The sequence below is a fragment of the Aquarana catesbeiana genome, linkage group LG12 (assembly GCF_042186555.1).
Source record: "Aquarana catesbeiana isolate 2022-GZ linkage group LG12, ASM4218655v1, whole genome shotgun sequence".
NCBI classification, from domain to species: Eukaryota; Metazoa; Chordata; class Amphibia; order Anura; family Ranidae; genus Aquarana; species Aquarana catesbeiana.
The window spans coordinates 9753769-9897947 of record NC_133335.1 but is presented as its reverse complement, the minus strand read 5'-3'; the positions used below and the strand labels follow the sequence as shown (position 1 = coordinate 9897947).

General features: G+C 46.3%; 1 protein-coding gene and 1 pseudogene across 1 annotated transcript; both read right to left on the bottom strand.

The window, feature by feature from the left end:
- Positions 1-26225: 26225 nt before the first annotated feature.
- Positions 26226-128591, bottom strand: BMP7 (bone morphogenetic protein 7). Its single transcript, XM_073607216.1, has 7 exons — positions 127989-128591; positions 61489-61681; positions 51951-52099; positions 37723-37920; positions 33992-34068; positions 30470-30580; positions 26226-27242 (listed from the first exon to the last, which is right to left on the bottom strand). Exons 1-7 carry the CDS (start codon positions 128371-128373, stop codon positions 27093-27095), a joined length of 1263 nt encoding a protein of 420 aa, XP_073463317.1. The 5' UTR covers positions 128374-128591; the 3' UTR covers positions 26226-27092.
- LOC141114637 (U2 spliceosomal RNA) lies at positions 39169-39278 on the bottom strand (annotated as a pseudogene).
- Positions 128592-144179: the final 15588 nt, after the last annotated feature.

The following is a 144179-nucleotide window of genomic DNA, read 5'->3' as shown; positions in this document are numbered from 1 at the left end:
CTGTTCTTGGGTTTAGATACGCTTTTCAGTGCCAAAACTATTTTCCAGTTTGTGGGGAATTTTACAAGGCATTTGTAGACACTTTCTGTCCTGGAGACACAACAGAGGTGCCACCAAATTAAGTGTCCCCTTTGGGAGATTTCCTCTAATTTTCCCTTCGTGGGATAAAGGTCCCATTTTTGATGTTCCTATACTTGACAGCAGTCACTGCAGTAGCGGCTGGTGCTCAAAATTTTTGGGGGGCGCAAACAAACTGAAAAATACTGAAAAAATCAATTGCAGCCACTGTGCCATCAAACAAAGCCACTGTGCCCATCAAATGCTGCCACTGTGCCAATCAATTGCAGCCACTGTGCCCATCGAATGCTGCCACTGTGCCATCCACTGTGCCCATCAAACGCTGCCACTTGGCCATCAAATGCTGCCACTGTGCCCATCAAATGCTGCCACTGTGCCATCCACTGTGCCCATCAAACGCTGCCACTGTGCCCATCAAATGCTGCCACTCTGCCCATGGAATGCTGCCACTGTGCCATCCAATGACGCCACTGTGACCCCCCTGCCAGCTTGCCATCTGCCTGGCACTTACCCTGTCTCGTGGGGCACCGGGTGACGGCAGTGAGCGGTGTCTTCATGTGTCTCTTCCCATCCTCTCCTCCCGTCAGGTGTCCAAGCACAGCGCCTGACGTTTCAGCCAATCAGGTGATGGGTAACAGACCCGAGCATGTGATTGGTGGAGAGGCAGTTCAGTTTTAGGACAGCGAATATTCATTCGCTGTTCTAACACACCTGGGACACCTTTTTTGATGCCTATTAGAGCCTATGGCTCTATTCGAGAGCTTCAAAAACACCCCCCGCCGCTGTAATTCAGGCACCTGGCACCCGAAAAGGGGCCGGGTGCCTGAATAGGGGTGGCAGCGGGGGCCATGGATAGATTTATGCAATGCATGAATCTATCTATTGGTCATAGAGGGGGTGGCAGGAGAGAGGGGGCGGCACCAGTGCTCCCTTATGGACGCAGCACTACTGGGCCCGAAAGCAAGAGTAAGTCTATCCGATGTTTTCTATACCTTCCACACAGGGCTGGGACAAGTGGTGGGCAGGAGGAGCAGCTGCCCCGGGCGCAGTGAAGCAAGTGGGAAAAGAATAGGAGCAGGGTTACAGTATACATGCATTCTACAGCATGTATTAACCGTGGTGGAGTGGGGGTGCAATTCTGAATCCTTGTCCTGGGAGCTGGAGGACCCTGTTCCGGTACTGCTTCAACACTTTTATCAAAGCTAGAAAAGACAGTTTTGCCTGGAGTCCATATTCTGAATTTCCCAAAACTCGGGAAGAACTCTGCAGGGGGATGCAGAGCTGTAATAGACACATCAGACACAATGCTGCCAAACACAGTTGGGTTGGAGGAGATGGAGATGAAGTCCATGTTCCGGAAACAGAAAAGTTAGAACTCTTGGTACATGTGTTCTGATAGAAGGTATGAACCTGTTCAGAAACCTGCTGCTCTTCATCCAGGTCAATGCAAGTCAATGGGTTTACTCAGTAAAGAATTCTTTATCTGCACCCTACATTTTTTTGATGGGTTGGAGAAGGGTTAGAGCCATTTTCAGAGTGGTGAAGGGTTGGGGCCAGTTTCAGAGTGGTGAAGGGTTGGGGCCAGTTTCAGAGTGGTGAAGGGTTTGGGTCCTTTTTCAGAGTGGTGAAGGGTTTGGGTCCTTTTTCAGAGTGGTAAAGGGTTGGGGCCATTTTCAGAGTGGTGAAGGGTTGGAGCCATTTTCAGAGAGGTGAAGGGTTGGAGCCATTTTCAGAGAGGTAAAGGGTTGGAGCCAGGTTAAGAGTATTCGGGGATTGGAGCCAGTTTCAGAGTGGTGAAGGGTTGGAGCCATTCTCAGAGTGGTGAAGGGCTGGGGCCAGTTTCAGAGTGGTGAAGGGTTGGGGTCAGTTTCAGAGTGTTGAAGGGTTGGGGCCATTTTCAGAGGTGTGAAATGTTTGGGCCATTTTCAGATGGTGAGGAGTTGGGCCATTTTCAGAGTGATGAAGGGTTATAGGCATTTTTAAGAGAGGTGAAGGGTTGGGGCCGGTTTCAGAGTGGTGAAGGGTTGGGGCCAGTTTCAGAGTGTTGAAGGGTTGGAGCCAGTTTCAGAGTGGTGAAGGGTTGGAGCTAGTTTCAGAGTGGTGAGGGGTTGTAGCTAGTTTCAGAGTGGTGAAGGGTCGGGGCCAGTTTCAGAGTGGTGAAGGGTCGGGGCCAGTTTCAAAATGGTGAAGGATCGGGGCCAGTTTCAGAGTGGTGAGGGGTCGGCGCCAGTTTCAGAGTGGTGAAGGGTCGGGGCCAGTTTCAGTGTGGTGAAGGGTCGGGGCCAGTTTCAGAGTGGTGAAGGGTCGGGGCCAGTTTCAGAGTGGTGAAGGGTCAGGGCCAGTTTCAGAGTGGTGAAGGGTCGGAGCTAGTTTTAGAGTGGTGAGGGGTTGTAGCTAGTTTCAGAGTGGTGAAGGGTCGGGGCCAGTTTCAGAGTGGTGAAGGGTCAGGGCCAGTTTCAGAGTGGTGAAGGGTCGAGGCCAGTTTCAGAGTGGTGAAGGGTCGGGGCCAGTTTCAGAGTGGTGAAGGGTCGGGGCCAGTTTCAGAGTAGGGAAGGGTCGGAGCTAGTTTCAGAGTGGTGAGGGGTTGTAGCTAGTTTCAGAGTGGTGAAGGGTCGGGGCCAGTTTCAGAGTGGTGAAGGGTCAGAGCCAGTTTCAGAGTGGTGAGGGGTCGGAGCTAGTTTCAGAGTGGTGAGGGGTTGTAGCTAGTTTCAGAGTGGTGAAGGGTCGGGGCCAGTTTCAGAGTGGTGAAGGGTCGGGGCCAGTTTCAGAGTGGTGAAGGGTCGGGGCCAGTTTCAGAGTGGTGAAGGGTCGGGGCCAGTTTCAGAGTGGTGAAGGGTCGGAGCCAGTTTCAGAGTGGTGAAGGGTCGGGGCCAGTTTCAGAGTGGTGAAGGGTCGGAGCTAGTTTCAGAGTGGTGAGGGGTTGTAACTAGTTTCAGAGTGGTGAAGGGTCGAGGCCAGTTTCAGAGTGGTGAAGGGTCGGAGCTAGTTTCAGAGTGGTGAGGGGTCGGAGCTAGTTTCAGAGTGAAGGGTCGGGGTCAGTTTCAGAGTGGTGAAGGGTCGGAGCTAGTTTTAGAGTGGTGAGGGGTTGTAGCTAGTTTCAGAGTGGTGAAGGGTCGGGGCCAGTTTCAGAGTGGTGAAGGGTCGGGGCCAGTTTCAGAGTGGTGAAGGTTCGGGGCCAGTTTCAGAGTGGTGAAGGGTCGGGGGTAGTTTCAGAGTGGTGAAGGGTCGGGGCCAGTTTCAGAGTGGTGAAGGGTCGGGGCCAGTTTCAGAGTAGGGAAGGGTCGGAGCTAGTTTCAGAGTGGTGAGGGGTTGTAGCTAGTTTCAGAGTGGTGAAGGGTCGGGGCCAGTTTCAGAGTGGTGAAGGGTCAGAGCCAGTTTCAGAGTGGTGAGGGGTCGGAGCTAGTTTCAGAGTGGTGAGGGGTTGTAGCTAGTTTCAGAGTGGTGAAGGGTCGGGGCCAGTTTCAGAGTGGTGAAGGGTCGGGGCCAGTTTCAGAGTGGTGAAGGGTCGGGGCCAGTTTCAGAGTGGTGAAGGGTCGGGGCCAGTTTCAGAGTGGTGAAGGGTCGGAGCCAGTTTCAGAGTGGTGAAGGGTCGGGGCCAGTTTCAGAGTGGTGAAGGGTCGGAGCTAGTTTCAGAGTGGTGAGGGGTTGTAACTAGTTTCAGAGTGGTGAAGGGTCGAGGCCAGTTTCAGAGTGGTGAAGGGTCGGAGCTAGTTTCAGAGTGGTGAGGGGTCGGAGCTAGTTTCAGAGTGAAGGGTCGGGGTCAGTTTCAGAGTGGTGAAGGGTCGGAGCTAGTTTTAGAGTGGTGAGGGGTTGTAGCTAGTTTCAGAGTGGTGAAGGGTCGGGGCCAGTTTCAGAGTGGTGAAGGGTCGGGGCCAGTTTCAGAGTGGTGAAGGTTCGGGGCCAGTTTCAGAGTGGTGAAGGGTCGGGGGTAGTTTCAGAGTGGTGAAGGGTCGGGGCCAGTTTCAGAGTGGTGAAGGGTCGGGGCCAGTTTCAGAGTGGTGAAGGGTCGGGGCCAGTTTCAGAGTGGTGAAGGGTCGGGGCCAGTTTCAGAGTGGTGAAGGGTCGGGGCCAGTTTCAGAGTGGTGAAGGGTTAGAGGCATCTTAAGAGTGGTGAAGGGTTGGAGTCTCTATCAGCTGTGCCTCTATTGGCCATCAGTTCCTGACCTGCGGACAATGGATTACCATTTTCCAGGTCTATTTTTCCAGCCAATGCTTCCGAAGGAAGGAGACCAATTCTCAACTTGTTTCCCAGGTTGGACTTCACCCCCCTTAATAAACCGCCATTGCTATTTAAATGTAGGTAGGCAATTAGGTAGATTAACACATAGCGACATGCTTCCTTCTTTATTATCTGGTCACCATTTCCATTGCAAGAGAAGGATGTGAAGTGGCGCACTCCAAAGAAGTTCCACGACTAAGCCCTGTGGGCAGGACGAAACGCGTCGGTGCATGGCCTGAGAAAAGCCGCGCTGAAGCCGTTTTTACCCTTCTGTACACTCGAACTGCTTTTTTGGAGTGCAGCGATTCATTTCCTTCTCTTGCACATGTATATACAGAGCCGAGACCCATTTTCAATGTGAGTTAAAGGAGCTATGTTAGGATGATTGCTGTGAGTGGTGCCCACAAGCTTTTACACGGTTTAAAGTCACCATTCTCATTGGTCCATTTTTCTGGCATAGGAGATCTCTCCCAGAGATCTTGCAAGATTTTGGAAAATCTTGCAAGATCTTGCAGTTTACTCTCAAGAACTCGGTGGAAAGTACTGGTGAACTAGCCTTCCCAGGAGGCATCTGTGAGGCCATTGCTATGTCACCAGTGCCTTCAGAAAAAAGGAAAGGGTATCTCTTAAGAAGTAAATACAAGGTTTTAATATCAGCATGCAGAGCTGCATGTTTGAGGGCATTTTGTGCAGGGGGGCTGGTGCAAAAACACAATGGCAAGTGGAAAAACTGCATTAAAATACTAGGATGAGAATGTATGTCATGTACGTATTGGTCATTTGGGTTTGTAGATCTAGGACCTCCTCATTTTCTCCTGGAGAAGCAGGTTTTAATATCTGGGAAACCCGCTGGGAAGTGGTCTCATCCCTTCACAAGTATGGGCTGGATAACCGAATGAATATTTGTTATCGATCAGAAGATACAGTCAATATCACCTAAATAGGAGGTTTTGAGACGGTTGGAGGTTAGTGTGGTCAATGTTACATTTAATTCTGGAGCGACACCCAACCTTGTAATATGAGGGTTTAATATTAACAGTCATTTTTATACAATTTATCTTCTTGAAGCCTAACTCCAGGTTTAGGTCTCATACATACTACATAATGCATGCTTTGGGCATCCAGATTCAGAAAATTCTGACACCTTTACAGCATGTTAATTTTAGGTTTGTGACTCAAAGGTCAGACACAGCCACCCAACTAGCATTTCGAAAGGAGGGCCAGCAATGCTTTTCACCTGACAGGGGAACTTTAACATTTTAGAGGGCCAGCAGCTTGGTCTTTGTGAGCTCGAAGGGAAGAGACTTTCCAGAAGATCTATAGTATTATGGAGTGGTTGTTCTTGTATTTGTTCCAAGTCCTCATTTTGGGCTGGCTGGCGGGCGAGACCATCCTTGCTGGTATTGTTGAATTCATATCCAAAACCATGGAGAAGATAACCCAAGACCTTTTGTGCTGTCAAAATCTATCTTGGAACAAGGAGGAGAAACATCTCAACCAGATCTCGCATCTGCTACACAACAGCCACCGCCATCGCTCAACAGCCAATGTGTTTATCATCCTCTTCTGGAAGTACCCAAATGAATAAAGACACGTGAGTGATAGAATCAGGTTCTTCAAAACCACCACCCTGACCTCTGTTGGTTCCTAATCCCAGCGTAAAAACAAATATAAGGGCAATATAAACAGGGTAAAGTTATTCTGATAAACTCATGTCCTAACTTGGATCAGTTCCTCTTATAAACTCCGTGAGCACAATAAGCTCCTGTTTCGTGTTGTGGAAGTAGAGTTGACTCTATAGAACACCTGAAAAACGGCAAGTTTTTCTACAGTGTTGGAGTCCTGGGTTTAAATCCTGCTATGTCAGGTATTGATCGGAGGTGAATGAGAGCTATCAATTAAACACTAAATATTAGGAGTCAGCGATTACATTTTATCTACTATGTCTGAAGGGCTGCTAAACTCCTGAGTATAAAGACGATAAAAAAAGATTCTAAGTCCTACTTTTCACCTACTTGGGTTTTAAGCCATTTTAATTACTAAGTTTTGAGTTACCAAGGCTGGCTGCTAGGCTTGCTCTGATGCAGGGGTTTAGTAGCCAACCAGCAGTACAGTAAAGTTGTTTTTTTTTTTGAGGTTGCAGGTTCAAATCTAGATGCATCCATTTAAATGTGTAGAAAAGTGTGATCAAATTTGAGATACTAGGGCTTGATGTAGGTCTCTCACTACCTCAGGTCTGGTTGGCTCAGGGGTTTAAGAACCTACCCATATGCTAGCAGAGATGTTGGCATTGCAGGTTCGAATCTAGATTCAGCTTTTTCAATTTGCAGTGACTTTGAACACCTGAAGTAGGAGAACGAACACATCAGCTCTTGAGCAGAGATGAGTAGCTCAGAGGATAAGAGTGTTGACCCAGGGCGCCGTAGACTCAAGTTCAAATCCCTCAAAGTGCTCCAGACCCCAAGGGCGATTGCTGAAGAGCAACTCTTAATCCAGAAAAGCACTGTAGACCACCAAGGGCAAATTTCTGGATGCACAGTAGACCCCCAAGCTCAAACCTCTGAGTGAAAGTCTGGAGGCCATGGACAACCCACCAGTCTGCTCCAGTCCCAGGCCCCCACAGGCTTGTAACATGTGTGGGCATCACATTAGGTTGTGGACACCCTGCCTCTTCAGTCCATAGTCTGTGACATCACTGCAACATATATAAATAGAATGGGCTGTCTTACCGGGGCAGCCTGTTCAAAAAGTGGGACTTAGGTTTTTACATGGCCTCACCCATCTATATATCTGATCCAGGTACTGCACAGCACCTGAATCCCATGCTGATAGGACAAGGGAGGGGAACATTTCCCACTATCCTGCACCATCATCATGGGGTTCAGGTATTGCACAGCACCCAGGACACACATGGCTTTCCCTCAGTGGGATTTGAACTCAGGTCATCAGCAGACCAGTCAGAGCTCTTACCCCCTGAGCTACCACCCATGTTCAAGAATTGATGGGCTAGTTCTTCTATTTCAGGAGTGAGCAAAAAACAAAACAAAAAAAAAACTACTAAATAAAAGTAGAATATCAAAAAAAATAAAATAAATAATAATAAAAAAATAATCAAACTACTAAAAAAAAAAAAAAAACCCCATTAACCAAATGAAAAAAAAACCTAAAAAAATTAAACAAATAGAAAAAAAATCAAACTAAATAAGAATAAATAAATAAAAAAAAAAATTAAACATCAATTTAAAAGAAAAAAAAATACTGTATGAAACAGCTAAAACAAAAGAAAAAAACTCTAACAATTAAATTAAAAATCAAACTAAATAAACAAAAATCAAACAACTAAATAATAGAAAAAAAATCAAACTCAATAAAAACCCTGAAAAAGTACCTGAAATTAATATACAGCATAGCATTACATATAATCAGCTTCGTCCGTTCCTATATGGAAGCCACTGATGCGTTTTTGGGTTCTTTTTGTAGAAACAGGCTACAGTTCATTTAACATGGTTTCCTATAGGACATCAATGCTTTTTTCAGCTGCTGCGTTTTTGGAAAGGGTCAGGAACTTCAATGGAAAAGCTACAGAAAAGCTATAGTGCGTTTTTGCCTTGATTTTACTGTGATCTTCGTTTTGCGTTTTTTTTTTTTTTAAATCTGCCCAACAACAAACTGGGCAGAAAAAAATAAATAAAAAACTTTAAAAAAAAAACCCTAAAAAAAAGGCAAATCACAGAAAATCGCATGTGCAAAATGCGAAACACACTGTAGAAATGGATTAAAACAAACTGCACCTTAGGCCTGGTTCACATCTATGCAGTTTGCTTTAGATCCGGTTTCTGCGGTGCATTTTGCACACCCTTTGTTAATGTATTTTTCGCACATTTTTTGATGCGTTTTACACTTTTTTATGCTTTTTTTTTTTTTGGACAATTTGTTGTTGGGTGGATTAAATAATGCAAATCGCGGCCAAAACGCACTACATGCTTTTCTGCAGCTTCTCAATTGAAGTCCATTGAACCAAAAACGCAACGTTTTGCTTCTAAAAAAAAAAAAAGTCCCTGACCCTTTCCAAAAATACAGCGGCTGGGAAAAAAAGCATAGAAAACCATGTTAAATGGACTGTAGTGCGTTTCTGAAAAAAACATTAAAAAAATACATAGGTGCGAACTGAGCCTTAGAGGAAATCCGTCCAGATAAAGGGGGGAATGCCTGAAACAACTACCGGGGGTGTCCCCAATAGAACACTTCACCTCACTTCCTGGTCTGGTGACAACAAAAAATGTTGTATTTCCCATCACTTTCAGTCCTGGCGACATTGGTCATCGACAATGGACCTGACACCTATGCTGCTGAAGTATTTCAGCCCCATTCACACCTCAGCATTTTGTAGAGTAAAGCTCCAAAATGCTGAAGGAGAAAAAAAAAAATCAATTATTCTCTATGGAGACGGTTTACATCTCCACTCTATGTCACCTGAAGCCAAATGCCTGAGCATCAAAAAAGTTTTGAAGCTTTTTTTGTGGCTCGAATTGGGCAGATTTGCGCGTTTTTATTCTTATAGAAATGGAGGGAAACGTGTGATTCACGCGTATTTTCTGCTCAAATGAAAAAAATTTAAAAAAATAAAATATATATATATAGTAATAATAAATGAATAAATAAATGTAAAGTAAATACACGAATAACCAAAAATCATCATAAATAAATAAAATTAATTTGTAATAATAAATAAATAATTTAAAAATATTTTTAAAATCAATTATTAATAATAATAATGATACTAATAATAATAAAACACCGAAATAGAAAAAAACATTAATAGTAATAATAATTTATTTTGTGTTAAGGTTAAGGTGTTTAATTATTTTTTATTATTTTATTATTATTATATTTTTTATAAGGGTTAAGGTCAGGGGTTCTTTATTTATTTATTTTATTTATTTATATTCATTTATAGTATTTATTATTTATGATTATATTTATTTATTTGTATATTTATTTTACATTTATTTATTATTTTTATTAGTAGTAGTAATATTAACACCCTAAACCTAACTAAATAAATAAATAACCCTAATCCTAACCTAACCACTCTAACCCCTTACCCTAACAATAAATAAATAAATAAATAATATTAAAGAAAGAGATAAAAACTGATACAAAAGCAAAAGCAAAAAAGCTGAAAAAGTCTAGCAACAAATATTAGTTTTTGTCTAGTGGCTAATTAAAAAATGCCAAAGCTCAAAAAGGCTGGATAAAAAAGTCCAAAATTGTGCATAAAAAACATGCAAAAAAAAAAAAAGTCAGAAAACCGCTCAAAGACGCTCCAGTGTGAATGCAGCCTATAGATGAGAAGGTAAAGTGAAAGGCCGGTTGGGTTTGGCCTTTTAGCTTTGGGTGCTAGAGGACCTTGCCCTGGTGCTGGCTATAGAGCTAGTAAATGGTTAATAATCTGTGTAAGCCAAAGGAAAATTGGAACGCGTTTCAAGCTTCCGCCGCACATTCTTTCCCTGCGATCGGACGGCAGCCACGAGACTGGATGTTGAAAGCGACTTCATACCTGAGATACCTCGGGAAGAGATAACAAGCTGGGCTACGGCTAATTGTATTATTTTAGGCAGTTGCATGCCGGAGCGGAAATGGGACAATTTAATCATCGCTCGCCCTCGGAACCTCAATGCCGGGCGCTCGCTCCATTTAGGCACAGGCCCAGCCAATGCGTTTTAACACCATTTGGTCTCTGGAGACCAGGTGAAAAATGGCCTAAAGTGTAACTCCAATTTTCTACCAAAAAAAAAATTCCATTTGATCAGGTGGACCAGGCCCTCTTCATTACTGGTCAGCTAGACTGGCCATCACAGGGATGGGCCATTAACTAGGCCGACCATCACAAAGATGGGCCAATAACTAGGCCGACTATCCCAAAGATGGGCCAATAACTAGGCCAACCAACACAGGGATGGGCCAATAACTAGGCCGACCATCACAGGGATGGGCCAATAACTAGGGCCCACCATGACAGGGATGGGCCAATAACTAGGCCGACCATGACAGGGAAGGGCCAATAACTAGGCCGACCATGACAGGGATGGGCCAATAACTAGGCCGACCATGACAGGGATGGGCCAATAACTAGGCCGACCATGACAGGGATGGGCCAATAACTAGGCCGACCATCACAGGGATGGGCCAATAACTAGGCCGACCATCACAGGGATGGGCCAATAACTAGGCCGACCATTACAGGGATGGGCCAATAAGTAGGCCAACCATTACAGGGATGGGACAATAACTAGGCCGACCATCACAGGGATGGGCCAATAACTAGGCCGACCATCACAGGAATGGGCCAATAACTAGGCCGACTATCACAGGGATGGGCCAATAACTAGCCCGACCATCACAGGGATGGGCCAATAACTAGGCCGACCATCACAGGGATGGGCCAATAACTAGGCTGACCATCACAGAGATGGGCCAATAACTAGGCTGACCATCATAGGGATGGGCCAACAACGAGGCCAACCATCACAGGGATGGGCCAATAAGTAGGCCGACCTTCACAGGGATGGGCCAATAACTAGGCCGACCATCATAGGGATGGGCCAATAACTAGCCCGACCATCACAGGGATGGGCCAGGCCAACCATCATAGGGTTGGGCCAATAGCGAGGCCAACCATCACAGGGATGGGCCAATAAGTAGGCCGACCATCACAGGGATGGGCCAATAACTAGGTCGACCATTACAGGGATGGGCCAATAACTAGGCCGACCATCACAGGGATGGGCCAATAACTAGGCCGACGATAACAGGGATGGGCCAATAACTAAGCCGACCATCACAGGGATGGGCCAATAACTAGGCCGACTATCACAAAGATGGGCCAATAACTAGGCCGACCAACACAGGGATGGGCCAATAACTAGGCTGACCATCACAGAGATGGGCCAATAACTAGGCTGACCATCACAGAGATGGGCCAATAACTAGGCCGACCATCACAGGGATGGGCCAATAGCGAGGCTGAAGGCGAAGGGGGCTAAGCTTCTTAACACAGGAACTGGTTGAAATGTTAAGCTGAAGAACAAAAACGTCATATATTGCAGCTTACCAGTCATTGGATATGGTGGCTGCAGTAGTTTTATTTTTTCTCCTATTTTCCTGCCAGTAGTACACTTCCTGTCCTAGGGTGACAATGCTTCCCATAGTATATCTATGGAGAAGAAGCGTTGTCATGCTACTGCAAAGCTTACGGTGCCCGGCTCCTAAGGACCAATCCAGGGATGCCCATTTCCTGCAGGCAGACCTCAACAGGTTTCTTTAGCCACTTGTTGAACAGTCTGTTGTCCACTCCCTCTGGAATACAGAACCTCTATCTGCATAGATCATTAGGAGGAGAGCAGGAGGTGTTGGTAGTTTCAGGTTTCCATATGTCCCCCTTTCCAGAGGACAGACCCCTCACTACGGGGACTTTCCCCAGCAAATGGGTACCAATGGTAACCTTAAACTATGAACATCTTCCACTCTTCTCTTCCCCATTACATATGGGATGGGGGGGGGGTGTTCTGCAGTCCACAAGGAAAACTGAAACAATGTAACAGATAACAGCACAAGCAGAGAGCTTTGGAAGTTAGTCAACAGGATTTCTGGCAGGATCAACAGGTATATTTCGGCATTTAACAAACAGGTATAGCAAAACACTTACAATGGGATATACAGTGGGGAAAAAAATGATTTGCTCTCCTGCAGATTGTGTAAGTTTGCCCACTTACAAAGAAATGAAGGGTCTATAATTTTTATCATAGGTGTATTTTATATGATAGAGGCAGAATATCAACCAAAAATCCAGAAAAAACACGATACAAATGTTATAAATTGAGTTGCAGTTCAGTGAGTGAAATAAGTATTTGATCCCCAAGCAAAACAAAACTTAGTACTTGGTGGAGAAACCCTTGTTGGCAAGCACAGAGGTCAGACGTTTCTTGTAGTTGGTGACCAGGTTTGCACACATCTCAGGAGGGATTTTGGTCCACTCTTCTTTACAGATCTTCTCTAAATCCTTAAGGTTTCTTGGCTGTCTCTTGGCAACTCGAAGTTTCAGCTCCCTCCATAAATTTTCTATAGGATTAAGGTCTGGAGACTGGCTAGGCCATTCCATGACCATAAAGTGCTTCTTCTTGAGCCACTCCTTTGTTGCCTTGGTGGTATGTTTTGGGTCATTGTCATGCTGGAAGATCCATCCATGACCCATCTTCAGTGTTCTGGCTGAGGGAAGAAGGTTCTCATCCAAGATTTTACAATACATGGCCCCGTCCATTGTCCCCTCAATGCGGCAAAGTCGGCCTGTACCTTTAGCAGAGAAACAGCCCCAAAGCATCATGTTTCCACCTCCGTGCTTGACTGTAGGGATGGTGTTCTTAGGGTCATAGTCAGCATTTTTTTCTTCCTCCGAACATGATGAGTTGACTTAATGCCAAGAGCTCAATTTTGGTCTCATCTGACCACAGCACTTTCTCCCGATCCTTCTCTGAATCATTTAGATGTTCATTGGCAAACTTCAGATGGGCTGTACATGTGCCTTCTTGAGGAGATGGACCTTGCTGCCCTGAAGGATTTCAATCCATGTGTTACCAATGGTTTGTTTGGCGACTGTGGTCCGAACTGCCTCACCAAGCTCCTCCCGTGTAGTTCTGGGCTGATCCCTCACTTTTCGCATGATCATTTTCACCTAATGAGGAGAAACCTTGCATGGAGCTCCAGACCGAGGGCGATTGATGGTTATTTTGTATTTCTTCTATTTCACCAAGCTTTGTACTGATGGTCTTGTAGCCCATTCCACTCTTGTGCAGGTCTACAATCTTGTCCCTGACGTCCTTTGACAGCTCTTTGGTCTTGCCCATGATGGTGAGGTTTGAATGGAGGAAAGAGATTCTGTGGACAGGTGTCTTTTATACACATGAGTTGTCATTAGGAGCTCCTTCTTACATTGACAGGACTAATCCGTGTACCACATGAGCACCTACTATAGCCAGTATTATTGTTGGTTGGTAGGGGATCAAATACTTATTTTACTCACTGAACTGCAACTCAGTTTATAACATTTGTATGGTGTTTTTTCTGGATTTTTGGTTGATATTCTGTCTCCATCATATAAAATACACCTATGATAAAAATTATAGACCCTTCATTTCTTCGTAAGTGGGCAAACTTACCAAACCTGCAGGGGATCAAATTATTATTTTCCCCCCACTGTATTATAGACCGACAGGGAGCCAATAGGAGAAGTTGGCAGTTCGGGTTTACATCCCCTTTAAATGCTTGATAGTTGGTTGTCAGACACATAGATTTTAATGGAGCTTCTCCTGGACAACCGGCTGTTGGGGGGATAAAGAAAATCAAGGCCAGAGCTTTGTCAAGCACATCTTCTACACAAGCTCACCCTGATCCAAAGATCTTGCCCCCCCCCCTGGAGTTCTCCTTTAAGAAGATTTTATAATTTTCTGTATGGAATGAAAATGGTCCCGCTGTTGGATTGTTTTGGGTTTAGAGCACGGACCCCCCCCTTCCCCCTCCGTCCCCCCAGCTCCCTGTGACCTTCCTTCGTGCAGCCGCTCACATCTCTGGAACTAGTTCAAAGTGACTCTGACCACAGGAGGCTTCCATGAACCACGGAACCCCCCCCCCCCCTCATGACTCCGACTTAACCCTTTCCCTGGCCCGTCACAGCGGCTCAGAAAACAGGACGGCTGTGGGAGGGGGTCAAGTAAGGGTTTACAGCGACCAATCACAGTTCAGCTTTATTGCCACCACCTCTGCTTTGGGAAAATAAACACGGACTCCGATTGGCTGCTCAGGAGAACAAAGATGTTTTTCGGCTCAGAATTCCGACTCTGTGTGAAAGTTTCACCAAAAAAAAAAGGCAACAGATGTTAGAATGTGAATGGATATAACCCAGCAGGTCATCGGCTTCCCATTCGAGAGATTTCACTTTACTTCCTGTTCCATAGACACAACAGGAAGTGAGAGAATATCTCCAAAGTACAGGAAATCCAATTTCAAGATAGTAGCCAAAGGCTGTGCTCCTCAGTATGGTAAATGTCAAGTCACCCCTGTCTAAGATGGAGTCCCCCTATCACACCAGAGTTCTCAACCCCCCCTTCACATCAGAGTGTTGAGCCTCCCCCATTCACATCAGAATCTTCAGCCTCCCTCATCCTTCCTTTTACATCAGAGTGCTCAGCCCCCCCTTTACATCAGAGTGCTCAGTTCCCCCTTTACATCAGTGTGCTCAGCCCCCCCCCCCCCTTTACATCAGTGTGCTCAGTCCCCCCTTTACATCAGTGTGCTCAGCCCCGCCTTTACATCAGAGTTCTCAGTTCCCCCTTTACATCAGTGTGCTCAGTTCCCCCTTTACATCAGTGTGCTCAGCTCCCCCTTTACATCAGTGTGCTCAGTTCCCCTTTACATCAGTGTGCTCAGTCCCCACTTTACATCAGTGTGCTCAGTTCCCCCTTTACATCAGTGTGCTCAGTTCCCCTTTACATCAGTGTGCTCAGTCCCCACTTTACATCAGTGTGCTCAGTTCCCCCTTTACATCAGTGTGCTCAGTTCCCCTTTACATCAGTGTGCTCAGCCCCCCTTTACATCAGTGTGCTCAGTCCCCACTTTACATCAGAGTGCTCAGTCCCCACTTTACATCAGTGTGCTCAGCCCCCCTTTACATCAGTGTGCTCAGTCCCCACTTTACATCAGAGTGCTCAGTCCCCACTTTACATAAGTGTGCTCAGTCCCCACTTTACATCAGTGTGCTCAGTTCCCCCTTTACATCAGTGTGCTCAGTTCCCCTTTACATCAGTGTGCTCAGCCCCCCTTTACATCAGTGTGCTCAGTCCCCACTTTACATCAGAGTGCTCAGTCCCCACTTTACATAAGTGTGCTCAGTTCCCCCTTTACATCAGTGTGCTCAGTTGCCCTTTACATCAGAGTGCTTAGTCCCCACTTTACATCAGTGTTCTTCTTCCCCCTTCACACGGGGTCCTTATCCCCCCCTTCACATCTGATTCTTCAGCCCCCCTTTCACATTAGAATGCCCAGTCCATCCTGTTTAGATAAGAACCCTCTGACCCCCCCACCCCCTCCACATCAAGTACCCAGTCCTTCCTCTTTCACATAAGATTCCTCAGTGCCCCCCCCCCCCCCCAGTTAGCTATCAAGCTATCAGTTTAAATGGTACTAGTTCACATCTGTGAATCTTTGACTGTTGACATGCGTTGCTATTTTTCTATTATTACACACCTCCCAACTTTCTGAGATGGGGATGAGGGACACCTATCAGCAAAAGTATGCAGGCATAAGACACACCCCTGGCCACGCCCCCTTAAAGGAGAATTGTACAAAAAAAAAAAACAAGATTGGTTAAACCCACAAGGGCTTTTTTTTTTACCACTACTATTCCTTTATATTGGCTTTTGGAATTTACAAATGTAGCAATTTAGAAATCACAATTGCACTAATACGGCTACAATCAAATCAAGTAAGAAATCAGATGAAAGGTTTAACGCTGGGAAACACTTTCTGATAGAGAAAAAGTGCATTTTATATACATTTATATAGATCAGACCAAAATGAGGGACAAATGGGGAGGAATGAGGGACAGAGGGACATTGCTCCAAATCAGGGACAGTTGGGAGGTATGTTGTTATTCCTACTTGTTACAACAGCAGTGCATAAAAAAAGCACACGATGGTTGATGTAATGATGACAATACCGAGTACTTCGGGGTATGGAGGAAAATGCGAAAGCACAGGTGCTTCGTGATTGGTCTAGCCCTGTCACATGGGGGGTCAGTCCTGTGTAAGCTCCATTAAAGTGGAACTTTAGTCAGAAAATAAAGTCCTTCTAGATCATTTCAGGCTTGCCCCCTTTTGAAAGCATAGCTATGTAAAACATTGAAAATAAGTGCCTATACTGTTTAAAATCTAGTAATCTCACCCTGCTGTGCACATGCTCAGTAGTGCTCTATTCTGGGTACTGTGAGGAAGATCAGAGCCACTAGAGGCCAATCTGCTGACAGCCCTAAGATTTACTGCTTCAGTAAACGGCAGCCTCTGGCAAGGAGAGACAGGAACAATGCTGGAGGCAATTTACAGCACACACTCAATTTGGTAGCAGAATCATTCACGTGGAATGGATGTTCCTTGCTAAAAAGGACAATTATTTTTTTATCAAGTTACTATGGGTGAAGTTCCACTTTACCTTACCCAAGGTAGAATTTTGCTCGCTCATGGCAGCCATGTGGAGGTGGAGGGGGGGGGGGGGGTAGCATACCTCCCAACTTTTTGAGATGGGAATGAGGGACACCCATTAGGAAAAGTATACAGGCATAGGAAACACCCCTTGCCACGCCCCCTTAAAGGAGAATAGTACAAAAAAAAACAAGATTGGTTAAACCTACGAGTGCTTTTTTTCCCACTACTATTCCTTTATATTGGCTTTTGAAATTTACAAATGTAGCAATTTCGAAATCAGATGAAAGGTTTAGCACTGGAAAACACTTTTTGATAGATAAAAAGTGCACTTTTATATACATCTATAGAGATCTGACCAAAAGGAGGGACAAACAAGGAGGAATGAGGGACAGAAGGACATTGCTCCAAATCAGGGACAGTCCCTCGAAATCAGGAACAGTTGGGAGCTATGGGGCAGGGTTGCCACCTTTTCTTCAAGCCAAACCTGAACACTTTAGCGGCCTGGGACACCTTTGGGTGCCCCAAGAAGAGGAGTAATGCGGTGCGCGCATAGCGGGGCCGCAGCCAACATTGGGTGTGGCCAAATTGCTCTTGCTGACATCAATCGCCCTGCCCCCCCTCCCAGTTATGCCGAACCTGCCCCCCCCAGTGATGCCGAACCTGCCCCCCCCCCCCCCAGACAGCCGCCTGCAGCTCCCGCACGGCAACAGATTTGTGTGTGACTATCTTGGTTACTTGGGGAGCCACAGCCCGGTCTGAATTAGGTGTCCGGGGTTTCAGTCCGCCTGAAACCCGGACGCATGATTCAAAACCCGGACTGTGCGGGTGAATCCCGGACAGGTGGCAACCCTATTGGGGGGGGAGCGAACAGAAGCTAGGTACGCACCGCTGGTAATGGGACGAGGGGGAATAAAGTGAAGACGTGTGTTAAGAAACTGGTTAATCTCAAGGAGAGGAACACACTTTTGAAACCATTTTTCTTTTAAATTACAAAAAAAAAATCTATGTAGCTATTAATAAGTTCATAAAAGTCTGGATCGCACGTGTTTCGGCTATTTGTCGGGGGGGGGTCACCGCACGGCGTCCAGGTGGATTTGCACTGGTAATGACCCTCCGTGTGTGGCCGTGTATCAGGACATTTCCCTGTATAGCCGGTCGCCTTTTATTGCAGTGACTGTATCACAGAAATATTTGTGCAGTAAACAAATCTCATTTATCCCCCCCCACCCCACACACTTCTCTCCAACAGCTGGTGACATCTGTAACTCAGCCTGCGTACGGATAAACACCGCACAGAGCGCGGCCTGTCAGCTCCGAGCTACATCGCCGTCCATTACACCGCACCGGCTCTGGCCAGGAGAAGAGCCCTCCGGGGGGCCACCAGACTGGCCAAAACCTCCCATTGACAGCCTCGTAATCGACGTTTCGTTTGTCTTTTCTAGAGGAGGATTCCGTCAATAACGATGAACTAAAAATGGTCAGCGTGACACCCTGGCATTGTATACAGAGTGCCTTGCAAAAGTATTCATACCCCTTGAAACTGTCCACATTTTTGTCATGTTACAACCAAAAAAACGTAAAATGTATTTTATTGGGATTTTATTTGATAGACCAACACAAAGTGGCACATAATTGTGAAGTGGAAGGAAAATGATAAATGGTTTTCAACATTTTTTTACAAATAAATATGTGAAGAGTGTGGGGGGTACATTTGTATGGCTCCTCCCTGAATCAATACTTTGTAGAACCCCCTTTCTCTGCAATTACAGCTGCAAGTCTTTTTGGAGATGTCTCTACCAGCTTTGCACATCTAGAGAGGGACATTTCTGCCCATTCTTCTTCTTTGCTAAATATCTCAAGATCTGTCAGATTGGATGGAGAGAGTCTGTGAACAGCAATTTTCAAGTCTTGCCACAGATTCTCAATGTGATTTAGGTCTGGACTGTAACTGGCCCATTCTAACACATGAATATGCTTTGATCTAAACCATTCCATTGTAGCTCTGGCTGGATGTTTCGGGTCGTTGTCCTGCTGGAAGGTGAACCTCCGCCCCAGTCTCAAGTCTTGCCACAGATTCTCAATGTGATTTAGGTCTGGGCTGTGACTGGGCCGTTCTAACACATGAATATGCTTTGATCTAAACCAGGGGTCTCCAGATTTTCTAAACAGAGGGCCAGTTTACTGTCCTTCAGACTTTAACCACTTCTGGACCGCCGCACGCCGATATACGTCCTAAGTTTGAAAAGGAATATCGTTGTTAGGGCAGCAGCTAACTGCCATAACCCCCGGTATCCTCTTTTTTCGTCCGGCGGTCCGGTTTCCGATAATAGTGGTCTCTGCGGCGGATTCGCCGCAAGATCACTTTTATCGCCGTGCTCCGATGCCCTCCGCCACTTACCGGAGCCGTTGGCAGCGGGGGAGGCGATCAGATGTTGTTCCATGCTGGGTATGGAGACAAGTGAGAGGAAGATGGCCCCCACCCGTCTCCATACCATCCCACCCGTCTCCAAAAAAATGTCCGTTTAGGAGCTATGGGCGGAAGTGACGTTTTGACGTCGCTTCCGCCCATAGCTCCTAAACGGACATTTTTTTTTTTTAAGTGACATTTTTTTTTTTATTGCATTTAAGTGTAAATATGAGATCTAATGTCTTTTTGACCCCAGATCTCATATTTAAGAGGTCCTGTCATGTTTTATCTCTCTATTACAAGGGATGTTTACATTCTTTTGTAATAGGAATAAAAGTGACACTTTTTTTTCTTTAAAAAAGAACAGTGAAAAAATAAAAGGTAAAATAAATAAGAAAAAAAAATACATTTTTAAATGCGCCCCGTCCCGCCGAGCTCGCGTGCAGAAGCGAACGCACACGTGAGCAGCACCCGCATATGAAAACGGTGTTCAAACCACACGCGATCGGTAGAGCGAGAGCAATAGTTCCAGCCCTAGACCTCCTCTGTAACTCAAAACATGCAACCTGTAGAATTTTTTTAAACGTCGCCTATGGAGATTTTTAAGGGTAACAGTTTGCCGCCATTCTACGAGCGGGGCGCAATTTTGAAGCGTGACATGTGTATTAATTTACTCGGCGTAACATTATCTTTCACAATATAAAAAAAAAAATTGGGCTGCGCAAATACAGTGTGACAGAAAGTATTGCAACTACCGCCATTTTATTCTCTAGGGTGGTAGAAAAAAATGTATAATGTTTGGGGGTTCTAAGTAATTTTCTAGAAAAAAAACAAAACAGTTTTTAACTTGTAAACAACAAATCTCAAAAACAGGCTCGGTCCTTAAGTGGTTAAAGAGGGCTGGACTGTGGCCAGTGGGGGGAGAAAAGGTCCTGACATCAGTGGGAAAAAATAATGCCCCATCGTTTGTTTCAGTGAGAGTAATTGCGCCCCATTATTGGTGCAACTGGGAAGAATTGTGCCCCATCACTGATGTTTTGGGCCCCATCATTGATGTCATTGACAGGAATTATGCCCCATCACTGATGTTATTGGGCCCCTTCTTTGGGGTCATTGACAGGTATTGTGCCCCATCACTGATGTTATTGAGCCCCATTGTTGGTGTCAGTGGGGGGAATTATACCCCATTGTTGGTATTAGTCGATGAAATAGTGCCAAGGGCCGGAAAAGAACCAAGCAAAGGGTCGCATCTGGCCCCTGTGCCTCAGTTTGGAGACCACTGATCTAAACCATTCCATTGCAGCTCTGGTTGTACGTTTAGGTTCGTTGTCCTGCCTATCGCATAAAATCCCAATAAAATACATTTACGTTTTTGGTTGTAACATGACAAAATGTGGAAAATTTCAAGGGGTACGAATACTTTTTCAAGGCACTGTATATACTTCATAGCCAATAGGCTATGAACTTCACCCAAAAGTGTGCTGTAAATTGCCTCCAGTGCTCCGGTGTCTTCCTGCTGGAGGCCTCGATTTTATTGAAGCCCACAGCAGTCACTTGCTTATTGGAAACTCTCCCCCTCTCCTTGGTATCAAAAACTATATGTCACTTTCTGTAATTAAAATGTGTACATATTCCAGTCTTTATTGTATGTTTTGGCTCAGTTTGAGAGGAAGGCTGACAGAAGCTTTATAGTGCTGAAGTTCACAGGCTGCCTGCTGAGGGAAAAAGGAGAGAATATCAGGAGGATAAGATAAGACACTATCCTAGTACGTTTAACTCTTTTGTGTCTCCCCAGCAGCAGAGTTTGCCCTGTCACCGTTTCTGTTTTTCTTGGTGTTCCCTCCCCACAGCCTGTGCCATTCCTGTTGCTTTCTTACCCCTTCAGCAGTAAATCTTTAGGCTGTCAGCTGATCTGCCTCTAGTGCCTCTCGTTTTAGGCACAGTGCCAAGAATAGAGAACAACTGAGCATGTGCAGAGTGGGGTCAGACAGCTGATTACTGGATTTCCAAACAGTATAGGCACTTATTTTTAATATTTTACATACACAGCTTTACCTGCAAAAGGGGCCGGCCTGAAGTTATCTAGCAGGCAGTGCCAGGATAAGATCCTCTAGAGCCCAGGGCGACCATGCCAAACTGCCCCCCGATGTATGAGCATTATGTGTCAGCAAAGATCCACCCCCAGAAAAACAGCACTAATCTGCATGTTTACCCCCTAAGCATAAATCCACCCTCCTCGCAGTACAAATCTTTGCCTCTCCCCCAACAGAAATCACCTCCTAGCACAAATCCTCTACCCTTAAAATTTTTCCTCCGAGTACACATCCCCCCCCAATCCAAATCTCCCTCTCCCAGCACAAATCTTCTCCCCCCCCATCCCTCACTCCCAACACAAACCCCCCTAAACTACCACTCTTAGCACACTCACCCCCCAGATTCCACCTCCTAGAAAAATACTTACCCCCTGCCGCCCCCCAAAATTCCCCCTTCCAACACAAATTCTCCCCCCAATCTCCTTGCAGTGCTCCCCCCTCTCACCTGATACCACAGTACCCAGGGCAGCCTCCCCTCCTGCCCACCCCTGCCTCCAATCTCCTCACGGTGCCCTCCCACCTCACACACATGAAAACACAGTGCCCAGGGCAGCCTCCCCTCCTGCCCACCCCTGCCTCCAATCTCCTCACGGTGCCCTCCCACCTCACACACATGAAAACACAGTGCCCAGGGCAGCCTCCCCTCCTGCCCACCCCTGCCTCCAATCTCCTTACGGTGCCCTCCCACCTCACATGATACCACAGTGCCCAGGGCAGTCTCCCCTCCTCCCCGCCCCTTGTTCTGGCCCTGCCTCCAATCTCCTCACGATGCCTTCCCACCTCACATGATACCACAGTGCCCAGGGCAGCCACCCCTCCTGTCCACCCCTTGTCCCGGCCCTGCTAGCAGGACTTAATTTTCTGAATAAAGTTCCACTTTAACCCTTAAATAAAGAGAACCGGTCACAGCCTTGCAGCAAGACTAGGTATACAGGTATGTATGATGTTCCCTCCGGTTCCCCTCCATCTCCCAACTAATAAGGAAAACCTTCTTAACTGCTAATAGGAGATTCCATGATATACTGTCGATAATGTTAATGTGGAACAGCAAACAAGAAAAATAATACATTGTTACAATGATAAGGGGAAAAAAAAGCACTCAATTAAAAAGATTATAAGCTCTAAAGAGCAGGGCCCTCCGATTTCTCCTGTATTGAATTGTATTATAACTGTAATGTCTGCCCCAACGTTGTAAAGCGCTACGCAACCTGTTGGCGCCATATAAATCCTGTATTATAATAATAATACTAATTACAATAAGAACAATCCCCCCCCGTTTAAAGGGCTTTAGGAGGGGCTCTAGGCTGAGCTGAGCAGCTAATACTCCATCATGGGACAGCGCAGGCTAAACACACTTGACGTTCACCCTTCTCCGCCATAGGCTGGTGCTCCGGGGGTCACCCTTCAAATTCCTTTCGCTAGACACTTTAGTAAAACATCTGGTGTGGATTTTGAGAGGTCGTGGGGCGGCTCATATTTTCAGAGTCACCTTCCCCGCGTCATCAATCATTATTAAGCCGGGTCTGGTAGGCCGAGAGATTAGGCCAGAGGTGGGGAAATGGCGTCCGCAGGGACCCCGGGGGGGGGGGGGCAGGTCACAATGTGTCCCTAAATCCCCCCCCCATAACTCATTCGACTGGTAGCAAGTGTAAAGAGAGTGTTCACAAGATTCCCCTGTACTCCCCCCACTCACAACAGAGAAAAATTGTTTTATGTATATATTTTTCTAATTTTACTTCACCAACTTAGACTATTGTGTTCTGATCCATCACATATAATTCAGATTAAAAAAAAACATTGAACTAAAGGCTGTAATGTAACAAAATAGGTAAAAAGCCAAGGGGGGTGAATACTTTTGCAAGGCACTGTATGTATCTTTGGAATGAGTTGGATCCATGTGGATCCATAAAGACATTAATGAGCGAGTTTGGGGTGGAGGAACTTGACTGGCCTGCACAGAGTCCTGACCTCAACCAGATAGAACACCTTTGGTATGAATTAGAGTGGAGACTGCGAGCCAGGCCTTCTCGTCCAACATCAGTGCCTGACCTCACAAATGTGCTCTAATTCATCCCAAAGGTGTTCTATCGGGTTGAGGTCAGGACTCTGTGAAGGCCAGTCAAGTTCCTCCACCCCAAACCCGCTCATCCATGTCTTTATGGACCTTGCTTTGTGCACTGGTCCAAATCATTAGGTGGAGGGGGGATTATGGTGTGGGGATGTTTTTCAGGGGTTGGGCTTGGCCCCTTAGTTCCAGTGAAGGGAACTCTTAAGGTGTCAGCATACCAAGACATTTTGGACAATTTCATGCTCCCAACTTTGTGGGAACAGTTTGGAGATGACCCCTTCCTGTTCCAACATGACTGCCCACCAGTGCACAAAGCAAGGTCCATAAAGACATGGATGAGCGAGTTTGAGGTGGATGGACTTGATTGGCCTGCACAGAGTCCTGACCTCAACCAGATAGAACATTTTTGGGATGAATTAGAGTGGAGACTGCGAGCCAGGCCTTCTCATCCAACATCAGTGCCTGACCTCACAAATGCTCTTCTGGAAGAACGGTCAAACATTCCCATAGACAAACTCCTAAACCTTGTGGACGGCCTTCCCAGAAGAGTTGAAGCTGTTATAGCTGCAAAGGGTGGGCCAACTCAATATTGAACCCTACAGACTAAGACTGGGATGTCATTAAAGGTCATGTGAGTGTAAAGGCAGGCGTCCCAATACTTGTGATAATAGTGTAGTTGTGGCAGCACACAATGAAGCCCACCGCCACATAAGCCTTTTTGGGGGACTGGCAAAAAAAGCAAACCTTCTGTGTAAGTGTATATTAAACCAGGTATAAAGAAGCTGGTGGGCTATTCATCTTAACAACATCTATCAACTTGTACTTCCTGTAAAATCTCTTTTTCATCATTGAGGGACAAAGAAATTTAGAAACAGCCGGGTTACACTGCCGTATTCAGGAGGCAGGGACAATGGCCAACAGAAAAAACAAATCCAACCGCTTATAACCTGTCCTCTACTGAGCATGACTCAATACAACAGACCAGCTATAAAACAGCGGTCGGACTAGGGCCATATCTACCGCTAGGCAAACAAGGCGTTTGCCTTGGGCGGAGCCGCCTCCAGGCAAAAGGGACCAGTGGCGTCGCTACAGGGGGGGGCAATTGCCCCTCTAGGTTATTCCTTGTTCCCTCGTGTGTAGGGGTGAACTGCATCGGGCGGGCTCGGGTGGGGAGGGGCAGGCTCAGCTGGGCGGCCCAAAGTGATGTAATGGCGCTGCTTAGTGCCTTTTATGAATCACAGCCACGCAGCCAGGTCTGCTGGCTGGGGAGACCTGCCGGCGCTGGGAGATTCGGGCGGGGTACTGCACTGTTACATGTGACTTCCATCAAATCATTTACTATACAGAGCGGTGAGCACATGGAAAGCATTAGAGGAGCCTTTTCTATTACCTATGATAACTGTGAATGATCATTACTGGGGAGTCATGTCCACAGTCTCTAACCATCTACTATATCCTCTCCGCAGTCTCTGATCATTTCCTGTATCCTGTCCGTGGTCTCTGATCATCTCCTGTATCCTGTCCGCAGTCTCTAACCATCTCCTATATCCTCTCCGCAGTCTCTGACCATCTCCTGTATAGTGTCCTCAGTCCATGACCATCTCCTATATCCTCTCCGCAGTCTCTGATCATTTCCTGTATCATGTCTGCAGTCTCTGACCATCTCCTGTATCCTGTCCTCAGTCCATGACCATCTCCTGTATTCTCTCCGCAGACTCTGATCATCTTCTGTATCATGTCCTCGGTCTCTGACCATCTCCTGTATTCTCTCCGCAGACTCTGACCATCTCCTGTATCATGTCCTCGGTCTCTGACCATCTCCTGTATTCTCTCCGCAGTCTCTGATCGTCTCCTGTATCATGTCTGCAGTCTCTGACCATCTCCTGTATCATGTCTGCAGTCTCTGATCATCTCCTGTATCATGTCTGCAGTCTCTGATCATCTCCTGTATCCTGTCCGCAGTCTGTGATCATCTCCTGTATCCTGTCCTTAGTCTCTGACCACCTACTGCATCCTCTCCGCAGTCTCTGATCATCTCCTGTATCCTGTCCGCAGTCTCTAACCATCTCCTGTCTGCAGTCTCCAACCATCTCCTGTATTCTGTCCGCATTTTCTGATCATCTCCTGTATCCTCTCCGCAGTCTCTAACCATCTCCTGTATCATATCTGCAGTCTCTGACCATCTCCTGGGGTGGAGCTCTAATATGAAGAGGTGGAGCATAAAGAGGAAGGGGTGGAGTTTACAGTTGAAGGGGTGGCTCTTAAACAGGAAGGGGTGGGAGGGGGTGCGCCCGATTTTAGTCTCGCCTAGGGCAGCACAAAACCAAAATACACCACTAGGTGTGATCCTCCATGTCCCTCAATGGACTAGAAGAAAAAGATTTTACGGTAAGCACACAAAAATTCAGAAACATTCTGGATGTCTAAAACCAGATGAGCTGAGAGGTACCCCGTTTCCCGAAAATAAGCCCTAGCGTGATTGTCAGTGATGGCTGCAATATAAGCCCTACCACCTAAATAAGCCTTACCCTGTTTCCCCGAAAATAAGCCCTACCCTGAAAATAAGACCTACAAGGACTTTAACTAGGGCTTACTTGGGGGGTAGGGCTTATATTGCAGCCATCACCGACAATCACGCTAGATCTTTTTTTCGGGGAAACGGTAGGAAGGAACCACTGACAGACCCAAGGTATGAGGACAGCCTAGAGTACAAAGGTACCTGAAGAACCCTATCAGGACAAGGTAATTGCCACGAAGTTGGACTTTTTCAGCAGAGCTAAAAGAAAAAGCGTCCAACCTCCTAGGACACTAGAAAAAAAACGGAGGCATACTGGGTAAAGCAGGGGTTATACAGGGGCTGACTGCTGGCTTTACAATCTGTTTGACAGCACCCCAACCTCCTGTAGATGGCAGTATAACAGACTGTTCCTAAATTCCTGTGTCCCTCAATGGACGATAGAGAAACTGGTTTTGGGTGAAGATACCCTTTACCTACCTAACCCCCCCCCCCCCCCTGCCCACCACCACCACCACCTTAGAACCCCTTTTTGCCTCTTACAACCTGTTTTTGGTTATAGATTCTTTGACACAAGAAACTTGGTTATAAAGATTCTTTGATTAAAGAAACTGATTTATTTTGCCAAAGAATTTTGCCAAAAAACATTTTGTGAGTTTTGACAAAAACCCAAAGGAAAAAAAAAATAAAATAAAAATAAAAACAAAAGAAAACAAAATCAACCTTATAAAAATAATCATCTAGTGCTTTCTCTAGATCGTTCACTCCTCCGCGAGGTCAGCGAGGTGCGGCGAACCAATCGGATGAGACAAAAGGGTGACCACACCATCTACAGCCTGAGAGGGCCAACTGCAATGTTATAAATATAATCCGAGTGACTCCATTTTGTTACACCATACACTCCCCCCCCCCCCAGACGTTTTGAAGGCCTCTTCTTCCAAATTGTCAATAAACGGATTTCTAATACGCCACAATGAAAAAAAAAAAAAGTGGCTCTATGTTCATTGGTTGAGATTCCCAGAATCCTTTGTTCTAAAGTGTCTCCTCAGTTATGTTAACTGAGCATTTTTCCGAACAGAACTGAACCAACAATAAGGGAGGGGGAAGGACAGCAACATTCCGGTAGGATCTAGAGACGGTAAGTAGAAGAAAAAAAAGAAAAAGCCACTCAGCTCCCATCGAGTTGTGGGACACCAGTCTTCTAAGCAGGTGAAGTTTACCTTTGTGGCCCTTCAATGAAATCCTGGGCAAGACAAGTAGGCAGGGGCCGCCCCCCACCCCGTCTATTAGGTATGTATCAGGAGCCAGGGAGGTGCGGTTGAATGCATTTTGGTTGTGGAATGGTAATAAGTTTATATTTTGACCGCAAAAAAAAAATAAGAGGACTTGTATCCGTGTGATCACAAGTAATGGTGCTGGTTGTGATTGAGGCTTGAAAATGGGCGCCATGATTGCGTGCTTTTAATGACATCCGCAGGTCCTCACTACCATGTTCCTGTATTTCTTGAGGATGACGTTGGAGCTGTCGTCGAAGTAAAGGACGGAGATGGCTGTGAGCTGAGTGGGGGCACAGCAAGGCTTCGGGACCGTGTCCGGGTTGATGAAATGGACCTAAACAGGGAGAAATAATAAAGTTTCACCAAAAATGTTCAGTAAGCATCCCTCGTACTACAAATCGGAAAGCTACACACTGGTGTTCCATTGGGCCTGAAAAAAAACGTTATTGTTCCAGGAATGCTTAGGACACTTCACCTAGCTCATCTGTCTGGTGCCTTCACCCGTACTAGGGCTTAAAGTGATACTAAATATACACCGTGTCGTTTACATCGTCCCTTCTTTTTCTGTACAGTGCAACACGGAAAGTATTCACAGCGCTTCACTTTTTCCAAATTTTGTTGTTACAGCCTTATTCCAAAATGGACAAAATTCTACAAACAATCCCTCATAATGACAACGTGAAAGAAGTTTGTTTGAAATATTTGCAAATTTATAAATAATAAAAAAAAAGTCCCATGTACATATGTATCACAGGCTCCTCCCATGTACATAAGTATCACAGGCTCCTCCCAAGTACATAAGTATCACAGGCTCCTACCATGTACATAAGTATCACAGGCTCCTCCCATGTACATAAGCATCACAGGCTCCTCCCATGTACAAAAGTATCAAGGCTCCTCCCATGTACATGAGCATCACAGGCTCCTCCCATGTACATGAGCATCACAGGCTCCTCCCATGTACATGAGCATCACAGGCTCCTCCCATGTACATGAGCATCACAGGCTCCTCCCATGTACATGAGCATCACAGGCTCCTCCCATGTACATGAGCATCACAGGCTCCTCCCATGTACATAAGTATCACAGGCTCCTCCCAAGTACATAAGTATCACAGGCTCCTCCCATGTACATAAGTATCACAGGCTCCTCCCATGTACATAAGTATCACAGGCTCCTCCCATGTACAAAAGTATCACAGGCTCCTTCCATGTACATAAGCATCACAGGCTCCTCCCATGTACAAAAGTATCAAGGCTCCTCCCATGTACATGAGCATCACAGGCTCCTCCCATGTACATGAGCATCACAGGCTCCTCCCATGTACATGAGCATCACAGGCTCTTCCCATGTACATGAGCATCACAGGCTCCTCCCATGTACATGAGCATCACAGGCTCCTCCCATGTACATGAGCATCACAGGCTCCTCCCATGTACATGAGCATCACAGGCTCCTCCCATGTACATAAGTATCACAGGCTCCTCCCATGTACATAAGTATCACAGGCTCCTCCCATGTACATAAGTATCACAGGCTCCTCCCATGTACATAAGCTTTACAGCAGGTTTGCAGGATCCTCTCAATCTCCATCAGGTTGGATGGGGAGCGTCGATGCACAGCCATTTTCAGATCTCACCAGAGATGTTCAATCGGGTTCAAGTCTGGGCTCTGGGTGGGCCACTCAAGGAGATTCACAGAGTTGTCCTGTAGCCACTCCTTTGTTATCTTGGCTGTGTGCTTCGGGTCGTTGTCCTGTTGGAAGATCAACCTTCGCCCAGGTCTGAGGTCCTGAGTGCTCTGGAGCAGGTTTTCATCAAGGATGTCTCTGTACATTGCTGCATTCAACCTTCTCTCGATCCTGACTAGTCTCCCAGTTCATGCCGCTGAAAAAACATCCCCACAGCATGATGCTGCCACCACCATGCTTCACTGTAGGGATGGTATTGGCCAGGTGATGAGCGGTGCTGGTTTCTTCCAGACATGACGCTTTTCCATTCAGGCCGGAGAGTTCAATCTTTGTTTCATCAGACCAGAGAATTTTGTTTCTCATGGTCTGAAAGTCTTTCAGGTGCTTTTTGGCAAACTCCAGGTGGGCCGTCATGTGCCTTTTACTGAGGAGTGGCTTCTGTCTGACCACTCCACCATACAGGCCTGATTGGTGGAGTGCTGCAGAGATGGTTGTTCTTCTGGAAGATTCTTCTCTCTCCACAGAGAAATGCTGAAGCTCTGTCAGAGTGACCATCGGGGTTCTTGGTCACCTCACTGAATAAGGCCTTTCTACCCTGATTGTTCAGTTTGTCCAGGTGGCCCGCTCTAGGAAGAGTCCTGATGGTTCCAAACTTCTTCCATTTACGGATGATGGATGCCACTGTGCTCATTGGGACCTTCAATGCTGCAGAAATGTTTCTGTATCCTTCCCCAGATCTGTGCTTCCATACAATCCTGTTTTGGAGGTCTACAGACAATTCCTTGGACTTCATGGCTTGGTTTGTGCTCTGACATGCCTTTCCAAATCATGTCCAATCAACTGAATTTACCACAGGTGGACTCCAATCAAGTTGTAGAAACATCTCAAGGATGATCAGTGGAAACAGGAGGCACCTGAGCTCGACTGTGAGTGTCATGGCAAAGGCTGTGATACTTATGTACATGAGAGGAGCCTGTGATACTTATGTACATGGGAGGAGTCTGTGATACTTATGTAAATGGGAGGAGTCTGTGATACTTATGTACATGGGAGCCTGTGATACTTCTGTACATGGGAGGAGCCTGTGATACTCATGTACATGGGAGGAGCCTGTGATACTTGTGTACATGGGAGGGCCTGTGATACTTACGTACATGGGAGGAGTCTGTGATACTTACGTACATGGGAGGAGCCTGTGATACTTATGTACATGGGAGGAGCCTGTGATACTTATGTACATGGGAGGAGCCTGTGATACTTATGTACATGGGAGGAGCCTGTGATACTTATGTACATGGGAGGAGCCTGTGATACTTCTGTACATGGGAGGAGCCTGTGATACTTATGTACATGGGAGGAGCCTGTGATACTTATGTACATGGGAGGAGCCTGTGATACTTATGTACATGGGAGTTTTTTGTTATTTATTTTTAGTAAATTTGCAAAGATTTCAAACAAACTTCTTTCACGTTGTCATTATGGGGGATTGTTTGTAAAATTTTGAGGAAAATAATGAATTTAATCCATGTAATCATATAAGGCTGTAACATAACAAAATGTGGAAAAAGTGAAGCGCTGTGAATACTTTCCGGGTGCATTATATATGGATGATGGCACTGTAATTATTTTAATCATTTCCCCAATCGATATCCAGCTGTCACATGGCCCGGCTCTCTCCCAGCCTGTCTGCAGCGAAACATAAGCAGGAGGAGCTTTTGGCAGAAAAAGTCAGTAGGGAACCATGTAGTGTGCAATACTATGCACAGCTTGTACAGTAAAGGACCCTTTGCTTAAACAAACAAAATAAATAAAGATCCCCGGTAATGAAGAGGGAAATGCTGACATACCAGCAGCAGCCCAGATGATCTTACCAGTGTCTGAACGATGGCGTGGTTTGTAGCATTCATGTAGGAATTTAGTGGGAAAGCGCATTCACCTTCACAGTAATAAGCAGCGTAACCCTCTGGAGCAATAATCCAATCCTACGGAGGAAGAAAAAAAAAAAACACAACAGTATTAATAAACACCGTCACCAAATACAGAGATAAATGTCAGAAATATGGTGGGACAATTTCCTTCAAATCTACCAAAAACTCAGTGTCCCTCCATGAGTGTGTGCGGGTGAAAGTCTACATAAAGCCATAGGATGGGGGAAAGAAGAGGTAAAACCCCTGTCAAGTTACAGAGCCTTGAAAAAGTATTCACACCCCTTGATATTCTCCACATTTTGTCATGTTACAGCCAAAAATGTAAATGTATTTTATTGGGATTTTATGTGATAGACCAACACAAAGTGCAACATAATTGTGAAGTGGAAGGAAAATGATAAATGATACAAATAAATATGTGAAAAGTGTGGGGGGGGTGCATTTCTATGGCGCCCCCCGGAGTCAATACTTTGTAGAACCCCCTTTCTCTGCAATTACAGCAAGTCTTTTTGGGGATGTCTCTACCAGCTTTGCACATCTAGAGAGGGACATTTTTGCCCATTCTTCTTCTTTGTAAAATATCTCAAGCTCTGTCAGATTGGATGGAGAGCGTCTGTGAACAGCAATTTTCAAGTCTTGCCACAGATTCTCAATGTGATTTAGGTCTGGACTGTGACTGGGCCATTCTAAAACATGAATATGCTTTGATCTAAACCATTCCATTGTAGCTCTGGCTGGATGTTTCGGGTCGTTGTCCTGCTGGAAGGTGAACCTCCGCCCCAGTCTCAAGTCTTTTGCAGACTCTAACAGGTTTTCTTCTAAGATTGTCCTGTATTTGGCTCCATCCATCTTCCTATCAACTCTGACCAGCTTCCCTGTCCCTGCTGAAGAAAAGCATCCCCACCACATGAAGCTGCCACCACCATGTTTCACGGTGGGGATGGTGTGTTCAGGGTGATGTACAGTGTTTAAGATTCCTCCACAATAGCGTTTTGTTTTTAGGCCAAAAAGTTCATTTTTGTTCTCATCTGACCAGATCACCTTCTTCCACATGTTTGCTGTGTCCTCCACATGGCTTCTCACAAACTGCAAACAGGACTTCTTATGACTTTCTTTCACCAATGTCTTTCTTCTTGTCGCTCTTCCATAAAGGGCAGATTTGAGGAGAACACGACTAATAGTTGTCCTGTGGACAGATTCTCCCACCTGAGCTGTGGATCTCTGCAGCTCCTCCAGAGTTACCATGGACCTCTTGGGTGGAGGTCAGAAGAGAGTAAAGGAGGGCGGCAGACAGAGGAGAGCAGAAAAGGGCAGAGAAGCAAGGAAGAGGGCAGGGGAAAGCAGAGAAGAGCAGAGGACAGAGGAGGCCGGAGGTCAGAGGACAGCAGGGGAGGGCAGAGGTCATAAGAGAGCAGAGAGGGGCAGAGGAAAGCAAAGAAGGGTGAAGGAGGGCAGGGGAAGGCACAGGACACAAGAGCAGAGGACGACAGGGGAGAGTGGAGGACAGAAGAGAGGGCAAAGGACAGAAGAGAGCAGAAGAGGGCAGGGGATGGCGGAGGACAGGAGAGAACAGAGGTGGGCAGAGGAGAGCAGAGAAGGGCAGTGGAGGTAGGAGGAGGGCAGAGGAAAGCAGAGGAAAACAGAGATGGGCGGAGGAAAACAGAGATGGGCGGAAGAGGGCGGGGGGAAGGCGGAGGACAGAACAGTACAGAGGAAACCAGCCAACTTAGCCTAATCCCCCTCACCCCACGCATTTTCAGAACCAGGCATTTGGAAAGGGAAGCAGAGGAGGAAGGAGGAAAGCAGAGGACAAAAGAGAGCAGAGGAGGACAGAAGAGAGCTGAGGAGGGTAGGGGAGGGCAAAAAAGACAGAAGAGAGCTGAGGAGGGCAAAGGACAGAAGAGAGTAGAGTAGGGCAGGGGATGGCGGAGGACAGAGGAGGGCAAAGAAGGGCAGGGGAGGGCAGAGGACCTAGGAGAGCAGAGAAGGGCAGGGGAGGGAGGAGGAGGGCAGAGGAAAGCAGAGATGGATGGAGGAGGACAGAAGAGGGCAGGAGAGGACAGAAGAGGGCAGAGGAGGAAGGAGGAAAGCAGAGGAGGGCAGAAGAGGAAGGCAGAGGACAAAGGAGAGCAGAGAAGGGCAGGGGAGGGAGGAGAAGGGCAGGGATGGAGGAGGTGGGCAGGGGAGCAGAGGAAAGCAGAGATGGGCGGAGGAGGGCGGGGTAAAGTGGAGGACAGAGGACAAAAGAGGGCAGGAGAGGGCAGAGGAGGAAGGAGGAAAGCAGAGGAGGGCAGAAGAGGAAGGCAGAGGACAAAGGAGAGCAGAGGAGGACAAAAGAGAGCTGAGGAGGGTAGGGGAGGGCAAAGGACAAAAGAGAGCAGAGGAGGGTGAAGGGCAGAGGACAGAGGAGAGCAGAGAAGGCTAGGGGAGGGGCAGAGAAGGGCAGAGGATAGAAGCGCTCCGTAAGAGCGTGAAACGCGTTAGCGGTCAAGCTGTATTGCTCCAACAGTGTCATGTACTAATTTTTATGCTACGTTATTAAAGAAAGAAGATTCTATTCATTTGCCTATTCCGGAGTGCGGCTGTCCAGATTTTCTTCCTGCACATATCCGAATGGAGGACAGAAGAGGACAGAAGAAAGCAGAGGAGGGGGGAGGAAGGCAGAGATGGGCCAAGTGGCTAAAGAAGCATCAGAGGTGCCAGTGCGCATGCGCATAATTTAACATTGCATTAAGGGCAGAGAAGCAACTGCATTCCTGGAACAGAACGGATGCAGGCTTCAGCTGCCCTCAGTTAAAATGTCCACCTTCAGAAATGGGGAGAGTGCTGTAATAGCATAAATTTCAACACGCAAAAAACACACGATTTTTATAAATGAAGTGGCTAAATGTCTTAAATAATCATTTAATACGCTGAAGGTGTTTTTTTTTTTTTTTTCTGAAATGTATACGTTTAGACTGAAGTTCCTCTTTCTGCAGCTTTTGCATCCAATCAGGGAAGCTCTGGAGGTACACAGCGGTTGGTAGATGGAAAGGACATTGTATAAGACGTGTGGTGGAACATCGGGACCCCCCGCTTCCCTGAATATGCTGACAGATCTCCCACATAAAGTGAAAGCATCCAATCTGCTACGGACTGATCTCTTCTGTTCTCTGTAACAGGATACGGGATTTCCTGCATCTATCAATGTTTTCATCTGGTTTTTCAAAGACTAAATCCTGGTGCTTTTTCTGATCAGATGGGACTGAAATTCCCAAACTGATTATCGATCAGATTATCGATAGGGGAAGGAAAAAGGTATAAAAGTGTGACATTTGTGTTTTTTTTTTTTTTTACATGGCAAAATAATCTTTATACTTTGTTGAAATAAAAAAGACAAAAAGGTCAGAAAAAAAAAAGACATGCGTCTGTGTCAGCTCCGCGCAGGGGGGCGGAGTGCTGTGACGCCACCGGGCGTGGTCTCACCTGCCATCCCAGGTCCCGGAAGCTGACGTAGAGTTCGTGTTTCTTGCAGGCTTGCTTCTGGTCTGTGCTGCTGTTTTCTGGGATGACAAAAGGAGGAGATGTTGTTAAAGGGGCGTTCCACTTCACCCAGACACCCTCCTCCTATCATCAGCTCCATGAGAATCAATGCTAAACTCTGGCCAAACAATTCTTATATTAGGAGTTTTTTCTTTTATACCCGACAACAGATTTGTAATTTTATCCTATTTGCAGCCTACCCAGTGAGCTGACTTTTCTCTGCTGCAGGTAAGTACCACAGCTAGGTCACTTCCCCACCCCCAGCCTGTGACTGGACAAACGAAGAAGACTGATGAAATCATCGCTCTTGTCAACATGTTCTTTCCCAGCACACATGAACCCATAAGACCCTCCCCTCTACTATATGGCCTTCTGATGTATAGACACTATATTACCATAAGTATTGGGACGCCTGCCTTTACACACACATGAACTTTAATGACATCCCAGTCTTAGACCGTAGGGTTCAATATTGAGTTGGCTCCACCCTTTACCGCTATAACAGCTTCAACTCCTCTGGGAAGGCTGTCCACAAGGTTTAGGAGGGTGTCTATGGGGATGTTTGACTGTTCTTCCAGAAGAGCATTTGTGAGGTCAGGTGCTGATGTTGGATGAGAAGGCCTGGCTCGCAGTCTCCGCTCTAATTCATCCCAAAGGTGTTCTATCCAGTTGATGTCAGGACTCTGTGCAGGCCAGTCAAGTTCCTCCACCCCAAACTCGCTCATCCATGTCTTTATGGACCTTGCTTTGTGCACTGGTCCAAATCATTTGGTGGAGGGGGGGATTATGGTGTGGGGTTGTTTTTCAGGGGTTGGGATTGGCCCCTTAGTTCCAGTGAAGGGAACTCTTAAGGCGTCAGCATACCAAGACATTTTGGACAATTTCATGCTCCCAACTTTGTGGGAACAGTTTGGGGACGGCCCCTTCCTGTTCCAACATGACTGCTCACCAGTGCACAAAGCAAGGTTTATAAAGACATGGAAGAGCGAGTTTGGGGTGGAGGAACTTGACTGGCCTGCACAGAGTCCTGACCTCAACCCCCATAGAACACCTTTGGGATAAATTAGAGCGGAGACTGCGAGCCAGGCCTTCTCGTCCAACATCAGTGCCTGACCTCACAAATGCTCTTCTGGAAGAATGGTCAAACATTCCCATAGACACACTCCTAAACCTTGCGGACGGCCTTCCCAGAAGAGTTGAAGCTGTTATAGCTGCAAAGGGCGGAGCCAACTCAATATTGAACCCTACGGACTAAGACTGGGGGGGTCATTAAAGTTCATGTGTGTAAAGGCAGGTGTCCCAATACTTTTGGTAATATAGTATAAGATTATATTGGTCTGTTATCAGAGTGGGTTCAAAAGTAATGTGCATGTAAAGTTGTGATATCCAGGTGGTCTCTGGTGCTCAGTAGAGTTCAATTCATAAATTAGACGTTTGCGATTCATTTAGTTATCGAAATCGAAAATCTGCACAAAATGTTACTTATTTGGATGTATCCGAATGTCTGAATCACAACAGGACCGAATTTCAACCAATCCGAAATTAATTGTAATGAAATACAATTACCTGAATTAGAAATGGAATCATATTGCAATAAATACAGTAAGGTATGCAAATGAAATAAGATGATTATGATTCCAAATTAGGCTGCTTTTTAGAACAGAATAGAATAGAATACAAAGAAATATAATAGTATTGAATAGAAAAGAACAGAACAAAACAAAATAGAACAGAAAATAAAAGAATAGAATGTAGAGAAAGAGAGAAACGAACATAACAGACTAGAGTAGAATGGAAAATAAAGGAATTGAACAGAATACAATATAATAAAATAGAATAGAACATAAAATAAAGTAATAAAGGAATATAATAGTATAGAATAGAAACGAATAGAATAAAAAAGAGAATAGAACATAAAATAAGGAAATATGATTAAAAAAAAAAAAAAGAATATAATAGTATAGAATAGAATAAAAAACATAATAGAGTATAAAACAGAATAGAATAAAAAAATAGAATAGAATAAAAAAAGGAATATAATATTATAGAATAGAAAAGAATAGAATAAAACAGAATAGGATAAAAAATAATACAAAATAAAAATACAATATAATAGAAAATAAAGGAACAGACTAGAACAGAAAAAAATAGAACAGAATAGAATAAAACAGAATAGAAAATCAAGTAGAATAAAGTAGAAAATAACAAAAATATAGAATAGAGTAAAAAAAGAATTGAATAAAAACGGACTAAAGTAGAATGAAATATAAAGGAATTGAACATAATAGAATAGAAAATAAGGAAATAGAATAAAAAAATTAAAGGAATTTAAAAATATAGAACAGAAAAGAATAGAACTGAATAGAATAAAAGCATAGAATAGAAAATAAAATAGATCAAATAAGAAAATAAAAGAATAGAATAGAGTAAAACATAATAGAATATAATAAACTAGAGTAAAATAGAATATAAAGGAATATGTAAATGAATAAAACAATAGAAGAGAAAAAAATTAATAGAACAGAAAAATAAAGGAATATAATAATATAGAATAGAAAAGAATAAAAATAAAAAAAACAGAATATAACAGAAAAGAAAAAAAATATAGGAACAGAGTAGAATATAATTAAACAGAATGGAATAGAAAATAAAAGAATAGAATATAATAAACTAGAGTAGAATAGAATATAAAAGGAATATAATAAACTGGAGAAGAATAGAATATAAATGAATAAAACAATAGAATAGAAAAAAATCAATAGAACAGAAAATAAAGGAATATGTTATTATAGAATAGAAAAGAATACAAATTAAAAAACAGAATACAACAGAAAAGAAAATAATATAGGAACATAGTAAAATATAATTCAACAGAATGGAATAGAAAATATAAGAATAGAATATAATAAACTAGAGTAGAATAGAATATAAAAGGAATATAATAAACTGGAGTAGAGTAGACTATAAAGGAATAAAACAGAATAGAAAAAAAAAAGAATAGAGCAAAAAATGAAGGAATATAATAGCATAAAATAGAAAATAATAGAATAAAACAGAATATAATAGAAAAGAAAATAATATAAAAGAACAGAATAGAATGAAACAAAATAGAATAAAATAGAGTAGAATGGAAAAGAATAGAATATAATATAAAGAAATAGAACAAAAATGAATAATACAGAATAGAAAATAAAGGAATAGAATAGAACAGAAAATAAAACAGAATAGAAAATAAAAGAATAGAAAAAATAGAATAGAATAAATTAGAATGCTTATATAGTGTCTTCTGAAATTTTAATTTAGAAATTAATATGCAAAATGAATTTCGAAAACGAATCATTGGAACATAATGAATATGAGGAATATAAATTATCAACTTAACGAACAAATCTGAAGAGAAGCGAGTGTTTCCGTTGCGCACATCTCTGGTTCTCGGGGGTTGCCGTTTCCCGTCTATGGCCAGATGAAGGTGCAGCGTCATAAAAGGTGAACACTAGGTGTCAGGTATTCATGCTATCACTCACTGTCACCTCCTTTCCCCTCCTTATGATACATTTCTCCAGGGGTGTTGATGAGCGGGTAGAGGGCCAAGACCCCCAAAAAGATGTAGACACCCCGGAAATACATCACACAGAGGTAAATGGAGGACCTGTGATCACAGATGTGGTCCCCACCTGGGATGTTGGCCACTCTGAGGGCCTCCTGGTTCTTTGGTGCTTTGGATCGGTTCTGGTTGCGCTGCTTCCCCCCGGCGGACCGTATGCTGCGCAGGTGGATCTCTGTGGCCTTGAAGAACACCACCATGAAGGGTTGCTTGTTGTGCGGTCCATTCGTCCCAATCAGACCCGCCATCTTGGGGTTGATGCTCTGCCCTGTGGGGTAAATGGTACATATTATCAGTGCACAGACACATTCTGAAGGATCTTTATAGCCGGGGTTCCTCAAGTAGGGTTCCTCCACAGAGGTTTCCCGTATTGTAGAAAAATGGCGGACAGCTGGACGCTATGTTCTGGAGCGTTTTTTATAATCTGGGCTGCAGAAAACGCACACTTTTTTTTTTTTGAAAGCCTATGGCGTGCATAACACACCCAAAAAACTTCACCAAAAAAATGTGCACACATAAAGAGTGAACACAAAAAAGTGCAACGGGTACACAGACGTGCCAATTCCCTGATTCCCCCGGGGCGTTAGGCTCCAGACGGGGACAAGGGTACTTTACAATGGTCTGTCTGGCCGAAACCAGACAGACCCCGTTCTCTGGAGGGCCTGTCGAAACAGAACCCACCCAAGTACTAGGTGAGGCTCCCCCGAAGAGAGACCCCATGAGAGAGGGCGAACTAAGTCAAAAGGCCATGTCCACCCCTTCCCAAGACTTTCAGGGCTGGCCCGAGGACCCGCATCCCTACTCGTCACACAGTGAGACAACCGTGTACAAACATAAAAAGACAAAACGTGACAAACATAGGCATCAATTAAATAAAATAAATAAAAGAAAGTAGGGAAGGGATAGTGAAGAGGAGAGTGAAAAAGGTGGCCATTGTGTAAAACAATGACCAGGCCCTCCGGCCAGGAATAAAAAATTCCTCTGGTCCCAGCCAAAAGGCCCGGCCCAAGAGGCAGGTGCTTAAAAAAAGCGTGCTTTATGGTGCAGTGACCGTGGTGCCTCAAATCAAAGTGACTTTGGTACCCCTGGACTGCCACTCCAGGGGCACATACTCCATAGGCTTTCAAACCCAACCCTGACCAACAACCCAGACCACAATAGCCCCCACTCCAGGCAGGAAGGCATGAAGTTCAGGGAGCTTGGTGAGAGCCCTTTACCATCAGGCTCCACCGTCGTTCCCATCACTCCTTCCTAATTACATTCGGGTAGATACTAACCACCCCCCCCCCCCCTCCCAGAGGAGGAGTAAGCATTCTCTCCCGAATAACTGTCCGTAGCTAGAGCTACCCCAATCTAGGCCAGAAGGCCAGGGACCCGACCCTCCGGCCAGACCCATGTGCAGCACCCATCCTCACCAGGAGGTCCTTTCTAGACAGGTTGGGTAGGCCCCCTGGAGCCCCCATGGGCATGCAGGTGATGGCTTTCCCGCATCTGTCTCTCCAGGTCCAAGTACACCATTGGATTTGCATGTGCCCTTCCCTCTATGGTCGGTACAACATCGCCTCCTCTGGCAACTGATAAGAACAGATACTACACTTGATCTTAGCCAAAAGGCCGAGAAGCAATGCAGAAAACACACACAGCCAACCAGTCCGTCCCATGAATGGCTGTGAGGGAACTGTCATTGGTCAACTCAGATCAGAGTCCCAATGTACAGAGCCAATCAGAATGATCGCTATGAGCCAATCGCAGTCATCACAAGTGTAAACACTGCCAGCGTTTATAAACATTCAGCCCATTCTCTCCAGAGGAAAGGGAGGAAAGGTAGCGCTGAATTTTCCTCAACACTGCAGGGAGGAGGATCACAGAAGATTGCAGGTGAAGGTGGGAGATCCCCCTGAGCAACAAGGATTGTGGGATCAACTTCTTACAAGGGGGGGTAAAGTTTCTGCTGACCACCAATGAAAGTGGAAATGTTTGTATGTTGTTGGTGGCAGTGGTATTGGTGGTGGTAGTAGTGGTTTTAGTGGTAGTCGTGATAGTGGTGGTACTGGTGGTAGTTGTGGTACTAGTGGTGGTAGTAGCGGTAGTTGTGGTTTTAGTGGAAGTGGGGTAGTGGTTTTAGTGGTAGTCATTATAGTAGTGGTGGTAGTAGTGGTACTGGCATTGGTAGTAGCGCTTTAAGTGGTAGTCGTAGTGGTGGTAATTGTAGCAGTGGTTGTGGTAGTAGTGATGGTGGTAATAGTGGTAGCAGAAGTAGTGGTGGTGGTAATGGTGGTAGTGATAGTGGTGGTGGTCTTAGTGGAAGTAGTGGTGGTGATGGTGGTAGTGGTGGTGATGGTAGTAGTAGCGGTAGTGATGGTAGTAGTGGTGGTGATGGTAGTGGTGATGATGGTAGTAGTGGTGGTGATGGTAGTAGTAGTGGTGGTGATGGTGGTAGTGATGGTAGTAGTAGCGGTGGTGATAGTGGTCTTAGTGGTAGTAGTGGTGGTGATGGTAGTAGTAGTGGTGATGATGGTAGTAGTGGTGGTGATGGTGGTGGTTTTAGTGGCAGTGATGTGGTAGTAGTGATGGTGATGGTTTTAGTGGCAGTGATGTGGTAGTAGTGATGGTAGTAGTAGTGGTGGTGATGGTGGTGGTGGTGAGGGTAGTAGTAGTGGTGGTGGTGATGGTAGTAGTAGTGGTGGTGATGGTAGTGGTAGTGGCGGTAGTGGTGGTGATGGTGGTGGTAGTGGTGGTTTTAGTGGTAGTGGTTTTAGTGGTAGTAGTGGTGGTGATGGTGGTGGTAGTGGTGGTTTTAGTGGTAGTGGTTTTAGTGGTAGTAGTGGTGGTGGTTTTAGTGGTAGTGGTTTTAGTGGTAGTAGCGGTGGTGATGGTAGTAGTAGTGGTGGTGATGGTGGTGGTAGTGGTGGTGGTTTTAGTGGTAGTGATGGTAGTAGTGGTGGTGGTAATGGTAGTAGTGGTGGTGGTAATGGTAGTAGTAGTGGTGGTGATGGTAGCAGTAGTTGTGAAGTTGATGATGGTAGTAGCAGTGGTGGTGGTGATGGTAGTAGAAGTGGTGGTGGTGATGGTAGTAGAAGTGGTGGTAGTGGTGGTTTTAGCGATAGTTGTGGTGGTGATGGTAGTAGTGGTGGTGATGGTGGTTTTAGTGGTAGTGATGGTAGTAGTGGTGGTAGTGATGGTAGTAGTAGTGTTGGTGATGGTAGTAGTAGTGGCGGTGATGGTAGCAGTAGTTGTGGTGGTGATGGTAGTAGTAGTGGTGGTGATGGTAGCAGTTGTGGTGGTGATGGTAGTAGTAGCGGTGGTGATGGTAGTAGTAGCGGTGGTGATGGTAGTAGTAGTGGTGGTGATGGTAGCAGTTGTGGTGGTGATGGTAGAAGTGGTAGTAGTGGTGATGATGGTAGTAGTGGTGGTGATGGTGGTGGTTTTAGTGGCAGTGATGTGGTAGTAGTGATGGTAGTAGTGGTGGTGATGGTGGTGGTAGTGGTGGTTTTAGTGGTAGTAGTGGTGGTGGTTTTAGTGGTAGTGGTTTTAGTGGTAGTAGCGGTGGTGATGGTAGTAGTGGTGGTGGTGATGGTAGTAGTAGTGGTGGTGATGGTGGTGGTAGTGGTGGTGGTTTTAGTGGTAGTGATGGTAGTAGTGGTGGTGGTAATGGTAGTAGTGGTGGTGGTAATGGTAGTAGTAGTGGTGGTAATGGTAGTAGTAGTGGTGGTGGTGATGGTAGTAGAAGTGGTGGTGGTGATGGTAGTAGAAGTGGTGGTGGTGGTGGTGGTTTTAGTGGTAGTAGTGGTGGTTTTAGTGGTAGTGATGGTAGTAGTGGTGATGGTAGTAGTAGTAGTGGTGATGGTAGTAGTAGTGGTGGTGATGGTAGTAGTAGTTGTGGTGGTGATGGTAGTAGTAGTGGTGGTGATGGTAGCAGTTGTGGTGGTGATGGTAGAAGTGGTAGTAGTGGTGATGATGGTAGTAGTGGTGGTGATGGTGGTGGTTTTAGTGCCAGTGATGTGGTAGTAGTGATGGTAGTAGTAGTGGTGGTGATGGTGGTAGTAGTGGTGGTGGTGAGGGTAGTAGTAGTGGTGGTGGTGATGGTAGTAGTAGTGGTGGTGATGGTAGTAGTGGCGGTAGTGGTGATGGTAGTAGTAGTGGTGGTGATGGTAGTGGCGGTAGTGGTGATGGTAGTAGTGGTGGTGATGGTGGTGGTAGTGGTGGTTTTAGTGGTAGTGGTTTTAGTGGTAGTGTTTTAGTGGTAGTAGCGGTGGTGATGGTAGTAGTGGTGGTGGTGATGGTGGTGGTAGTGGTGGTGGTTTTAGTGGTAGTGATGGTAGTAGTGGTGGTGGTGATAGTAGTAGTAGTGGTGGTGATAGTAGTAGTAGTGGTGGTGATGGTAGCAGTAGTTGTGGTGGTGATGATGGTAGTAGAAGTGGTGGTGGTGATGGTAGTAGAAGTGGTGGTGGTGATGGTAGTAGAAGTGGTGGTGGTGATGGTGGTGGTAGTGGTGGTTTTAGCGGTAGTAGTGGTGGTGATGGTGGTTTTAGTGGTAGTGATGGTAGTAGTGGTGGTGGTGATGGTAGTAGTAGTGGCGGTGATGGTAGCAGTAGTGGCGGTGATGGTAGCAGTAGTTGTGGTGGTGATGGTAGTAGTTGTGGTGGTGATGGTAGTAGTAGTTGTGGTGGTGATGGTAGTAGTAGTGTTGGTGATGGTAGTAGTAGTGTTGGTGATGGTAGTAGTAGTGGCAGTGATGGTAGCAGTAGTTGTGGTGGTGATGGTAGTAGTAGTGTTGGTGATGGTAGTAGTAGTGTTGGTGATGGTAGTAGTAGTGGCAGTGATGGTAGCAGTAGTTGTGGTGGTGATGGTAGTAGTAGTGGCAGTGATGGTAGTAGTAGTTGTGGTGGTGATGGTAGCAGTAGTTGTGGTGGTGATGGTAGTAGTAGTGGCAGTGATGGTAGTAGTAGTTGTGGTGGTGATGGTAGCAGTAGTTGTGGTGGTGATGGTAGCAGTAGTTGTGGTGGTGATGGTAGTAGTAGTGGCAGTGATGGTAGTAGTAGTTGTGGTGGTGATGGTAGCAGTAGTTGTGGTGGTGATGGTAGTAGTAGTGGTGGTGATGGTAGTAGTTGTGGTGGTGATGGTGGTTTTAGTGGTAGTGATGGTAGGAGTGGTGGTGGCGGTGATGGTAGTAGTAGTGGTGGTGATGGTAGTAGTAGTGGTGGTGATGGTAGTAGTAGCGGTGGTGATGGTAGTAGTAGTGGTGGTGATGGTAGTAGTAGCGGTGGTGATGGTAGTAGTGGTGGTGGTGATGGTAGTAGTAGTGGTGGTGATGGTAGCAGTAGTGGTGGTGATGGTAGTAGTAGCGGTGGTGATGGTAGTAGTAGTGGTGGTGATGGTAGTAGTAGCGGTGGTGATGGTAGTAGTGGTGGTGGTGATGGTAGTAGTAGTGGTGGTGATGGTAGCAGTAGTGGTGGTGATGGTAGTAGTAGCGGTGGTGATGGTAGTAGTAGTGGTGGTGATGGTAGTAGTAGCGGTGGTGATGGTAGTAGTGGTGGTGGTGATGGTAGTAGTAGTGGTGGTGATGGTAGTAGTAGCGGTGGTGATGGTAGTAGTAGTGGTGGTGATGGTAGTAGTAGCGGTGGTGATGGTAGTAGTGGTGGTGGTGATGGTAGTAGTAGTGGTGGTGATGGTAGCAGTAGTGGTGGTGATGGTAGTAGTAGCGGTGGTGATGGTAGTAGTAGTGGTGGTGATGGTAGTAGTAGCGGTGGTGATGGTAGTAGTGGTGGTGGTGATGGTAGTAGTAGTGGTGGTGATGGTAGCAGTAGTGGTGGTGATGGTAGTAGTAGTGGTGGTGATGGTAGTAGTAGCGGTGGTGATGGTAGTAGTGGTGGTGGTGATGGTAGTAGTAGCGGTGGTGATGGTAGTAGTGGTGGTGGTGATGGTAGTAGTAGTGGTGGTGATGGTAGTAGTAGCGGTGGTGATGGTAGTAGTAGTGGTGGTGATGGTAGTAGTAGCGGTGGTGATGGTAGTAGTGGTGGTGGTGATGGTAGTAGTAGTGGTGGTGATGGTAGCAGTAGTGGTGGTGATGGTAGTAGTAGCGGTGGTGATGGTAGTAGTGGTGGTGGTGATGGTAGTAGTAGTGGTGGTGATGGTAGTAGTAGCGGTGGTGATGGTAGTAGTGGTGGTGGTGATGGTAGTAGTGGTGGTGGTGATGGTAGCAGTAGTGGTGGTGATGGTAGCAGTAGTGGTGGTGATGGTAGTAGTAGCGGTGGTGATGGTAGTAGTTGTGGTGGTGATGGTAGTAGTAGCGGTGGTGATGGTAGTAGTGGTGGTGGTGATGGTAGTAGTAGTGGTGGTGATGGTAGCAGTAGTGGTGGTGATGGTAGTAGTAGTGGTGGTGATGGTGGTGGTAGTGGTGGTGATGGTAGTAGTAGTGGCAGTGATGGTAGCAGTAGTGGCAGTGATGGTAGCAGTAGTAGTGGTGGTGATGGTAGCAGTAGTGGTAGTGATGGTAGCAGTAGTGGTGGTGATGGTAGTAGTAGTGGTGGTGATGGTGGTGGTAGTGGTGGTGATGGTAGTAGTAGCGGTGGTGATGGTAGTAGTAGTGGTGGTGATGGTAGCAGTAGTGGTGGTGATGGTAGTAGTAGTGGTGGTGATGGTGGTGGTAGTGGTGGTGATGGTAGTAGTAGTGGCAGTGATGGTAGCAGTAGTGGCAGTGATGGTAGCAGTAGTAGTGGTGGTGATGGTAGTAGTAGTTGTGGTGATAGTAGCAGTAGTTGTGGTGGTGATGATGGTGGTAGTAGTAGTGGTTGTAGTTTTAGTGGTGGGGGTCATCACCTTCCCTGGAGAAAATGCTGTTTTAGGCTCCCTTCAGCACCAATGCAATGACCCAAAGCCCAGTAAGTGTCAAGTACTCTGCTGAAAAGGGGGGAGGAGCAGATTTCATAAATCATGTGACTAAATGCCTAGGCTTTTGGTCATGTGGCCAGCCTTAGATTAAACCTAGGGGGAAAAAATGTATTTCACACGTTTTTGTTTTTCTTTATGTGGAAATGGCCGTCTGTAGTCTCCACCAGGGATACACCCGACAAGGTGACACCGCAGCCTCACAATTAGGAGAAAGTTGTCTCCTCATAAGAGCAGGGTGCCTAAACAAAGGCTTTTATGGCAGGATCACGATGGGATTATTTCAATAAAAGCTGCAGATTCTAAAATAATGAAAACTTTTTGAAACCATATTAAACATATCACCTTATATAAATCCTCCATCCTTTCCCATATTGTGGGGTTGAAGGGAGTTCACGAGAACAAGACCTCTGCATAAAGAACTATAAAGAAAGAAAAGTATGCACGTAGACTGTGAATTTATTTCTCAGGAGGAACATAAAACGCCAAGCCTCAGGTGATTCAGGCCTGGCGGCACACAAACCCTGCCCGTAAAACACGTGGCGAGATTGCAGCAGATAGGTGGATGAGGAATGCGGAGAACGCGCCCGTGCAGAGCGGCTGCAATCAATATATCAGATTGGACGCGGACGTCATTTTTATAATTGAATGTTCTCAGTAGAAGAGATATTTTAGGTCAGATCCCAACCACAAGAGCGTTCTTGCAAACAAACACAAAAGCTCCTCCAAATGTTGTTGTGTTCCTCTGAAACTTTCCTTCTTCAGGAGTCGATCTCCGTTCCAAATAAAAAATAAAAAAACTGACCCATGCCACCCCCTTTACCTAATCTAAGGGACCATTCATACTTGTGCATTGTGGCAATGTTGGCATAACTCATGGCAACACACCTCGTCCACACTATATTGTCAAAAGTATTGGGACACCGGCCTTTACACACACATGAACTTTAATGACATCCCAGCCTTAGTCCGTAGGGTTCAATATTGAGTTGGCTCCGCCCTTTGCAGCTATAACAGCTTCAACTCTTCTGGGAAGGCCGTCCACAAGGTTTAGGAGTGTGTCTATGGGAATGTTTGACCATTCTTCCAGAAAAGAGTTTGTGAGGTCAGGCACTGGTGTTGGATGAGAAGGCCTGGCTCACAGTCTCCGCTCTAAATCATCCCAAAGGTGTTCTGTTGGGTTGAGGTCAGGACTCTGTGCAGGCCCAGTCAAGTTCCTCCACCCCAAACTCGCTCATCCATGTCTTTATGGACCTTGCTTTGTGTAAAAAAACAGAGAGAAATGATTAGTACCGTCTAACTATCTAGTGGAGGAAGGTATGGAAGAGAACAAGACCTAAGTAGAAGCACTGGGCTCATGAAAAGGTCTAGAAAGACCTAAGTACTCCCCTAAAGTAAGTCCCCTATGGTGACCTAAGTAGAAGCACTGGGCTCATAAAAAGGTCTAGAAAGACCCAAGTACTCCCCTATGTACTCCCCTAAAGTAAGTCCCCTATGGAGACCTAAGTAGAAGCACTGGGCTCATGAAAAGGTCTAGAAAGTATTAGTATTAGACTTTAATAGGGCCACGTGTAGCATCTGGGCTCCAGTTTTGGGCCCAACGGAGTAGAGCAGAGGTCTCCAAACTGCGGCCTCTTGCTTGCTTTTATCCGGCCCCTGGGGCACTATTTCATCCATAATTTCCCCCAATGACACCAACGATGGGACACAATTCCTCCCAGTGATACCAATGATGGATCACAATATCCTCCAATGACAACAATGGGGCCCAATGACACCAATGATGGAGCACAATTCCTCCCATTGCCACCAATGAGGGGGCACAATTACGCCTGCTGAAACAACAATGGGACTTTTTTTTTTCCTTCCACTGATGTTGGGACCTTTACTACTCCCAATAGCTACAGTCTGGCCCCATTAAAGTCTGTAGGACAGTAAACTGGGCCCTTTGTTCAGAAAGTTTGGAGACCCCTGGTGTAGAGGGTTGAGTATCAATCAGATATTAGGTCATTACTCTGTCTGAGGTATAGAAGGTTCCTACATAACCGTCTGGAGATGTAAAAGCACATGGGGCTGACATCTGCTCAGCAGAGGATTGGAGAAGTCTCGCCGTGTCTTGCATGCCTAGGTAATTATCACAGCCTCTCAAGTGGTTTTCTCTTCTTCTTTTTTTTTTTTGTTCCTTTCCGGACATTTTTTCCTTTTTCTTTTTTCTTTTATGAGTAAACAAAAACTTTTAACTGCTTTCCGGACGCCATTTACTGATCCTTATCTGCTGCGGTTAGCACAGAACACATGTGATGGTAAATGCGTCCTGCTTACGTCTGACGATGGCAAGCTTCAATCCTTAAATAAGGCCGCAGCTGTCCCCTACGGAGAGTGGAGAGGAGGTGGCGATAGCTCACTCCTTACTGGGTTGTGCAGGGTCTCTCACGGGAGTATTAAATGGAGCTTATAATGTGACCATTACTGCTGAGTGGAGCACTTTATTAAAGCTGAACTCCGGGATAGGTGAATATTGTGTAAATACAAGAATCATGAGTATTTCTCCTTGAATCTCGGTGTGCTTTATGTATTTCTTCCAGATCTGTGCATTAATCCAGTGTGAGACTTCCCTATACTAAAGACCGCTCGCTGCTGCCCTCTTTCGTTGTGCATGGTGACTGGTCTTGTCTCCGCCCCCTCCTGTAATAAAGACCGCTCACTGCTGCTCTCTCTCCTTGTGCAGGGTGACTGGTCTTGTCTCCACCCCCCTCCTGTAATAAAGACCGCTCACTGCTGCTCTCTCTCCTTGTGCAGGGTGACTGGTCTTGTCTCCACCCCCCTCCTGTAATAAAGACCGCTCACTGCTGCTCTCTCTCTTTGTACAGGGAGACTGGTCTTGTCTCCGCCCCCCTCCTGTAATAAAGACCGCTCACTGCTGCTCTCTCTCTTTGTACAGGGAGACTGGTCTTGTCTCCGCCCCCTCCTGTAATAAGGACCGCTCACTGCTGCTCTCTCTCCTTGTGCAGGGTGATTGGTCTTGTCTCCGTCCCCTCCTGTAATAAAGACCGCTCGCTGCTGCTCTCTCTCCTTGTGCAGGGCGACTGGTCTTGTCTCTGCCCCCCTCCTGTAATAAAGACCGCTCACGGCTGCCCTCTCTTCTTGTGCAGGGTGACTGGTCTTGTCTCCGCCCCCTCCTGAAATAAAGATCGTTCGCTGCTGCTCTCTCTCTCCTTGTGCAGGGCGACTGGTCTCGTCTCCGCCCCCTCCTGAAATAAAGATCGTTCGCTGCTGCTCTCTCTCTCCTTGTGCAGGGTGACTAGTCTTGTTTCCGCCCCCTCCTGTAATAAAGACCGCTCGCTGCTGCTCTCTCTCCTTGGGCAGGGCGACTGGTCTCGTCTCCGCCCCCTCCTGAAATAAAGATCGTTCGCTGCTGCTCTCTCTCTCCTTGTGCAGGGTGACTGATCTTGTTTCCGCCCCCTCCTGTAATAAAGACCGCTCGCTGCTGCTCTCTCTCCTTGGGCAGGGCGACTGGTCTTGTCTCCGCCCCCTCCTGAAATAAAGATCGTTCGCTGCTGCTCTCTCTCTCCTTGTGCAGGGTGACTGATCTTGTTTCCGCCCCCTCCTGTAATAAAGACCGCTCGCTGCTGCTCTCTCTCCTTGTGCAGGGTGACTGATCTTGTTTCCGCCCCCTCCTGTAATAAAGACCGCTCGCTGCTGCTCTCTCTCCTTGTGCAGGGCGACTGGTCTTGTCTCCGCCCCCTCCTGAAATAAAGATCATTCGCAGCTGCTCTCTCTCTCCTTGTGCAGGGTGACTGGTCTCGTCTCCGCCCCCTCCTGTAATAAAGACCGCTCACAGCTGCTCTCTCTCCTTGTGCAGGGCGACTGGTCTTGTCTCTGCCCCCCTCCTGTAATAAAGACCGCTCACAGCTGCCCTCTCTTCTTGTGCGGGGTGACTGGTCTTGTCTTCGCCCCCTCCGGAAATAAAGATCGTTCACTGCTGCTCTCTCTCCTTGTGCAGGGTGACTGGTCTTGTCTCCGCCCCCTCCTGCAATAAAGATCGTTCACTGCTGCTCTCTCCTTGTGCAGGGTGACTGGTCTTGTCTCCGCCCCCTCCTGCAATAAAGCTCGTTCGCTGCTGCTCTCTCTCCTTGTGCAGGGTGACTGATCTTGTTTCGGCCCCCTCCTGTAATAAAGACCACTCGCTGCTGCTTTCTCTCCTTGGGCAGGGTGACTGGTCTTGTTTCCGCCCCCCTCCTGTAATAAAGGCCACTCGCTGTTCTCTCTCGCCTTGTGCAGGGTGAATGGTCTGGTCTTCGCCCCCCTCAAGTTTTCTGCAGGCAGCCTGTAGTGGGTGGAGCCTGCTGGGCCCCTCCCACAGCTCCACTCTATACACAGGCCATGTGCAGCACAACAACAATGATGTCACTGCTACTTTTACAAGTAGGTTCTGGGTCTGGGTTTTCAAAGGCCTTTGGTGCAAACATGGTGGATTTATATCCTTTGTGACTATTGAGGAATATATTTAAATGAAATGTTTTGTGTCTAGAGTTCAGCTTTAGAGAATATACAGTAACAGAGTTATTTTGAGGGGACAGAAAATTTACACTGTTATACAAGCTGTACACCCACTACTTTACATTGTAGCAAAGTGTCATTTCTTCAGTGTTGTCACATGAAAAGATAGAAGAAAAATTTATAAAAATGCGAGGGGTGTACTCACTTTTGTGAGATACTGTATATGGCCATTTTTGATTTTGGAAAACATAGGGAGGGGCTAGAACCCCCGGCAGAGTTTTTTTTTATGCTATCCATGTCCCTGTTGAGTAGATTACCCTTCAATTCTTGTCCTAGAGACACAACAGGAAGTGAAAAATAACCTCCTAAAAGAAAGGGGGAATCACCTTTTGGATAGGTGTCCCCACTGGAAGGTTTCCCTCACCTCCTGTTGTGGAGACATCTGTAGAATTTTGGATTTCCCATCATTACAGTCACAAGGGCTCTGCCCACCTTGATTCACTAGAGCGCTGGGCTGTGGAGAGGATGGGAGTGGCTGGCTCAGGCCCTCAGCGACTTGCTGAGCCGAGTGTCGGTCCAGGGTTGTGGGCGGATCCCAATTTGATTGCCGCGATTGCCCGAGCCTGGACCGGCTCTGTGTTGTCAGTTGAGGAATGGACGTGTGTTATTCCTGTAAGAAGCTGGCATTTCAAAGGAACCGAGTGATTAAACACCGCCGATTGCTCGGTTCACAGAGCTCCATGAGCAGAGAGCTGGTGACTGTCAGTCACCGCTCTCTGCTCTGCCCCCCCATTCACTGGAATGCTGGGCTGTGGAGAGGACAGGAGCGGCCAGCTCTAAGAACCGAGCAATCAAACACCACCAATCTCTCGGTTCTCAGAGCTCCATGAGCAGAGAGCTGGTGACTCTCAGTCACCGTTCTCTGCTCTGCGCCCCACCCCCCCGAATTCACTGGAGCGCTGGGCTGTGGAGAGAACAGGAGCGGCCTGCTCAGGCCCTCAGCCAGCGGCTTGCTGAGCTGAGTGCCGGTCCAGGGTTGTGGGCCGATCCCAATTTGATTGCCGCGATTGGCCGAGCCTGGACCGGCTCTGTGTTGTCAGCTGACAGCAGGCTTCCCCCTTGCCATTTGCTGAAAATGGGTCAAAGGAGTGCAGAACAAACTGCACTGCTCTGATCCACAGGAATTACAGCCAAATGAGCTTTCCCCGTACTTCTCCTTTAAGGAATGGACGTGTGTTATTCCTGTAAGAAGCTGGCATTTCAAAGAAGCTCCTTCGGCTCCTCAAAGGGTGAGGCGTCCTCCTCAGCGAGCGGGGATTAAGCAGAAAATCACATTCTGGTTGAATGACGATCTGACTGTCCGTCTCTAATAGCGTAGGAGGTGACCTAGATTAATTAGGTGACATTTTACAGGGTGGAGGCTTCTGGTTTCCTGGCTCCACCTAGAACCAACTAAACTGGCCTGAAAACGTTCCTTCCTTCACACAGCACACGTCCAGAGAGGTAAAACGCCTTCAGACTTAAAGTGTATGTCTGGGCACAACTACAAAAAAAAAAAAATGTTTTCAATACACCTCTGCCACATATGCACATTCCCCCAAGTTTTAGCCTTAAAAAATGATGTGAATACAGAAAAATACCTGCTGATCTGCCAGAAATCCAGTGAGCTCCTAACTTCCTGCAATGACAATGCGGCCCCTGCTGCACTCAGAGACCAGGAGAAGTGGAGGGGAGCACTGAATGCAGATTTTTAACCCATGATTAGTTGGCGGCTTTCCGTGAAGCAAGGAACCCCCAATCAGTGGACTGGATTGGACCCGGAGGTGATCGGGACCACAAGTCCATGTACACCAGCCTGTCTATAGGAATGCATGGGCCTTTCCTAACAGGTCCACCATAAAAACTGAAAGGCAGACCTGATCAGACCCGCTGTGCGAAAGGGCCCTAAGAATTATTTATACCTTAATCCTCTGCCTCCAGACTAGACAACCATTTAACCCTCACAGTGTGGGGTTGGCAACACTGCAAGAGTGGATTTTAATATTCCTACAGAGTGCAGGGTTCAGGGGTGCATTATGTACAGAGTGCAGTGTTCAGGGGTGTGCTGTGTACAGAGTGCAGGATTCAGTATTGCGCTACGTACAGAGTTCTGGGATGTGCTATGTACAGAATGGAGGGCTCAGGAGTGCATTACGTACAGAGTGCAGAGTTCAGGAGTACACTACATACAGAGTTCAGGGGTGTGCTGTGTACAAAGTGCAGGGCTCAGGAGTGCGTTATGTACACAGTGCAGAGTTCTGGAGTGCATTACAGAGTGCAGAGTTCAGGGGTGTATGTGTACAGAGTGCAGGGTTCAGGAGTGCGTTACCTACAGAATGCAGAGATCAAGAGTACGTTATGTACAGAGTGCAGGTGTGCATTATGCACAGAGTGCAGAGTTCAGCGGTGTGCTGTGTACAGAGTGCAGGGTTCAGGTGTGCATTATGTACAGAGTGCAGAGTTCAGGGGTGTGCTGTGTACAGAGTGCAGGGTTCAGGGGTGCAGTATGTACAGAGTTCAGAGTTCAGGGGTGTGCTGTGTACAAAGTGCAGGGTTCAGGGGTGCAGTATGTACAGAGTGCAGAGTTCAGGGGTGTGCTGTGTACAGAGTACAGGGTTCAGGTGTGCATTATGTACATAGTTCAGTGTTTAGGGGTGTGCTATGCACAGTGTGCAACTCCAACCTCCCAAAGCTCCCTCACATCTCATTCTCCTACCTGGCTCGACTCTTGTACCTCCTTGTGTAGGCGACTCTGCCTGCCTTGCAGGGATATCATTCCCTCTCAGGGTCACAGGTTAACAGTGACAACCATCAAATCATAGTTCACTAAGCATCCCATATTTCATTGCCTTTAACAAGCCAACCACTTACCATCACTACTCTCCACAGACAGCTGCAGGCCCATGTTCTGCTGCGGGATGAGGACCCAGTGATTGCTGGTCGCTGTGATGTCGAATACCAGCCAGCCTTCCTCTGAAGCCCAGATCGTCCGGGAATCCAGCAGGAATAGGTCCGAATCCCTGCAAAGACAAGAATGCTTAGTGATAATGTGACACAATACTGAAAAGCCTTAAAGCACAACTCCTGCTGTTGGTCAAATTTCTGTGAGGAGGAAGCAGGGGCATGGCTTACCAGTACTGTGTGTGTCTATGGACGTACACAGCCTGGCTCAGGAGCTCGTGCACACGGGTGCCTCCTTAATCACCCAGCTTGCTGAGGCGGCACCCCAAGGAGGGAGAAACAGACAGCTCCGGAAGGGGACTGCCAAAAGAGGAGGTACAGTGGGGAAAATAATTATTTAATCCCCTGCAGATTTTGTAGGTTTGCCCACTTACAAAGAAATGAAGGGTCTATAATTTTTATCATAGGTGTATTTTAAATGATAGAGACAGAATATCAACCAAAAATCCAGAAAAAACACATGCTACAAATGTTATAAATTGAGTAAAATAAGTATTTGATCCCCCACCAACCAACAATAAATCTGGCTCCCACAGACTGGCTACAGTAGGTGCTCATGTGGTATACAGCATAGTCCCGTCAATGTAAGAAGGTGCTTCTAACGACAACTCGTTATGTGTATAAAAGACACCTGTCCACCCTAAGAACACCATCCCTACAGTCAATCACGGAGGTGGAAACATGATGCTTTTGGGCGGTTTCTCTGCTAAAGGTACCGGCCGACTTTGCCACATTGAGGGGCCAATGGTCAGGGCCATGTATTGTAAAATCTTGGATGAGAACCTTCTTCCCTCAGCCAGAACACTGAAGATGGGTCGTGGATGGGTCTTCCAGCATGACAATGTTGTCTGGAGACATGCTTGGCCAGTCCATCACCTTTACCCTCAGCTTCTTTAGCAAGGCAGTGGTCACCTTGGAGGTGTGTTTGGGGTGGTTATCATGTTGGAATACTGCCTTGTGGCCCAGTCTCTGAAGGGAGGGTATCATGCTCTGCTTCAGTATGTCACAGTACATGTTGGCATTCATGGTCTCCAGACCTCACTTTTGTGAAATACTGTACATTATTAGTTGTCATCCAATTGCTAAAAAAAGTGAAGATGCTGGACACAGATACCCAGCAAGGATATTGGAAGTACACTAGAAATTCCCTGTAAATACTTTAAAAAAAATTGTTTTTTTTTTTTTCCCCAGGAAAAGAAAAAAAAAATCAAATACTTGCCATGAAAGTCCCACAGCAGTAAGATATAAACTTTTAAGCACTCATTTATTGAATAAAATTTTGTGCAAGAGGTCACAGAAAATGCTTCAGCTTGTGCATTGTAATTTCTGGCCTTTAAAACACAGTGGAGGAAAGGGGGGATTATTACTGGTCTGCTGTATTACGACCTCGCCCGCCCCCAACCCCCCCCCAGAGAGGCCGGTAAATTTAGCTCGTAAAAAGGTGGGTCCGGCACTATGGAGAATGTCAAGATATTTATTGAAATTCTTTACGTAGAAATCGCCCCTCTGAGGGAGCCATAAAACATGGCCGCTGGAAATAGAGAGCCATGTTTAAACATCTCGACACTCGCAGTATAATTGATGAAGTGCTCTGGGAAGGTTTTGCAAATCTGTTGACTCCCCACCCCCCCCCCACCCCCCACCCCCTTCCAAAATACCATTTGTGTTGTTTATTATAGAATGTCAACTAAAGGGGGGCGGAGGTTTTCAGTTTTGGGTGGAATGAATCACCTCCTAAAAGGCTTTTCCTATAGCCAGGGGAGTCTGGCCGTGAGGTCTCTGCAACCTTTAAAAAAAGCTGAACTACAAATAGATAAATACCGGAGATAAAATGCAAATACAGGATTTGTGTTTTCTGTCCACCCGCTCTTGAAATTTAACACCCTGAGACACCTTACAGGTAAGGAATACAATGGTGCACTCTCTCCACCCCCCAGCCAGCTCACTGGACAATGAGAGAGCAGCAGTAGACTGATGAGGTCATCCTCTGGCTTACTCTATTCTCTCCCCCCAACCCAATGTTCTTTCTTCCATACAACTGCATGCAGAAGGCCTAACTGCCTCCCAGTCCCGTCCCTCCCTCTCTTAGTTTTCAATTTTGCTGTACAGCGATTGCAAGAGGACTAAATACCAAGTCAAATTCAGGTACTTGCACTGCTTGCATTTAATAAAACAAATACATTTATGGATTTATCAATAAATAGCTAGGTGTCTTCTACCTCCCTTTTGAAGAATAGCTAGGTGTCTTCTACCTCCCTTTTGGAGAATAGCTAGGTGTCGTCTACCTCCCTTTTGGAGAATAGCTAGGCGTCTTCTACCTCCCTTTTGGAGAATAGCTAGGTGTCGTCTACCTCCCTTTTGGAGAATAGCTAGGCGTCTTCTACCTCCCTTTTGGAGAATAGCTAGGCGTCTTCTACCTCCCTTTTGGAGAATAGCTAGGCGTCTTCTACCTCCCTTTTGGAGAATAGCTAGGCGTCTTCTACCTCCCTTTTGGAGAATAGCTAGGCGTCTTCTACCTCCCTTTTGGAGAATAGCTAGGCGTCTTCTACCTCCCTTTTGGAGAATAGCTAGGTGTCTTCTACCTCCCTTTTGGAGAATACCTAGGTGTCTTCTACCTCCCTTTTGGAGAATAGCTAGGCGTCTTCTACCTCCCTTTTGGAGAATAGCTAGGTGTCTTCTACCTCCCTTTTGGAGAATACCTAGGTGTCTTCTACCTCCCTTTTGGAGAATAGCTAGGTGTCTTCTACCTCCCTTTTGGACAATAGCTAGGTGTCTTCTACCTCCCTTTTGGACAATAGCTAGGTGTCTTCTACCTCCCTTTTGGAGTTTGGCTTCGGCTTTGGGATCTTCTCTTATACAGTGAGGGGGGAAAAAAGTATTTGATCCCCTTCTGATTTTGTACGTTTGCTGACAAAGAAACAATCAGTCAATAATTTTGATGGTCAGTTTATTATAACAGTGAGAGACAGAATAACCACAAAAATATCCAGAAGAAACGCATTTCAAAAAAAGTTATAAATTGATTTGCATTTCAATGAGTGAAATAAGTATTTGATCTCCTATCAATCGGCAAGATTTCTGGCTCCCGGGTGTCTTCTATACAGGTAATGAGCTGGGATTAGGAGCATTCTCTTAAAGGGAGTGCTCCTAATCTCAGCTTGTTACCTGTATAAAAGACACCTGTCCACAGAAGCAATCAGATTCCAATCTCTCCACCATGGCCAAGACCAAAGAGCTGTCCAAGGATGTCAGGGACACGACTGTAGACCTACACAAAGCTGGAATGGGCTACAAGACCATCGCCAAGCAGCTAGGTGAGAGGGTGACAACATTTGGTGCGATTATTCCCAAATGGAAAAAACACAAAATAACGGTCAGTCTCCCTCGGTCTGGGGCTCCATGCAAAATCTCACCTCGTGGAGTTTCAATGATCATGAGAACGGTGAGGAATCAGCCCAGAGCTACACAGGAGAATCTTGTCAATGATCTCAAGGCAGCTGGGACCATAGTCACCAAGACAACAATTGGTAACACAATTGCAGCGCCCACAAGATGCCCCTGTTCAAGAAAGCACATGTACAGGTCCGTCTGAAGTTTGCTAATGAACATCTGAATGATTCAGAGGAGAACTGGGTGAAAGTGCTGTGGTCAGATGAGACCAAAATCAAGCTCTTTGGCATCAACTCAACTCCCTGTGTTTGGAGGAGGCAAACGTACAAAATCAGCAGGGGATCAAATACTTTTTTCCCTCACTGTGGGAGGGCCCTGCGTAAACGCTTGGCACTATATATATCCTGTATAATAATAATAAACTTCTCTTATAGATATAAGGGAAAGTTTAGGTCTGATTGCCACGGTCAGGCCAACCCCACCTCTACCCACCATAGCAAACTTATCTCAGAGAGACGAGATTGGCTAAGAAAATCCACCCTAGATCATATGTGTCAAACACAAGGCTAAATCCGCCCCCCCGCCCCAGGCCATTTCATGTAGCCCTCGCACCTCTGCAGCTTCAGCACCCTCCTCGTCTCCGTCCCCACCTTGTCTCGGTAGCCGGCAGCAGAAAGGAGGACAGAATTCCTACGCCAGATCCTGTACTTCTCCATGCAGCTGTGGAGAGCGGCTCGTCTTTGCCCAGCCCCCCAACCCCCCACCACCCCCAGTATCAGCAGTTGGCAGCAGAGAGGACAGAACTCCCCTTGACAGAACCAGCACTTCTCCATGCAGCTGCAGAGAGACTCGTCTCCCCCCCCTCCCCCTAGTCTCACTCAGCAGCAGAGAGGACGACAGAATTCCTCCTACAGATCCTGCACCTCTCTGTGCAAACGCAGCCAATCCCTCGTCTCCACCTCCCCTCATCTCAGCATTCAGCAGACTCCAGCAGCTGACTCCAGCCCTCCTTTGGTTCTCCTCAAGCCCTGCACTTTCTGTTTCCCAACTCCACCCCCATCTTCTTCCCGGAAGCAGCACAAGGTAAGGGGGGTGCACTGTTATGTAAGGAAGGGTGGGGGACTCTTGACTTCTGATGATGGGGGAGCTCTTGACATTCTAGGTAAGGGGGTGCCTTGAGGGCAATCATAAAGCTGATGCAGCCTGCTATGAAACTGAATTTGATACCCCTGCCCTAAATAATGGATTCTACTCCTAAGATTGGTCAGCCTAGGGGTGTCTGTACAGGCATACAATTATTTCCCACCTCACTGTTCTGAGAAGACAAATGACTGACGCCTATCAATATCTTTTATCTAGTGTCACCCCTCTGGACCTTCCTTCCTTCTAAATGCCATTAGGGACTCACCATTCCTCTAAAGGATGCTTAGGGCATTTTCAGAAAGCCGTGTAACCTTCAAGTATTATTACCAAGCATGTACCTTCTATGGCCAGATTGGGAGAAGATAAAAACAAACTCCAGCCAGATGTAAGACAATCAATACATCTAGGTCAGGGTTTCTCAAGCAGGGTTCCTCCAGGAGGTTGCTAGGGGTTCCTTGAGCAATTTCTGCCTCCCAGATAAAGATAAAAAGGGTCTTCTCAATGAATAGATGGTCAAGGCCAGGCAGCATTTACACCTTGCAGCTCCTCACACTGCTAAGAGCCAATATTTTTTAATTGCTTGCCTATGTAGGTGTTGGTCATATACAATAAAACACCAGGCTTAGAAAGGACTGGCTGGTAATCTGATGGTCTACCATTCACAATGCTGGGAGAAATATGTGCTGATAAGTAGATTCTGTCAGCTACTGAGGTTTTGCACACTCAGAAAAGGAACAAGGTTAACAAGGTTAAGGCTTGAGGTCTCCCTGTCCCTCTACGTTCTTCTAACCTCATCTATGGTTGCGTTCCATGCCAAGTATCAAGCTCAAGCCAAGAAAATAAAAGTGCTCTGGGGCAGCTATTTTTTTACCAGGGCTCTGAGGGATCCTAGAGTTCCTCCAGAGGTTTCTAGGTTTTCCCTGAGCTGTAGTTGACTGGCTTCTCATTTCTTGAAGACCATGTAGCTGCAGGACCAATGCCACTTAGCAGAGCCGGTAGCAAGACACCAGTTATCTTTTTTAGCTATCTGTAGGGGTGGCATTCTGACCACCACTGTAAACTGGTTTTAGTAAGGGTTCCACGAGACCTGAAAATTATTTTAGGGGTTCCTCTGGCGCAGGGTTCCAAGTTTTACTTGGATTATATGTCCTATGGTCCACGGAACCTCTTTACATGGCTGTTATCTCCCACAGGTCAGGGAACTCCTTTACCGCTGAACCCTAGGCAGATATACAGTAAAAGACACAAATAAGGCAACTCTGTATTTAACCAAATCCTAAGCAGTGTAAGTACCTGAAGGTGATCTGGTATCAGCCTATTGCCGTCCCTGTACAGCAGGGATGGAGTGTGAGAGAAAGAAGCAGCACAAGGAGCCAATCAGTTTATCTGCTGACACGAAGCATGTTGATCACTGTGCTACCTCTCCTTTCACTGTCCAATCACAGGCTGGGGAGCGTCCGGGAGGAAGTAGATTAAATGAAGCTGGACTTGTGTACAACCAGCCTGTAGGGTTTCTCCCTGAATGATCAGTGTTGCCGGATATAGCTGGCAACTCTGATTATTGTATTCTGATGACGGGGTATTGTAGTCTGTCAGAATACAACACCACAGAGGGAAGGATTCCCCCCAACCACCTTGAATATGTGGATGGCGGAAATTATTTTCTTTAAATGCTGCTTTACATCTCCTAATAGGCCATGGAAACCCTTCAAATGGCTTACACCTGTAACGGAATTGATTCCCACACTGCGCTTGAGTGCTTCCGTCATATACCACTTCCTCCAGTCTGAATATAGATTTAGATACTATAGCTGTACATTACAACCAAGAACTAGGCAGGACTCGTTTGGCTGCAAAGCTGGAACTGTTTATTTGACCAAGAATATAGGCTTTTATACACTTGAGAAGGAGGTTCCCCCTCCTGGTCATATTACCCTAACAATACAAACTGTTACCAGAAACATAAATTAACATGAGCTAAGTAACTAGTAATTTAACCAGCCTAGGCAACTCAGAGGTTTGACCTTTCAGGTCAGACTTGTCGTCTCCTAGCTTACAAACTACAATACACATTTTATCATAAGTATAAACACAGAACTCCTTCACACAATAGCAGACCTTATTACAATAAACACATTATGGCAGGGGGCCCCAGACAGGTGGCTTGCGGATGACATCAGCATCTGCTATGAGTCCCACACTGGCAGAGACCATCATGGCCTTTTTAATGATGTCCTTTTGTATTACATAACATCTTCCCAAATGCTTGTAGCTCCCTCAAATGCCAGGGCCCATAGTCAGTAGGCAAGAGGCTAGCATTCAGTCCCCTCCAAAAGCCTTTGTCCCAGGTGAGCCTATCACAACACCTTTCCACAGAGCAGGTAACCCTTTTAAAAGGTTTAGATGTTGCCATGGGGTCTGGGAACCCCTTGACATGGCCCAGTAAAAGAAGGATTTTGCGGTCAGGCAAAGGAAACCGGCCTACTTAGCCTAACCCCCCCACCCCCCTTCACCCCACGCCTGTTTGGAACCAGGCATCTGGAAAAGGAAGATGATAAATATATGGGAGCAGCAGCCTCCACAATGAGTCAGACATTTTGTCTCAGGTCAGCCATATTTATGCCAGACGCGCCCTGCACTGTGACAGCGATCGAGTCTATTCTCTCCACAGGCAGAGTGTCCTCACCTAAACCCTATTTTATAGCGCTGAGTACATTTTCCCATCTGTCTGTGCCATTGATGTGCTTCAAAACACAGATTGGAAATAAGTTAAAGGTTTATTCGGCTTGGCTGCAAATGACAGCACGATCGCCTCTCTTTTCCGTTTTACTAGAATCCAGGGAGACGGCAGCAGATGTACGGTTGCATACAGCACAGCGCTCACCAACAGCCTCTGATCGATTCACAGCGATGAGCTTAAAAGGAAAGGACTGTGTACTCTGCTACTACCCATGGTGAGCTACACTATATTACCAAAAGTATTGGGACGCATGCCTTTTACACACACATATGACTGTTAATGACATCCCAGTCTTAGTCTGTAGGGTTCAATGTTGAGTTGGTCCTCCCTTTGTAGCTATAACAGCTTCAACTCTTCTGGGAAGGCTGTCCACAAGGTTTAGGAGTGTGTCTATGGGATTGTTTGACCATTCTTCCAGAAGCGCATTTGTGAGGTCAGGCACTGATGTTGGATGAGAAGGCCTTGCTCTAAATCATCCCAAATGTGTTCTATCGGGTTGAGGTCAGGACTCTGTGCAGGCCAGTCAAGTTCATGCACCCCAAACTCACTCATCCATGTCTTTATGAACCTTGCTTTGTGCACTGGTCCAAATCATTTGGTGGAGAGGGTATTATAGTGTGGGGTTGTTTTTCAGGGGTTGGGCTTGGCCCCTTCAGGCATCAGCATACCAAGACATCTTGGACAGTTTCATGCTCCCAACTTTGTGGGAACAGTTTGGGGATGGCCCCTTCCTGTTCCAACATGACTGCGCACCAGTGCACAAAGCAAGTTCCATAAAGACATGGATGAGCGAATTTGGGGTGGGGGAACCCTTGTCAGGTTTTTTTGTTTACCATGAGTGTCCCATTGGAAAGTTTTCTCTTCACTTCCTGTCTCACAGCCAAAACAGGAAGTGAGAAGAAATCCCTCCAAAAAGAGGGAATCCCTGGCTGTGTCCACTGGAAGATTTCTCTTCTATTCCTCTTCTGGTGACAACCCAAAATTTGGACATCTCCTGGTGAGAGGTAAATAGGACAAATAGAGAGGGTGACACAGACAACAATAAGCCTGACAGGGGTTCTAATCCCTCTCCACAAAAAAAAAAGTTTTGCCTTTAGTTACACTTTATTCTTTGTTTATGAAGAGCACACATTTTGTACACCAATTAATGTCTATAGGTGCTTTAAACATGGTCACACTTAGGCGCCTAGGCATGAATAGCCTCTATTTTTTTTTTCATCATATCATAGTGACAGTTAGTCAGGTTGAAAAAAAAAAACACAAGTCAATCCAGTTCAACCAAAAAATAAAAAAACAAATCATACAATCCCATATACAGAATCCTTCACCCACAGTTGATCCAGAGAAAGGCAAAAAACCCCAGCAAAGCATGATCCAATTTGCTACACCAGAGGGGGAAAAATTCTTTCCTGATCCCCCGAGAGGAAATCGGATTTTCCCTGGATCAACTTTACCTACAAATGTCAGTACCCAGTTATATTATGTACATTTAGGAAAGAATCCAGACCTTTTTTAAAGCAATCTACTCAGCTGGACAGAACCACCTCTGGAGGGAGTCTATTCTACATTTTCACAGCTCTTACTGTGAAGAAACCTTTCCGTATTTGGAGATGAAATCTTTTTTCCTCTAGACGTAAAGAGTGCCCCCTTGTCCTCAGTGATGGCCTTAAAGTGAATAACTCAACACCAAGTTCACTATATAGACCACTTATTTATTTGTACATGGTGATAATACCCCCCTTATGTATTTATACATGTTGATCGTATCCCCCCCCCTTAATCTTCTCTTCTCAAGAGTGAATAAATTCAGTTCCTCTACTCTTTCCTCATAGCTGAGCTCCTCCATGCCTTTTATCAGATAAAAAAAAACTCTTAGGACACTGAGGAAGGTTGGTTTCGGGATCATCATGAGCAATGCTGAAATATGTAGCATGCCCAGCCCTCCACTAGGCCATGAGTAGCCTCTAAAAGGTTTGAAGTATGAAGTTTACGAGTACAGTTTATTTCCCTCCTGGTAACCAATAAACGTCTCTGTTTTGCATTCTGCCCTGCTAAAATGAAAAGCAGCAGCTGATTGGTTGGTATGAAGGTAACAAGGAACGCTCCAGTCACACATCCCGGACGAGCCCCCAAGCTCCCTCTAAACAAGATTGTTGCACCTCCCCCGTTACTCACTTTCCTTGATGTTCCTGCAGGACCTGGTAGATGCTAATCTGGAAGGTCTCATTGTCAAATCTCTCCCGAATATAATCTTTATATATCCTGAATTCGGCTGCCGTTACCGCGTCTCCTTCGGGAATTTTGGACAGGTTAAACAGGAACTCTCGGTGGTGGCGTCGTCGGTGAAAGAATTCCTTGTCGTGTTCCACTGAAAGAGCAAACACACGAGATTGGACTCTTATTACCCCCACCTTGTGTCAACCAGCAAGCTTACAAAAATAGATGTGGGAAATAGACTCATGTGCCCAAAACATACCCACACACACTACAATCTGAAAATACAAAATCAACAATTATTTTTTTCTTCTGACAAAAAGTTTCACAATTTGTTGATACTTAGAAAGCAACTGCAGGTTTGTATATGCCGGAGAGTTCTCCATTCAATCCCACTAGACTGTAACACGTACTTAGTAGGCTAGAAAGTTAAAATGCATCTGCAACAAAACGTTTTCTTTTAGTTTTGAATGGAATGTGGAAGGGGTTAGGAACCATGTCATGCTTTTATTGCTGTCTGTGTCCTTCCTAGGGGAGATTTATCCTCTCTGTTTGTCCTGGTAACCATTATCGATAAAGTGATGGAAAATTCTAAATGTTACATCGGTCACCAGAACAGGAAGCCAGAGGAAATCTTTCATTGGTGACTTCGGGACAGGAAGTGAAGGTAAATGTTCCCAATGAGACATAGGCAGCAACCCTTCCACGCTCCATCTAAAAATAAAAGAATAATAAATACAAATCAGCTGGAGATGCACTTTAACCCATTCCCGTCTGTCCCGGCATTCTTTAAGAAGTTCAAACTGCCTAGGGGGGATGGGAAGGATCGGCGATCATGTGACCGCTGTCATATTGGTCACATGGTCGGAAGCTGGTCCCGCCATCTAACGCTCTTTAGCCTGGACCAAAAAGCTGTCTTCGACACCTCGCTCTTTGTGCATCGGCCACCCAGTGATGCATATGTGCAGTACCTGAAAATGAACACGAGACATATCATATGTGCGTACGGTAATGCAAAAGCACCAAAGCAGACAGGTGTGAATGGGCTCTTATCTGATGGCATCTCTTGTCTATGAGGAACCTGCAGACACCGCTTACCAAAGCTTTTAGAGGAAAAAAAAAAAATAGACAACCTAAATAACATTGTCTGATCACTGCTGTCTAACCCCAGACAAAGATAGTTTGGTGTCATATAGGCTTAACAGCAATAGTGAAGACCATATGTGTTTATACCCTGCTATCAGATCCAGATTCCTAATCATGCTGCACACCTGCCAACCCTTTAGCATCTATAGGCTCATTGTGGTGCAGTTCAAGGCCCTCTCCGGGTGTTTTGCCTTGCCAGTACTCACAGGAACCCTGCCTTCCAGGATTTTCAGCATTCGTAGGACCTCCAGAATCCTTGCATGGTCTTCCTAGATTTCCAGGACTCCTAGGATCTCCAGTACTTACAGGATCCCTGTGGGGTCTTCCAAGATTTTTCAGGATTCCTGCTAAGTCTTCCCATATTTTCAGAATTCTTAGGCCCTCCAGTACTCACCAGACTCTTTGCGGGGTCTTCCAGGATTTTCAAGAATCCTAAGACTTCCACTACTCACAGGATCCCTGCGGGGTCTTTCTGGATTTCCAGAATTCCTAAGACCTTCATTAGCTGCAGGACTTCCAGAGTTACCACCAGGACTTCCAGAGTTCCCAGAATTTATGCTGGATGTGTCCTCTTTCCAGAAGAGAATCCAAGTTCCAACCTACCTGTGACTTAAGCCAGTCATTGAAGGATTAAAACTTGGCTGGTTTAGCAGGAACTGGACAAATTTCTATTTATCTATGGGCAGGCTGGCTGTACTGAAGTTGAAGTTGACCGACCAATCTTTTGTGTGATCACTGCTGGTGGCTATAGGGATTATTGTATTCTGACGGCAGGGAGACCTCCCACTGTCAGAATACAATAGCGCAGCAGAAGGGATTACCCCATCAAAACTGACTGTGTTGATGGAGTAATCCATCCATTTTCTTTGCTTCAACCCATGGATGAAGGAAAGGAAAATGCATAATCTATGGCAAGCCTAGAAGTGCTACCTGCCAGATGCTTGTCTGTTGTCAATCCGGACTGACCCAACTACTCTTTTGCTTGCCACCTGTCAAGACCTCTGTTTGGACCTGACTACTCTCTTGATGCAGACTGCCTAGACTTGTGCTCAGACCTGGCAACTCTTCTGCCCTGACTCAGTGAACAGTTTCCACATTAAAGCCTTCCTGATCCAGCCTTCCCTTGGTAGGATGATCCTGAGAGACACAACATGGTGCCACTTTAAAGCAAAGAAACCCACTGGAGTCTCTGGCCTATCATTCTTTGCGGGGTGCTATGGTAAGGACCAACTATCACCTAAACCCCAGAGCTCAGTTCAGCCTCTGATCCCATGGAGAGAGTCCATTCTCATTGTGGTCCATTCATTCTCTAATGGACCACAACGTGATGAACGCTGAGAGCAAGGCTTGGATTAATTCTCTGAATAAGGACAAAAACGCTTCCCTTCTGGAGTGGATGGAAAGGTGTAATATTAAGCTTGTATGAGTGAAGAGGAAATATAGTGGCCCTCCTGCAGACCGAGTTGGAGAAGCTTCTCCACTTGGGACAGAAATATTTATCAACAATATCCCATAAGAAATCTATGAAGATAAATTAATTCTACTTTTTCAGACTGCTGGAATGTATGAGCTTGGTCTGATGATGACCTTTGGAGTGGAAAGATTACACCAGTAAAAGTCAAACACCTGACAGGCAGCACGCTTAATGTACAGCCATGGCCAAAGGTTTTGAGAATGACACAAATATTAACTTTCATAAAGTCTGCTGCTTCGGTCTGGTATGGATTTTAAAGGGAACCCCCACGCTGAAAAAACGGCGTGGGGTCCCCCCAAAATCCATACTAGACCCTTATCCGAACATGCAGCCCGCCAGGGCAGGAAAGGGGGTGGGGATGAGCAAGCGGATTCCAGATTTCGATAAGCCCCCGACAACCACCGGCCAGTGTTGATGGGAGAAGGCCCTTGTCTCCATCAACATGGGGACAAGGTGCTTTGGGGTGGGGGGGGCGCAAGGCCCCCCCCTGCCCCAAAGCACCCACCCCTATGTTGAGGGCATGCGGCCTGGTACGGTTCAGGGGATCAGACGGCTCGCTCGTCCCCACCCCCTTTCCTGACCTGCCAGGCTGCATGCTCAGATAAGGGTCTGGTATGGTTTTTTCCAGCGCGGGGGTTCTCCTTAAAATCCAAAACCAGACAGAAGGGCCTGGGATGCTCTTGGAGGGGGAACCCATGCCATTTTTTTTTTTTTTTTTCATTTGGCGTGGAGTTTCCCATAAAGATTCATACCAGACACAAAGTGCCTGCATTGTCGGGATCAAAGTCGGATCCTCGTTCATTGAAGGTCGGACGGATGCCGCAGGGCAAAGTCGGATCCACAGTCGTACGACTGTCGTGTTGTACCAGTGTGAACCCGGCCTAATAAGTATGAAACTAAGGACTTCTGACTTTCCTGCTCAGCACCCTTCTCCTTCAATGCAACCAGCATTTTCATAAAGCAGCAAAGACATCGAATTTCTCTTAGGAGATGTTTATCATAAAACTTTGACGGCTGACCTTTAAACAGGGCCTGCTAATGGCCGGCGTAAATTTAAATGGAACGGGTTAATTAAGCAATCTCCTTTCAAGTGGCCCTATTAACCCCCTCCGCCTGTCCCATGTATCCCCTTCATGCCATGACTCAAGTTCCCCCCCCCTATAATGACCAGATGTCAAAAGAAAAACTTCTGTAATCGAGGAGCTTTCAATGTAAATTAAACACTTAAACCTCAGCACATGTGTGTTTCTTAAGCAAACAATCAAATCTTTGTAAACGTAGAGAAAACACAGGATGGATTCAATTAAGCCCCTCGAGCCGTATGCGTGGGGGGGGGAGGTTAGCGGTTGGGAACCTTTTCTTTTTTTCCAAGATTAATCGCTACCCATTAAACCTAGTAAGTAACGAGACATCTTCCGAAAGTACAAAAACTTCAGGTCGATGCTAAAGAAAGAAAAAAAAAAATGTTGAACTTTTTTTTTATTTTAGAAAGAGGGCCACAGCTGGTTTTGAGCAGCTCGGTCGCAAATGAAATCAAAATGAGAAGTTCTAATCCTTCCCGGGGTCTGGATTCCACCATCCTGAATTCATTACACATTAAGGGGCAGGTGCAAGTCTTGTATAAAAAAAAAAAAAAAAAAAAAAAGGTTTGTTCTGTTTGACATAATCCCCCAAGATTCGTATCTACAACACAGAAAATCAAAGCTGCCTGGCTACAGATGAGCACGCTCGAGCTCACGGACGAAGAGAACGCGGTCAGGAGTTTTAAAAGCATTGGCAATGCGTTCTGATGTTTGTTCTGCTGCCTGTATTTAAAAAAAAAAGAACTGTATTAAAAATTGGCCTTCTGCTGCAATCTCCATCTGTAGCCAATGTCTGCATTTCCCAGGGAGGCGGGAAACAGACACCCCAGACACGTAGGTGAGGCCGGCACGTAATATCTGGACAGTGCAGAGGTTGGGCGCAGGTCCCAGGGGGGGGCAACAACTGGGGGATCAAGACCAGGAAAGGTGAGCAATATGTACACTATCTACTACCCAATCAATTACCGTACATCACAGAGAATATCTGCTAACCTGGGTACAAAAGAAGAGTTTTGGAATAAAAGCCAGACATATTGAATGATCCCCCGCGGACATGAGAGAAATACAAATCTTGATCTTCGCTTCTAATATGGCACCTACTAATATTTTTCATGATTAGCTTATTATCCTTCAGAGACCATAGTTTATCAGCTTTTCCAGGTACTAGAGACCTTCAACATCCCCGATAATGCAGCCTATCCATTCACTAGAGAGCGGTGACATCACTGAGAATGCAGCCTATCCAATCACTAGAGAGCGGTGACATCACTGAGAATGCAGCCTATCCAATCACTAGAGAGCGGTGACATCACTGAGAATGCAGCCTATCCATTCACTAGAGAGCGGTGACATCACTGAGAATGCAGCCTATCCATTCACTAGAGAGCTGTGACATCACTGAGAATGCAGCCTATCCATTCACTAGAGAGCGGTGACATCACTGAGAATGCAGCCTATCCAATCACTAGAGAGCGGTGACATCACTGAGAATGCAGCCTATCCCTTCACTAGAGAGCGGTGACATCACTGAGAATGCAGCCTATCCAATCACTAGAGAGCGGTGACATCTCTGAGAATGCAGCCTATCCAATCACTAGAGAGCGGTGACATCACTGAGAATGCAGCCTATCCATTCACTAGAGAGCTGTGACATCACTGAGAATGCAGCCTATCCATTCACTAGAGAGCGGTGACATCACTGAGAATGCAGCCTATCCAATCACTAGAGAGCGGTGACATCACTGAGAATGCAGCCTATCCCTTCACTAGAGAGCGGTGACATCACTGAGAATGCAGCCTATCCAATCACTAGAGAGCGGTGACATCTCTGAGAATGCAGCCTATCCTATCACTAGAGAGCTGTGACATCACTGAGAATGCAGCCTATCCATTCACTAGAGAGCGATGACATCACTGAGAATGCAGCCTATCCAATCACTAGAGAGCGGTGACATCACTGAGAATGCAGCCTATCCATTCACTAGAGAGCGGTGACATCACTGAGAATGCAGCCTATCCAATCACTAGAGAGCGGTGACATCTCTGAGAATGCAGCCTATCCTATCACTAGAGAGCGGTGACATCACTGAGAATGCAGCCTATCCAATCACTAGAGAGAGATGACATCACTGAGAATGCAGCCTATCCAATCACTAGAGAGCGGTGACATCACTGAGAATGCAGTCAGGGCTATTTTTTAGCAGGAACGCAGTTCCGGCACCTCCAGCACTGAATGTATGTAATAGTATGGGGTGTGGGGTGTGCTGGAGGGTCTATTGATATTGGCTGCTGGGGATCTATTGTCACTGGTGGGGATCTTATTTTGTGTGAGGGTCTATTGTTGCTGATGGGGAATCTATTGTTGCTTGGGGGGGGGGGGTGTCTTATGTTGCTGGAAGGGATCTACTGTTGAGGGAGAGGTCTATTTTTATTGGCTGCTGGAGGATCTATTGATGCTGGCTACTGGGAGATCTGTTGTTGCTGCTGGAGAGAAGGTCTAATGTTGCTTGGGTGGATATTTTGTTACTGGGTGTGATATTTTGTTGGGGTGGTTCACTGTTGCTGCAGGGAATTTATTGTTGTTGGGGTGGAGTCCATTGTTGCTGGGGGAGTCTATTGCTGGGATTCTATTGTTGCTGGCTGCAGGGGATCTATTTTACTGCTTTTCTTTTTATCATTAACATGTTCCATGCAAATGATTTAGCACCACAAAATGATACTTGTTTCTGGATTCTCTAAAAGGTGCAGTACTGGTAGGTGGATAGGGGGTGGAATCAAGGGATGGTGGTCAGAGATGGGTAGGGGGCAGAGACAAGGGGTGACTCAGACGGGGGGAAGTTCCTGCACCTATTCTCCGAGAGAAAAAAAAATCCCTGAGCCTATCCATTCACTAGAGAGCGGTAACATCACTGAGAATGCAGCCTATCCATTCACTAGAGAGTGGTAACATCACTGAGAATGCAGCCTATCCATTCACTAGAGAGCGGTGACATCACTGAGAATGCAGCCTATCCAATCACTAGAGAGCGGTGACATCACTGAGAATGCAACCTATCCATTCACTAGGGAGCGGTAACATCACTGAGAATGCAGCCTATCCATTCACTAGAGAGCGGTGACATCACTGAGAATGCAGCCTATCCATTCACTAGAGAGCGGTGACATCACTGAGAATGCAGCCTATCCAATCACTAGAGAGCGGTGACATCACTGAGAATGCAACCTATCCATTCACTAGGGAGCGGTAACATCACTGAGAATGCAGCCTATCCATTCACTAGAGAGCGGTGACATCACTGAGAATGCAGCCTATCCATTCACTAGAGAGCGGTGACATCACTGAGAATGCAACCTATCCATTCACTAGAGAGCGGTGACATCACTGAGAATGCAGCCTATCCATTCACTAGAGAGCGGTGACATCACTGAGAATGCAGCCTATCCAATCACTAGAGAGCGGTGACATCACTGAGAATGCAGCCTATCCATTCACTAGAGAGCGGTGACATCACTGAGAATGCAACCTATCCATTCACTAGAGAGCGGTGACATCACTGAGAATGCAGCCTATCCATTCACTAGAGAGCGGTGACATCACTGAGAATGCAGCCTATCCATTCACTAGAGAGCGGTGACATCACTGAGAATGCAGCCTATCCATTCACTAGAGAGCGGTGACATCACTGAGAATGCAGCCTATCCCTTCACTAGAGAGCGGTGACATCACTGAGAATACAGCCTATCCATTCACTAGAAAGAGGTGACATCACTGAGAATGCAGCCTATCCAATCACTAGAGAGAGGTGACATCACTGAGAATGCAGCCTATCCAATCACTAGAGAGAGGTGACATCACTGAGAATGCAGCCTATCCAATCACTAGAGAGAGGTGACATCACTGAGAATGCAGCCTATCCATTCACTAGAGAGCGGTGACATCACTGAGAATGCAGCCTATCCAATCACTAGAGAGCGGTGACATCACTGAGAATGCAGCCTATCCAGTCACTAGAGAGCGGTGACATCACTGAGAATGCAGCCTATCCAATCACTAGAGACTGATGACATCACTGAGAATGCAGCCTATCCAATCACTAGAGACTGATGACATCACTGAGAATGCAGCCTATCCATTCACTAGAGAGCAGTGATGAGACATCAGTAACCATAGTTATTGTATTCTTCGTTAACATAAAGTTTATTCTAAATAAATCTGTAGCCGCCGTGTTCTTTGCCGTCAACTAAACATACCTCTGCCATGCATAATATTTACTTTACACAGAAGCGGCGTTTGGAAAAACAAAAAATGTTTTCACAATAAATTCTTTCCAATAACATTCCGGTCTAAATACAGATTTGCCGAAGCGTGTCACCCCCACTCCGCCTGCCGTATTCCCGCTGCGTGTCGGGACGAGTACAGGAGGACACGCCCTCTTTACACTCCTGACCTCGGCAGCGCAAGACCCGCGTTACGTAACACTTCTCTGCAGCAGGTTCCTCTAGGCCCACATACCAGAGACCTGACGTACCTGCTGCTAATTACGGGTACGCGCCAGGCTCCTTCCACTCTTTGAAGTCACAATGAAAATAATTTTCGAAGAAAGAGTTGCACAATCAAGCAATAAACAGTTTTGCACGATTATATAGCAACAAAGTCCTGAAATTTCAAAACGTTAGAATGATAAAAGTAGACCGATAAAAGTAGACCGACGTCTGTGTGACTAAATCCCCCAGTAGGATATATTTAATTTAGATTATTATATTTTAATTTTTATATTTTATTATTTGCTTACGGGGTCTTATCCCTGTGTAAGCTCGGTGCTGTTCATTGTCAGAGCTTACACCGGGTCTCCACCCACAAATACAACATTCAGGCCTAGAGAGTGGCCCGCTAGTGCCTGAGTACTGCACCCTAGGAAGAAACGGGAAGGGAGGTCACGAGTTTCCCCATAATCAGAAATACCGGCTATTTCTCTTAACGGAGTCGCTGGGGAGCACGACAAAGGTGACTATCAGTTGGGTGGAGGTTCATCAAGAGTACCTACCACTTTAACTTAAATTGGCAAAGTGATAAAAACTCATTAAACCCAACCTAACCCAAAAGTTTATACACCAAGTCTATACTATTATGGTGATAAAATACTAAAGGTGGTGATGCTGGCATTGATAAACACTTTAAAAAAAAAGGTCACCCCTATAAACCAGGCATGTCCAAAATCTGGCCTGTGGGCTAATCGCGGCCCGGGGGGGGGGGGGGGGGGGCGGGGTGGGAGTGCCATCAGGTTACATACAGGAGAATCTCCTGTTTACTTGGCGGCCTCTGTAATAGGAAGTCCCGTCTTCTGGGCTGGCATTGGACGACTGTTCTGTCTATCATAGGAGGCGGGACTTTGTATTAAAGAGGCCGCTGAGTAAACAGGAGATTTTCCCTCTCTGTCCCCTCTAAAAGGCTGCAGATGGGCATGGATCAGGCTGCACTGATGGCAATGGTGAGGCTGCATTCATGGCACTGGTGAGGCTGCATTCATGGCACTGGTGAGGCTGAATTCATGGCACTGGTGAGGCTAAATTCATGGCACTGGTGAGGCTAAATTCATGGCACTGGTGAGGCTAAATTCATGGCACTGGTGAGGCTAAATTCATGGCACTGGTGAGGCTAAATTCATGGCACTGGTGAGGCTAAATTCATGGCACTGGTGAGGCTAAATTCATGGCAATGGCGAGGCTGCATTCATGGCAACGGCGAGGCTGCATTCATGGCAACGGCGAGGCTGCATTCATGGCAACGGCGAGGCTGCATTCATGGCAACGGCGAGGCTGCATTCATGGCAACGGCGAGGCTGCATTCATGGCAACGGCGAGGCTGCATTCATGGCAACGGCGAGGCTGCATTCATGGCAACGGCGAGGCTGCATTCATGGCAACGGCGAGGCTGCATTCATGGCAACGGCGAGGCTGCATTCATGGCACTGGCGAGGCTGCATTCATGCCAATGGTGAGGCTGCATTCGTGGCACTGGTTAGGCTGCATTCGTGGCACTGGTTAGGCTGCATTCGTGGCAATGGTGAGGCTGCATTCATGGCAATGGCGAGGCTGCATTCATGGCAATGATGAAGCTGCATTCATGGCAATGATGAGGTTGCAGATGGGCACTGATTAGCCTGCATTGATTGGCAATGATCCTTATTTTGCTTCACAGTTCTTTATTTTAAATTTAATTTTTTTGCTGAAACTTCCCTCTTAAAGTGAAACTGCATGTCATACGCCAATAATTACGGTATATCCAACTAACATGCCCGAGCTCATCCTTAGACTCTTCACCACACACAGCCACACAGGCAAGAGAATAGTGTATTAGTTATTTGCATTTCATTTTAATGGTTCAAAGAATGCCAGGCAAAATGGTTGGCCCTTGCGCATGTTCACTTCATCAAATCTGGCCCTCTTTGAAAAAAGTTTGGACACCCCTGCTATAAATGCATTTCTACCTACAGTGGGTAAAATAAGTATTAAACCCATCACCGTTTTTCTACACCAAACCTAATAAGTTCAGAAATGAAGGTATGTGTAATAAAATGGAATGACAGAGAAAAAAAAAAAAAGTATTGAACACATGAAGAAAGGGAGGTGCAAAAAGGCATGAAAAGCCAAGACACCAGGTGAAATCTATCAGTAATTAGAAAGCAATCCTGCCCCTTGTCAGTGCAAATTAATATCAGCTGGTTCAGTCTCAACTATAAAAAAGGTGTCTCATTACCAAGGTGTCACACAAGAAACCTCTCGTGATGGGTAAAAGTAAAGAGCTCTCGTGAGAGCTTTGCAACCTTATTGTTGCAAAACATACCGATGGCATTGGTTACAGAAGGATTTCTAAACTTTTGAATGTTCCACTGTTGGGGCCATAATCCATAAGTGCAAAGAACATCATTTCACCATAAACCGGACGAGACCAGATGCTCCTCACAAGGTTCCTGAAAAGAATTATCAGAAGAGTTGTCCAAGAGTCAAGGACCACTTGAGGAGAGCATCAAAAATACCTTGAATTAGCAGATACAATTGTGTAAAAGAAAACAATAAGTAATGCACTCAGCCGCCATGGCCTGTATGCACGCTCACCATGCAAGAGTCCACTGATGAAGAAAAAGCATGGTGAAGCTCGCTTAAAGTTTGCTGCACAAAAATTTAGACAGGCCTATGAAATACGGGGAGAATATAGTCTGGTCAGGTGAGACCAAAATTTAACTCTTTGAATGCCATAATACACACCATGCTTGGGGGCCAAATGGCACATCACCCCCAAAAACACCCCTCATACCAACAGTGAAGTTTGGAGGTGGGAACATCATGGTGGGGGCGGGGCTGTTTTTCAGCACACAGTACTGGCAAAAAGGAAGGATGAACTGGAAAATGTACCAAGACATCCTTGATAAAAATCTGCCGCCATCTACCAGGATGATGAAGATGAAACGAAGGCGGACATTTCAGAAGGACAATGATCCCAACACACAAAGCCAAGGAAACTCTCCACTGGTTTCAAAGAATAAAAAAAGTGGCTAGAATGGCCCAGCCAATCACCTGACTTGAATCCAATAGATAGGATTTTGTACCAAGTGTTCAGTCATCGTGTTCAATACTTTTTCTCTGTATCCTTCCATTTTATTACACATAACTTTATTTCTGACCTTATTGGTTTTGGTGTCATTGCATGTCTAGATCACATGGGTTGTTATTGGCATGTGGCGAAAATTTCATGCCAATAGCACCTTTAGAAATAGATTTACCTAGAAAAATGGTGACGTGTTCATAACTTATTTTGCCCGCTGTATTTACAATGTGAATTTATATTAGACTTGCACTAAAGTCCATCATAAAGAGATGGAACCCTTATCTGCGACCCCAGGAAGCCCAGACAGGTTCCCTTTAAATAAGAACTACCAAAAACCAAATCTCTCGTGCTCCAACCTGAGAGAATCCTAGCTCGCCACCCAGGAGACCTCTCCGTCAGCCAAAAAGAAGATTCAGTTTAATCACGAGCAGATAGCGCCGCTCAGTAGAACATTCCGCAAGCCGGAGAGAGCTAAAAAGGCGGTCATCTCTCCATAAAATCCCGGCTTGGCAGGCTTCGGCCCTCCATGGGAACAAATTAAAATTGGCATTCCCAAGACAGGAAAGTCGGGGGAAATGAAAAACACGACTTGGGCTTGGCCAAGCCTTTGAAATCCTGTACTGTGCTACTGATGTCAATTAATGAGAAGCAGCATTGTGCCGTGAGGGTCTGCTCGGAAAAATACATTAACACACGTTAAACACGTTTGCACGAGGAGCAGATTAGAGGTCTTTCGGGTTCCAAAACAATAAAGCCATTAGGCCGAGGCTTTCAGGTTTTTCATTTAACCCACTGGCTTAGACCAAAAAAAGGGGGATTTTCACTGCGGGCCTGCCCGCAGGAGTTAAAGGTTGCCCAGGCAGCTAGGTTGCTTAACCTTTTTACTGCTGGGGAGGGTCTTGAAAAACATGGACCTTAACAGAAAAGCCAAACAAAATGGCTGACTTTGGAGGGCAAACACGCAATATTCACTATATTACCATTAGTACTGGGACGCCTGCCTTTACACACACACATGAACTTTAATGGCATCCCAGTCTTATTCGGTAGGGTTCAAAATTGAGTTGGCTCACCCTTTGCAGCTATAAAACAGCTTCAACTCTTTTGGGAAGGCTGTCCACAAGGTTTAGGAGTGTGTCTATGGGAAAGTTTGACCATTCTTCCAGAAGCACATTTGTGAGGTCAGGCGCTGATGTTGGACGAGAAGGCCTGGCTTGCAGTGTCCGCTCTAATTCTTCCATTCGGATGAGGTCAGGACTCTGAAGGCCAGTCAAGTTCCTCCACCACAAACTCGCTCATCCATGTCTTTATGGACCTTGCTTTGTGCACTGGTGCGCAGTCATGTTGGAACAGGAAGGGGTCATCTCCAAACTGTTCCCACAAAGTTGGGAGCATGAAATTGTCCAAAATGTCTTGGTATGCTGACGCCTTAAGAGTTCCCTTCACTGGAACTAAGGGGCCAAGCCCAACACCTGAAGAAGAACAACCCCACACCATAATCACCCCTAAACCAAATGATTTTGACCAGTGCACAAAGCACCCAACTGGAGAATAACCAAGTCTTTCTCTGGAAGTTTTTGCAGCCGGCAATATTTCCTACCCAGGTCTCATAAAGAACAGGAACAGTGGGGGACAAAGAAATTTAAGACAGGTTTAATTCCTTCTCCGTTCTACATAAAACTAAAATGTTTTCACTAGCGTTGGGATTTATTGTCCCCTATAGCAACAGGAAAGCCACAAATGATGACCACGAGTGGTCTGAAATACTTGGCATGATACTATCTACAATAGGTTTTTCAGCTGGATCACAATGAATCGTAGGCTTACTAGAACATTTTAAAGAGAAGTATGGCCAAATCTTTATTGCCCACTTTTCTCCTATGGATCACAGAAGTGCAGTTCGTTCTGCACTCCTGTGACCCGTTTCTAGCCGACAGCAGGCGAAGGCCGGCCCAGGCTCAGGAAAGATCACGACCATATGGCCAGAATCCACCCAAAAGCTTGGACCGCCACCTGGCTCAGCCTCCTGCTCCCTCCACAGCCCAGTGGAAAAGAGAGCAGAGAGACGCTGACTGACAGTCACGGCTCTCTGCTCAGAGCGGAAGCAGAGAAACGAGCGCACAGTGGTGTTTGATCGCTCAGTTCTCACTGAAGAGCTGGCGGGGGACAGATGAAGCGTCGGATCGATGCTGCATTCACCTAGGCAAGTATAAATGTGTTTGTTTTTTTTTATTTAAATCCCGAACTTCTCTTTTAGCCTCTGTTCACACTGGTGCGACTTGTCATGCATGTTGACAGATCGAAAATTGCATGACAAGTGGCACCCTATGTGCCTACGGAACCGTACATATCGGTGCGACTCCGGCTTGCACCAATTTGAAAAAAGGTTCCTGCACTATTTTTGGCAATTGTGCGACTTCAGCTGAAGTAGGCGATTTCAAAGCCGCATTCGGTGTAAACCGGGGCTTAACCACTTCCGGACCGCCGCACATTGATATACGTCATAAGTTTGAAGAGGAATATCGTTGTTATGGCATTTTAGTGTAAATATGAGATCTGAGGTCTTTTTGACCCCAAATCTCAAATTTAGGAGGTCCTGTCATGCTTTTTTTTCTATTACAAGGGATGTTTACATTCCTTGTAATAGGAATAAAAGTGACACAATTTTTTTTTTTTTTTTTTTTAAAAGAAGTGTAAAAATAAAAAATAAAAAGGTAAAATAAATAAGAAAAAAAAACAATTTTTAAAACGCGCCCCTTCCCGCCACGTTTAGTTGTATCCTGGAAGGTTAAGCTCCATAGTCCCTGGAGTCATCATAATCACTATTGGTGTGATAGAGCAAGGTTTCAAAATTAGCTTCTCAGGCCATTTTTAAGTTCCTAAAGGGAGGTGTATTTGATCACACAGGACAACAGGGCCTGGTCCTTCAACATAGAAGAAGAGTGTATAAAGCAGAGAAGAAGCAAAGACATAAGTGTGCTGCTATCAAAGACGCACAATTACAGCAAGTCGTGGCAGGAGACAGGTAGATTCCTTGCCCATCTCTCATCTTAGGGGAGATATCTGCGTAGAATTGTTCACCTAAGCTTGGTTTGTGTGCAGTACAAATATCTTCTTTAAATGGAAGGTGCCCGCATGGAGCCTAAATCTGGTAAAACCTAGAATGCAACCTTAGAAGATCTGATGCACATCGCTGATGGCTAACAGAATACAAGACCACTACATTCTGAAAGATATCGGTTACCATTCTGAGGGTAAATCAGAAAACAATAAACTATAAAATGGTAGGAGTCGCATACTTCCAATACAAAATAACGGTTTTGGTTACTCTTTCATGGAATGTCCATCATAACCTGTTAGAGTATGGTCATCTTCGTAGTAAAATTTCCCTTGCAGTTCAGTGATCCTAGGCTGGTTTATGATCAGCCTTCATATTAATCAGTTTTCCCATGAAGTTCGGTGGTCCGAAGCTAGTTTATAATCAACCTTCCTAGTGTTCATTATTTCCTTGCAGTTCAATGGTGCTAGGCTGGTTTATTGTCAACCTTCCTTTGCAGTTCAGTGACCCTAGGCTGGTTTATGGCCCACCTTCATAGTGATCAGAACTCCCATGCAGTTTGGTGGTTTTAGGCGGGTTTATGGACCACCATTGTTGTGGTCGGTATTCCCATGCAGTTTGGTGGTTCTAGCCGGGATTATGGTTCACCTTCACAGTGGTCAGTATTCCTAGGCAGTTCAGTGGTTCTAGGCTGGTTTAGGATCCACCTTCATAGTGATCAGTATTACCATGCAGTTTGATGGTTCTACGCTGGTTCAGGGTCCACCTTTGAAGTGGTCAGTATTCCTATGCAGTTCGGTGGTTCTAGGCGGGATGATGGTTCACCTTCACAGTGGTCGGTATTCCCATGCAGTTCGGTAGTTCTACACTGGTTTAGGGTCCACCTTCGGAGTGGTCAGTATTCCTATGCAGTTCATGGTTCTAGGCTGGTTTAGGGTCCACCTTCATAGTGATCAGTATTACCATGCAGTTTGGTGGTTCAACGCTGGTTTAGGGTCCACTTTTGAAGTGGTCAGTATTCCCATGCAGTTCAGTGGTTCTACGCTGGTTTAGGGTCCACCTTCGTAGCGGTCAGTATTCCCATGCAGTTCGGTGGTTCTACGCTGGTTTAGGGTCCACCTTCGGAGTGGTCAGTATTTCTATGCAGTTCATGGTTCTAGACTGGTTTAGGGTCCACCTTCGTAGTGGTCAATATTCCCATGCAGTTCAGTGGTTCTAGGCTGGTTTATGGTCCATCTTCATAATGGTCTGTATTCCCAAGCAGTTCGGTGGTGCTAGGCTGGTTTATGGTCCACCTTCATAGAGGTCAGTAGCTGGCCGAGGTGGTGAGTCGGCAGTGGATGAGTTTTACATTTTATAACGTGAATGATTAATTGATCCAGTAAGTGTTATTAGCACTATTGGGGCAAATAAAGGTACATTGCAGAGTACACCATGGGGGTTATTTACAAAAACTGAAGTGTGCAAAATCTGGTGCAGCTTTGCTTAGAAACCAATCAGCTTCCAGGTTTTATTGCCAAAGCTTAATTGAACAAGCTTAAGTTGGAAGCTGATTGGCTACCATGCACAGCTGCACCAGATTCTGGGTGCAACAGTTTTAGTAAATCTCCCCCAAATTCTGTGTTTTTTATCTTTACATGACCCTGTATGTGAGTGGGAGCCCGGTAGAAAGAGTAAGGAGGCAGCCTCTCTGTACTGACCAGAGGGATCGAGGAGCGGGTTCAGGAGGACACATAGCGGAGATGATCATTGAGACAAGCCTGTTATCTATCCCTGGGAGGTGAGCTTGCGTTTCACCTGGTGACGGGAGAAATCACAGAAGCACAGATTGTTGAATGAACTAAGTCACAGAGTCAGAATTTCAATAGGCGGACAAGTAAACATGGGCATTGGATGGAGATAATGGCCTTGAATAAGGGAAAAGAGAGAAAGCAGATGGAGCCCAAGAGGGAACTCGGGAGTGAGAAAAGAGAAGAGAAAGAATAGGAAGCCTCTACCTGAAGGCCTCAGAGAGCAGTAAAGAAAAAAAAAGGGGGGGGGTAAATGAGAGAAAGGGTTTGCCAGGAGATGAAGTGAGCAGTCCAGGTTAATATGGTTATTGTAGGATATCAGTGGGTCCCAATTTTTTAAAAAAAATTAGCATGGAAATCAGTCAGTATAGAAGTGAGTTTTTCGTGGATCATGGTTCCCATAAGCTGTTGACGTTTGGGGATTCTTTGTCATTTTCAGGCCCAAAATGATTTTATTAAATATGTGTGCAAAAAAAAAATGCAAAACACTCTGGCAGGTAAAGGGTTAAAACATAAAAAAAAAAAAAAAAAAAAAAAATGATTAGGATACTCAGTGCTTCAACAAGCTAAATGTCCTTCATTGAGGGTTTACAGCTACTACCCTTCTATTTGTGGTAAAGGGTGGCTGTTTGTAGGAGTCGGCACTTCAGCTCCGTCCAGTTCTGAGCACAGCGGAGTTCCTCCTTAGGAATTCTTTCAGGAAACAATTCCCATCATCAGGATCCCCCGTGAGACAGTCTGGAAAAGGCTTTTAATTGGTAACAATGTGAGAGCCTCTGACAGAGCTGTACTGTCTCCAGAAGAGACGTGTCTAATGTGACAGCGCCTGCTCTATGTCAGTGTGATGGAGTCCAGGAGTGGGAACAATCTGTTACAGGCTCTTTCCACCCTATCCCAGATAACGTGTCATTTAGGGAGCTTTATCAGGCAATTACAGGGGAAAAAAAAAAAGGCTCCAAGATATTCTTACACATCAAACGGCTCCGGAGCAGACGGACTGTCAGATCTTTTATAGAACTCCACATGGCTGAATACACGGCTGAATCGCATGGAGCTGAAAGGCGTTGTGTTCTGCCGGGTCTGGAGTGCACATACAGTACTTGCAGACTCACGCTGCTATTAACTGGAGAGCTCTGGCTCTGACTTAGCGGAAGGGGGTGCTGGACCTCTGCAGAGAGACCACTGTTTCCACAGCATGCTGAGAGGGGACAGGCTTTCTACTCCGGATGTGTAGAGAGAAAAAAAAAGGAATTGTTTTTATGTACCTGGAATGTATTTACTTGTTTTACCTCTCAAGGACTCTGTTGGTGAGACCTCTGTATGGCTCTGTACACCTGTTGTGCTCATTATGAGGGGTTTCCACCATCCCTGTGCTGAGTTCCCAGGTTTGTACACCTGCTGTGCCCATTATGAGGAGTTCCCACCATCCCTGTGCTGAGTTCTCGGGTCTGTACACCTGCTGTGCCCATTATGAGGGGTTCCCACCATCCCTGTGCTGAGTTCCCGGGTCTATACACCCGCTTTACCCATTATGAGGGGTTCCCACCATCCCTGTGCTGAGTTCCTGGGTCTGTACACCTGCTGTGCCCATTATGAGGAGTTCCCACCATCCCTGTGCTGAGTTCTCGGGTCTGTACACCTGCTGTGCCCATTATGAGGGGTTCCCACCATCCCTGTGCTGAGTTCCCGGGTCTATACACCCGCTTTACCCATTATGAGGGGTTCCCACCATCCCTGTGCTGAGTTCCTGGGTCTGTACACCTGCTGTACCCATTATGAGGGGTTCCCACCATCCCTGTGCTGAGTTTCCGGGTCTGTACACCCGCTGTGCCCATTATGAGGGGTTCCCACCATCCCTGTGCTGAGTTTCCGGGTCTGTACACCCGCTGTGCCCATTATGAGGGGTTAATTTTGTTTATTGAAAAATCTTACAAACAACAACTTATATACAATAAAACCATAATAAATAAATAAAACATATTTACAAAATAATTGAGTACGACTATACAAAACAAAAAAAACAAGAACATAATAAACGGTGCAAACCAAATTGCGCACTCATCCCTGTGCTGAGTTCCCAGGTTTGTACACCTGCTGTGCCCATTATGAGGAGTTCCCACCATCCCTGTGCTGAGTTCTCGGGTCTGTACACCTGCTGTGCCCATTATGAGGGGTTCCCACCATCCCTGTGCTGAGTTCCCGGGTCTATACACCCGCTTTACCCATTATGAGGGGTTCCCACCATCCCTGTGCTGAGTTCCTGGGTCTGTACACCTGCTGTACCCATTATGAGGGGTTCCCACCATCCCTGTGCTGAGTTCCCAGGTCTGTACACCCGCTGTGCCCATTATGAGGGGTTCCCACCATCCCTGTGCTGAGTTCCCGGGTCTGTACACCCGCTGTACCCATTATGAGGGGTTCCCACCATCCCTGTGCTGAGTTCCCGGGTCTGTACACCTGCTATGCCCATTATGAGGGGTTCCCACCATCCCTGTGCTGAGTTCCCAGGTCTGTACACCCGCTGTGCCCATTATGAGGGGTTCCCACCATCCCTGTGCTGAGTTTCCGGGTCTGTACACCCGCTGTGCCCATTATGAGGGGTTCCCACCATCCCTGTGCTGAGTTTCCGGGTCTGTACACCCGCTGTGCCCATTATGAGGGGTTCCCACCATCCCTGTGCTGAGTTTCCGGGTCTGTACACCCGCTGTGCCCATTATGAGGGGTTAATTTTGTTTATTGAAAAATCTTACAAACAACAACTTATATACAATAAAACCATAATAAATAAATAAAACATATTTACAAAATAATTGAGTACGACTATACAAAACAAAAAAAACAAGAACATAATAAACGGTGCAAACCAAATTGCGCACAACGTAATCCCAACGGGAGAGCCAGACTAAAGAACATCACCGTCACCATGCATGTAGCCTTTTATCAAAAATAGATTTGATCTTGAAAATCTAGGGGAGTGAAACAAGAATACAAAGAAAAGCCGCACACCCCGAGATCAACAGGCAGCAGCTACAGAGTCCTGATATTCCTCCACGCCCTTATCTAGGCCTCCTGCTGCCACCTGCCTTTCGGAAGACCCTGAATCTTCCCAACCTCACCCAGAATGTCCTGCACCACCACTTCAACAGGGAGGATTTTACTCCGTAAGGATACCTGACACCGCGCACTCCATGCGAAATAACGGATTACTAGACTAACTAAAGAAAGTGTTTCCAATTCATAATCCCGACGAGTCTGGAATGCCCCATACACCCACTCTGCATATAACTCATATGGGGGAGGGAGGGTATACTCAGAGCCCTCCCAACCCTCTTGTACACCTCTATATTAAAAGGGCATTGAAGTAGAAAGTGATCCATGGACTCCACCACTCCTCCACACTCCACTCTCGGGCAGCCCCGATCACTCATAGAAAGAAACTTCAAGTTGCCCTTCTCATATAGTTTTCCATGAAAGGCAAACCAAGCCTGATCCCTAAACTTCATTGGGATTCTCTCCAAATTAATCAATCGCAAACCCACCCCCAAAACCAGGCTTGGGCAATCCCTCAAGGCCAGTGGCTCGCAAAAAGCAAAGCTCATGATCCGCTTCTCAAGAAATTTCCTTGGAAGAGTTCTGACTTTTCCTGCTGTTACTTGCCACTGCCAAAGCATTTTCAAACACGGGGCAGCATAAGCTGGGAGCTGTTCATGCTTGACCCTCAGGCTTTTCACTGGCCCACCATTTTCCCAGTCTCACAGAAAGGGCCTAAACCAGGACTGGAAAATACCAACCCACCCAGGCGGTCTCTCTGCCAACATGTTACCAAGATTGTACTTCACAAACATCAGAGAGAAAAAAAGACTACAGGGTTGATCATCCCTAGACCACCCTCCCGCCTAGGAAGGTAAGTCACATTCCTTTTGACAAGGTTTATTCTGTTCCCCATAACAGCTGGAAGAAACAACTATAGATCCTGGCATAGAGAGAAACTGGCAAAACGCAAACAAAACTGACATACAGAAAAATCGGAATCAGGTACGTCTTGATCAGATCAACCTTCTCCCTCAAAGAAAGCCACCAACATTTCCAGCTTGCCACCTTGGCATCGGCATTCTCCAGCCTGTTCACCCAATTTACATGGCCATAGTCACCTGGGCCAAATTCAATGCCTAGAACTCTAATTTTTTGTTGGGGCTCCGGGAAGTCATCTGGGAGAACAAAGCTCTCACCTTCCACGCCCATCCAGAAAGCTTCACACTTGTCCTGGTTGACCTTTGAACCTGATGCCTCTGCATACTGCCTTATCACTGAGACCACCTCCTGTGCCTCCCCAGTCCCAGAGACAAAAACAGAAACATCATCAGCATAGGCCACAACCTTCAAAAGAGGCTCACCAGCGATGCCCAAATGTACACCACAAAATGGTCCACTCTCTAGCCTTCTAATGAAGGGGTCGATTGCAAACTCATATAGCAGAGGACCCAATGGACACCCCTGACGCACACCTGAGCCGACCACAAAGGGCTGCCCGACCCAAACCATTAACCTAAGGAAAGCTTTCAGCCCCTTTGTACAAAATCTTGAGCCAATCAACGAAACCCCCCTCCAGGTCATATTTGTCAAGAAGGAGCCACAAGTACTCATGATTAACCCGATCAAAGGCCTTAGCCTGATCCAATGTCAGCAAAAATTTACCCCAACCAGCAGCCCTACAATGCTCCAAGGCCTCCCGGACAGCTAACACCGCTGAGAAAGTGCTTCTAGCTTGGACCGAGCAGTGCTGGTGGTGGGATAACAAACTGCCTACCACTGGTGATAATCACCAGAAAAAAATCTTTGCCAGTATCTTTCTATCGACATTAAGAAGGCTAATGGGGCACCAATTCCCAATCATCAAAGGATCTTTACCCTTTCACAGAAGGCTCACTAGGGAGCCAGGATCGTCTTAAAACATTTATAAAATTCGGCTATCAAACCATCTGGCCCTGGCGTTTTCTTGATGGCTAGTTTATCAATAGCCTGGATTACCTCATCTTCAGTGATTTCATCTGTCAAATTCATCAAAGGAACATTACTTTCCAGACCTGGTGTAGAGTCCAAAAAACCCAACATCCTTGTGCGATCAAGGTTTCTTCCTCACAGGAGATCGGCATAGTATGACCTGACAACCTCCAGGATCCCTGACCTAGACTTCGTCAGAGAGCCTGTACTGTCCTTCAGGCCATTGACCGTCTTAACTGCTACCCTCTGTTTACAGTTCTGGTAATGGTCAGGCGAATGGTATTTCCCGTAATCCCTCTCCTGAACCAAAGAGGCGTGCCGGTCATATTGAAGTCTCCTAAGGAGGAGCTTCACCTGAGAGATCTCCTCCATTCGAAACAAGGTGGTCAAGTTTCCTCCGCAAACGCTGGTAGGTGATATACTTATCTTGCTGCTTCCTTCTTTCAATGGCCTTGGAACAGTCCGCTGTTTTACAAGCTCCCACCATTCTGACTCGCTGCTGCAAAAGTCTAGTATTGTTACCTGTGCTTGAAAAATTCCTCAAAGGGTTGTCTTACTCTCTCGTCTTCCAGGAGGGCCGAATTCAATCTACAGATACCCCTCCCCCTAGGTGGCATTTCTAAGGCATTCAGAGTCACAGATAGAATACAATAATCAGAAAACTCCACTGCCTGACACACAGGTGCCAAAAAAGCAGAGTCTGCCTTTAAAAAAAAATAACCTATCTATCCTACTCTGACTACTACCTCGCTGAAATGTGAACCCCGTGCTGTCTGGGCAGCGCATAATGTGTGCATCTACCAGACCTGCTTCCCTAACTATCGCATTGAGAAAAAGGGTGTCATAGCTGAGCTTATCTCTGAAACCTCTCCTGTCTTTAGACCTAGTAATGGTGTTGAAATCACCTCCAAAGATGACCTGCTGGGCCGTAAAAAGAAAAGGATTAATCTTTGTAAAGAGGCACTTCCTGTCCCACTTCGTCTGGGGGACCATAGATGTTAATCAAGCGCAAGTCCTGCCCCTTCACAGAGACATCTAAGACCATGCATCTCCCTATCTCTACCTCAATTACCCGCCGGCACGTTTCCATAACGAAAAAAGGACTGCAAGCCCGCTGTAAGGCTCGGCCGCAAGAGACCTAAATGAGGGACCACGTCTCCACTCCTTCTTTGCCAGATGTATATCGGCCAGACTACTCAGATGGGTCCCTTGCAAAAACAAAATGTCAGCATCAAACTCGCTGAGCAAAAATAAGGCCATATAACGAGCACTTACTGATCTTAAGCTGGCAACATTAATTATTGCCACTTTTAACGGAGTGGGAACTGCCATTAAGGTAATTGAGGCAGCCATTTCTTAGCCTGACTACTCCCTCTCCTTGGAGAACCAGCGCGCTTCGTTGCACCCTGGCACTCATCCTCCATGGAGGATGCCGTACTCAATGACTCCCATTCATCATCATCATCATCTGACAGGACCTTCAACTTATTTTCCAAAGGCAAAACATCCAAATCCATCCGTCCATATTCCCCGATCATCCAAAATCTTTTTTAGGGGGCTCAGGACATCTCCATACCTCCTCAACCATATAGATAAATCCCCTTGTGGTATGGACTCATTGCAGACCAAAAGTGTGAACATTTTAATGAGTGGCTGGCGTGATATAAGCTTGAGGATGAGCTCTTTCCAGTCCGGCAGCCCCCTATACACGTGTTCATATTTCTCCCAAAATATGTCCAAAGACTCCGGACGGATAAAGGACAAATCATACTCATAGGAACCTGCTGGACTGATCAGGGCGAAGTTATCTGCAGGCCTAAACCCCATCTGCAAAATCTTATCCACCACTGTCCTCCTATGTGGTGGGATTCCGAATACCTCCCATTTTAATTGAATGACATTACTCCTTTTAAAGAGGGAGGAAGATAAAACATTTCCATATTCCTTCCCTGCTTGCTCTCCCATCCCAGATCCTGTAGCAGCAACACCAGCATAAGTTTTTCTTACACCACCAGCATTTGCAGTCTTGTCCTTAAACACATTCAAACCTGCTGGCAGAGAGTCTGAATCAGCTGGGACAGCAGTCTTCTGATTAGCAGAGGCAGGACCCGCCCTCTCCCCCTGCTCTGAACACTCAGCTTCTTTCCTGGGTTCAATCACAGTCTTGGTTACTGCAGACTCCAGGAGAGTTGTAGCACTACTGCACCCAGCATCTCTTCCACCATTCTCAGGAACAGCCGCTGTGTCTGGTCCAGGCAAAGTCTCTGTATTGTCCATGGAGCTCCTCACACCAGACTCTTCCCCCAGAAGCTGACAGTTACTCTCACCAGTAACATTTAAATCTGAGGTTTTGTTTCCAACAGGTAAATCAGACTGCGCATTGTCTATGGGTCTGGGCTGACTGCCTGTAGGACTACAACCCTCAGCAAGCCCATTGTCACTAATAAAGTTCACACCACCATCCTGCACACACACTGTACCTGCTTGCTGTGTTGTCACCTCTTTCATGGTGGGATCAGACTTCCCCTCAGCTGATGCAGACTTCATGGTGGATCTCTCCACAGGTCTCTCTTCCACAGGGTGAGGAACAGTGTCCATCTCCTCGTCACCATCCGGGGAAGCCGTATCTGGAGGGGATTCCAGCTTAGTGATAAACTCCAGCATGCCAGTACCCTCAACCTCCTCAGATGTTCCATATTGCTGGGGAGTGAGGGGGACAGAGGCCTCCACCATTGAGGGCTCAGCAGATTCTTGAGGTGTTGAAGAGCTGGGCTCATCCTCCGCGCCCACTTTCTCACTCTCTGCTGACTCTGTCGGTACCTGCATCTCCTCACTGGTTGGGTCACTTTCCATGCAGGAAGCGGCTCCTCTCCTCAAGCGATTAAATCGCTCCTCATTCCTATATTTTTCTTTAAATATTCCGCTATTCTCCTTCAGAGAACTCACCGATTCCTTCTGCTTCCTCACAGCTTGTTCCAAGTCATTTAACGCATTTAAATCTGTTTTTTTCTTTCTGAATTCAACCATCAAAACCAACAATTTCTCTCTTCCTTCTCAATCCGCTTCAGCTTGCTGACAGACCTCTGTCTAAAGGCAGACAGGGACTCCTCACTCCTTTGGCCAGGCCCAGAATCTTCCACAGGCCTATCCATGGGGCCCCCGACAGGATCCAGCATTCCTCCTGGGGCAGAGAATCAACTCTAGCCCCTGGTCTCTGGAAGCACAGGAGCTTAAGGAACCAGCAACCTCACACCTCATTGTCAAGGATCAGAATGGCAGTTTCCCACCATCCCTGTGCCGAGTTCCTGGGTCTGTACACCCACTGTGCCCATTATGAGGGGTTCCCACCATCCCTGTGCTGAGTTCCTGGGTCTGCACACCCACTGTGCCCATTATGAGGGGTTCCCACGATCCCTGTGCCGAGTTCCCGGGTCTGTACTCCTGCCGTGCTCATTATTAGGGGTTCCCACTATGCCTGCTGGATTTGTATTGTATTTCATTTAATGAGAAAAGAGTAAAAACACCCAAAGTTGGGTGAAATTATGTCAATTTCCAAGCTGAATAGGCAGAGATTCATGAACTGTGGAAGAGAATTCTCCACTCAGATATCACTTATTTATATTCTGTGCTATATTTTATTACCAAAATACATGTCCGCACCTCATTTTTTTAAACGTTTGCTGCTGATCTCTTGCAACCTTCCAGTCTATGTATACTCCAGCGATGGCCTTTTTTTCTGGGTTTCCTGATGGTGACAACAGAGGACCATGCCTGCGTTAAGTGTGTAGAAACGGCCACTTGCAGTCTCCTTCGGAAGCCGAGGTGACAACATGGACGTACAATTGGGAGATGGTAATAGCCAGTAGTCACTTCTAAACAGGAAATGCCTGAACGAGAACCTTCATGGCTGGAACACCCAGAATTATTTTAATGAAAGCTGCAGATGTAACCAGTTCCAGCCACTACTCTGGGGAAGTGATCAGGATTTTTATTTTTTATGATGGCTTATACCTGTGAATTTTGGTTCACCCGGGACGGTGAATGTCCTGCCAGGCCGTCATTTGTCTACAGGTTGGACGGGGCCTTCGCTGTCCCAGGTAGACCAAAATTCACTGATATAAGCCATCACAATGAGTAAAAAAATCCTTATTACTTCCCCAGAGTAGTACTATGGTAACACTGTATTGCTCTGGTCACAGTGTGTTAAAAAAATGTATTAAAAAAAAGAAAAAAAAATGTATTAAAAAAAAAAAAACTTCATAAATATATTTTATTTTTTTTACATACAGTGAACAGGGTGCTTGATCACCACCACACCAGTTGATGTGGTGTGATGGTATGATACTGTGCTGCACTGGTGACAGTATGTAAAAAAAATAAAATTGTGAAAAAAAAAACACCTTTTTTTTTTTATTTCTTCATTTTACAAAAAATGATGACAAAAAAATTACAACTTCAAAAATCTCGCCAAGCCCCGTACTAAATACCTTGACCTGTCTACTTTCCAAAAAGGGGTCATATGGGGTGTATTTATCCTGTTGGAACAGGAAAAAAAAGTTGGGAGCATGAAATTGTCCAAAATGTCTTGGTATGCTGACGCCTTAAGAGTTTCCTTCACTGGAACTAAGGGGCCAAGTCCAACCCCTGAAAAACAACCCCACACCATAATCCCCCCTCCACCAAATGATTTGGACCAGTGCACAAAGCAAGGTCCATAAAGACATGGATGAGTGAGTTTGGGGTGGAGGAACTTGACTGGCCTGCACAGAGTCCTGATCTCAAATCGATAGAACACCTTTGGGATGAATTAGAGCGGAGACTGCGAGACTGGAACTAAGGGGCCAAGCCCAAACCCTGAAAAACAACCCCACACCATAATCCCCTCTCCACGATATGATGTGCACCAGTCCACAAAGACATGGATGAGCAAGTTTTGGGTGAAGGAACTTCCTGAGCTGAACCCGATACAACACCTTTGGGATGAATTAGAGCGGAGACTGTGAGCCAGGCCTTCTCGTCCAACATCAATGCCTGACCTCACAAATGCTCTTCTGGAAGAATGGTCAAACATTCCCATAGACACTCCTAAACCTTGTGGATGGCCTTCCCAGAAGAGATGAAGCTGTTATAGCTGCAAAGGGTGGGCCAACTCAATATTGAACCCTACGGACTAAGACTGGGATGTCATTAAAGTTCATGTGCGTGTAAAGGCAGGCGTCCCAATACTTTTGGCAATATAGTGTATATACCAGTGATGACGAACCTTGGCACCCCCAGATGTTTGGAAGCTGCATTTCCTATGATGCTCCACTACACTGCAGAGTACTTGAGCATCATGGGAAATGTAGTTCCAAAACATCTGGGATGCCAAGGTTCGCCATCACTGGTATATCCCATAGTTTGTGGGCTCTATAACTTTCCTTCAGACTAAAAAATAAAACACTGATTTGGGCTATTTTAACCAAAGAAATGTAGCAGAATACATTTTGGCCTAAATTTATGTAGAAAGATTATTTATTTGTAAAATTTTATAACAGAAAAAAAAAAAAAAAAAAAATTCCAAATTTTCAGTCTTTTTTTCGTTTACTTAGGAGAAAATAAAAACCCCAGAGGCGATCAAATACTACCGAAAGAAAGCTCTATTTGTGTAAAAAAAAAAAAAAAAAAATGATAAAAATGTTATATGGGTACAGCGTTGTATGACCGCGCAATTGTCATTCAAAGTGCGACAGCGCTGAAAGCTGAAAATTGGCCTGGGCAGGAAGGGGGGTAAAGCGCAGCAGTGTAGAAGACCGAAAATGACGTAGTAAAAGCTTCTATTAGATTTTGAGAATTGAATTTACAAATTCTTTAATTCCACCTTTACCGAACGTCCTCACCCCACCCCCCCCACCCCCTGGCAGGGCGGTCTGGAATTAGGCCAGAAACATCTCAGTCGTTTGCCAGGCAGATGTGGCTAATGTCGGCGCTAAACCGGGAGAGGGCTCCCAGACATCAGCTGTAACCCAAACACACGTCATTGGCGTTTTCTATCAGATCGGCGTGTGAATGCCGCTGGAATGTTAACGCATGTAGCAGTCGGTGAAATCATAGCAATCTCAGCAGGCCGGAGTCAATTAAAGCCCTAATCCGCCATACAGATGTGGCCGGGCTAATGGGCCTGTGCGTCGGGGTAATGTACACAATTCCCCGGATGCCGGGGATTAACATACCAGGAGGTCCGATGGTGCAGAGCCGCTTGGGCCACCTGCGAGAGCGAGACGCGACTAATACCGTCTCAGCCCAAGCCTTCCCGGCGCGCGATGGTGTGATTTTTTTTTTTTCCGCTTGGCATCGCGACCGTAAATCGAGCGTTGCTTGCTGTAACCTCCTGCGCCAAATTTAGAGAGGCGAGCTATGAAATTTCTGAGGGTATTCTGTAAAACATTGACGTGTTGGAAGCAACTGAAGAAGAGGGGCGCCCCACCATTGCACAATGTTGCAGGGTTCAAGGGGGTTTAAAGCAGGCGGGCTGTAGCCGATACATCACCGGCAATCAAATGCGATTTGAAGAGCGAGCCAAACACAGAACGCCCTTCGGAAGCGGACCTGTCATGATTTTTTCCATAGATGCTTGGTAATATGTCCTTTTCCGGACACTTATTACTGGTGGTTGGTCTCATTCATGTAAACTGATACATTCTGCTGGAGAGCTTGACCCATTCACTGATTGCCAACCGTATAATGTATTATATATATATATATATATATATATATATATATATACACACACACACACACACACACACACACACACACACACACACACACACACACACACACACATATACACACACACAGTATCTCACTAAAGTAAGTACACCCCTCACATTTGTGTAAATATTTTCTTCTATCTTTTCATGTGACAACACTGAAGAAATGACACTTGTCTACAATGTAAAGTAGTGAGTGTACAGCTTGTATAACAGTGTAAATTTGCTGCCCCCTCAAAATAACTCAACACACAGCCATTAATGTCTAAACCGCTGGCAACAAAAGTCAGTACACCCCTAAGTGAAAATGTCCAAATTGGGCCCAAAGTGTCAATATTTTGTGTGGCCACCATTATTTTCCAGCACTGCCTTCACCCTCTTGGGCATGGAGTTCACCAGATCTTCACAGGTTGTCACTGGAGTCCTCTTCCCCTCCTCCATGATGACATCACGGAGCTGGTGGATGTTGGAGATCTTGCGCTCCTCCACCTCCTGTTTGAGGATGTCCCACAGATGATCAATAGGGTTTAGGTCTGGACACATGCTTGACCAGTCCATCACCTTTACCCTCAGCTTCTTTAGCAAGGCAGTGGTCATCTTGGAGGTGTGTTTGGGGTGGTTATCATGTTGGAATACTGCCCTGCGGTCCAGTCTCTGAAGGGAGGGGATGATGCTCTGCTTCAGTATGTCACAGTACATGTTGGCATTCATGGTTCCCTCAATGATCTGTAGCCCCCCCAGTGCCGGCAGCACTCATGTAGCCCCAGACCATGACACTCCCACCACCATGCTTGACTGTAGACAAGACACACTTGTCTTTGTCCTCCTCACCTGGTTGCCCCCACACACGCTTGACACCATCTGAACCAAATAAGTTTATCTTGGTCTCATCAGACCACAGGACATGGTTCCAGTAATCCATGTCCTTAGTCTGCTTGTCTTCAGCAAACTGTTTGCGGGCTTTCTTGTGCATCATCTTTAGAAGAGGCTTCCTTCTGGGACAACAGTCATGCAGACCAATTTGATGCAGTGTGCGGCGTATGGTCTGAGCACTGACAGGCTGACCCCCCACCCCTACAACCTCTGCAGCAATGCTGGCAGCACTCATACGTCTATTTCCCAAAGACAACCTCTCGATATGACACTGAGCATGTGCACTAAACTTCTTTGGTGGACCATGGCGAGGCCTGTTCTGAGTGGAACCTGTCCTGTTATACCGCTGTATGGTCTTGGCCACCGGGCTGCAGCTCAGTTTCAGGGTCTTGACAATCTTCTTATAGCCTAGGCCATCTTTATGTAGAGCAACAATTCTTTTTTTCAGATCCTCAGAGAGTTCTTTGCCATGAGGTGCCATGTTGAACTTCCAGTGACCAGTATGAGAGAGTGAGAGCGATAACACCAAATTTAACACACCTGCTCCCCATTCACACCTGAGACCTTGTAACACTAACGAGTCACATGACACCGGGGAGGGAAAATGGCTAATTGGGCCCAATTTGGAGATTTTCACTTAGGGGTGTACTGACTTTTGTTGCCAGCGGTTTAGACATTAATGGCTGTGTGTTGAGTTATTTTGAGGGGACAGCAAATTTACACTGTTATACAAGCTGTACACTCACTACTTTACATTGTAGACAAGTGTCATTTCTTCAGTGTTGTCACATGAAAAGATAGAAGAAAAGATTTACAAAAATGTGAGGGGTGTACTTACTTTTTTGAGTTACTGTATATATATATATATATATGTGCAAGGCGGCTCTTCTGTGCAGAATCACGTACCTGTACGTGACTTTGCACTTCCAGGTCATGGGCGCGCACGTGCGCCCGCCAGCGACCTGCTGTGATTGGAGACAGCAGGAGCCAAATCAGTGGGTTCGGCAGACGCGATGTACGCCTGGACCTGCCGATCGTTCGGGACACAGGCAGAACGCTTTTCCTTGATTGCCAACCGTATGCATACGACGGCAAGGCGGCTCTCCTGTGCAGAATCACGTACCTGTACGTGACTTTGCACTTCCGAGTCTGGGGCGCGCACGTGCGCCCGCCGGCAAACCGCTCCCCTGCTGTGATTGGGACACAGCAGGGGCCAATCAGTGGGACCGGTGAACGCGATGTACGCCTGGACCCGCCGATCATTGGGGACACAGGCAGAACGGGGGTCTGCCGATGTAAACAAGGCAGATCTCCGTTCTGTGAGAAGGGAAGGCAGAGCAGGAACACGGATCTCTGCCTTGCCATAGTAAAAGCACCTCCCCCACAGTTAGCAAGCACTCCCTAAGAACACATTTAACCCTTTGATCGCCCCTGATATTAACCCCTTCCCAGCCTGTGTCAATAGTACAGTGACAGTGCATATTTTTAGCAATGTAAATGCTTAACCACTTCAGCCCCGGAAGGATTTACCCCCTTCCTGACCAGAGCACTTTTTACAATTTGGCACTGCGTCGCTTTAACTGCTAATTGCGCGGTCATGCAATGCTGTAACCAAACGAAATTTGCGTCCTTTTCTTCCCACAAATAGAGCTTTCTTTTGATGGTATTTGATCACCTCTGCCGTTTTTATTTTTTGCGCTATACACGGAAAAAGACCGAAAATTTTGAAAAAAAATGATATTTTCTACTTTTTGTTCTAAAAAAAATCCAATAAACTCAATTTTAGTCATACATTTAGGCCAAAATGTATTCGGCCACATGTCTTTGGTAAAAAAAATGTCAATAAGTGTATATTTATTGGTTTGCGCAAAAGTTATAGCGCCTACAAACTAGGGTACATTTTCTGGAATTTACACAGTCTTTAATTTATGACTGCCTATGTCATTTCTTGAGGTGCTAAAATGACAGGGCAGTACAAAACCCCCACAAATGACCCCATTTTGGAAAGTAGACACCCCAAGGAAATTGCTGAGAGGCATGTTGAGCCCATTGAATATTCATTTTTTTTGTCCCAAGTGATTGAATAATGAAAAAAAAAAAAAAAAAAAATTACAAAAAGTTGTCACTAAATGATATATTGCTCACACAGGCCATGGGCCTATGTGGAATTGCACCCCAAAATACATTTAGCTGCTTCTCCTGAGTATGGGGATACCACATGTGTGGGACTTTTTGGGAGCCTAGCCGCATACGGGGCCCCGAAAACCAATCACTGCCTTCAGGATTTCTAAGGGCGTACATTTTTGATTTTACTCCTCACTACCTATCACAGTTTTGAAGGCCATAAAATGCCCAGATGGCACAAACCCCCCCCAAATGACCCCATTTTGGAAAGTAGACACCCCAAGCTATTTGCTGAGAGGCATGTTGAGTCCATGGAATATTTTATATTTTGACACAAGTTGCGGGAAAGTGACAATTTATTTATTTATTTTTTTTTTTTTGCACAAAGTTGTCACTAAATGATATATTGCTCACACAGGTCATGGGCATATGTGGAATTGCACCCCAAAATACATTCTGCTGCTTCTCTTGAGTACGGGGATACCACATGTGTGGGACTTTTTAGGAGCCTAGCCGCGTACGGGACCCCGAAAACCAATCACCGCCTTCAGGATTTCTAAGGGTGTACATTTTTGATTTCACTCTTCACTGCCTATCACAGTTTCGGAGGCCATGGAATGCCCAGGTAGCACAAAACCCCCCCAAATGACCCCATTTTGGAAAGTAGACACCCCAAGCTATTTGCTGAGAGGCATGGTGAGTATTTTGCAGCTCTCATTTGTTTTTGAAAATGAAGAAAGACAAAAAAAAAAAATTTTTTTTTTCTTTTTTTAATTTTCAAAACTTTGTGACAAAAAGTGAGGTCTGCAAAATACTCACTATACCTCTCAGCAAATAGCTTGGGGTGTCTACTTTCCAAAATGGGGTCATTTGGGGGGGGGTTTGTGCCACCTGGGCATTCCATGGCCTCCGAGACTGTGATAGGCAGTGAAGAGTGAAATCAAAAATTTACGCCCTTAGAAAGCCTGAAGGCGGTGCTTGGTTTTCGGGGTCCCATACGTGGCTAGGCTCCCAAAAAGTCTCACACATGTGGTATCCCCGTACTCAGGAGAAGCAACAGAATGTATTTTGGGGTGTAATTTCACATATTCCCATGGCATGTTTGAGCAATATATCATTTAGTGACAACTTTGTGCAAAAAAAAAAAAAAATAATAATAATTTGTCTCTTTCCCGCAACTTGTGTCACAATATAAAATATTCCATGGACTCGACATGCCTCTCAGCAAATAGCTTGGGGTGTCTACTTTCCAAAATGGGGTCATTTGGGGGGGGTTTGAACTGTCCTGGCATTTTATGCACAACATTTAGAAGCTTATGTCACACATCACCCACTCTTCTAACCACTTGAAGACAAAGCCCTTTCTGACACTTTTTGATTACATGAAAAAATTATTTTTTTTTGCAAGAAAATTACTTTGAACCCCCACACATTATATATTTTTTTAAAGCAAATGCCCTACAGATTAAAATGGTGGGTGTTTAATTTTTTTTTTTCACACAGTATTTGCGCAGCGATTTTTCAAACGCATTTTTTGGGGAAAAAACACACTTTTTTACATTTTAATGCACTAAAACACACTATATTGCCCAAATGTTTGATGAAATAAAAAAGATGATCTTAGGCCGAGTACATGGATACCAAACATGACATGCTTTACAACTGCGCACAAACGTGCAGTGACAACAAAATAAATACATTTTTAAAAGCCTTTAAAAGCCTTTACAGGTTACCACTTTAGATCTACAGAGGAGGTCTACTGCTAAAATTACTGCCCTCGATCTGACCGTCGCGGTGATACCTCACATGCATGGTGCAATTGCTGTTTACATTTGATGCCAGACCGACGCTTGCGTTCGCCTTAGCGCGAGAGCAGGGGGGACAGGGGTGCTTTTTTTTTTTTTTTTTTTTTTTTTCTTTATTATTTTTTTGCTTTTTTATCTTATTTTAAAACTGTTCCTTTCATTTTTTTTTTTTTTTTTAATCATTTTTATTGTTATCTCAGGGAATGTAAATATCCCCTATGATAGCAATAGGTAGTGACAGGTACTCTTTTTTGAAAAAATTGGGGTCTATTAGACCCTAGATTTCTCCTCTGCCCTCAAAGCATCTGACCACACCAAGATCGGTGTGATAAAATGCTTCCCCAATTTCCCAATGGCGCTATTTACATCCGGCGAAATCTAAGTCATAAAATGCTCGTAGCTTCCGGTTTCTTAGGCCATAGAGATGTTTGGAGCCACTCTCGTCTCTGATCAGCTCTATGGTCAGCTGGCTGAATCACCGGCTGCATTCTCAGGTTCCCTGTTGAGACAGGAGAGCCAGAGAAAAACACGGAAGACGGTGGGGGGGGGGGGGATTCTCTCCCACTGCTTGTAAAAGCAGTCTAGAGGCTAATTAGCCGCTAGGATTGCTTCTACATGAAAGCCGACCGCTGGCTGAAAAGAATGATACCAAGATGATACCTAAACCTGCAAGCATCATTCTGGTATAACCACTCAAAGTCGTGAATGCTGTACTCAGACAAAAATATGGTTAACAATAAAGCACAGTAAACGGTAAAGTATAAAAAATTGCAGACCTGAAAAGCAAACATGATAAAACATAATAACAATAAAACATTGCAGAATAGAATACAGTAAAAAAGAGCAGAACAATAGAGAGAATAGAGAGAGAGAGAATAGAGAGAGAACAATAAAACGACAACTATTATTTTTTATTTTATATTTTTGTTTGTGTTTTTTTTTTTTTTACACTTTTTTTGTAACTGTAACTTTTATAACTGTAACCGGTTCCAGGTTCGGGTCTCTCAAAATGCAATGGCATCTTGGGAGACCCTGTGAAAGTGTGTCCTAGTCTGTGCAATGCTGTACCCTACGCTAATACTCAGCTAGTGTATGGTAGCGTTCAAAACATTCACCAATGCAAAGACCAGGATTGTCAGGACAGGAGGGACAATAATAGCGGGTGTCATGCCTATATCCGCGCTTGCTGCAGACACAACATCTTTTTGGGGGGGGTTCGTTGGGTAGGGGTACTCGGGAGGACATAAAAATGCCTCTCATGCAGCCGACTGCATTTGGTTGGGGATGTGAATGGGGGAAGTACGGGCGCTGCAGAAGTGGTGGGTTCCCAATTAGGATTGGCGAATGCAGCAGGAAGGGCACTATGGGCACGACAGGCCTATGTTTGTCTTCTTGGTGGCAGCGGGACACTACTTGTGCTTGCCACCTCACCAGCTTGAACTGCACTTATGGGACTCGCCACGTCACCAAGTGTTACTGCAGTGCTGGTTTGACTACGACCGGGGTGTACTAGGCCGCTGGCGCTTGCCAGTTCACCAAAACGCTACCAAAAAAACTGTTAACGATCGCAGGGATCAGGCCTGACTCTGCGAACGCTGCAGTTATGCATTTAGTGTTTTGTAAGTGACAGTGATCGATCGATACTGCACTTGGGTGGGCTGGGCTGGGCGGAGGGGCAAAACGCAGGTGCTAGCAGGTATCTGGGCTGATCCCGCTAACACTGCGTTTTTGGGAACCCTAAACTGCTGGGGACGCCAGTATAGATCTGATCGGATCAGATATTGATCAGTTCAGATACTATACCACTAAGGGAGGTGTACGGTGCGTGCGTGGGTGTTAGCGCTACTGGCACTAACCTGACGCTGCCTGGGGCTGGTGCTTGCCAGTTCACCAAAACGCTACAAAAAAAACTGTTAGCGATCGCAGGGATCAGGCCTGACTCTGCGAACGCTGCAGTTATGCGTTTAGTGTTTTGTAAGTGACAGTGATCGATCGATACTGCACTTGGGTGGGCTGGGCTGGGCCGGGCGGAGGGGTAAAACGCAGTTGCTAGCAGGTATCTGGGTTGATCCCGCTAACACTGCGTTTTTGGGAACCCTAAACTGCTGGGGACGCTAGTATAGATCTGATCGGATCAGATATTGATGCGTTCAGATACTATACCACTAAGGGAGGTGTACGGTGCGTGGGTGTTAGCGGTACTGGCACTAACCTGACGCTGCCTGGGGCTGGTGCTTGCCATTTCACCAAAATGCTACCAAAAAACTGTTAGCGATCGCAGGGATCAGGCCTGACTCTGCGAACGCTGCAGTTATGCGTTTAGTGTTTTGTAAGTGACAGTGATCGATCGATACTGCACTTGGGTGGGCTGGGCCGAGCTGGGCGGAGGGGCAAAACGCAGGTGCTAGCAGGTATCTGGGCTGATCCCGCTAACACTGTGTTTTTGGGAACCCTAAACTGCTGGGGACGCCAGTATAGATCTGATCGGATCAGATATTGACGCGATCAGATACTATACCACTAAGGGAGGCGTATGCTGCGTGCGTGGGTGTTAGCGGTACTGGCGCTAATCTGATGCTGCCTGGGGCGACGCATATCACCGCCGGGCGATCAGGGGGCTAAATCTTTATTCGGTAATAAACGGCGGGTTCCCTGACACTATAAAAAATAAACAAACTAACCAGCGTCACCCGTAACGGTTATACAGTGATCAGTGGTGAAAGGGTTAACTAGGGGGCAATCAAGGGGTTAAAACATTTATTAGGTAGTATATGGGGGTCCCTGTCGCTATAAAACGCTGACGGCGAACCTAAATATTTACGTCCCTAACTAGCATCACCAGCGACACTAATACAGCGATCAGAAAAATGATCGCTTAGCGACACTGGTGACAGGGGGTGATCAAGGGGTTAAAACTTTATTAGGGGGGGTTAGGGGGGTACCCTAGACCTACAAGGGGCCTAACACTCACTGCCCTTACACTGTAACTGTCACAAACTGACACCAATACAGTAATCAGAAAAAAAAAAAAAAAAAACTGCTGGTGTCAGTTTGTGACAGGGGGGGGGGTGATTGGGGGGGGATCGGGGGGCGATCGGGGTGTTTAGTGTGCCTGGCATGTTCTACTGTGTGTGTGTGTGTTTGGTGCACTTACATTGCAGTCTTCTCTCCTCGGCCCGGAACGGAAAATACCGAGCCGAGGAGAGATGACATCATTTCCTCTGCCTCTGTGTACAATACAGAGGCAGGGAAATGATCCCATTGGCTGAGAGCGATCGCGAGGGGGGGGCCACGAATGGATGGCCTCCCCCTCACCTCCGATCGCCGGGGGAGATTTGCCGACCGCCGCAGGCACCGGGGGGGGGTCCGATCGGACCCCCCACCCGCGGGCAGGCAAGGACGTACATATACGTCCTTTTGCCTGCCCGTGCCGCTCTGTCGACGTATATAGTCGTGCGGCGGTCGGCAAGTGGTTAATGTTAAATCAGCTTAATGTTACGTATTGGTGTCACTGGTCCGATGCAATATCGCCGTCCCCTTTTAAGTAGCTGATCGCCACCATTACTAGTAAAAAAATAACATTTTTTAAAAAATCCATAAATCTATCCCATTTGTGGACGATATATATTTTGCGCAAACCAATCAATATACACTTATTGGGATTTTATTTTTTACCAAAAATATGTAGAAGAATACATACTGGCCTAAATTGATGAAGAAATTTGATATTTTTACATTTTTTTATTGGATATGTATAGCAGAAAGTAAAAAATATTATTATATATATTTTTTTGTTTATAGCGCAAAAAATTAAAACCGCAGAGGTGATCAAATACCACCAAAAGAAAGCTCTATTTGTTTGAAAAAAAAAACATTTTATCAGTTAAATTAACGCAGTGCCGTATCGCAAAAAATGTCATCATCAGAAAGGTGTGGTAAGCCTTCCGAAAGGGCAAGTGGTTAAAAAAAAAAAAAACACAACAGACTTCCTAGCTGGATCACCAGATAAAAATAGAGTAAAGAAACCCTTAAAAAGCAAACTAATGCCGCCACCACATTGAAGAATCGGTAAGCTGCAATATAATAAATGTTTGCTTTTGGGTTTAATACCACTTTAAAAATGTTTATTTATTCTAGAGGTGCAGGGATAAGGCCTGGTACTTGCGGTACTTCAGGGTCCCTCAATCCCGCAGAGTCCTCTCTACGCAGCTTCGGGCCACGGTCTGCAGGCTTGTCCTGAAACAGTGAAATGATGTAGAGGACAAAGTTGCTGCTCAGTAAAAATACAATTGCAGTTGGCATAAGGATCAATTCTGGTTCGACTTCCGGTAGCGTGATGACGTCAGCTTATACCTCCCCCTACGCGTTACGTCTTCAATGGCGTTTTAGGTTTCAATGAAATTGGATGTCTTGGATTTCACACTGTATGGAAAATTCGGTCTCCTATTTTTTTTTTTCTCAGCATGTGTCGAGATGTGGAAGTGGACGAAGTACACTTAGGGGAATGAACGCCTTTGGCCAACTTGGCCTTGTCCTATGCTGACCAATATCACCACATGCTGTAAGCCTTTATCAGCAAAGCCACAGTCTGTGCATGGACCGCTACTACTTCAGTGATCTACACTTGCTTCTGGGTCCCATGCTAAGCAGCCAGCCTGATGCATTGTAAGTACACAAGGTTGGACGCTCGACGCGGGAACTATTCAGAGAACGCTTTACATTTACTGAACGAATGCAAAGCGTTCTCTGATTGGACGAGGTGGAAAGTGTCACGTGCCCCGCCTCTCCACCTCGTCCAACCAAAGAACGCTTTGCATTCATTCAGAAAATGAAAAGCGCTCTCTGAATGGCGCCCATGCCGAGCGGCAGAACCTCCTGTGTTCAGAATGCAGCAGGCCAGTCACTTGGCATGGAACCCGGAAGCAAGTGGAGATCACTGGAGTAGCGGTGAAGTAGCAGTGTCTACTTCAGTCATTTCCAGCTTCCAGAGTCATCCACTTGTCCAAGCAGGAACAATGTAACTATGTATAAAATATCTATACCTGAATTTCTCCTTTAAAAGGGGAAGTATGGGTAAAGCTCTTTTAGATGCGCTTACAAAATGAGAACAGAGTTGCTGCGCAGTAGAAACACAGTTGCAGTCGGCATAAGCATCACTTCCGAGTCAACTTCCAGTAGCGCGTGAGGACGTCACCTTATATCAGCACCCTACATGTTTCGTCAAACAGGCCGTCTTCCAGGGCATTTTATGCTTTACTAAAACTGGATGTCTTGGATTTCACGCTATGTGGAGTGTTCGTTCTTCTATTTTTTTCTGAGCATGTGTTGCGATGTGGAAATGGACAGAGGACACTTATGGGCATTAATGCTTTTGGCTAACTTCTGAGTCTGCTGGAAGCCTTGCCCTATGCTGACCATTATCACCACATGCTTGTATACAACTCCTCTGTAAGAAGAGAGTCACATAGTTCTGGTAAATGTCATCAGCTTATAGCTCCGCCCTACGAGTTACGTCTTCCAGGGCATTTTATGTTATAATAAAATTGGATGTCTTGGATTTCTTACTATGTGGAGATGTGGAAGTGGATTAAGGGCACTTCTGGACATAATGCCTTTAGCCAACTGCTGAGTCTGCTGGAAGCCTTGCCTTATGCTGACCATTATCAACACACACTGGGTATGACTTCTCTATAACAAGAGAGTCATATAGTTCTAGTAAATGATGTTAGCTTATAGCTCTGCCTATGCGTTACGTCTTCCAGGGCATTTAGGTTTCAATAAAATTGGATGTCTTGGGATTTCACACTATATGGAGTGTTTGGTCTCCTATTTTTTTTTTTTTTTTTTATGAGCATGTGTTGAGATGTGGAAGGAAGACCCTTGGGGACATTAATGTCTTTGGCCAACTGCTGAAAGCCTTGCCCTATGTTGACCATTATCACCACATGCCATATATGACTCCTCTGTGACAAGACGGTCATATAGTTCTGGTAAATGTCATTAGCTTATAGCTCCTCCCTATGCGTTTTGTCAAACATGATGTCTTCCAGGGCATTTTATGAAATTGGATTTCACCCTATGTGGAGTGTTCATTATTTTTTCCGAGCATGTGTGGAGATGGAATGAGAACACTTACGGACATTAATGCCTTTGGCCAACCTGGCCTTGCCCTATGCTGACCATCATCACCACATGCTGTATATGACTCCTCCATAACTAGAGAGTCATATAGTTCTGGTAAGCCTTCGGTTGTGGCAATTTGGCGGTGGAGATCCTTTCCAGTGTGGGAACAGAATCCTGTTTTTTTTTTTTTAAACAAATGTCTGACACAGATCAGCCCCTGCAGCAGCCTCACACCTTATGATTTGTTACCTAGTTACAATGTTGCAGTTTGAACCCCTGGAAAAGAAGAGACTGAGAAAATGCTTCCTCCAGCCTGTAAAAGACTATAGGACATCACCACAGCCCAGACAAAGTCAACAGAACCATAAGGATAGTCTTTAACGATAAAAGGCGGAGCATTTAGGAAAACTGATCCTGTTGCCGTATATTGTGACCTGTCAGGAACCTATTCATGCGGACTTGTTTAATGACTGAATGGTCCACTTTAAGTCAAGAAACCTCTTGATGGTTCCCAAAGGAGACAAGGCAAAGACTGCCAACGATCACTGGGTGCCTGTAGGTGTCAAGTAGCGCAATCAAGCTTCGCTCGATTCTTTGGCGGTTCAAACGGCGGTCAAATGCCCAGGAAAAACATTCGCTGCACGCCGGCGAAGTGACAGCGGTGAGGAAGAAGGGGGGATAGTGTTAACACAGCTGCTCTGTGATATTTTTCCTCCTTCCACCCAGCAGAAAACTAGGTGACATCTTTTTTAACCTTTGGCTGTTCACCAGTGGGGGGGGGGGGGGGGTGGCCCTGATGTGAGCTGGAATGTGCAACTCTCCCCCCTCCCAGGGAAAAAAAAAAAACTCTTAACACAAGCCAGGTTACAGCTGCAGTGTGCCTGAGCAGCCCTCGTATTTTATACAACATCGCCCCGAGGAAAAGCTGCGGCTCTTACACAAACCGCTTTTTTCTTGGTGTCCCGCGGTGAGCGAAACAGCAAGCCACCCTCGCAAACTTCTAAAGGGTCGAGCGACCTTTTATTCATTTTTCTTTTCTACTTCGGAAGACGACTTGTCTTAAAGCTGAAGTTTAATCTGGAGCCTGAACCTGAAGACCAAGCTGCTTGCTGGATTCCTGTTAAAAGGGTGATTGACCATAACGATGGGCAGCTCTATCCCCATTATAGAAGGGAAGGCATACAGTTTCCCAACCCCCCCCCCCCCCCCCACCTGTTGCTCAGTCCGTTTCAGTCAGGCAAAGAAAGTTTCAAAGCAAGCTCACTCTGCTGGGCTGTCTTTTTAGATAATCCCAGTGGTCTCAGGGAATCCTTTGTTATAGATGAAATGTTTGCAAAACAAAAAAAGGACGTATACATAAAGTAATGAATAAATAAAACTTTTTTTTTTTTTTTTTTTAAAGTATAACTAAAGGCAAACTCATTGTTTTCTCCTCTCTTTTTTTTTTCTTTGAATAATAAAAAAAAAAAAAATAGGAAAAAAAAAACAAAAAAACAAAAAAGGAATTTCAAAAGCAAAACAAAGAATGTATACAAATGGGGAAAAAAATAATAAAATGCTTATTTTTTTAAAGTATAACTAAAAGGCAAAACCATGCTTTTCTCTTTTTTTCTTTAAATAGAACAAAAAAAACCCACCACAAATTACAAAATTAAAATAAAGAATGTATACAGTATAGTAAAAGTATATTTTAAGCATAACTAAAAAGGTAAACAATTTTTTTCTCTTTGAATAATAAAAGTTAAAAAAAAAATTTAAAAATTACAAAAGCTCATTTGGGTCACAGAAAAAAAATAGAAATAAAACAATTTTTTTTTTAATGTGTTGGATAATTTGGATAGAGTGAGGAGGCATTAGAACACCTGTCAGGTTTCTATTGCTGTCTGTGCCCCCACTAGGGAGATTCAGCCTCTCCATTTGTCCTGTTTAATGTTACTGAAAGTGACCCCAGAACAGTATTAGAGGGGAAATATTTCAAAGGGGACACTAGTTCTGGTGACAACCAGGGATTTCCTCTCACTTCCTGTTTTGGTAATTGGACAGGAAGTGAAGGGAAATCTTCCCAAATGGAGCACATGGCCAAAAATAGCGGACAGGTGTTCTAACCCTCCCTTACACTATCCAAAATTGAAACAAAAAAGTTGTTTTTTTTTAGTTCTACTTTAAAGCATATCAACCTAAAGTGTATGTACAGCCAGGACTGTTTTGTTTTTCTTTTTTAGCTTTGGGTAAAGAAAGGATTATACCTTTGTCAGGTCATTTTGCTGTCCCTGCTGGGGAGATTCCCCCTATCTGTCCTGGTGACAACTGTGACTTGAAGTGGTGGGAACTCTAGCATTTTAGAGTTGTCACCAGAACTAGAGTTGAGGGGATATCTTCCAAAGGGGACACCTGTTCCTGGGACAATGAAGAGGCACAGCAGGTGTACAGACCCGGGAACTCGGCACAGGGATGGTGGGAACCCCTCATAATGGGCACAGCGGGTGTACAGACCTGGGAACTCAGCACAGGGATGGTGGGAACCCCTCATAATGGTCACAGCAGGTGTACAGACCCGGGAACTCAGCACAGGGATGGTGGAAACCCCTCATAATGGCCACAGCGGGTGTACAGACCTGGGAACTCAGCACAGGGATGGTGGGAACCCCTCATAATGGGCACAGCAGGTGTACAGACCCAGGAACTCAGCACAGGGATGGTGGGAACCCCTCATAATGGGCACAGCAGGTGTACAGACCCGGGAACTCAGCACAGGGATGGTGGGAACCCCTCATAATGGGCACAGGGGGTGTACAGACCTGGAAACTCAGAACAGGGATGGTGGGAACCCCTCATAATGGGCACAGCAGGTGTACAGACCTGGGAACTCAGCACAGGGATGGTGGGAACCCCTCATAATGGGCACAGCAGGTGTACAGACCTGGGAACTCAGCACAGGGATGGTGGGAACCTCTTATAATGGGCACAGCAGGTGTACAGACCCAGGAACTCGCCGGGAACCAACAGAGTGCCCTATGGATTGAAGAATCTGTCAGTTGGGTTAACACTTTAGCCTGAAATATCAGCTTTAAGTGGAGTGACCCTCAAAGCCATCACCTCCCATGGAAATGCCAACAGAACATATTTTATGTGATTTTCGTTTTTTCTTACAGCACTTTTTTCCCCCTTTTTCATTTTGTTGGGATTTGTAAACAGCGCTGATTATTTTAATCAACACCAGGGCCTGTTTACCAGGCATGGAAAACCACACAGGCCTCTGGGAAACAGAAACATTCTGTCTGAGATGATAACAGGCTGTAATATGCAGAGAGTCCAGGGGGGGGGGGCTGGCTAATTGGCACCATCAGCTGGACTCCGGCCCACTAGTTCATTGCAGCTGTGCGGTAGATGTCCACTAGGGGGCGCCTAACAAGACAGCCAACAATACGGCCTGTGGGTAAAGGGGGTTTGGATAGCTGTAAATTCAAAATTTGTCATCTTTTGAGCCTTTGTTTTTCTATTGTATTTATTCTATTTATAAAAGCATGGATGATTATTTGGTCCACCATTTTGTCCAATTCGCCGGCTGTGAACCATATTTAGCCGCGTGTGAAGGATATAAGCCACCTCCATCAGGGCCAGGGTACAGGGCTCTGAGAACAGCCCCTCATAGCTTTTAGGTTCAATTTACACTTGTGCGACTTGTTGTGCAAATTTAGGTGTCCAAAGTCACATGACAAGTCGCAGCCCATGTATTTCAATGGAAGCCGTTCAAATCTATATGACTGTCGCAGCGACTTCACTATTTTGATGCGACTTGAGTGCCATAGACTTCAATGTAAACTCTCAAAAGTCGCATGAAAGTTGCATCTTAATGTGCTCAAGCTCCCAGTGTACATGAGGCTTTATGCACAACCCAAGGTATGCAATCGGAGTCATGGGACTTTCCAGCCGTATCATTAGTGAGATGACCTTCCATTGTTTGCACTATATGTTGGCACAACTATCATCTTCAGTCACGGCAACAACACGTATGTAATAACCACCAATGACCGCCACACAACGCTGCGTACCATAATAATCAACGCCTGAATTATACCATAAGTAATCAATGCCTGAATTATCTGAGAAGGTAGAAAAATGGCCGAAACACCCAGCAGGATCTACGTCACATTCATACCTCTGCCAGTGTATTCAGATATCTTAATCTGGGAAAAGTTTTGGGTCCCAGAAAGTGGACACACTAACACTTGGGGACCAAGAACAATGTCACACTGACACTTGGGGACCAAGAACAATGTCACACTGACACTTGGGGGTCCCACGAACAAGGTCACACTGACACTTGGGGGTCCCACGAACAATGTCACACTGACACTTGGGCGTCCCACAACAATGTCACACTGACACTTGGGCGTCCTGCGAACAATGTCACACTGACACTTGGGGACCAAGAACAATGTCACACTGACACTTGGAGGTCCCACAACAATGTCACACTGACAATTGGGGACCAAGAACAATGTCACACTGACACTTGGGGACCAAGAACAATGTCAGACTGACACTTGGGGTCCAAGAACAATGTCAGACTGACAATTGGGGACCAAGAACAATGTCACACTGATACTTGGGAACCAAGAACAATGTCACACTGACACTTGGAGGTCCCACGAACAATGTCACACTGACACTTGGGGACCAAGAACAATGTCACACTGACACTTGGGGACCAAGAACAATGTCACACTGACACTTGGGGACCAAGAACAATGTCACACTGACACTTGGGGACCAAGAACAATGTCGCACTGACACTTGGGGGTCCCACGAACAAGGTCACACTGACACTTGGGGGTCCCACGAACAAGGTCACACTGACACTTGGGCGTCCCACAACAATGTCACACTGACACTTGGGAACCAAGAACAATCTCACACTGACACTTGGGGACCAAGAACAATGTCAGACTGATTCTTGGGAACCAAGAACAATGTCACACTGACACTTGGGGACCAAGAACAATGTCGCACTGACACTTGGGGGTCCCACGAACAAGGTCACACTGACACTTGGAGGTCCCACGAACAAGGTCACACTGACACTTGGGGGTCCCACAAACAATGTCACACTGACACTTGGGCGTCCCACAACAATGTCACACTCACACTTGGGCGTCCCACAACAATGTCACACTGACACTTGGGAACCAAGAACAATCTCACACTGACACTTGGGGACCAAGAACAATGTCAGACTGATACTTGGGAACCAAGAACAATGTCACACTGACACTTGGAGGTCCCACGAACAATGTCACACTGACACTTGGGGACCAAGAACAATGTCACACTGACACTTGGGGACCAAGAACAATGTCACACTGACACTTGGGGACCAAGAACAATGTCACACTGACACTTGGGGACCAAGAACAATGTCACACTGACACTTGGGGACCAAGAACAATGTCACACTGACACTTGGGGACCAAGAACAATGTCGCACTGACACTTGGGGGTCCCACGAACAAGGTCACACTGACACTTGGGGGTCCCACGAACAAGGTCACACTGACACTTGGGGGTCCCACGAACAAGGTCACACTGACACTTGGGCGTCCCACAACAATGTCACACTGACACTTGGGAACCAAGAACAATCTCACACTGACACTTGGGGACCAAGAACAATGTCAGACTGATTCTTGGGAACCAAGAACAATGTTACACTGACACTTGGGGACCAAGAACAATGTCACACTGACACTTGGGGACCAGGAGCAATGTCACACTGACACATGGGGGGCCCAGAACAATGACACACTGACACATGGGGGCCCAGAACAATGACACACTGACACTTGGGGGTCCAGAACAATGACACACTGATACTTGGGGGTCCCACAACAATGACACACTGACACTTGGGGATCCCACAACAATGACACACTGACACTTGGGGATCCCAGAACAATGACACACTGACACTTGGGGATCCCAAAACAATGACACACTGACACTTGGGGATCCCAGAACAATGACACACTGACACTTGGGGGTCCCACAACAATGACACACTGACACTTGGGGGTCCCACAACAATGACACACTGACACTTGGGGGTCCCACAACAATGACACACTGACACTTGGGGGTCCCACAACAATGACACACTGACACTTGGGGGTCCCACAACAATGACACACTGACACTTGGGGGTCCCACAACAATGACACACTGACACTTGGGGGTCCCACAACAATGACACACTGACACTTGGGGGTCCCACAACAATGTCACACTGACACTTGGGGGTCCCACAACAATGTCACACTGACACTTGGGGGTCCCACAACAATGTCACACTGACACTTGGGGGTCCCACAACAATGTCACACTGACACTTGGGGGTCCCACAACGTCACACTGACACTTGGGGGTCCCACAACAATGTCACACTGACACTTGGAGATCCAGAACAATGACACACTGACACCTGGAGGTCCCTGAACAATTACACATGGGGGTTCCTGAAAAAAAATGCCTAAAAACTTTATCTAACGCTCAAAACCTTTCCAGCTTCGTTGGGGTTAAGTGCTGCCTGGGTGTTGTGTGCGCTGACTGGGAAGCAAGTTGGGACAGGATGGATGTAGACATCCCATCTTTTTCCTGGCACAGAAGACCAGATGTCATTGGATTTGGTCTCATGTTTGTTGGGGAGAAGTTGCTAAATAAACTGAGTGGGTGAGCTGGTCTCTGGATGGAGTAAAACAAGCATTCAGTATGAATTGCAGCGATGTACTGCCCGGTGAGAAGATGTGACACAAATATTACACATATACTAATGGTTTGCTTGATTTTATTAAATTGGGATTAAATGAAGAGCTGTACCCAGGATAGCCACACGTCTCATGTATTTTTAAGGATTCCAGCAAATTTTGTATCTAAAAATCAATATATTCAATATTCTGAAAAATTCTATTTGACCAGTTCAATAAGGAGGTGGAGGTCACCTGACTCGCTTACCTGCTTTGCCATATTCCCATTCTATGCCAACATGGCAATATGCCAAGAATATCAAATCCTGATCCATCTTTAAACCGCTGCCACAAACTGCAGCTTGAACGCTATTTCATGGAGAATTCATCTCCGCATCACATAGTTATCCACAACCTTCTACCAAAATGGACCATTGGTCCCAATTCTCCTGACCTTCACCAAGCTGCAACATGTTTCTATTCTAAGACAATCTGGGCCCAAACTAATGGAATCACATCCAATCTTTGCCCTAAAGGTGCATTCCTCACCACAGAAACTGGCAAATCCTGTTCAGCTTCTTCTTAAAGGGCCAATCCAACCAAAAGTGATATTTCAACTTCAGGTAGCATCTGATGGGTCCTATACCATTCACTTGGTGACTCCAGGGGTAAGGCCTCGATGTCAAAGTTCCCGGCTCGATTCCCAATAAGAGTTTTAGTTGATGTCACCCAACTTGGTGTTCCTTCTCAAAAAGTAAAATACTAAGAATTCTAGGAGGAGAGTTGAGCCGTTGTAGAGGCTGTACTAAATATTCAGAACAAGGAAACCAAGAGAGAGATCCCACCAATTGAGCCTCCGCAGAGACATGAAGAAAGTACTAGGTGATATAACTCTACAGCACCAAAGACTGAAACATCAGATCTGGATGGACCAAAATTATCTATGCGCTGTTCTCTGCCTGCTCACCACGAGTATGTTCTGTTCATGATGGCCCATCATGCATTCATCTACCCCAGTCATTTGAGGAATTCGCATTAATATTCTGCTACTCGTACTCGTAAACGTGTGATTTTACTTAGTAAAGGGCAGGAACTGTGACTTTTCTTGCTTCCAGCGTATCTGGGCAGCATTGTACGTCACCAACACTTGAAATGAACCAGTTGGGACATATAATTATGTACAAAAATAACTGACTGCTACAGAGAGACTCCAAGTCAGTCACCGAGGGACACGGCTTGGACTGACTCACTATGGGAGACACAGAATCTTCATCTTAAGCCTAAATGACTACTTCTGAACTTGAAGCCAAGTGGAGTTCAGTCCATGCTGAAAAAAAATAAGTCCTTAGTAACTTAGGAAGAGCAAGTAACAATTTGGTCTTTACGAAGACCCATTAAAGTCCAGAAACAGCTTTGTCCACATAAAGAACATTAGACCTATTTCTGTCCATAGTAGTGATCAGTCAGCTCCAGATCAGTAGGAAAAAAAGTCCCAGCTAAATCTTTACTGAGATAAGATTAGGACGGACTAATCCCATCTTGAGACACAACTGATTTATTAAATGTAGACAGATGCAGTTCAGGACCTGGTGATACACAGCAAGGCTACTTACTTTAGTCCATGCCGAGTCAAAAATCAGGCTCAGGTTTGGGTTGGCCTGATAAAGATAGGACCAGGTCGATCCAAGACAAGACTAAAACTCAATTCAACCTATGGTGAAAAAGAATGTCAGGCCGTGGTACGTTCTTGGTCTTTTGCAGGGATTCACTTTTTGGTGAATGATACTCTAAGGCAGTGGTCTCCAAACTGTTGCTCGGGGGGCCAGACGCGGCCCTTTGCTTGCCTTTATCTGGCCCTGGAGGCACTATTCCATCCACTGACTCAAACAATGAGCCAGAATTCCTGACACCAACCAATGGGGCACTATTCCTCCCGCTGACACTGATAGGGCACTATTCATCTCACGGGCACAAACAATGGAGCACTATTACTCTCAAGGGCACAAACAATGGGACACAATTTCATTCATGGCCACATTGGGGCACTATTCCTCTAAATGATGCCACTGATGGGGCACAATTTCGCCCGCTGACACCAAGGATGGGGCACTATACCTTCCGCTGACAACGATGGGGCACCATTCCTCCCGCTAACACCAACAATAGGGTACTTTTCCTCCCACTGACACCAATGATGGGGCACTTTACCCCGCTTAATACCAAACATGGGCGTTGTTTACTCTCACTGACACCAGGACATTTTCTACTCCCGCTTACCATAGTCTGGCCTTCCCAAGGTCTGAAGGCCAATAAATTGTCCCTACGTTTAGAAAGTTTGGAGACCCCTGATCTAAGGTAACAGCTCTTAGGTTTTCCCCCCCCGGCGACAGGTGAGACACAAACACGTATCGAAAGCAAAGTACAAGTGTGCATCTCATAAAGAGATGAAGACCAAGGAGGAGGTGAAGACGCAGAGTCGTACCTCTGGCAAAAAGCTAGGGTGTACCATAAACTTTCAAAAAGATCTTTAGAAGATCACTGAATCTACAGATCAACACAGGTCTAATAAGAACCCTTTACTCTTGCATACCACTGAATTTGTATGCACAGTCAGGGTAATGTCCTAGCGTGCCGGCACTTCAGTTTCCTATGTGTACTGGAAGTTGACATGAACACGCGCCATTGGAATGGGGGATCAGAAAAGTGGACAACAGACCAGCAGCATCACCTAGGAAGAATGCTGTTACTGCCAGTTCTCCACACCAGCCACATGGAGACACAAACACAATAACTGTTCGTCTGTTCGAGTGTACCCTGTAATGAGCCAGAGTCACCCCTTACTAGGACTTGCAGGTCCTCTTTAGTCTAGCCAATGAGACCCGGGCAGAACTCCGTTGTCCTGAAGCAGCTAAAGAGGCGCCAGGAGGCATGTGGTCCAGACCAGAGATGAATATAGCTCTTCTTCTGCTCTGGATGAAAGATTCATCCGAAGTGTCCTTCTAATAATTTAAGTGTAGGGCGGAGGATCCTGTAATGCAGCCATTTCCTCTGCCCTGGCTGAGATGTAGAGCCAGAGGACAGCGAGGAGAAGATATACAGAGCGTCACTGTCTACTGTTGCTAGACGCCAACCGACTATTACTCCTGTCCGGCTGCTCGGCCGTTCCTTAAAGGGGAAGCACTGCTCAGTCTTTCATTTTTCAAGCAAAGCAACCGTAATAGAAAAACTACAAGCTTTATCTAAGTCTGCAAAGGCTATCACAGGTATAAAACATTGCTTGCCAGACTTTTGGCTTATTCCTCGGCCATACGGAGCTTCACGGATATGATTTCTCCGCAAACATTGTCTACTGAACAAAATCATACTTTGGCAACAGATGCACAAGGAAGGACTGAGAAGGGCTGACAACGCTGCTGGAGGTCTCAGCATAGGCAGGGGCTGTGTTGTCAGCTCATTAGCAGAAGTCGTGAACTGACTAGTTCCCTTACAGTTCCAACATATATTTTTCTGCGCTGGTTTTTAGGCTTTGTTGACCCGTGAGAGGGCCATGTTTACCTACATGACGATGCACAGGTGCTCCATGCATCCCCATGCAGGCAGTCCCACCTGTCCAAGGTGTTCATTGTCTCATGAGTTGTTGGTTTAAGGCTGGTTTCACACAAGCTGTCTGATCAGGTCGGCCTGTCAGTTTTTCAGGCAGACCTAATCAGACCATCCATAGCTCTCTATGAAGCAGCGGATGTCAGGGGACATGTGTCTGCTGACAATGCCAGCACACGATCCGATCCTGTCCTCCAAAAACAGTGGGTCGGATGGAAGTGGACATGCGGTCCGCTCCCATGTGACTACCCTGTAGAGAACAGCGAGGCTGTGTCCGTGTCTTCTCGACACGGACCTGTCACCTGCCTGCTCAGTGGGGAGATCCCCTGCTGAGCAGGGAGATGCGGACTACGGACAGCGCACGTGTAAAACCAGCCTAAATGAAGTTCTTCTTTAAGGTAGGCTCAGCAAGACAAAAATATCCTTTTTGTGTGAGTAAAAACATAAGTAATGGACATTTTTTATATAAAGAAAAAAAAAAAAAGTTCCTTTGTCCTGAGGTTTATGTCTGTCTGAGGTTGTGTTGCAGTATTTAATATTCTGTAGGCACAAGGACTGTGGTATGTGTGTGCGGTGTATACGGCAGGTGCAGATTGTGTCCAATCCACCTTTAAGACCCTTTCACTGGCCATGGCTATAGTCCCCCATGGCGCGGAAACTGAAGTTATCTTACTGTTCTTTCCCAGGGTGCCCTTTCAGAAAGTTATGCCTAGTGCACACAATGAGAAAATAGAATGGAAAATACAGATTTCGAAGCGACCGTATCATAATATGATCATTAGTATACAGCTTTCAAGAGCTTTGATTAGTCACAGCACAAGCCCGATTAGGGGGTGCCAGCCAATGGATGACCGCCGGCACCCACTGATTGGCGAGGAGGAAGACAGGTCAGGACTCTGTATGTAAACAATGCAGAGCTCTGTCCTGTCAGCAGGGATGCGCCGGTTTTTGTTCCCCCTGCAAAGCAAATCCCTTAGTGAAAGCACCTCACAGTTCACACATAAACACTGGTTAGGCACACATTTAACCCATTGATCGCCCTAGATATTTAACCCTACTATAGTCTCGCTATAAGTCGTTGATCGCCGCCATTCCTAGTATAAAAAAAAAAAAAAATCCCAGTATAAACAGTGGGACACTGGCTGCAGGGACCTTTTCTGCACACATTCACCCTGTTGTTTGTTATTGGTATATTTTTCTTTTTCTAACATTTTTGAAAGACTGTTTTCTTGGATTTGCCGAAAGACTATTCTTAGTTTGTTTAATTCTGAACTATACATGTTCATTGAAAGAGCTGGCCACATTGGCCTCTGGAGCCGGACAGTCTGCTACTGAGATCGCCCGGCTATTGCCTGTTTAATAAGCTTCACCCTTGTTGCCAGGCAGTCTGGTCGCCCAGGCTGCTTTAAGTGCTGCGTTAATTAACATGTTAATTGTATCCTTGTCAGCTAATTAGTTGCTAGGTGGGGGGGAGTGGCCATGAGTCAGCCCTACCTCGTTATCTAACCCTTTGTGTTAAAGAGTGTATAAAAAGGCTGTATACTTGTCCAATAAATCATTCCATGTTCCAGCTTTGGAACTGAGCTAGTCTCGCTTGGTTTTTAAGTTACAATATGTGGCAGTAATATCGGATATCGGAGGGTCCAGACTGGAGGGAGCGGTATATGACGGAAGCACACCAGCGGAGTGTAAGACGGGAGCCGCCACACACAGTATCTCACAAAAGTAAGTACACCCTCACATTTTTGTAAATATTTTCTTTTTATTATCTTTTCATGTGACAACACTGAAGAAATGACACTTGTCTACAATGTAAAGTAGTGAGTGTACAGCTTGTATAACAGTGTAAATTTGCTGTCCCTTCAAAATAACTCAACACACAGCCATTAATGTCTAAACTGCTGGCAACAAAAGTCAGTACACCCCTAAGTGAAAATGTCCAAATTGGACCCAATTAGCCATTTTCCCTCCCCAATGTCATGTGACTCTTTAGTGTTACAAGGTCTCAGGTGTGAATGAGGAGCAGGTGTGAAAAATTTGGTGTTATCGCTCTCACTCTCATACTGGTCACTGGAAGTTCAACATGGCACCTCATGGCAAAGAACTCTCGGAGGATCTGAAAAAAAAGAATTATTGCTCTACATAAAGATGGCCTAGGCTATAAGAAGATTGCCAAGACTCTGAAACTGAGCTGCAGCACGGTGGCCAAGACCATACAGCGGTATAACAGGACAGGTTCCACTCAGAACAGGCCTCGCCATGGTCCAAAGAAGTTGAGGTCACGTGCTCAACGTCATATCCAGAGGTTGTCTTTGGGAAATAGACGTATGAGTGCTGCCAGCATTGCTGCAGAGGTTGTAGGGGTGGGGGGTCAGCCTGTCAGTGCTCAGACCATACGCCGCACACTGCATCAAATTGGTCTGCATGGCTGCCGTCCCAGAAGGAAGCCTCTTCTAAAGATGAAGCACAAGAAAGCCCACAAACAGTTTTCTGAAAACAAGCAGACTAAGGACATGGATTACTGGAACCATGTCCTGTGGTCTGATGAGACCAAGATAAACTTATTTGGTTCAGATGGTGACAAGCGTGTGTGGTGGCAACCAGGTGAGGAGGACAAAGACAAGTGTGTCTTGTCTACAGTCAAGCATGGTGGTGGGAGTGTCATGGTCTGGGGCTGCCTGAGTGCTGCCGGTACTGGGGGGCTACAGATCATTGAGGGAACCATGAATGCCAACATGTACTGTGACATACTGAAGCAGAGCATGATCCCCTCCCTTCAGAGACTGGGCCGCAGGGCAGTATTCCAACATGATAACAACCCCAAAACACCTCCAAGACGACCACTGCCTTGCTAAAGAAGCTGAGGGTAAAGGTGATGGACTGGCCAAGCATGTCTCCAGACCTAAACCCTATTGAGCATCTGTGGGACATCCTCAAATGGAAGGTGGAGGAGCACAAGGTCTCTAACATCCACCAGCTCCGTGATGTCATCATGGAGGAGGGGAAGAGGACTCCAGTGACAACCTGTGAAGCTCTGGTGACCTCCATGCCCAAGAGGGTTAAGGCAGTGCTGGAAAATAATGGTGGCCACACAAAATATTGACACTTTGGGCTCAATTTGAACATTTTCACTTAGGGGTGTACTGACTTTTGTTGCCAGCGGTTTAGACATTAATGGCTGTGTGTTGAGTTATTTTGAGGGGACAGCAAATTTACACTGTTATACAAGCTGTACACTCACTACTTTACATTGTAGACAAGTGTCATTTCTTCAGTGTTGTCACATGAAAAGATAGAAGAAAAGATTTACAAAAATGTGAGGGGTGTACTCACTTTCGTGAGATACTCTCCCCCCCCCCCGCGTCTGTTGGCTCCAGATTGCCCGCCACCCTATCAACGGCTATTACAGTATAGCTTCTATAGCTACGTAAAATTCCACCAACTGTTACACAAACCAATCAATATACACTTTTTTTTTGTTTACCAAAAAGATGTATCAGAATACATTTTATCCTAAAGAAATGTTATTTATTTTTTTTTATAGTAATTTTTATTTTTATTTTGTAGCAGACAGAAGAAAATTATGTTTTGATTTGTATTTTTTTTTTCTTCAAAATTTTTGGACTTTTTTTTTTGTTATAGCGCAAAAAATAAAAAACCCAGTTGTGATCAAATACTACCAAAAGAACATTCTATTTGTGGGGGGGGGGGTTGGGTGATATAAATGTAATATATGTACAGCTTGAATGCGCAATGGTCAGTTAAAATAAAACCATGCACATAGCATTTTTAAAAAAAATGGCCTGGTCATGAAGAGGGGTAAATGTTCCGGAGGTCAAAGGGTTAATCACATTGTTTGAATGCAGCTACATGAGCTTGTTTTGATAGCAGGGAGTGGTGGCGCTAGCAGCCAATCAGACTCTGCTGCGGTGCACATCTCGGAGAAAGCAGAAGCGCCATTCATCAGGCTGCTCCAATCAGCAGCCCAGGGAGGGCGGGGGGGGGGGGGTATGTCCCTGACCAAGATGTGCCAATGATGCCCTAGGTCAGTGATGGCGAACCTTGGCACCCCAGATGTTTTGGAACTACATTTCCCATGATGCTCAACTACACTGCAGAGTACATGAGCATCATGGGAAATGTAGTTCCAAAACATCTGGGGTGCCAAGGTTCACCATCACTGGCTCTAGGAGGTCGAGGATCCGGCTGTCCTGCCTGATATAGGCGCCCGGATCACAAAACTGTCTAAGCAGAATTACAAACCCCTTCGGCAGGCAAAGCAGTTTCCGCACCCTGTAGTGTAGTTCAGCTCTGTGTTTATCCGCCCCGCTTGAACTTCCTCCTTTAAAAATGCCATCAAAAGCCCCAAACCCCCTCCCCCCCCCTGCTATGACATCACGTCAGCTTCATTCTGTGATGTCACCGCTCTGAAATTCCCCTCTCTTCGCTAAACTCGTAAATATCACATGATCGCACGGTGAGTCATCGGCAGCAGCTGCTGGTGACTGTGTGACACTCGCAGAGCTGAACCCGCGAAGAATGAGGCAGATTTTCCCCCCGTACAAAAAAAAAAAAAAGTGGCCAATAAACGTTCTCCAGCTTTACAGGGTGCGGACTGTCTGGCCGGGGTGCAGAACACCCAATTTACGACGATCTGGACGCATGTGAGGACTGCCAACTGGCTGATACAAAAAAAAAAAGGACAAACTTCCCAAACATACCAACCTAGAAGTCCTAGTATGAAGTGCGCACACACACACACATGGATCCGATCCTTGTAGTATCGCAATCGATCGACCTGCCATGGAATGCAGGGCTGGCATCAGAAGTTTTTTTTTCGATTATTATTACATATATACGTTTTTGTTATTGTGTTCATTATTTAACACCTTCCTGCCCAGCCTATAGCAAAATGACGGCCAGGCAGAGTCCTCCTCCTTCAGTTGACCGTCTGCTTGACGTTGGTGGTCATCCCTAGATACTCCATCACATCCAGAGAGACACTCCCTGGGGTGATGTTCCTGTGGTGCACTACTAGTTTACCTAGGACAGTGATGGTGAACCTTGGCACCCCAGATGTTTTGGAACTACATTTCCCATGACGCTCAGGCACACTGCAGTGTAGTTGAGCATCATGTGAAGTGTAGTTCCAAAACATCTGGGGTGTCCCAAGGTTCTCCATCACTGACCTAGGAGCACCAGGTAACTTTGTTAGTCCTTGGTTGTTGCCATTTCTCGATAGTCCTTTCCTTGCACCTTGTCTTGGTGGTTGGTTCTTCCTACAAGTTACTAGTAGCCCCCCACGTTTTGGGGGTACACTAGCTTGTGTCCATCAATCACCTTTTTGGTTCTTGATCTAGGCTCTATCACACTGTGTACTCAATATCAACCGGTCATACTCTAGCACAGGGATATGCAAATTAGCGGACCTCCAGCTGTTGCAGAACTACAAGTCTCATGAGGCATAGCAAGACTCTGACAACCACAAGTTTGACACCCAGTGGCAGAGGCATGATGGGACTTGTTTTGCAACAGCTGGAGGTCTGCTAATTTGCATATCCCTGATCTAGCACATCCCTTACCCAGTAATTAGTCACTATGTTATTGTTATACACTCTATATTGTAAATATTATATATATATATATATATATATATATATATATATATATATATATATATATATATTTTTTTATATTTACATTTTTCATAGATGGGCTATCTTGATGTGGCTCACATCACCTTTGAGTTTCCATGGGGGTATCATCCCCGGGGAGTGCTTTATCTTGTTGGTTTTACCATCGATGCCTTGGGGATGACGTTCCTTCTGGCCGACCCTCAGCTTTCCAAGCCCAGACTCATAGTTGGTTTGTAAGTATGAGTGGGTGACCTACCCTTATACTTTAAATTATAATATTTGAAGCGCTTCACAAAAAAGATGAATAAATATTAATAAGCTCCTAAAAAATGCTCAAATAAATCCAACAGTGAGTAAAAAATCCCTAAAAAATCCAGCAAAAAAATGTGTGAAAGTATAAAGAATTAGTGACACCAAATGTATAAAAATCCACATAAAAAATATAGAGGAATGTATTAAAAGAGTTCAATCTATGAAATGTATAATCCAATTGAGCTTTGATCAGGTCCCACTAGCAAAGCTAATAGAAAAAAGCACACACTTGCTTAATTAAGGTGCTCATTGATACTTTTAGCAACAATGTTTCTTTTGCTTCTGTTCACATCAGATGTGATAATCACAAACAGATCTCATTGACAAAGCAGATAAGAGAAAAAAAACGATCATTGTGCAATGGTTATGATACCAAGGTACACGTGAAAAAGTCACGTGACCGTGACGCAACGCGTGGGAGGAGCCAAGGACGCTCTGTGCAGACAGGCATTATCACACAGTGTACTGCAGCGATTCTGCTCCTGTCTGAGGCGGCTGACTGCTATAGAGAAACCTGCATATGCCTTATCATTATAGGGCGCACGTGAGTGGATTAGATTGAAGTTTGTCTGTGTACCTTGGTATCATAACCATTGCACAATGATCGTTTTTTTTCTCTTATCTGCTTTGTCAATGAGATCTGTTGAAGCGCTTCAAATATTATAATTTAATCTTTTTTAAGTGATTCTGAAAACACTCTTTTTTAAAAGCAGCCTCACTTGGTTTTATGTGTATTTATCAGTTATTTAGCATCACAGCGCTTTGTGTTTTATATATCCTACCCTTATACTTATTTTCCCATAATATATATATATATATATATATATATATATATATATATATATATATATATATATATATATATATATATATATATATATACACACACACACACATACACACATACATACACACATACACCCAATTTATATCTACTTGTAACATTTTTATAGACACCTACCCTGCATCTGCTCCTAAAGAGTGGCACTTTAGCCATGAAACGCGTCAGGCCATTAGATGCTCCTCCCTTTACATCTTAAGATTATTACCAACATGGAATAATTACCTTTGACTTTTTATTACGAGTTAAGATACGCAATATATGGAAATACTTCTATTGAGATTTCTTTTACATTGTATTCCACTGTGGTTTGTACATTGAAAAATTGTTCAATAAAAATCTATCTAAAAAAAAAAAAAAAAAGGATTATTACCAACATTATGCTATTTACTGTGGAGACACGTTAGAACGAATCTGGCGGTTTTTTGTTTTTTTTCATGATGCTACTGCTACTGTGAACTATTACGTTGATATGCCATCATATTATTACGTTATGTAATAAGGTTTTCTTCTGCTATTTTAGATGTATTATGTCATTATATTATGTATGATAGATGGTCGCAGCTATGATATACCCTCCAGACACATCGATGTCATGAGGTCTCCTTGGCTGCATGTTTCACATAAAGTCCCAAACCCTGCTTCTATATGTTTCCATTATTGGGAACAGAGGTATATTCATTGGCCTCATATAAAGTCCCATATCCTTTTCCTTTCCTCAGAGGGGTCCCGTTGTTCTATATATATATATATATATATATATATATATATATATCTATCATATTATATACACATACATATGATGTCCTTCAGAACAAGCCACTCCCCAGACACACCACATCTCCGATCACGGTAAAGAGCCTATCACGTAGGCTGGCTCTTTACCATGTGATCAGCTGTGTCCAATCACAGCTGATCACACTGTAAATAGGAAGTGCCAGTTATCGGCATTACTCTTCTTTCTACTCTCAGCACGTGAGGAGAGGAGAGCAAATAATCAGCTTTCTTCACAGGGGAGATGTGCACCAACAATCCCCATCAGTGGTACCTGTCAGTGCCCACCAGTGCCTCCTCATCACTGCTGCATATCAGTGCTGCGTGTCTGTGCCTCCTCATCAGTGCAGCCTGATCAGTGCTGCATATCAGTGCCTTCTCATCAGTGCCTCCTCATCAGTGCCTCTTCATCAGTGCTGCGTATCAGTGCCCACCAGTGCAGCCTCATCAGTGCCTCCTCATCAGTGCCCACCAGTGCCTCATCAGTGCTGCGTACCAGTGCCCACCAGTGCAGCCTCATCAGTGCCTCCTCATCAGTGCCCACCAGTACCTCATCAGTGCTGCGTATTAGTGCCCACCAGTGCAGCCTCATCAGTGCAGCCTCATCAGTGCCCACCAGTGCCTCCTCATCAGTGCTGCGTATCAGTGCCCACCAGTGCAGCCTCATCAGTGCCCACCAGTGCCTCATCAGTGCTGCGTATCAGTGCCTCCTCATCGGTTCAGCCTCATCAGTGCTGGGTATCAGAGCCTCCTCATCAGTGCAGCATCAGTGCCCACCAGTGCAGCCTCATCAGTGCCTCCTCATCAATGCCCATCAGTGCTGCATATCAGTGCCTCCTCATCGGTTCAGCCTTATCAGTGCTGCGTATTAGTGCCCACCAGTGCAGCCTCATCAGTGCCTCCTCATCAGTGCCCACCAGTGCCTCCTCATCAGTGCTGCGTATCAGTGCCTCCTCATCGGTTCAGCCTCATCAGTGCTGCGTATCAGTGCCCACCAGTGCAGCCTCATCAGTGCCTCCTCATCAATGCCCATCAGTGCTGCGTATCAGTGCCTCCTCATCGGTTCAGCCTTATCAGTGCGGCGTATCAGTACCCACCAGTGCCTCCTCATCAGTGCTGCGTATCAGTGCCCATCAGTGCCTCCTTATTAGTGCTGCGTATCAGAGCCTCCTTATCAGTGCCTTATTAGTGCAGCGTATCAGTGCCTCATTGGTTCAGCCTCATCAGTGCTGCATATCAGTGCCCACCAGTGCAGCCTCATCAGTGCCTCCTCATCAATGCCCACCAGTGCCTCCTCATCAGTGCTGCGTATCAGTGCAACCTCATCAGTGCTGCGTATCAGTGCAACCTCATCAGTGCCTCCTCATCAGTGCTGCGTATCAGTGCAGCCTCATCAGTGCTGCGTATCAGTGCAGCCTCATCAGTGCTGCGTATCAGTGCAGCCTCATCAGTGCCTCCTTATTAGTGCTGCGTATCAGAGCCTCCTTATCAGTGCCTCATTAGTGCAGCGTATCAGTGCCTCCTCATCAGCGCCCATCAGCGGAGAAAAATTCCTTACAGTATTTACAAAATTTTATAACAGAAACTAAGAAAAACTGTTTTTTTTTTTTTTCAAATATTTTGGTCTTTTAATTTGTTTAGCAAAAAGTAAAAACTCCAGGAAGTGATAAAACCACCAAAACAAAGCTCTAAATATAATTTGTGTACAGTGTTCTATGACCGCTCAAAGTGCGACAGCGCTGAAAGCTGAAAATTGTCCTGGGCAGCAGGGTGGATTTTATTTAAGGGCTCTTTCACACGGACGATCCGTATGTCCGTTTTTCATCCTTCCGTTTTCGGATGAAAAACGGACATACAGTCATCCCTATGGAGCGTCGGATGTCAGCGGTGACATGTCCGCTGACATCCGACCCCGCTCCGATCCGAAAAGTGTAACGGAGGAAAAACCTACTTTTCCATCCGTTTTCGGATCGGATGACGACGGACACTACGGACCGTCATCATCCGATCCCCCCATAGGGGAGAGCGGCGCTCTGACAGGTCCGTCGCTGCACAGTGTGCAGCGATGGACCTGTCATCTTCCTGCTCCGCCGATCCCCGCTGAGCCAGCGTGTGTTCACGGGGCGGATCATCACTGATCTGCCCCGTGTGAAAGAGGCCTAAATCAAGTCGATTTAAATCACTTGTAAAAAGGCTCAATTTAAATCATCATTTTTAAAAGAGTAACTGTCAGCTCTGTCCCGCACTGGCTCCTCCTCTGACCGGCTGTTGGCTCCTCCTCTGACCCGCTGTCGACTCCCCGACAGTCCCTTTCACTTTAATGGGACGGTTGGTGATGCGGCAGTGACACAACAAGGTGAGGGACGTGGCAGTAGCGGGTGAATGGACGCCCGCTGACAGGCGCTGCCAGGATGGATCTGAAATGACAGGTGCTCTTTAAATGTAAGGACTTATTCTTGCTGGTTGTTAGAATCTTTAATATTTGCAAACAAAATGAAGGTTTCCTATTTAGAATAATAAGCTGTCAGCTTAGTAAAACAGCAACAGATTTTAGGTTAATCGCACATAGTTGGAGAACTACTCAAATAATTTTGAGGCATGATGCGACTTGTAGTTTTGCAACAGCTGGAGGTCCGCTAATTGCACATCCCTGCTCTATAGTGTGTACAGAGCATGGAGCCTAGCAGGTCAGGAAAAGGGAGGGGGATGAGCAAGTTGATGGGGACAAGGGCCTCATCCCCACAATCCTGGGCGGTGTTTGTGGGGGCTTATTGGACTCTGGAAGCTCCCTTTAACAAGGGGACCCCCCAGATCCCGCCCCCCCCCCCCCCCCAATGTGAATGAGTATGGGGTACATTGTACCTCTACCCATTCACAAAAAAATAAATAAATAAATATGTAGTGATACAACACGAGACGGTTTTTGACAAGTCCTTTATTAAAAATGGTGTCTTCTCTCTCCGGTGTGGTCTTCTGCTGCCGCTGTCTTCTTCTCCCGATTTGGTTTCTTCTCCCTCTTAGATGTTGTGACATCACAAGGGGCAGGCTCTCTGGGTGACACCACGCCCCATGGTTTGATAGGAAATGGCCAACAACAGAGGCATCCAGCGCCGGAGGAAGACCGTGTTTTTTTTATTTTTAGCAGGCGGCAGACAAAGACGACATCACCGAGAGGGCAGAGAAACCAGCGGATAGAGAGAAGAGGGCAGAGAAACGAGCAGAGAGCAGGCAAAGAAACCACCGGAGAGAGAAAAGGGGGGGGGGAAAAAAAAAAAAAAAAAAAAAAGGAAGGAAGACCGGAGGGAGAAAACACGTTTTGTCAAAAACCGTCTCTTGTGTTTTGTAACACTATAATCTTTTTTTGGTGAAGACTGCAGACGACCCCCACAACCACCACCCAAGGTTGTCAGGAAGAGGCCCTTGTCCCCATTAACATGGGGACAAGGCAAGTTGTGGAAGGGGGCGGAGCCATGTTGAGGGCCTGACCTGCCGGGCTGTATGCTCGGATAAGGGCCTGGTATGGCTTTTGGGAGGACCCCATGCCATTTTTTTTTTTTGTTAAAAAAGGACATGGGGTATCCCCTCCACATTGATACCAGACCGAGGGGCCGGGTATGGACCTGGGGGGAACCCCATGCCAATTTTTTCACTTTTTTTTTTTAAACAGTTAGGAGGCCCGGTGACATCTGATGGCTCATTGGTTAAGGACGTGGGGGCCAGCTTCCCGGTCTGCTCATTTGCAACCAGCTAAATACAGTGAATGTAAAGAAATTAAAAAAACAAAAACCAAAAAAAGATGCATTGATGCATATAAACCAATGTTAAAAATAAACATCCTGAGAAGCAGCAAAATGCATGAAAAAAAACGCATTAGTGTAAATGGAATCTAATGCCGCGTACACACGGGCGGACTTTCGAATGAACGGACTTGCCTACACACAATCAACCAAAGTCCGACGGATTCGTACATGACGACGTATGACCGGACTAATATAAGGAAGTTGATAGCCAGTAGCCAATAGCTGCCCTAGCGTTGGTTTTTGTCCATCGGACTAGCATACAGACGAGTGGACTTTTTTTATTTCTAGAACCGTCCGACTTTTGGGAAAAAAAAAAAAAAAAAAAGTCCGCTGGAGTCCACACACGGTCGAATTGTCCGACAGAGTCCGGTCCGCCGGACCTAGTCCATCGAAAAGTCCGCTCATGTGTATGCGGCATAAGTTTTCCCTGACACCAAGAGAAAAATGGTGACAGGGGAGGGATCTTCAGCTGATTGACAGCGCCGGGGGGGTCCCCTTTTCTCCAACCAGCTCTCACTGAAATCTGAAAAACGTAACTACAGATCCCCGCCCCCTGCTTTCTGAAAGCTCAGACAAGCTTTATAGATCCTGGACTTTGAACGGATGTAGAGAAGACTGCAGAAAAACCAGGTACAACTTATGTAGGAGGATTTGTTTCATCTCGGTGTATCATCCGAGGACAGTCACTTCACTGGGTATATGGAAGGGTTCACAACCACTATAGGCAAACCACTAGAAATATCACTAATACTGGGCGATTGCAGATTAAAAAATAAACTGGCAACTAATTTCCAGCATGCTGACAGTTATCTGCATTGATAAAAAAAAAAAAAGGGGAACACACTTTTTATCCTATGTAATGGGGGGGTTGTCAGCTCTCTAAAGTCCTGAAGAGCCAGACAAAGCCTTTCAGCACATCTGCGCCAGGGTCGGACAATTGAAAAAGTCGGTGCATGTGAAGATGGGGGGGGGGGGGGGGCAGAGCTACAATCAAAAGGGCTGAAAGTTCCTCTTTAATGTCATTTCAAAAGTCTGCAGCTTTATTTAGAATACTGCCCAACGATCCTGCCCTCAAGAACCCTGTTCTGGCGTTTCCTGTTACAGGGTGACAACACTTTATCCCCGGTCTCTCAATTGTCCTGTCACCCCCGTCACACCGGATTCCTAACGGCTGTTCCATCACACATTACACAAGCACGTCCCACTTTTGTCACCGAACGCATATTACTGGAGTGCATGTAGAAAGGAAGTGACTGCAAAGAGACTGTAGGAGATCACTAATATAGTATTGTAGCAAAAGCTGAAAAAAGGAAAAAAAATGATTTTAAAATTTGGTAAAAAATGAAGTTCCGCTTTAAGACAGACCTACACTATACCAGTGGTCTCCAAAGTGCGGCCCTTTGCTTTCCTTTATCCGGCCCTTGAGGTATTATTCCTTCCACCAACACCAGCAATGGGGCACTAGTCCTCCCACCGACACCAACGATGGGGCAGTGTTCCCCCTACCAACATCAGCAATGGGGCACTAGTCCTCCCACCGACACCAACGATGGGGCAGTGTTCCCCCTACCAACACCAGCAATGGGGCACTAGTCCTCCCACCGACGCCAATGATGGGGCACTAGTCCTCCCACCGACACCAATGATGGGGCAGTGTTCCCCCCCCACTGACACCAATGATGGGGCACTATGAAGGAGCATGACTGGCCTGCACAGAGTCCGGACCTCAACCTGATAGAACACCTTTGGGATGAATTAGAGCGGAGACTGCGAGCCAGGCCTTCTCGTCCCACATCAGTGCCTGACCTCACAAATGCTCTTCTGGAAGAATGGTCAAACATTCCCATGGACACCCTCCTAAACCTTGTGGACGGCCTTCCCAGAAGAGTTGAAGCTGTTATAGCTGCAAAGGGTGGGCCAACTCAATATTGAACCCTACGGACTAAGACTGGGATGCCATTAAAGTTTGTGTGTGTGTAAAGGCAGGTGTCCCAATACTTTTGGTAATATAGTGAATTTGCACTTGTTCATGACATGGAATCCTACACAATGTACAAGCCTCCCTTGCTCTTTTTCCTTTTCGCTCTTTTGAAGCCGGCCATCCTCTGGTCTCCGGCACAGAAGGGGTTCTGGGCAGAGCAGCTCGAAAGATGTTATTATGCCGCCTAATGGGACTGTGTCCATTCACGCTTCATGTTGCCGGGTGAATCACCGAGGGGCCTTGCTTTGAACTCTGCTGAGCTCCCCGGCTTCCTGCTCCCTCTCTCATCCTATACAGTAATTACGACTTCAAAAAGGAGAGAACAAACCTGTCAGGTCATGTACAATCCCGAGGACTGCTGGGACCGTGTCTGCTACAGTCATGCACCTGAAAAGAAAAAAAAAAAAAAAAAAAAAAAAAAAAAAAAAAAAAACCCACGCTCTGGCTGCGCGGCTCTTGGCACGCTGCAACAAACCAAAAAAAAAAAAAAAATTGTTGTTTTGTTACATTTGCAGCCCACACAGTTAGAAAAACAAATTGCGTTTTGTTCATCCGTACCGCTGTCAAAGTGCTCAGTCCCACCGGAAATTGCGTTTTTTTTCCCCCCTCCCGACACATTTCCTCGCGTTTGACATGCGCTTACAAGCATTTGCAGGTTGCTTTTGCTCTGTGAAGAGCGATCGCTCTTCAGAGAGCATTTAACAGGCAGCGAGGAGGAGGCATCGCATCACCTAACGCGTTGCGTCACCTCCTCACTGACCTCGTGCAAGGTGTGTGCAGTTGGCGTGGCTTCATTCACGTCAATTGGTCGCATTCCACGAGCGGTCCAAGCACAACAAAGGGTATCCTCCTTGTCGCAGCCACCAAGCAAAGCCTCAAAGGCCACGGCGTGTGTACACTACCGTCCACTGACTCCCCCCCACCCGCCCTTCCCCCAGCTAAGGCCTGGCTCTCACCTTTGCTTTTGATCCGTTTTCAGTCGTGCCTTTTTGCATTGCGTTCTGCGTTTCTGTACACGTGTTTGTGATGCCTTTTGCGTTTATGCTCCACCCCCCCCACACGCAGTACATTTTTAGTTCAATAAACTTTGATGAACACGTTACGGAAATGCATGTAATGCGTTTTTTTGATGTGTGGGTTTTTTGTTTTTTTTGTTTTTTATCTGCTGAACAAATACACCACCACTTTTTTTTTTTATACCGCAACGAAATCCCACGGCGTTCATGCGATCTGCCACGGGTGTCAATGTTAAAAATTATACGACACCCCCAAAACAGCTCATCAAAAATAAATAAAATAAAAAATAAAACCTCAGTGCAACTGCCCGAATCTCATCACAAGGGTATGATGCAATCATGCGATCCGATTCCGGTGCAGCCAAATAGAAAAAGGGGTCCTGCACCATTTTGGTACGGATGCGGTGCGATTTGAGCCATACAGAATGAATGGGCTCAAAATCGCATGTTATTCGCACAGGAATGTGGAGCAATTCCTGTGCCAATCGCACGTGGTGTCCCCGGTACTGCACAAAAATGTGAACCCAGGCTTAGCCAGAAATGAAATCATCAACCACCAGAATTCAGACCTTGACTAAGCAATAAACTGACAGCTTTCAATAAACTTTATTAAAAGATGCAAACAAAACTAAAATAAAGGGGGCGACAACCATCAGGCCAACGGCGGTCAGATTTCAATCCCATCTCCTGGAGGTCAATCGAAACTAATACATTTTCAAATAAATTTTAATAAAAAAAAAAAAAAAAAAAAACACCCTAAAACCAAAACCACCATCCCCTGAACCAAAAAAAACAAACAAAAAAAACAAACAAAAACCAAAAGAAAAAAAAAAAAAAAAAAAAAAAAAAAAAAAAACCAAAAACAAAAAACCCCACGCCATTTCACATCTTTTATTGGTTTGCAGTTTTGCCAAAAAGACGTGTGAAAAATGCGACCACGCTCTCAAAATGCCTCCTACCCAAAACACATGGCCAGGTAGCCCATATGGTTACATATTCCAGATGCCATCATTCTTGCACATTTCCAGTTCAATGAATTACCTACATACTAGATAAATTTGTTTAAAAAAAAAAAAATAGAATAAATTAAAAAAAAAATAAAATAAAGTAAATTCTTTGTAACATCGAAATGACCCTAAACAGATGGTAAGGTGGGCTGAAAAGAAAAAGCCTCCTACGTGAGTAGAGCTGACAACTTGGGAAATTCTGCCAGCCACTCCAAATAAAAACAAAACAAAACAAAACAAAAACAAAACAAACAAACAAACAAACAAAAACGCACAGACAGCTAAAAAGATCAAAAGCGGGGGAAATATTACAGAATATTCTTTTAAGTATTATGGTTTTTTTTTCCCCGGCTATGTGTGGTCATATTGTCACTTTGATGCTTGTCATCAACACCATTCAGAAAAACGCTGATAAAGCCTACGTTCCCTTAGATGTATGCTGGCGTTTGGGTCCAGCCACATGAGCCATTTGAAGTGCGTTCCCCAAGAAACTTCAACGCTCAACATCGAGATCACACCTGAGTAGCTTTTTGCGCAAACCTTAAAAAAAAAAAAAAATTAATATGGCCCCAGCCGCACCTGAGCGATCTGAAGCTTCACAAGAAGCACTTCAACGCATCAGGATTTCCATTTCCAAATTGCCCTTCACAAGTATCGCTTAAAGGTCTTCACTTGAAAAAGTACATGAGCAACTTTTGGTGCAACGTACACATTTTGGGTGCCAAAGACACTCAGTTCAAGTTTGAATGGGGCCTCCATGATCTTCTTTGGGGCAGAGTCATGTGTTTTTCGTTCCCTACAGACTTTAACGGGCGCACATTTTTTGCACAAGGTCTTGCCTAGTAACTAGATTTCCATTGGCTAAAACCGCCAATCTCAACCAGGGTTCCTCCAGAGGTTCCTTGAGCTGTGGTTGATTGAAGGCTCCTACATAGTTCCAGGGCCAATGTCATTTGGCATAGCCAGAAACAGGACACCAGAGAACTTTTTAGCTGTCTGTACCAATGGAATTTTGACCACTACTTTAAAGGTTTGGGGGGGGGGGGGGGGGGGGTTTCAAACAGACCACCCAAATTCGTCTTAATGGCCGCTGATAAATGGGATTTAGTAGGTCCTTGAGACCTGAAAATTAGTTGGGTAAAATGGATTGCAAGTGCAAAGCCAGGTATGGCCTAATAGGAACCAACGACCCCCCCCCCCCCCCTTACAAAGCAAGTGCAAAGCCCAGCATGAGCAAGAACGTACCAGAAATCCCCCTTGGAAGCAAGTGGGAAACCCAGTATTTGCAGAAAGGAACAAAATAAACTCCCGAAAAGCTTTGTGAAGCCCAGTACGGGCTAAGAGGAACTAAAATCCCCCCACAGAGCAAGTGCAAAGCCCAGCATGGTCTGAGAGAACCCCCCCCCCCCATAAAAAAGATAAAAAAGCAAGTGCAAAGCTTAGTATAAGCCAAGAGGAACCAAACCTCCCCACAAAGCGAGTGCAAAGCCTAGTATGTGCTAAGAGGAACCAAAATACCCCAACAAAAACAGTGCTAAGCCCAGTATATGGTGAAGGGAATCAAAATTCCATTGTCTAAAAAGGAACCAAAATCCCCCCCCAATAAAGCAAGTGCAAATCCCAGTATGGTCTAAAAGGAATCAAAATCCCCCACAAAGCAAATGCAAAACCCAGCATGGGCAAGAGTCAACCAAAAATCCCCCCACAAAGCAAGTGCAAAGCCAAGGACATGCTGAAGGGAACCACCCCCCACCCCCAAAAGTAAATACAAAGTCTAGTATATATTGAAAGGAACCAAAATCCCTCTGACAAAGCCCAGCAGAAGATCTCTGGTAATCTCCCTTCCATCAGAGGTCCCCAATTTGGAGGTTCAATAACTGACTGCTCTAAACAGAGTAGGATTGCCCCCTTGGGACTTACCTAGGTTGACAAAGCTCATGACCATGTCAGCGTCATTGAGGAAGTTGCTGTCTTGCTGGCTGGCCAGTGGTGGCCCCTGGGTGGTGAAGATGGGTTTATAAGGGTAAGAAAAGCCCTCGGCTTCTTCCTCCTCCACGGTCATGGCATTGTACAGATCCAGCATGAACATCGGGGCTGAGTTCTGCTTCCCATACAAGTTTGGCCGGGGTCTATTCGGCAAGCCCAGGATGGACAGGATCTCCCTCTGCATCTCCCGGCGCTCCTGGATGCGCAACCTTCTCTGGATGAAGCTGGAGTGGACCTCATTGTCCAAGCTGAAGTCGGCCAGGATCGACCTGAGCAGCAGGTAGAGCACCGCCGACGCGGTCTTCAGAAGACCCTTCATTTCCCCTGGTGGAGTCGGGAGAAGATCGGAGCACCTGCACTTCTATCCCAAGGGGAGATCATAAAGAGAGGACCATCCGACCAAGGAGGACCATCGGAGCCTACTGGTGGCCTCCTGAGCATCAGCTGAAGCCGGACATCTCCCTGCACAAGTGGGACCCGACCAGTCTGCCCAGTTCCTGGTGGATTGTGAAGGCAGAGAGGCAGCAGGAGGCTGAATGTGATGGGAGGGGTAGGGATCTGGGAGGAGGGAGTGCGAGCAAAGAAAGAAAGTTTAATGTGCTGCCAGATCCCACCAGGTTACTTCTCTGGATGGTCTCATGGACTGGGATCAAGTCAGCACCGCTCCTAGGAAGGCAGCTACTCCCATGGCTTTCATCTGCAGCAAGAATATGGGGTGACTGAGGGAGCAGCGGGCAGAACTGGAGGAGAGCAAGAGGGGGCAGAACTGGGGGAGCGCTGCGGACGATGCCCCATGCTGTGCTCACAGATAAGGTCATGGACTACAGCCAAAGACAGAAGAAAGTCTGCTAATGAGGTCTGACGGTTCTCCGGTATTTCAGCCCATGTCATTAATACAGCAATCATCTCTTCTTGAGCAACAGCTGAGCATGGAGGATACCACCACCTGAAGCTGTTCACAGCTAAAAAAAAAAAATAGTTAACCCTGATCGATCGCTGAATAATTGTAGGGGCTACATACAGTTATCACTAAATATTTCTATATTTAGTTTTTTTTAGTGCCTGTACATTTTTGTTGCAGAGAGGGATACATTACCCACAGGCTCTCTAAAACTATGCTTGCAATCCTGGCATTGACTCTTCCTGTAACCCAACTAACCCCAAACCTGACCTTTCCCATACCTCCAACACTAATCCTCCCAGTAACCCCAACACTGACCTTTCCCATACCTCCAACGCTGATCCTTCTGGTAACCCCATCACTGACCCTTCCCATAACTCCAACACTAATCCTCCCTGTAACCCCAACACTGACTATCCCCATACCTGTACCACTAATTCTTCCCGTAACCCCTAAACTGACCCTTCCCATAACTCCAACACTAATCCTCCCTGTAACCCCAGCACTGGTCCTGGTTCCTGTAACCCCAACACTAATCCTTCCTGTAACCCCAACACTGACCCTTCCTAAAACTCCAACACTGATCTTTCCTGTAACCCAAACACTGATTCTGCCTGTAACGCCATCTTGGACCCTTTATGGAACCCTAACATTGACCCTGCCTATTAAATCCAGCACTGATCCTCCCTGTAACCCAAACATTGGCCCTATAACTCCAAACTGATTGTTCCTGCAACCCCAACACTGACCCTCCCTATAACTCCAACATTAATCACTGACTCTGCCTGTAACTCCAACACTGACCCTTTATGGAACCCTAACACTGACCCTTCCTACAACTCCAAGACTGATCCTCCCTGTAACCCAAACATTGACCCTATAACTCCAAACTCTTCCATGGAACCCTAACACTAACCTATCTTTAATCTCAATATTAAACTTACCTGTAACCCTAACGCTACCCCCTGTAACCTCAATAGCAATTTTCCCTGTAACCCTAACAATCCCCCTTCAACACTGATTCTCCCTGTAACTTTAACATTGACCCTTCCTAAAACTCAAACACTGATCTTCCCTGTAAGCCTAAACCTACCTTTAAACTCAATAATAAACCTGTAATCCTAACACTTGAATACTAACCCTTCATGTAACCCTACCACTACTCCCCTTTAGTCCTAACACTGACCTTCCCTGTAACCCTAATTCCCCGTACACGCGATCGGAATTTCCGACAACAAATGTTCCATGGGAGCTTGTTGTCGGAAATTCCGACCGTGTGTAGGCTCCATCGAACATTTTTTTTTTTTTGTCGGAATCTCCGACAACAAGCTCCCATCGAACATTTGTTGTCGGAAATTCTGATCGTGTGTACGCGGCATTGGGGTTACAGGGAAGGAAATTCCGACCGTGTGTAGGCTCCATCCAAGGTTCTTTGTCGGAATTTCTGACAACAAAAATTTCAGAGCTGGCTCTCAAATTCTGCGATAAACCAAATCCGTTGTCGGAAATTCCGAGCGTGTGTACACAAATTCCGACACACAAAATTCCACGCATGATCGGAATCAAGCAGAAGAGCCGAACTGGCTATTGAACTTCATTTGACGCTCCCTGCATCCCCAACACCAACGCTCCCTGCATCCCCAACACCGACGCTCCCTGCATCCCCAACACTGACGCTCCCTGCAACCCCAACACTTACGCTCCCTGCAATCCCAACACTGACGCTCCCTGCATCCCCAACACTGACGCTCCCTGCATCCCCAACACTGACGCTCCCTGCATCCCCAACACTAACGTTCCCTGCATCCCCAACACTGACGCTCCCTGCATCCCCAACACTGACGCTCCCTGCATCCCCAACACTGACGCTCCCTGCATCCCCAACACTGACGCTCCCTGCAACCCGAACACTGACGCTCCCTGCATCCCCAACACTGACGCTCCCTGCAACCCCAACACTGACGCTCCCTGCATCCCCAACACTGACGCTCCCTGCATCCCCAACACTGACGCTCCCTGCAATCCCAACACTGACGCTCCCTGCATCCCCAACACTGACGCTCCCTGCATCCCCAACACTGACGCTCCCTGCATCCCCAACACTGACGCTCCCTGCATCCCCAACACTGACATTCCCTGCATCCCCAACACTGACGCTCCCTGCAACCCCAACACACTGACGCTCCCTGCAACCCCAACACTGACGCTCCCTGCAACCCCAACACTGACGCTCCCTGGAACCCCAACACTGACGCTCCCTGGAACCCCAACACTGACGGTCCCTGCAACCCCAACAATGACGGTCCCTGCAACCCCAACACTGACGCTCCCTGCATCTCCAACACTGACGCTCCCTGCATCCCCAACACTGACGCTCCCTGGAACCCCAACACTGATGCTCCCTGGAACCCCAACACTGACGCTCCCTGCATCCCCAACACTGACGCTCCCTGCATCCCCAACACTGACGCTCCCTGGAACCCCAACACTGACGCTCCCTGGAACCCCAACACTGACGCTCCCTGGAACCCCAACACTGACGCTCCCTGGAACCCCAACACTGACGCTCCCTGGAACCCCAACACTGACGGTCCCTGCAACCCCAACACTGACGGTCCCTGCAACCCCAACACTGACGGTCCCTGCATCCCCAACACTGACGCTCCCTGGAACCCCAACAATGACGCTCCCTGCAACCCCAACACTGACGGTCCCTGCAACCCCAACACTGACGGTCCCTGCAACCCCAACACTGACGCTCCCTGCATCCCCAACACTGACGCTCCCTGCATCCCCAACACTGACGCTCTCTGCATCCCCAACACTGACGCTCCCTGCATCCCCAACACTGACGCTCCCTGCATCCCCAACACTGACGCTCCCTGCATCCCCAACACTGACGCTCCCTGCATCCCTAACACTGACGCTCCCTGCATCCCCAACACTGACGCTCTCTGCATCCCCAACACTGACGCTCCCTGCATCCCCAACACTGACGCTCCCTGCATCCCCAACACTGACGCTCCCTGCATCCCCAACACTGACGCTCCCTGCATCCCCAACACTGACGCTCCCTGCAACCCCAACACTGACGCTCCAACACTGACGCTCCCTGCATCCCCAACACTGACGCTCCCTGCATCCCCAACACTGATGCTCCCTGCATCCCCAACACTGACGCTCCCTGTAACCCCAACACTAAATATATCATTCACAAAAGTGCTAGAGGGAATCACAAATCCTTTGGCAGGTCAGACAGGTCACACGTGTGAAGTTCAAATATGTATTTAGCTGCTTTGCAGCTTTGAAGTGTATATTTGGGTAACTTAAAAAAAACACGTTTAATAGATCTCTGCAATACATTCACATTTCCCTGCATTTTATCCTTTCGCAGTCTGCTGCTAGCACAGAGAAATGTGTGTTGATCAATCAGAAATCCAGTGAGCTCCTGAATTCCTTCCTCTCCTACACTGAAACCCCAAGCAGTGCTGTCAGTACAAAGCTCTACAGTAGATGACCCCCCTTTGACATCACAGACCGCCCTCTGACATCACAGTGGCACAGCAGTGATGTCATAGTGCTGAGCTTGGGGAGATGTCTGTTCCTTTCATCTTTTAAGGGAACAGTGGTGATCAGAACAAGTTACCCCTTTGATCGACGGTCCCCCCCCCCCCCTACAGTGGGTTAGCACTCCTGTCTTGCAGCACTGGGGTCCCAACCAATACTACCTGCAAGGAGTTTGCATGCTCTCCCAGTGCTTGCGTGGGCTTCCTCCCACGCTCCAAAGACATGGAGGTAGGTAAGTTGGCTCCCACATAAAGCGCTGCGTAAATTGTCTGCTCTCTTTAAATAAAGGTAATAAATAAGGGACAACAGGCCAAGATCATCAGCAGACCTGGCCAACACTGAGATCGGTAACTTGTTACCTCCCATAAATGGTCGGATTTAGCCTACTGACAGAAATAAAAATTATATTATTTTTCTGGGACAAATCGGAAAATCAGGCTGCATGCATGTTTACACTTTAGGATTATCACAAAGTAAACATGCATGCCTGGCTCAGCCCAGCGTGTAGATCTATGCTGTAATCAGGCACCCCTGGTGACATTATCAGCCAGGTTGAGGCACCCCAGTGAGGTTATTATAAAGGTGTTTATATAAGAACTGGCTGTGGTAGATGTTCCTTGGCTGAGCCTTGGTGGATAGTGTTGGATTGTTCTGGTTGAGTGTCCTCCCAGTCTCTTCTCCATAGATGCAAGCATGCATGCCAACTGAGCCTTGCATGTCTTGCCTGATCCAGACCCCATGTGAAGTCTGCAGGCTGCCTAAAAGCAATTGCAAGCCAGTCCACTATCACCTGGAGTAATCTGTCACATTCCAGACAGGAGACAGGAGCCTCTAATTGATATGCAAAGCTGCATTTCCTTTGTTAAATCGTCTGCGGCTCCGCCCTGGACTATGTTTGCCATGTGCCTCGTCTGAAAGCAGCGGGAAGGTCCACCAGGTGGCTTCTCAGCTTCAGAGCCAGAATTGTGGGCACAAATAACTATTATTGTGTCTACTTTACAATAAGTAGTCACCTACTCAACTGTACCCTTCACATATCTCCCTAAACTCACCGTAGCCTCACCCTGAGGTTTCCTCCAGAGGTTGCTAAGGGTCCCTTGAGTGGTGGCCGATTATCCTCCTCTGTGAGGGTGCCGGCATGGTTCCATGGCCAACGCCACTTTTTAAATGCAGCACAATGACACCAGAGGTCTTTTTAGGTGTCCATAAAAGAGGCATTCTGACCACCACTGTAAAGGGGACAATCTCCCCACTGACCACCACTGTAAGGGGGACAATCAACCCCATTGACCACCACTATAAGGGGGACAAACTCCCCACTGACCACCACTGTAAGGGGGACAATCAACCCCATTGACCACCACTATAAGGGGGACAAACTCCCCACTGACCACTACTGTAAGGGGGACAATCTCCCCACTGACCACCACTGTAAGTGGGACACCCTTCTCACTGACCACCAATGTAAGGGGGACAATCTCCTCACTGACCACCAATGTAAGGGGGACACTCTCCTCTTTGACCACCACTGTAAGGGGGACAATCTCCCCACTGACCATCAATGTAAGGGGGACAATCTCCCCACTGACCACCAATGTAAGGGGGACAATCTCCCCACTGACCACCAATGTAAGGGGGACAATCTCCTCACTGACCACCACTGTAAGGGGGGACAATCTCCTCACTGACCACCACTGTAAGGGGGACAATCTCCTCACTGACCACCACTGTAAGGGGGGACAATCTCCTCACTGACCACCACTGTAAGGGGGACAATCTCCTCACTGACCACCACTGTAAGGGGGGACAATCTCCTCACTGACCACCACTGTAAGGGGGACAATCTCCTCACTGACCACCACTGTAAGGGGGATAATCTCCCCACTGACCACCACTGTAAGGGGGATAATCTCCCCACTGACCACCAATGTAAGGGGGACAATCTCCTCACTGACCACCACTGTAAGGGGGACAATCTCCTCACTGACCACCACTGTAAGCAGCATTCTTCCCACTGATCACCAATGTGGCTCCCTGCCATCAGAACACAATAGGGCAGCAGGAGGGACTCCCCCTTCCACCTCGATGTGTGGATGGGGGAATTGTCATTTTTTTTCCCGTCTAACCTGATGGTTCAACCAAAAAAAAAAGATTACTGTACGGCGAGCTTAACATTCTCTCCTTCCCGACCCAACCCCCCCCCCCCCCTCCATGGCCACTTATCACCCTCTATGCTGAGATCCCTCCCGTTTTGGCTGACTGACCCCCACTGATCTCCATCTCAGCCTTCCTGACGCCCCCAACCCTGCCTACACCCCACCCACCCCTTACCCCCCTGGAGTGCAGTGGAACAGCGGCACAGACTTTATCTGCCTATACCTAAAATATAAAAAAAAAACTTTATAGCGTCTACAAAATAGGGAATATATTTATGCAATTTTTATTATAATTTTTTTTTTATTAGCAATGGCAGCAATTTTTTTTTTTTTTTTTTTAGCAGTACTGCAACATTGCGGCGGACAGATCCGACACTTTTTTGGGGCAATTGACATTTATACAGCGATCAGTGCTATAAAATTGCACTGAATACTGTATAAATGTCACTGGCGGGGAAGGGATTAACACTAGGGGGGGGGGCCATCAAGGGCTTAAATGTGTTACCTTAGGGAGGTGTTTCTAACTGTGGGGGGGGGGACGGGACTGACTGGAGGAGGAGAGAGATCGCTGTTCCTGATCACTAGGCTGTGTGCCTCTATAGACACACACACACAGCGTGTCTCAATCCCAATCGCCCCCCTCTGCTCCCAGATTTTCACTGACAGCAGCAGGATCCAATTCCAATATTGAAAGGCAAGGCTTTGATAAAGCTCTCTGAATGCCAGTCAAAGCTGGAAGCTGGCTTCCTTTCAAAAATTATACACCATGTAGCTTCAGTGGTGCTTCAAAGCGTCTTCAAAGCCTCCATATAAGTCTATGGCAAAGCTCGCTTGAAGCCCCACTGAAGCACCAAGCAAAAGCAAGGTGTAAACAGGACTGTAAGCTAACCATTTTATTTAGTGACAGGGGCTTTGACTGGCATTTAGAGAGCTTTAACAAAGCCTGTCCAAAGCCTTGTTTTGAAGCAAGTTTAAACGAGCCCTTAGTGGTGCTTCAAAGCATCTTCAAAGCCCCATAGAAGTCTATAGCAAAGCTCGCTTGAAGCCCCACCGAAGCCCCACCAAAGCCTCATCGAAGCCCCACCGAAGGCTCATCGAAGCTCTACCAAAGCCTCATAGAAGCTCCACCAAAGGCTCATCGAAGCTCCACCAAAGGCTCATCGAAGCTCCACCAAAGGCTCATGGAAGCTCCACCAAAGGCTCATGGAAGCTCCACCAAAGGCTCATGGAAGCTCCACCAAAGGCTCATTGAAGCTCCACCAAAGGCTCATTGAAGCTCCACCAAAGGCTCATCGAAGCTCTACCAAAGCCTCATAGAAGCTCCACCAAAGGCTCATTGAAGCTCCACCAAAGGCTCATCGAAGCTCAATCAAAGGCTCATGGAAGCTCCACCAAAGGCTCATCGAAGCTCAACCAAAGCCCCATCGAAGCACCAAGCAAAAGCAAGGTGTAATCCGGACTGTAAGCTAACCATTTTATTTAGTGGCAGGAGGCGTTCAGAGCTTTAACAAAGCCTGTCCGAAGCCTTGTTTTGAAGCAAGTGTAAACTAGCCCTTAGTGGTGCTTCAAAGCGTCTTCAAAGCCCCATAGAAGTCTATGGCAAAGCTCGCTTGAAGCCCCACCAAAGCCTCATCGAAGCTCCACCAAAGGCTCATGGAAGCTCCACCAAAGGCTCATGGAAGCTCCACCAACGGCTTATGGAAGCTCCACCAAAGGCTTATGGAAGCTCCACCAACGGCTCATGGAAGCTCCACCAAAGGCTCATGGAAGCTCCACCAAAGGCTCATGGAAGCTCCACCAAAGGCTCATGGAAGCCCCACCAGGCTCATTGAAGCTCCACCAAAGGCTCATTGAAGCTCCACCAAAGGCTCATTGAAGCTCCACCAAAGGCTCATCGAAGCTCTACCAAAGCCTCATAGAAGCTCCACCAAAGGCTCATTGAAGCTCCACCAAAGGCTCATCGAAGCTCAATCAAAGGCTCATGGAAGCTCCACCAAAGGCTCATCGAAGCTCAACCAAAGCCCCATCGAAGCACCAAGCAAAAGCAAGGTGTAATCCGGACTGTAAGCTAACCATTTTATTTAGTGGCAGGAGGCGTTCAGAGCTTTAACAAAGCCTGTCCGAAGCCTTGTTTTGAAGCAAGTGTAAACTAGCCCTTAGTGGTGCTTCAAAGCGTCTTCAAAGCCCCATAGAAGTCTATGGCAAAGCTCGCTTGAAGCCCCACCAAAGCCTCATCGAAGCTCCACCAAAGGCTCATGGAAGCTCCACCAAAGGCTCATGGAAGCTCCACCAACGGCTTATGGAAGCTCCACCAAAGGCTTATGGAAGCTCCACCAACGGCTCATGGAAGCTCCACCAACGGCTCATGGAAGCTCCACCAAAGGCTCATGGAAGCCCCACCAGGCTCATTGAAGCTCCACCAAAGGCTCATTGAAGCTCCACCAAAGGCTCATTGAAGCTCCACCAAAGGCTCATCGAAGCTCTACCAAAGCCTCATAGAAGCTCCACCAAAGGCTCATTGAAGCTCCACCAAAGGCTCATCGAAGCTCAATCAAAGGCTCATGGAAGCTCCACCAAAGGCTCATCGAAGCTCAACCAAAGCCCCATCGAAGCACCAAGCAAAAGCAAGGTGTAATCCGGACTGTAAGCTAACCATTTTATTTAGTGGCAGGAGGCGTTCAGAGCTTTAACAAAGCCTGTCCGAAGCCTTGTTTTGAAGCAAGTGTAAACTAGCCCTTAGTGGTGCTTCAAAGCGTCTTCAAAGCCATGGAAGCTCCACCAACGGCTCATGGAAGCTCCACCAAAGGCTCATGGAAGCTCCACCAAAGGCTCATGGAAGCTCCACCAAAGGCTCATGGAAGCTCCACCAAAGGCTCATCGAAGCTCCACCAAAGGCTCATGGAAGCCCCACAGGCTCATGGAAGCCCCACCAAAGGCTCGTGGAAGCCCCACCAAAGGCTCATCGAAGCTCTACCAAAGGCTCATGGAAGCTCCACCAAAGCCCCATCTAAGCTCCACCAAAGCTTCATCGAAGCTCCAAGGAAAAGCAAGGTGTAAACAGGACTGTAAGCTAACCATTTTATTTAGTGACAGGAGCTTTGACTGGCGTTCAGAGAGCTTTAACAAAGCGTGTCCAAAGCCTTGTTTTGAAGCAAGTGTAAACAAGCCCTTAGGGCTCATTTACACTTGTTTTGGCGTCAACAAGGCTTCAACAAGGATTCGGACAGGCTTTGATAAAGCTCTCTGAATGCCAGTCAAAGCTCCTATTACTAAATAAAATGGTTAGCTTACAGTCCTGTTTACAAATTGCTTTTGCTTTGCTTCGGCTTCACTTCAAAAATTATACCCCATGTAGCTTCAGTGGTGCTTCAAAGCGTCTTCAAAGCCCCATAGAAGTCTTTGGCAAAGCCCGCTTGAAGCCCAACAAAGCCTCACCAAAGCCTCATCGAAGCACCAAGCAAAAGAAAGGTGTAAACAGGACTGTAAGCTAACCATTTTATTTAGTGACAGGGGCTTTGACTGGCATTCAGAGAGCTTTAACAAAGCCTGTCCGAAGCCTTGTTTTGAAGCAAGTGTAAACTAGCCCTTAGTGGTGCTTCAAAGCATCTTCAAAGCCCCATAGAAGTCTATGGCAAACTCGCTTAAAGCCCCACCGAAGGCTCATGGAAGCTCCACCAAAGGATCATCAAAGCTCCACCAAAGGCTCATGGAAGCTCCACTAAAGGATCATCAAAGCTCCACCAAAGGCTCATGGAAGCTCCACCAAAGGCTCATGGAAGCTCCACCAAAGGCTCATGGAAGCTCCACCAAAGGCTCATGGAAGCTCCACCAAAGGCTCATTGAAGCTCCACCAAAGGCTCATTGAAGCTCCACCAAAGGCTCATCGAAGCTCCACAAAAGGATCATCAAAGCTCCACCAAAGGCTCATGGAAGCTCCACCAAAGGATCATCAAAGCTCCACCAAAGGCTCATGGAAGCTCCACCAAAGGCTCATGGAAGCTCCACCAAAGGCTCAAGGAAGCTTCACCAAAGGCTCATGGAAGCTCTACCAAAGGCTCATGGAAGCCCCACCAAAGCCCCACCAAAGCCTCATCGAAGCACCAAGCAAAAGCAAGGTGTAAACAGGACTGTAAGCTAACCATTTTATTTAGTGACAGGATCTTTGACTGGCGTTCAGAGAGCTTTAACACAGCCTGTCCGAAGCCTTGTTTTTGAAGCAAGTATAAACTAGCCCTTAAAGTAACGCACGGTCATGAAGAGGGGGGGGGTAAACCTTCTGGGGCTGAAGTGGTTACCAGAAGTCAATGCAAGTCGTTCTGAAGTCGCCCCCAAGTAATTCAGGAACCTTTTTTCAAAGTCGGAGCAACTTGAATCGCTCCGATTTAGAAGGGTTCTATTGCACTTAATGGAGCGCGGCTTGTCGGGCGGCTTGTCGGGCCGCAGTGTTTGAACCGGCCTGGACACACCATTAAGTGCACTTTTTATTACCTCAAGCTGTGTGAGTCCCGGTATCTGGCTTGGTGTCAGCCTCTTGTACTCCACTTTACAGTCTTTAGAGCCGAACTCAGAGAGGGAGAAGCAGCACAATAATCCAACCAGGACGTGCTTCAGTGCATGGAGCGTAATGACAGAGAAATGAGCTGATCAGTCTCCTGCTTCTCCTTTCATTGCCCAGTCCCTGGGTGGGAAGTAAAAGGGAAAAGCTGCAGCAGTGAAAAGGCTGTGCTGTGGGGCAGAACTGTGCAAATCTCTGGGTTGGATGGACAGAAATACAAATCTCTTGGCAGGTTAAGCATTTTTCATACATGTATTTCATCTGTTTCAGCTTCACCTCCATACAGTAAAACTGACCATAGACTGGGGGTGGGGGTGAAACTCGATTTCATTGTTGGCCGCATCAGCATTATGGTCGTCCTCAAAGGGCCGGTTGTATCTGTAGGACTAGATGTCTGGAGGACCCCTCCCCCTTACATTAGATGTCAACAGCCCCTCCCCTCCACCATCAGAAGTCAAGAGTCCCCAACCCTCCCTTACATCACAGTGCACCCCCCCCCCCCCATCTTGTGCTGCTGCCGGGAAGTAGCTCGGGGCAGAGCTGGGAGGCAGAAAGTGCAGGGTCTGGAGGAGGACCAGAGGAGGGCTGGAGTCAGCTGAATTCTGAGACCAGGGAGAGGCAGAGACGAGGGGGTGCTGCAGCAGCTGGATCTGTAGGAGGAGTTCTGTCCTCCGCTCTTCTGCCAACTGCTGCATTGGGGGGGGGGCTGCATGGAGGTGTGCAGGATCTGGGGGAGGAGTTCTGTCCTCCTCTCTTCTGCCAACTGCTGAGATAGAGGGGGGTGCAGGGACGAGCCTCTCCGCAGCTGCATGGAGATTTGCAGGATCTGGGGGAGGAGTTCTCGCCTCTCTGCTGCCAACTGCTGAGATGGGGGGGGGGTTGAAGGAAAGGGGTGCAGAGAAGAGATTCTCCAAGGCTGCACAGAGAGGCACAGGATCTGTAGGAGGAGTTTTGTCCTCCTCTTTTCTGCCAACTGCTGAAATAAAGGGACGAGCCTCTCTCTCCGCAGCTGCATGGAGATGTCCAGGATCTGGGGGGGGGGGGTTCTGTCCTCCTCTCATTTGCCAACTGCTACGATTGGGGGGGCGGGGGGGCTGCATACAGGTGTGCAGGATCTGGGGGAGGAGTTCTGGCCTCTCTGCTGCCAACTGCTGAGATGGGGGGGGGGGGGGTTGAAGGAAAGGGGTGCAGAGAAGAGCAGGATCTGTCTTATCCTCCTCTTTTCTGCCAACTGCTGAGATAAAGGGGGGTACAGGAACGAGCCTCTCCACAGCTGCATGGAGATGTGCAGGATCTAGGGGAGGAGTTCTGTCCTCCTCTCTGCTGCCAACTGCTGGGGTTGGGGGGGGGGGGGGGGAGTTGAAGGAAAGGGGTGCAGAGAAGAGCTTCTGCGTGGCTGCACAGAGAGGCACAGGATCTGTAGGAGTTCTGTCCTACTCTCTTCTGCCAACTGCTAAGAAACGGGGGGTGGGGGGGGGATGCAGAGACCACCCTCTCTCCGCAGCTGCATGGAGATGTGCAGGATCTGGGGGAGGAGTTCTCTCGTTCTCTCTGCCGCCAACTGCTGGGACAAAGTGGGGGCAGAGACAAGGGGGGTGCCACAGCTGCAGGAGAGGTGTGAGGGCCACATGCCAATGTCCTGGCAGGCCAGATTCTGCCCGCTAGCCTTGTGTTTGGCATAGAGATGGGCTCAGGCGTGTTCAGGATCCTAATCCCAACCCACCTGCTCGATCCCACCAGTTAGCCGACACTGCACACAGCTAATCACAGGCAGTGAGGCATTTCCCGGTCCGCAGCTGCACAGACCAGGAAATGTCTCAATGCCTGCAATTAGCGGTGTGCAGTGTCGGCTAACTGGTGGGATCGGGCAGGTGGGTTGGGATTAGGATCCTGAACACGCCTGAGCCCATCTCTAGTTTGGCACATGTGCCGTAGATCAGTGGTTCTCAACCCTGTCCTCAAGTACCCCCAACAGGTCATGTTTTGGGAATTTCTCTTAGAGAAAATAGCTGTCCAAAATACTCTGATTTAAAGCACCTGTGCACAATAAGGCCACTTTCACATTGAGGCGCTTTACAGGTGTTTTAGCGCTAAAAATAGTGCCTGTAAATCGCCTCTCCTGTCACTCCAGTGTGAGAGCCCAAGGTCTTTCACACTGGAGCGGTGCGCTTGCAGGACGCTAGAAAAAGTCCTGCAAGCAGCATCTTTGGGGCGTTAGGGGAGCGGTGTATACACCGCTACTAAACCGCCCTTGTCCATTGAAATGAATCGGCAGCGCTGCCGAAGTGCCTGCAAATCGCTTCGGCAGCGGTGCTACACGGGCTGCAAACAAGGTTGATAGAGGAATCTGTTCATTTTTGTTTTTTCGCTCAACTTATATCAGGCAGGCTCTGATTTTTCAAACAGCGCTGTCCTTCTCCTGTACATGTCACTGAGCCAAATACTAAAAATACCAAAAAATTGGGGGAGCGCTCCCTTAAAGCACCTGTGTTCACATTCTGCAGCACATGGAGCCTGAGCCAAGGCGTGCTGAATATTCCAGGCATCTGGCTGGCCCATAGAAAAGGAGCCGGTCAGAGCAGCGGTGGGGAATTTGCAGATCCTTCCTGTGATGCAACACTCTCTTATCTGACAATAACTCAGAAGATAAGGACTGTTGGAGCAAAACATTCCTGTAATCCAGAGAGCTGGGAGACAAACTGCAGATCTCAGGCTTCCCTGGGATAAAATGAAAGAGAGAGAGAGAGAGAGAGAGAGAACGAAAGAGAAAACATAAAGAGAGAGAGAGAGACTCAACTGCTTTGGCAATGCTAATATGTATGTGGTCCTGCCAATAAAGCTTATTTGAATTTGAATTGAATTTGAGAGAGAAGAAAGAGAGAAAACGAAAGAAAAAGAAAAAAGAGAAAGAGAGAGAGAGAGAAAAAGGGGAGAGAGAGAAGAGAGAGAGAAAAGAGAGAACGAGAGAGAAGAAGAAGAGAAAGAGAAAGAAATAAAGGAAAGTGGGGAGAGAGAGAACAAGAGAGAAAAAGGAGAGAGAGAGAGAAGAAAGAGAGGGGGGTGAAAGAGAGAGAAAAAGGGGGGAGAGAGAGAGAGAGAGAGAGAGAGAGAGAGAGAGAGAGAGAGAGAGAGAGAATGACAGAGAGAGAGAGAGAGAGAGAGGAAAGAGAGAGAAAGGAGAGAGAGAATGCAAGGGGGAGAGAGAGAGAGAGGGGGAGAGAGAGGGGGAGAGAATGAAAGGGGGAGAGAGAGAAGAAAGAGAGAGAGGAGAGAGAATAAAGAAAGAGAGAAGAGAGAGAAGAAAGAGAGAGAGGAGAGAGAATAAAGAAAGAGAGAAGAGAGAGAAGAAAGAAAGAGAGAAGAGAGAGAACGAGAGAGAAAAAGAAGAGAGAGAGAGAAGAAAGAGAGAGAGAAAAAAAGAGAGTGAGAGAGAGAGGAAAGAGAGACAAAAGAGAGAGAGAGAGAAGAAAGAGAGAGAACAAAAGAGAAAAAGAAAAGAGAGAGAGAGAGAAAAGAGAGAGAAGAAAGAGAGAGAATGAGAGAGAAAAAGAAGAGAGAGAGAGAGAAAAAGAAAAATGAGAGAGAGAGAAGAAAGAGAGGGAGAACGAAAGAGAGAGAGAGAGAGAGAGAGAACGAGAGAGAAAAAGAAGAGAAAGAAAGACAAAAGAGAGAGAGAACGAGAGAGAAAAAGAAGAGAGAGAGAGAGAGAGGAAAGAGAGAAACAAAGAGAGAGAGAACGAAAGAGAAAAAGAAAAGAGAGAGAGGGAAGAAAGAGAAAAAAAAGAGAGAGAAGAAAGAGAGAGAAGAGAGAGCGGAAAGAGAGAGAACAAAAGAAAAGAGAGAGAAAACTTGGCCATAGTTGGGGCGGATCGCACCCCATGCACCCGTCTCTGGGTTTAGCCTTTGGGGTAGGGTTGCCACCTTTTCTTCAAGCCAAACCTGAACACTTTAGTGCAAAATCCAAAAAATGTTTTTGAAGGGGGAACTGTGTAGACTCTGAAGTAAAGGAGAACTCTGATGCAAGAAGGTTTCTGCTCACCAAACCTCCCACTTTCATCAGAGTTTCCTGCATTCCCTCTTAAATTAGGATTCCCAAAGCCCCCCTTACATCAGAGTCCATAGGGCACCCCTTACATCTGAGTCCCTCTTACCTTAGTGTACTCACTCGCTCAGATGCAGAAAAGAAAAGGGGGGGGACAGTCACAGACATTGGATGGTGAGCTCACTCACCTGGGGATGGAGGCTCAGGCATTGACACCTTTCATCCGCGTTATGTCTGCCGGTTGCTGAGCTTCACATTTTCAGCCCACACATCCCTTTACTGAGGCACAGAATGCCAGGGATTGCAGTGTGGGTGGGCAGACAGAGGGGTAGAAGCAGATCAAGCCCTCTCTTCTCTCCATGTATGGGGATGGGGCCCGTGCGCCCCCCTATGCACGCGGCAGTTGTGGTACTCGGTTAATTTGGGAGCCACAGTACATTATGAATATTGTGTCCGGGTTTCAGGCAGTCTGAAACACGGACACACAACTCAAAACCGGAACTTTCCAGGTGAATCCCGGACAGGTGGCAACCCTACTTTGGGGGGGGGGGGGGGGGGGGGGGGGGCGAGAGTCAGATTTTTTTTTAAACTTGTCCTTTTGCCATCCCTCCCCCCCCCCCCAAAAGCTCTTGGTTGGTGGTGTCGGCGGGTAACTCGCAGACATGAGATTGTTTATTCGATCTCATTACAATAAAGCTGGGATTGGGAGACGGTCATCTGAAATCTATGAAACACAAGTGAACCTGTGGCTGCTTCCAGACAATCGTGTAACAATTGGAGGCGCACAGAATGGAAATTTTGGTGCCGAAACCGAAAATGCAGGATGCATCGAAAAACCGAAACTGAAAAGTTTTTAAAAATTAAAAAAAAAAAATATTTATAGTTTTAGATATATATATATATA

Excerpts from the sequence above, each read along its gene's own strand:
- BMP7 (XM_073607216.1), bottom strand. The coding sequence starts at position 128,373 with ATGAAGGGTCTTCTGAAGACCGCGTCGGCGGTGCTCTACCTGCTGCTC. Across the intron at positions 34,069-37,722 it reads CAGAGTGGCCAACATCCCAG|AAAACAGCAGCACAGACCAG; the intron begins GTGGGGACCACA and ends TTGTCATCCCAG. Across the intron at positions 30,581-33,991 it reads TCCGGGACCTGGGATGGCAG|GATTGGATTATTGCTCCAGA; the intron begins GTGAGACCACGC and ends CTTCCTCCGTAG.